At 37.7% G+C, this 132,682-nt stretch overlaps 8 protein-coding genes across 17 annotated transcripts; 3 read left to right on the forward strand and 5 right to left on the reverse strand.

The window, feature by feature from the left end:
- Positions 1-45,038: 45,038 nt before the first annotated feature.
- On the reverse strand, positions 45,039-58,981 carry mylk4a (myosin light chain kinase family, member 4a). Of its 2 annotated transcripts, XM_055032939.1 has the most exons (15): positions 58,190-58,981; positions 53,585-53,722; positions 53,081-53,177; positions 52,517-52,937; positions 51,764-52,023; positions 50,468-50,573; positions 49,874-49,967; positions 49,441-49,550; positions 49,119-49,260; positions 48,302-48,372; positions 48,080-48,208; positions 47,854-48,006; positions 47,681-47,759; positions 47,291-47,345; positions 45,039-47,175 (listed from the first exon to the last, which is right to left on the reverse strand). In XM_055032939.1, the coding sequence occupies exons 1-14, from the start codon at positions 58,718-58,720 to the stop codon at positions 47,292-47,294; spliced, it is 2,385 nt and encodes a 794-aa protein (XP_054888914.1). In that variant the 5' UTR covers positions 58,721-58,981; the 3' UTR covers positions 45,039-47,175; position 47,291. The 2 variants fall into 2 exon arrangements, with proteins under 2 accessions (XP_054888914.1, XP_054888915.1); XM_055032940.1 differs by lacking the exon at positions 53,585-53,722.
- A 7,368-nt stretch (positions 58,982-66,349) lies between these two features.
- wrnip1 (WRN helicase interacting protein 1) lies at positions 66,350-72,032 on the forward strand. Its single transcript, XM_055032941.1, has 7 exons — positions 66,350-66,951; positions 67,594-67,788; positions 68,241-68,479; positions 69,011-69,234; positions 70,567-70,722; positions 71,305-71,384; positions 71,467-72,032. Exons 1-7 carry the CDS (start codon positions 66,355-66,357, stop codon positions 71,746-71,748), a joined length of 1,773 nt encoding a protein of 590 aa, XP_054888916.1. The 5' UTR covers positions 66,350-66,354; the 3' UTR covers positions 71,749-72,032.
- A 118-nt stretch (positions 72,033-72,150) lies between these two features.
- LOC129361818 (chymotrypsin-like elastase family member 3B) lies at positions 72,151-74,548 on the reverse strand. Its single transcript, XM_055032942.1, has 8 exons — positions 74,459-74,548; positions 74,223-74,311; positions 73,914-73,996; positions 73,524-73,649; positions 73,126-73,262; positions 72,860-73,002; positions 72,631-72,783; positions 72,151-72,217 (listed from the first exon to the last, which is right to left on the reverse strand). The coding sequence occupies exons 1-8, from the start codon at positions 74,496-74,498 to the stop codon at positions 72,200-72,202; spliced, it is 789 nt and encodes a 262-aa protein (XP_054888917.1). The 5' UTR covers positions 74,499-74,548; the 3' UTR covers positions 72,151-72,199.
- A 666-nt stretch (positions 74,549-75,214) lies between these two features.
- On the forward strand, positions 75,215-82,850 carry dhx30 (DEAH (Asp-Glu-Ala-His) box helicase 30). Its single transcript, XM_055033667.1, has 19 exons — positions 75,215-75,386; positions 75,589-75,725; positions 75,825-75,935; positions 76,379-76,630; positions 76,724-76,873; positions 76,956-77,108; positions 77,423-77,890; positions 78,219-78,599; positions 78,686-78,761; positions 78,853-78,957; positions 79,050-79,225; positions 79,334-79,540; positions 79,637-79,718; positions 79,823-80,016; positions 80,597-80,756; positions 80,856-81,013; positions 81,361-81,464; positions 81,549-81,688; positions 82,408-82,850. Exons 1-19 carry the CDS (start codon positions 75,215-75,217, stop codon positions 82,659-82,661), a joined length of 3,480 nt encoding a protein of 1,159 aa, XP_054889642.1. The 3' UTR covers positions 82,662-82,850.
- LOC129362232 (alanine aminotransferase 2-like) lies at positions 82,756-87,352 on the reverse strand. The gene is made up of 11 exons (XM_055033668.1): positions 86,355-87,352; positions 86,164-86,253; positions 85,977-86,085; positions 85,566-85,699; positions 85,241-85,484; positions 85,072-85,151; positions 84,864-85,000; positions 83,516-83,687; positions 83,284-83,439; positions 83,067-83,179; positions 82,756-82,953 (listed from the first exon to the last, which is right to left on the reverse strand). The coding sequence occupies exons 1-11, from the start codon at positions 86,457-86,459 to the stop codon at positions 82,863-82,865; spliced, it is 1,431 nt and encodes a 476-aa protein (XP_054889643.1). The 5' UTR covers positions 86,460-87,352; the 3' UTR covers positions 82,756-82,862.
- A 4,906-nt stretch (positions 87,353-92,258) lies between these two features.
- Positions 92,259-98,090, forward strand: LOC129361653 (ranBP-type and C3HC4-type zinc finger-containing protein 1-like). 2 transcript variants are annotated; one of them, XM_055032634.1, is made up of 9 exons: positions 92,259-92,831; positions 95,186-95,360; positions 95,791-95,880; positions 95,951-96,092; positions 96,175-96,265; positions 96,347-96,632; positions 96,966-97,054; positions 97,174-97,281; positions 97,366-98,090. In XM_055032634.1, exons 1-9 carry the CDS (start codon positions 92,568-92,570, stop codon positions 97,414-97,416), a joined length of 1,296 nt encoding a protein of 431 aa, XP_054888609.1. In that variant the 5' UTR covers positions 92,259-92,567; the 3' UTR covers positions 97,417-98,090. The 2 variants fall into 2 exon arrangements, with proteins under 2 accessions (XP_054888609.1, XP_054888608.1); XM_055032633.1 differs by having other exon boundaries at positions 92,266-92,831; positions 96,966-97,069.
- Positions 98,091-99,220: 1,130 nt separating this feature from the next.
- Positions 99,221-121,588, reverse strand: LOC129361650 (cAMP-dependent protein kinase catalytic subunit beta-like). Of its 8 annotated transcripts, none has more exons than XM_055032626.1 (14): positions 121,533-121,581; positions 121,362-121,411; positions 103,855-103,948; positions 103,302-103,481; positions 103,103-103,214; positions 102,863-103,010; positions 102,653-102,754; positions 102,348-102,544; positions 102,062-102,258; positions 101,442-101,595; positions 101,244-101,315; positions 100,963-101,156; positions 100,138-100,308; positions 99,221-100,047 (listed from the first exon to the last, which is right to left on the reverse strand). In XM_055032626.1, the coding sequence occupies exons 1-14, from the start codon at positions 121,568-121,570 to the stop codon at positions 99,804-99,806; spliced, it is 1,953 nt and encodes a 650-aa protein (XP_054888601.1). In that variant the 5' UTR covers positions 121,571-121,581; the 3' UTR covers positions 99,221-99,803. The 8 variants fall into 8 exon arrangements, with proteins under 8 accessions (XP_054888601.1, XP_054888600.1, XP_054888602.1 ...); XM_055032625.1 differs by having other exon boundaries at positions 100,963-101,159; XM_055032627.1 differs by lacking the exons at positions 121,362-121,411; positions 121,533-121,581 and adding an exon at positions 104,255-104,334 and having other exon boundaries at positions 100,963-101,159.
- Positions 104,418-106,529, reverse strand: exosc4 (exosome component 4). The gene is made up of 3 exons (XM_055032636.1): positions 106,331-106,529; positions 105,443-105,649; positions 104,418-105,371 (listed from the first exon to the last, which is right to left on the reverse strand). The coding sequence occupies exons 1-3, from the start codon at positions 106,499-106,501 to the stop codon at positions 105,012-105,014; spliced, it is 738 nt and encodes a 245-aa protein (XP_054888611.1). The 5' UTR covers positions 106,502-106,529; the 3' UTR covers positions 104,418-105,011.
- Positions 121,589-132,682: the final 11,094 nt, after the last annotated feature.

Genomic DNA, 132,682 nt, shown 5'->3' on the forward strand with positions numbered 1-132,682 from the left:
TTTACAAAACAAATCTCTCATAGAGTAAATGGAATAAATTTTGGAAATTGCAACTGACCTAAAGTAGGTTTATGTACATATCTGATTTTAGCTCAAAGTTAAAATATGAAGGAAGAGGAGCTAAAAATGATAAAAGGGCACAATTCTTCTATTTATTAATTTTGAAAATGCTTGGTTATGAATAAATATGCATGAGAGCCACAGATGAGCACACTAATTATTTTTCTTTGATTATAATATGACCTGTGAAATGGAGGAGACGGTCTAAGACTCAAAAACAAAAGTAGAAGGGGGTCTATAGACAGGAATACTGAAAATAAATAAATAAATAAATAAATAAATAAATAAATAAACGATTGGATGCTTTGGGTGCTCAAAGCCAAATCCACAAAAAAAAAAACTAATTAAAAAAACCCTTAAGTTTTTTGTTTAAAAGGATATAAGCTGTGCTAATGGGAAGGCTCAGCAACTGAGTGTTTTTTCTTCAAATTACCCAGAAAATGATGTGCATCGCTGTGAGAGCCGTCTGCCCAGCCGATGATGGATGCTTTCATCCACTGTGTTGTCTCCTTATGTCTCTAAGCTTCCAGTTGCTTCAGCTGATTAGTGTTCTGAACAGTTCATTTGTCTTTTACTTTATTCATGCCTCTCAATCTATTTTATTAGCTTGCTCCACCTTCCAGCACTTCAAGTGCTCTGCTTCCTGAGTGACAACCTCCCAACAAGCCCCGCACAGTGGAAAGTCACACAAATGTTCATTCATACTTTTTAACACTAAAATCTACCAGAGCAAGAGGAAACACAGCTAGTTCTGTTCTGCACTGAAATGTTGCTTGTGAGCAAAAGTTAAAGTGCTAAACCTGCTAAAATTTAGGGCTGGAATTGTTCCTGAAGATTTTTATCTGTGTGACACATTGAAAATGTTATTGTCTATGTATTGATTAAAATAGTTTATGAGGATTAAAAGGATTAAAAGAAAGTTGAAGGCCTTGTGAGGTGCTAAGAAAGTGCAGAAGTTCTCTGAGGAAAAGCATGATAAAGGATGCACCTTGTTATAAATGTGAGAAAAAAAACAAAGAGAGAGAGAGAGAGAGAGAGAGAATGGGATCCGGACACTGAAACCCAACAGCCATAAAGCTTTTCTCCTCATCAGGAGTGACATGTTTCTGAGCCCGGGCTTACACATATTTGTTTGCTGACAGCCTGCTGCGTCTTCTCTCCTCTGAGCTGTAGAGCAGAGGAGTGAAGAGCTTCAGCCCACATGTCTTTCCCCTCAGGCTGATAAAGTGCTCAGATAAGCTGGGAGGTGCTGGTGAAAAGTGGCTCGCCCTCAGCCCCCACGGCTACAATATAAAAGAGTGGCTTGTCTAGAGCAAAACAGAACAGGGAAGGTGATGAGGCTGGAAGAGAAAAAAATAACACAAAAAGTATGGAGAACTTCAGAAGAAATGAGAAGGAATAATGATGAAGCAGTCTAAGAGCAAGATGTGTGTCTGCTTGACTTTGTGCAGGTATGCCTGGGTGCGTGTGTGCGTGGGTGTGGGTGTGTGTGAGTGTGTTTGTGTATGTATATGGGAACTCACTTTTGACACCAGCTGTGGGCAGAGGGGGGGACTGGCAGGGTGTGCAGAAACGGGGGAGCCCTGCCATGTGTTTATGTTGACTAATGAGCTAATTACCCAGCTCCTAATCTACCTCAACTTGTGTCATTTCACAGGAATGCTGAAGCAGTCAAACGCTTGCAGATTATGGGTCATTTCCTGACAGTTAAGAACTACACCAGTAATTCTTAAACACCAAAGGCTGCAACCTCTCCATTTGCTTCTTTCCTAATGTGATGTCTGAAAATGTGACTTTGAGAATAGCAGTTAATTTCACCAGGATGATGAAGCGGGGTGCTAGATGAGCAATATTTAGTTTTACATTATATGCAGTGATCTCCTTAAACCTTATGCTGTATTTGGACAGTATCAGTAATGCAAAATGCAATATTTTGGACTCAATGGTAGTAGACCACCATTGCATATAAAATATTTGAATTTTAAAAAGATGCTAATCTGTAAGAATACAGTCAATTTTGGTGTTTGTGCCTTGCAAGCTACTTGGAATCTGACACAGTAAAAAGTCAATAATAAAATAAAAAGAAAAGAAAAAACAATCAAGCATATGCAGAAATAAAAATATATAATCAGTTAATTTATTAAAATATATTATTGCCCATTTAAATTTCCAAACTTATTGTGAGGTGGAAGGATAATTTTTTTCTTTTATTTTTTTTTACAACTAATATCTGACATGAATTTGTGTTGAACCTTCTTTACTTTTACTCTCGTGCACCTAAATAAAATCCAGTGCAACCAATTTCCCTCTGAAGTCACCTAATGAGCAACAGGCTTAGTCCTGTTGTAATTTAATCTCAGCATGAATAATGTTTCAAGTGTTTCTAGAAGTGTCCTGAAAATAAAGGTGCAAGTTACTTTACATAATAATAATAATAATAATAATAATAATAATAATAATAATAATAATAATAATAATAATAATAATAATAATAATAAAATAATAATAATAATAAGGAAGGAATTTAAAAAACTTTATCTTTCTTACACTAACTTTAACAAACGCATTCAGATCCCACAAATGGTGAGTAATCTACTCCATACTGTGTGTCCTGCAGTCTCGCTTTCTTTCATCTAAGAATTATTACTTAAAGAATAGCTGAAGTACGTACAACTACACACCCAAACAAGTGTGAGTCATTCCAATATATCATAAATGCCGTTGGGGAATATATTATCTATCCAATATATGAGATGAAAGTAAAATATTTGTATGAAAACATGCAAAAGTTGAAAGTCCTTCTGAGGGTGAATCAGTGTAATTTCTAAGTCAGACAGCATGGGAGGTCTCCATCCCTTCCACACACAGCGAGAGGTGCGAGTTTAAATTTTGTGAACTCTCCCTTGCCTATACCCCCCTCTACTCCCTTCCTCTACCCTCCTTGTTCATCATCCCCCTCCCCTGGGGTGTAAGCAGGCCGCTCTGCTCCCCCCTCAACAGGCTCCCATCCATCACTCCTAAGATTTCACTTTAATAGGTGGTCCTCTTCCTCCTCCTGCACACACAGCCTTATGGGAAATTTAGGCCAAAGGAGAACAAGACGAGCAAAGTCTAAAGAGCAGGATGTAGCAGTGGTTGAAAATTTGGTGTTATGTTATGTTTCAGAAACAACTGATTTCAGATTGCGTTTTATAAAATCTTTCTAAGACTTTTTTTTTCCCAAAAGATTTATATGTATAAATGTGTAGTGAAAAAATTATCATAGTTCAATTTTGCATATTTGTTTTTGTTTTACAGCTTTGCAGGATACTTTAACATTAAAATATGAAAAGTATTTTTAGAGTATTATAAACTCTATTATTAAAAGAAAACCCTAATTAAATGCTCAACTATAATTAGCTTGTTACTCTATAAGAAGCAAGGAGGAACCATATTTTGCATAGAGCACACTTGGAATTTTTCTTTTTTTTTCTTATTCATGTTACAAACATTTTGAAGTATTTTAGGAGCAGGAGAGTAGTAAGTACATCTGAGAAATTAAATTATGTAATAGTTTTTGTGTTTAAATTCTAATTCTGTGAACTTAGACTGATATGTAAATGATTTGCCTCAGTTACCTGACTATTAATTTTTAATGCCCAAGAACAGTGAATTGAATTTGTATTTCTTTATTTTGTTTAAGACCAAAACTATGACAGGGTTTACTGTGTTGTGTTAGTTTTAGGTATTATTTAAAGAAATATCAATTGCCTTGCTTACTTTTCTTGTCATATCTCAGATTGCCTGTTTCAGAAGGCTTCACATCTGCACACTGGACGTGTTCGGACCAAGCTGTGCAGCACCCCCTTGGTTCAGACAGAAGGCCCGTTGGTTGATATTTGAATGGTCTCTGTTTGTTTTTCTTTTGCTCCCGTGTGTGTATGTGAGCCCAGTATAAAGGACTGAGTCCTTTTGAAGGGGACAGCACCAGGAAAGTAAGGGGGAAGGAAACACTGCTTTGGTGTTTTATATATTAACGGAATGACTTCCCTCAAATAAAGACGTGCTCCGTTCTGCCGCTTGGTCTGGAACAAGCAGCATGTTTCCTGTCCTGAAAACCTTCGGTTCGCTAAAACAATGCTCCTGGCCAGAGTACGAGAGATGTCACGTCTTGAAGATGTGGTGTGTTGCTTTTGTGCGACTCGCAGGCTAAAGCTGAGTCACATGTTTACAGTATTTGTGACATGTGAATGAACCTGCTCAACTGTGACATTTGAATTAATGTAAATTGTGGAACAATAGATATGAGGTTTTGATCCATTGTGTGGACCACAATGCAAAGATAAAAGTGTTTTCTCAAAGGCTGTAAAGGCTCTTTAAATTCACTTTTGTAATGGCATCAGTTGCAGCAACAAAAGCATAACATTCTCTTCTTATAATTTAATTGCAAATTGATAAGTTTTTGTCTAAATTTCTGCCAGCTACCGTGACCAAAGACTGAACAAAGGCTTCTCTTTGCCTCTGTCCATCGGGAGCCTGCAATGCAGTTTCTCACTCGTGCAGCCGCCTCATCAAATTACACCTCTGCTCCCTCCTGTCATGTTGGCAAACAAAGGTCTTAAAGCGCACTCAGAGTGTAATTGCCTCTAATCTCAGTCATAATGTGGCCTTTTATGTCAACCAGTTAGACAGAAAAGAGCAGTTGTTCTCTCTGCCTTTCTTTTTTCACCGCAACTTGTCCTCTCCCACTTGTACTTTTAGAATAGATGTCTGAAAAAAAAAAAAAGTTGCCTCCTATTTTGTTTGAGGTTGACTTTAGCTGTTGACAAAACTTCAACAGACTCTTAGTAAAATACACAACTTTTTGACACTCTGTCCCATCACAATCAAAAACATCAATGTACAGTTGAAGATTTTATGAAAAAAGTTAAATAAAACTACTTTTTATTGATTTTATTTTTTACAAATAAATATCTCAGAAACCTGCTGATGTATTTACTCATTACCCTTATAAGAATCTCGCATTGTTCAGTAACTTTCTGTTATGTGAAAATTTGCAAGAGAAGATTAGTGAGCAAACAGCATCACAGAGACCAAGGAACACACCAGACTAGTCAGGAGACAAAGTTGGACAGAAATGAAAAAACAAGGTTTGGTTTTAAAATAATGTTCCAAATTTTAACATCACACTAAGCTCCGTATAACCCATCATCTTAAAACAGCAAAAGTGTGGCACAGCTGTAAACCTGGTACAATGTGCTTAAACTGAGACATCAGGCAAGATGATGATTGACCAAATATCAGAGGAACATAATAACCTTGCAGAAGGTGGAATGTGGTGGAAGCATCATGCTGTGGAACAGCTTTCCTTGAGAAGAAACAAGAAAGTCCATCCAATCAGATTTTTTTTTTCATAAAAGCAAGGACTATAATTGTTATCTTTCTAAATTGAGTTATGTCCTAGTTTGTCTTGATGTATCACATAAAATCTCTGAAAAATTCCTTAAAGTTAGCCATTAAAGCTCAACAAAATGTGGAAATGTTTCAAAGGTTTTTGTACACTTTTTTCAAGGAGATGTAAAATAGACTCAAATGTCCGTGAGCCTGGTGAATTCCTCCACCTTTGACCTGAATTCTCTACGCGGTGAGCACCAAGCAGTCTGCAGCTGGAAGAGTTTCTGTGGTTTGGCCAGGTGTCTCTCTGTGCTGCCCAGGACAAGGCCTCAGCGGGGCCTGGGGTTGGAGTCTTTGGAGCAGCATCCGTTCGCCTCTCTGCGATCTGAAATCTCCCGCAGACCCACCTGACTGGCGGTCAGCTGTAATTGATACAACACAATAGTAGTGCTGCGGGAGGGAAAAGAGAGAAAATTAAGACGTGTGTGAGCAAAGTTGGGGAGAGAAAGAGAAATGTGGAGCTGTGGAGAAAGAAAAACCTGAGAGGAAGAAAGGAAAGAGAAGATGGAAATTTCAGAAAAAAGAAAAATTAACAGAATAGGTCTGTTGGTCAAAAATATGGGACACATACTTTAATATGGTTTCCAGCGGCTTTGGCAAGCAAAATTGAATATAAAGATGAAAAAACAATATTTGATATCTACAGTGTTCTGAGTGTTCTCAGTGGAGAGTGAGAGCGTGGTAAGAGGAGCTGGAGTGTTTCTAAAACCATTCAGCTGGGCTTTTTTAAGGGACCCAGCTGTGCGCCCTGGAGGTCCTGATCTCAAACTTGGGCAAAATCGTCCCGGTGTGGCCGAGTTGCAGCCTCTTTGCGTGGGTTAGTCATGACCTGATGTTTCAGGAGCCTCAGTGAATTGATGGGCCCCAGGAGAGCTGTCACAAGGGCCAACGAACAATCACCCATTCATCCCTGCAGCCACAGCAAGGGGGCAAATGCTCTGCAGCCCCACAAATCTTGCAAAACAGACTGTTTAATTGGAATCTAATATGCACTGTTTTCCTGATACTTAAAAAGTTGTAGTATTTCTTATTTTTATAAGCAACACATTTGAAAAAAATATTTATTTTAATTTTAGAAAAGTATACTAAATTTTCCTTCCAAGGCCTGAATATTTTTGGCCTTGCTGACTTGCTTTGAGCCATTCGTGCTTCATCAGATGCCAAAATGCACGCGCCCTTTAAGGACCTCTGAGCCAGATCAGCCATCTAGATCAGTCCTTACATAGAGAAAATAGGTCTTTTCACTGCATGCGCCCAAATTCATTTACCATGACCAAGTCAGTCAACCTTTCCAGAGCCTAAGTTTCCTCTTTTGCTCCTGAAGACAAAGAGCTCAGAGGTCAACAGAACATCAGTTACATTTTTATGTGACTTACACCAGTTGGTTATTTATAGAGCTAAAGCAAATATACAACAGAGAAGGAGAGTAGCAGTTTAAGCAAGAGGCAGGTTAAGCTAAGGAACATCTGTCCTTTCAAAGGCATCTCCTGCCTGGCATGCTCCACTCCTTGGATGTCACAGAGTTGGCATGCAAGTCAAAACAGAGCTGAAGAGAGGGGAGTGAAGGACCTCATCCAGGGCCAGTCTTCCATGTCACCGAGTACAATGTGTGTTCCCAGAAAAGTCACTTGACTCCAGACAGAGCTGGGTCGGCTGCACCGAGGAGCCAGGGACCTGGAAGCGCTGACAGGGGAAAAATGGCTAAATCTGGAATATTTATATGGTTGCTTTAATGTGCCCATGTTGATTGATATGCACTGCCTCTTATAAAACAAATTCAAATTCAAAACAGTTGTCAAAGAGTACAAAACCTCTCCAATCGTGATTTTTTTCTGATATTTGCTTTTCTGGATCATTTAGCTAAAACTGTAATTTGTAGATATTTTGTTTTAAAATGTGTCATTCGGCAGTAAATTCAAAAGAAGTAAAATTTTGATCAATGTGATGATCACAAATTATGGAAATATTAAAAAAGTGAATAGGAGAAAGAGGAAAAAAAGCAATGTCTTGGAATAGTTATAAAGAGAATGACCAGGGAAGGCAACAATGGTGCCGGTGGTCAGTGGAGCACTCGGGCCGATGACCCTCAATCTGGAGAGGGGGTTCCAACACATACCTGGAGAAGCATCAGATATCTCAATGCAGAAGAGGGGACTCCTGAGAACAGCAAAGAGTGAGTTTGTCTGTTTGTCTGTCTATCTATTGCTTGTTCATGCCAGAGTGAAGATGGACATCGATACTTGAAGGAAATAGCAAACAGCAGCTTTATGAAAATGGTACATTTTCAGAAAATTGAAAGACAAAAAACAGAACCAAACTGTTTATGGAGGTCACCAGGCAGATGAAAGCAACGCCACGTGAGATGCAGGAAGGTCTGGTTGGCCAGTTTGGTGTCCTGCATGTTGTGTCTCATGTTTTGTGTGATGTAAAATAAACACTTGCATTGATTTGTTCTAGTCATGATTTTAAATGTCTCATCAGCCCACATGAAGTTTATTATCACCATCAATACATGGTCATGTGTAGTTGAAAAAGATTAAGTGGAATGAAATTTGTTCTACATGTTACAACAGTCACCTGGATTCACTGAACAGCCAAACTAAGGAGGCAGGATAACCACCAGGCTCACTAAATATCCAGAAATCCTAGTGAAAAAAAGTAGAATATTTTTTGTTAAAACAAACTTTAAACTTTGAGCCAAAACTTAAACTTGTGTGTTTGACACAAAACCAGCACCAAACATTATCAACAGATTGATTAACTATTGTGGTGGCCGCATCATAATGTGGGATTATACTTTCAGAGTTTCTTCTCAAGGCAGATGAAAACCTGACTGAAGTCAGTTTTTACACAAAGGCTTCAGATGTCTGTTTGAAAATGTATGATTCTGCATCACAGTGAATTTAAATGTGCATTCAAATAAATACAAGAATGATTTCACAGAAACTAAATCCATATTTTTGATTGGTCTATCCAAAATTCAGAACTAAATCTGTGGGGTCAACTGAAATGCTGACACAAAACATATTAAAGAAACTTTTGAAATGATTCTTCATAGTTTAATCTTTTGATGCATAAAAAATCAGCATGTTAACAAATGAATTTACAGCTCAAAGATCCACTGTAACTAACTTTATATCGCACAGTCCATTCCAGAATCAGAGTCCAGGATGCTTTTGTATTGTTTCAGTTTTGTATAATGTTTTCCATAGACCAGAACAAGGAAGAGGACAAGTGTGAGGTGTGTGTTTGTGTAAGTCCATTGCGATCTCTGTTTAGTCTGCATAGATGCTTCGTTATGCAGTCCTAAATCCAACCCCGCTGACATAGCCTGTCTGATCCCTCACTCCTCATTTCTCTAACTCTTTCTGACATGCGTAAAAACAAACAGCACAGCAAACTTATGTAAAATTCATTTATGCACAAAAATGTGTCAGCACCATTACAGAGGTCACATTGTCCCTGAAATGTTGATTTTCTATGTATTTATTTATTTTATTTATTGAAGCCAGTTTGAAGGTTGAGGTAAAGAATTTTTGAATCATGTTTTTTCATTTAATTCAATAGAAATAGTGTCATTGAGATTCAAATAACTGTTTTAGGGGAAGATTTATCAAGAAGGGAATATAATAAATAAAAAGCAATTATATCTGGTACATAATAAATACAACTGATATAAAGGCAAGTTAAGATGCAAATAATATTATGGAGGAATGCCAAAGCTGACAAAAATACTTTACAAAAATGTTCAATTAAAAAGAACTCATTTATTTGAGAATGTTTGCGAATTTCTTGTCATAATATTTAGTACAAACACAGATTTCAACATATATTACCCTCACACTTTAAATCAAGTTCTACATATACTTGGATGTTTTTGCTGTTTTAAATTATTGTAGAAAATTTAACTCATATAACCGGCATTGCAACACCCATTTTAGGTGGTCCAAGACATATGTCCAGTTTTTGAGTCAAGTCCCTGATCAAACAAAAAGAGAACATTGGAAATAAATTGAGCTAAACTTAAATTATGAAAAGCTTGAAAGAAAAATGTAAAAGTAAAGACTAAGACATGCCCACTGCTGTTTGTGTGAATAATATTGCATTGTCATTCTATTTGTTTGAAGCACAATGATGTCAAAAGGGTAAATGTTTGTATTTTAAATGTTTGTCATTAGAAAAAATATATAACTTGATATAAAATATTGACATTTTTAGATCATGTGCCCTAGTTTGCATTAGGTGTTGCAACCCTGATTTAAATTTAAGGTGCTGGATGTTTTGCATAATATGCATGTTACTGCTTTGTTCTCAAGATTATTTAACACATAACTAAAAATTCAACTGTAAAAAACAAATGTTTTTCCCTCTTTGATGTTTAGCAATTTGGTGAATCCACAGAAAAATATGACACAATGAGTTTTTAGTTATATTGGAGTGTGCATGCTCCAGCTAAATTTTCACATAGATTAAAATAGATTTTTCTAAAAAGAATTAAGTAACTTCCTTAGACATTAAAGTGGAAACATCCATTTAAAAAGCAAGATGATGTAAATATGTTTTTATTAATGTCTTTTTTAATATGTTGAACAATCCCCCTGAATTAAAATGATTAGTGAAATGTTGATCAGTCATCTGAAGGGACACAGTATTTTAAGAGAGTTGTTATAGTCAATAGACATTTTAGACTATAAATATCCATTAATGACAAAAATAATGAAAATGTAGAGTTTTACTGCTCACATTATTTTTTTTCAAAGAAAATTGAAAATAGATGTATAAGTTAAAAAACAATATTCAACCAAAGTTATAGCAAGGTGTTTTTGTTTTGTTTTCAATAGAGAACTAAGTTATTTTATTTATTGCAAAAGGAAATGCTTTGCTCTGACGGTAAAACAAAATCTGCTACAGCCCAGTCGTCCCAAACCTTTGTAACATGGTTGTCCTCTCAATGTATTTAAATGAACAGAGTGGCACTAAAAAAATTGCTTTCCTCGCATACAGGCTTCTGTACACTCAAAGCAATTTGAGGTGCTTCCTGGGGCCACGTCAAATTCCACTCTTTGTTTCTGGTTTTTGTACAAACTCCAGCAAATGTCAGAAGATTACATCCAAACGTCTCACATTTAATGAGATCCTGTAACTGGACTGAAAAATAATATAATTATTCAAAGTAAAAATGCATCTTTCATATGATCATGACAAGAATACTATTAACAATTTCACATATTTTTTTATGCGTTTCGATCAAAATTACATCATGTGTAAAAATCTTATTTGAGTACTGATTATTCAATGCATCAAAAATTAAATAAAAGAAAAAATAAACAACTGATCAGAATAATTAACTACATGAATTATTCTGAAACAGTAACAGATGAGCGGAATTCAGCATCATCTGTCCAAAAGAAGCGTTCACTGTTACGTCATTTAATGTGTTTTAAGCACTGGAAGTCTAGGCCTGATTTGGCTGCCTTTGAGCAAACAATCATCCCATCAGGCAGAAAGGCCCTCACACATTCACACTGTAAGTAGGAATTTTTCATGGCAGTGAACACAAAAATCTTGGGGTCAGGATCAGAGTTGGTGAAAATAATTAAGTCATGCTCTTCAGAGCTGATTTATTAAATGCTGGTTAATTATTAAGGCAGGAAAGAATGCAGTATACTGTTTCTCTAACGTTTCTTTATAGACTATATATTTGTGTTTAGAAAATAAAAAAATATGGTAGTGTTTTTGTATAAAAAAATTATAAAACTGAATGTTGTCAAATGTTGTGTTTCTTAGCTCAAAATACTTAGAAAAATAACATAAATTCCTTTCTTATTGCTAACTGATAGTGTTTATACTTGCTAATTTGCTGTTCTTGTGGAGGTTTGTGGGATATGCCACTTGTGAAACATCATATCAAACACATGTCATGAGATTTGTATTCTTCATTATTAGCTTCTTATTTTTCATTATATTTTCTGAGCCTGACATAAAGCTTCAAAGCACATATGCCGATGCCATTACCAAGGAATTACAGATTCAGTGGGTTTTTGTTTGTCAGTGGTTATGCCATCAGATAAACATTGAATAACACCTAAAATAAATATTTAGGTATAATTACATATTTTAAGAAAAAAGTTTAGTTTGAGGAACAACTAGATATTGCACTTATTTTTTTATTTGTGTACATTTTGTGTTTTTCATAAGCTAAATTTAACAGTAACCCCCTGCTTGTCACAGTCATACTGGAGTTCAGTGATTTAAGCTGACCTCTGCGACCTTTAGGTCAGCCTCAACATTGTTTCAAGGTGCCAGACTGAGGGCAAGCCGTGACACAATAAAGTATGTTGCAACATTGGGCCTGTTCAATAAACTGCCAGTAACTGAGGTTATGACCTCAGTCATTTTTCATCAGCTAATTTTATACAATTAATTGTTATTTTGACTATAAAGTTGACACTGTGGATTTTTGCCAAAACTAAGAGAAAAACACAATAACCTCTGATCCCATCCTGGTGGTTTCTACCTTACAGTGCTCCAAATATTTAGAGTAATACTTGGTTACTGTGTAATAACTTACAATACGAGCTGTCAGGCTCTGCCCTGCAGCTAATTAAAAAGTTTCTCCTCTTTTATTTGTTTGCATACACTCTGAGAGCAAACTGGAACAGTCAGGCGTGGAGGGAGTGGGGGGCATGATGAGCATGCCATGCCTCCTTAAATCACTCCCCTGAGCCTAAATGCTGACACTACTGCAAGACTCCCCAGAACACAGTATGTACAGGCAAGATCACAATCATGCATGAAGAAGTTGATAAATTAGAGAAAAAAAACAATAATTTCTTTCTCTGGACTTCAGTATTTGAGACACAAAAAATTCCCCTTAAATTGCAGAATTTAAAGCATATTTACTCACTCTATCAAAACAGCAGCCATTTGGTCTTTCTTTTTTGCGTCTCCTTTTTTCCTTGTTTTTATGTGTCACTGGTGTGACCGTCCCAAGAAATGATACCAACTCAGAACTGGCATGGAATAAAAGACATTTTTTATTGTGTAGCAGCAGGCGCTGCGGCATCAGCAGCTTTGGCCTCAAAGCTCTCTGCTGCCACCTATCTACACGTCAACTTACATCTAAAAGAGCTTCTAAAGAGTGCGGCTTATGCTGATTAATAACACGGGATCAGTTGTCAAAGAGAGTTTGCTGTTTGTTGTCTGTCTGACAGGTTTTACTTTATGGACTGTTAAATTTTCACAACTATAAGAGACATCATTTAAAGATAATCTTTTCAGTTTTAATTTTTAATGATTTTTATGTCCCATCTGTGAGAATATTGAGATGTTTCACAATGACACAATTTATAGCCTTATTTTCCCTTGGTTCTGTAAAAAAAGACAAAATGTCCATTGCCCTTTGAAAGAGGTAGCTTTGAAAGAGGTAGCTTATCAATTTTCATAAATTTCATAGTGAAAAAAACTGAACAAAAAAAAAAAGAATTGTGGAATTTGATCTTACAAGAAGAAAATAATAAACTTAAAATAAAACTTTTTTTTGCAGTATTGGTGTATTTCTCCTTTGGAAATTTGATGTGGATACTACATTACAAAACACACTGAACATCTCCTGAAACTAGCATTTTTAAACACCTTAACATTTTAAAAAACTACTCCATTTTAATCATCTTTGGCTCTGGAGTCATGGGTTTCGAACCACATACTTAGCTTAGCTAGCTCAGTTTACAAAAGCAGTGATAAAATGAATTTGGTCCTTATCAGATTTCTGCCAAGTTAAATTTAGCATGGTTTGAAAGCCCATTAGAAACTGTTGAAACTACAAATAAGTAGTAATCTAATCCTGTAAAATGTTTCTTTAAAACAAGATATTAGTGAGTAGATTTTCACCATGAGTAAAAAAGACAGGTTTTTTTCAGTTTTCAGCTTATGGCAAAGATTTTGATCCACTTTCCTATGCAAACAATAATCTAACTTGTTTAAGCAGAACTTTTCCTGGGTAATTTACTTTTTCAACTCACTACTCAAGCTCCTTTAGATCTCTATCAGCAGCATTTTATTGCTGTAGATAATTCTCCACAGACTGTAATTACATAACTCAAAAGTTGCAATGGAAAACTTTCATAAAAAAACAATTTATTTTATTTTTATTTTTTTACAGATTTCTTAAAACTGTCTCTAATTAGTGATAGTATAACACAAGACAGATAATTGCTGAGCTCGTTTGGCTCTTCCTTGTGCTCCTATGGCCATCTGCAGAAACGCACATCTCTTGATCAGAAGCAACTATTCATCGCCAGGAGGAATGTCTTACTACGATTCTTATGTAAGTGCTGCAGCTGTGCTAATGGCAGAGAAACAACATTCCATTATATGGAGACTGTTTATCCGCTGCTATCCGTGGCTATGCTAACTAGCCTGCACACTCAGAGCAGGCTTTGTTGTACGGAAAGAGTTGAAGCACACAAACTGGGAGAGTGTAAGCTTGATTGACAGTGCTAAGACCCTCCTCCTGGCTCTGATTGGTTGTTTCTGATTAGGAGCTGTCCATTTCTGTAAATGGCAATGGAGCTCAATTTTTTTTTTTTTTTTTTTTTTTTTTTACAGATTATCTGTCTGATATTATACTGTCAGGATAAAGTGACAGTTTTAACAATGTGTAAATAAATAAATAAATAAAAACGACTACTGCAGCTTTAAAGGCAATTTGTTGCCCTCATATATCCAACCCACTCACACAGCTGGGATTCAGGCTATACTCAGAGCCAATGAGGTGCGGTCAGGTGAGGCTTAGCCTCACTTGTCTTCATGGAAAAATAATATATAATGATAAAATAATTGATATAGCCATTTTCACCCTGTGGTTTGTACTATAAACCTATATCCTACGGTGGCTATGGATGACATGTAAAAGTTTTTGCCTACAGCATTGCCTATGCGCAAAATTTCCTCATGTAATCAATAACATGCAGGGGGTCTATATTTGTAAATCTGATTATGATTAAGTCAGTGCCTCACCAGCTAGGAACCTCACCGCATGTCACTGCTCAGAGCCCCATCACCACAGACAGATTCGTCACCACAAACAGATTGATTAATTTCCCCTGTGAGAGATTTGATCCTGTCAGGTCACTGTGCACATGGGAGAAAAAAGGCTATTTTTCTTCAATAAAACCTCAGTCCTGTCAAAAGAATGTCAACCTGCATATGTCTCATGGTTTGTGCTGACAAACGAAACAGTAGCAGCTAAAAATGTTGTCTGAGCGTGTGACACACTCTCCCAGACCACTGAAATCATTAAAAACAGACGGATGAGGCAACATATTGAATTAATTTACTCATTTGACAAATAGCTTTGGAACGACTGTCCTCATCCAGCTGTTTTTAAGTCGCTACCATATAAGTAGTTGATCGAAGGATACATGTTTCTTATTTAGGGACAGGAAATGAGAGAATGACAAGGGACTAACGCAAACCATATTGAGACAATTGTAGAAACCACAATGACAAATACTTCAGTGATGATCTTAACTGTCTTGTCGTAGTAAAACATTGTTTTGCTCATTCCATTCCGAGAATTTCTTTAACAGATATTCTTTATGAATTAATGCTTAATATTGTTGTTATTACTATTAGTAAGATGTTTTCTAATTCTCATAGAATTCTATATTGAGATACAGCTTGACTTTCAGGGGATTTAAGTTCAATGTTTTATGAATGCCCCAAGTGGTCAAATAATTATAGCTGAATAAATCACAAAATAGTTCAGACTGCTGGCTCCTGGAGCAGCAGTCTGACAGCTTACATTGTCAAGTCACTAACAATGTAAGCTGAGTGAATTTTCAGCACCATCAGAGCCTCTTCTTATATCAGACTTGGATGTATTTTTTGACAGAGGCACCTACATTTGGTTTCACAGAACTGTGGTTCATTCATATGAATATAGAGAGTTACTCTCTATATTGCAGAGAGTAAAAACTGAGCATCTAGTAATAACTAGATGCTCAGTTTGGCAAGTCCTTTCAAGCTTTCAACCCTTTGCCTATCAGAAAAAGTGCTTAATTTAGAAAAGTTGGCAGTGTTCTGGATATCAAAATTTTATGTTTATTAAAAGGTAGCGAGGAAAACTTTGCTAATTGCTAATATAACATACAAAGTACTGTAATAAATTATTAATCATCATATCTGTTCTATTTTCCTTATTAATTGTTGTTCTTAAAGAGAATTGAAAATAGACTAAAATTACTGTTAGAATGTCAAAGATTTTTTTAAATGCGGGCATTTAAAAAAAATCAGCCAATGATTTGTTTTTGGTTCATTTACTGTATATCAGGAAGGTGAAGCTAGAGTCTGCTTTGAAAGAAAGACTAGGAAGAAACAAACTTGTACGGTGGAGTATTATTACAATGCAATAGAAGTTTCCGATCAAAATAGCTTGCTGTACAAGTTGTTTAAAGTAATTTTACTTGGCTGGCTTATTTTTTCAGATGAATTCATGAACCAAACTGACCTTCAAATGACCTATTGAATATCTGACATTAGTTGCAAATGAAAAGAAATCCACTTTAAATAGCTTTACTCCGTGACTGGTTAATGACTGGTTAATGAAATATCCATCATGCTTTGTGGTGTGCTTTGATTTCCCTAAACCCTTGCAAACTCAAGAGCTGAACTGCATAGACCAAAAATGGTGCAGTTGAGAAAACAGATTAGCTGGTATGACCACATCTGCAAGCAGCATATGCAGTCAGGAGAGAAAACATGATCCTGGTTAACTGCAGCAGATAATGGCAGGGCTATGTTTATATTTGTTATTGGCAAGGGACACCTCAGCCAACTTTTTTGTCTAAACGGGACCAGTATGAGTCTTGAGACTTGGTGTCAGAGTGAAGTGAAACAGAAGAGCTTGAAAATACTAAAGGGGTCAATGATGTCAAGAGTTTATGATTACAGAGAGGAGGGGGTAGAGCAGCACAGCATGTCAATGAGGCACAGCAATAATGCGGTTGAACAAAAAGAGAAAACGGATAAAAAGCTACGACAATAGAAAGTGTTTCCTTATGTGATTCTTTCTCTGATTACTCCATTTATTATAACGCACAATGTCATGTTTCTGCCAATCAGCCCGCTGTTTATGCTTCACACGATAAAGTGTGCTGGGTAAAGTTGAATGACATTAACTTTAGATTTAGATGAAACAATTTGTTTGCACATTTGATAAAATTGTGCAATATTTTCGTGTTTGAGGACACAGCTACAGCAATGCTTGAGTGTTGCCAAATATTCAGTTCTGGAAATGGACCACAGCATACAGGAGGAGTTTAAGGAGTTTACAAAAGCAGGAAGAGGATGCTATCGGATATCCTCAGAGCCCAAACAAAACAACAGATTTTTTCTAAAACATATATTAAGTACTGTTTTTTTGTTTTATTGAATAAGGAAATTGTAACAACCTGAAAGACAAATGCACTTTTTACAGTGCCTTCCACATGTGTTTACAGCTCTGGAATATTTTCCTGTACGTCATAAGATGCAATCTAATTAGTAAATGCACACTGTGAGGAACACACCTTGCTGGGCAGCAAATATTTAAAGCTGAGTTATATTGTAAAACAATACTTCAGGCTTTATACTTCTTTGCGGAAAAAGTGAGTGACAGCAGAAAACCTATTGAGACATGGCTGTCAAGTGTAAATCGGAAGCTGAAAGAAGATGGTGAATGGAGAAAATATGTTAGAAAGTCACAAAAACTTGAACATATGATGCAACTCCACCTTTCTGCAGGATTCTGAACATACCATGAGAGTTACAAAGCATATTTATTTGCTGAAAAGAAAAATTTAATTGTCTGTAGTAAGGCTTTAATGTTTATTTAGATTTTTTGTTCAAAGACCTTCCACTCGGTCTGACTGAATTTGAAGTGTTTTGCAAGAATGTAGGTCTCTTGATTTGCAAAACTGATGGAGACATATCCTAAAAACTGACATAGTAGAACACCAGCAATACTGTAACTTTTTTTTTTAAATTTATTCTTAAAGAAATGGAAAATCTATTTTCTTCCACTCCTCTTTTATACAGAGAAGTAGTTTGTGCCTGTCACATAAAATCCTGTGTAAATGTGTCAAGTTTACTTTTGTAAGGTACAATTCAAAAGAATATGTTCTTTGTTTTCACTGTTTGAGGTTCATGGTGTGATTTTAGGAACATGTCGCTTTGATAGTTGATGTTTCTTTGAGAAAGTGTCCTTTCATTCGAATTCTTCAAAAGAACAATTGATTCATATGTAGCTTCAAAACATCTACAATATCACCTGACGTAGCCATCATTTCCAGTCTGTTGATAACACTTGCTCCCACCCTTCCAGGCCTTCTGTTTGACACCACAGAGACACAATCCCAACTTTTTTTTCTTCATTAGTTAGTGACCCAGAGGCCCCAGACAGTGAGCCGACTTGTGTACTGGACGTCTGTCCCTTTATAGTAGTTTTCACATTTATCACTGAACATACTGTGCCAAAAGAGATGACTACTGCTACATGAGGCAGCGAGTCTGAGGTAGGAAAGGTCAAAAAGATGTAAAAACAAGGGGAGTGAACAAGAAGCAAGGTGTCAGACAAAGAGATAGGGAGACCAGCAGAGTGAAAAATGTGTTATCGCCTGGCCAGTTCATCACACACTCAGGTCAGAGGGGGTGTGAGACGTGAGTTGGCAAAGCTAAAAGCAGGGTCTAGCTGGAATACGTGTGGGGCCATAGGAAGTGCTGTGCAGAGCAGATAACAGAGAGTGAGTGCAAGGCAGCATAGGTGGGTGCGGCCAAGAGGACAGAAAGTGTAGCAGTGTCCTCGGCCCTGCCTCGCTTTTCCTCTACTCACTACCAGCATCCTGTCTGCGCTCGGCTCCTTAATGGGTTTTAATGAGCCACTGGTGAATCCTGCGGCTTCCTGCCTTCACACAACATGCCAGGCGGGAACGAGAGAAAGGAAAACAGAGAGAGTTGATGCATCAAACCATTCCAGTAAGTCTCAGGTGGAAGTCACTTATTCTCATCTTCAGGTTGACACAGGAGCACAAGTTACCAATAGGATTGAAATTGTGCCAATATCAGATATCCCAATTATATTGAAAATTAAATTATTTGCATTTTTTCCATTACAAACATTTGAATCCACAAGTGAAAACAAACATATTTAATGGTGAAGCACAATGGTATAAGATAATTTGTATAGACTATAATAAAGAAAGGTATTAAAATAAAATCGTTATGTTAAGTAAGTACAGAGGTGGCGTATGAATTACGGCTGGAGTAAAATGACATAATAATTTTTTGCTTTTCCATTGGATCAGTTTTGTTTGTCGTCGAAGTGAGAGCAAAGTATATTATCTGGTGGGGGGTGCTATGAAAGTTTCATCAGAAGTGATGTATTATCAGATTCATACTGGATGAGAAGAACTCCTTAATTTTCAGGAAGACCGCTTTTTTTCTGCTTTTGTTTAGAATGACCATAATATAATTTACAAATTATGTTTTAATTCTCTTAACTAATCTTAAAATAGAAGTGTGTGCATCATGTGAATGAACAATGAAAAAAAAGCGTGAAAATGGATAAACAAAAATGTAATACGTCCAACAAACCCTGTCAAATTTGATGTCTCTCTGATGTGCAAAGGTATGAAGGATTACTTTATGCTATCTCCAGTGTCTCTGCCCCTCATTTGCTGTCTCCCGCCTGTCTGCTTTCCAATTGCGTCTGGCAGGATTTCATTTCTCAGAGTTGTGTCCCGCTGCTGTGAGAGATGACAGGTGAGAGCGTCTCTCTGATCCCTCTTGACACTTTGTAATCGAGTTAAGAATGCTGGATTAGAAGCTCTTTTTGAAAGGGGCTGAGGTCAGATCTCTATTCTGTTTGATGCATAGCTCCAGAGTAAGAGAAGGGCTGACATTCACTGCAGGAATGTGTCCATGTGTGTGACAGAGACAGTGAAGAACACTCACTGTTGTAGCAAAGTAAAGGAGATTGTCTGGAGCCTTGAAGGTGATCTTACCCATAAGACTCAAATAAAGTTGGATCTTTTTTTATTACAAATACTTGACCTGTCTGAAACTACCACCACAGCACAATAAACAGTTACAGTTGCCAGGTATATCGCAGTTTCTTGAAAAAAAAGGTCTTAGATTTTGTTTAATTTTGTTTATTGAATGTTAGAAGAGTTTAACCTGTGAGGTATCCTTAAATTCCACTGACACTTTTGTTGAAATCCTGAATATGGACATTCATATTCAGTGTTGTGCAAAACATTTGTCTCCCCCTTCTGGCACAGACAATGGTTGCATATATACTGTTGGGAGACATGTTTTCTCTCCACCTTTGCTAAGTGAAGTATTAGGGACTAAATCATCAAATAGTTCAATCGTTTTGATTAGGACATTGCTGTTTTGTTTTGTTTTTTTTTGTTTTGTTTTGTTTTTTGTTTTTTTTTTCCTGTTTTGTTGTTATGGTAAATTATGAATTAGCTGAAGGAACCTGACTAAAACTTTAGCTTAACCTGCTTTTGAATAAAATAAAAGGGAGTTGGAGATATAAAGTCTGTTCTTGTGTCAGGTACAATAAGCAGGACAAAAAAAAATGAGTTAGATTACATTAAGAATTGCAATAAAATGTTAGATTTGAAGATGTGGCAAGAAAATACATATAGTTCAGTCTTATCTTTCACTTTTCTTCCACATGCTTTTAGGCAACCCAATAAATGGTAATTATGTAAATAATAGTTAAAACCACAACAATAATGCTGCTAATGAGCATACTAGAACTAACAGGAGGTAAAGACCACACCTGCTGGTGAAAATGTGGGGTTGAGGAAGTGTGTATCTGTGTATTTGTCCATACAAACACCTGGATGTCTTGGCAATCCTCCGAGGAAGAGTCTTGGCCATCGGACATCCCTGCTGCAGAGCCAACTCCCTGAAGTGCACCAGCTAATCAGTGGGAACAAAGGAGCAAGGGTGTGTAACAGCTCTAAAATAGCAAGAGGAGGAGGAGGAGGATGTAAAGAATCTGATGCAATACTTCTTAGTGCATTTTTATAGACAAAGTCCACTGAAGAACAAGAGGATTCTGTTAATATCTGTTATGCAAAGCTCTAGGAATTTTCAGGCAGCCTCAGATGCAATTGAGTTTAGCAAAACAGTGAGCATAAACATTAGTTGATTTTTCATTTGTATTTTTTACAGAGTGAATTAAAATTTGTAAATATGGTTTTGTATATTTATGCATGTTACATCATGCTTGAAGTCTGCATGGCCAGAAGACGTGGATTCACATCAGTGTAAGAGCTGGTGTCAGTAAGAAATTGTGGGGTGAAATAAACAAATCTAAGTAAGTGCAATCTCCTCTTGAGGGATGGAAAAAAGCTCTCTGTGTGGACAAGAAATTGTGTGTCTGTGTGTGTTTGTGTACTTCCTCAGCTGTTAATTATAAAGTGACAGCCTGACAAACTGTGGCTCTAGTGGTAGCATTGACTTCCTGACCTCACAAACCACACTGTTTTCCCTGATTGACTTTACCTTGACACCATACAAGATGGGAGAAGTGGGTACATTCAATGCAAATAAGTAATGTTGCCAATGTTCATTTTATGGACAAACTGATGCAAAGAAATTTATTCTGCAATGCCTCTAACTTATTCTTTTTATACTTATTAATAGGCAACGTGTAATTCCCTTTAAGCGGAATGTAATTTTATGAAAAGTACTTGTCTAAATTGAGAATAGTCCATCTAAAGCAGGAGGTGATAAAGTGGACAATAAGCGGGGGCCAACAGGTCCCTCTCCTCTGGGGCCCACAGATTAGGCCTCGTGCACTTCCTTTGGAAAACAGGCACCAGACCCAGAGGAAGCTCCTGTCATCTGCGCTCCCTCACCTCTCCGGTCTCCTTTGGTCCTACTGCTGGCTCTACTGCTCCACTACTGTCTATCTGCTCCCTGTCTTGCTCTTTGTCTTATTCTTTCTGTCTCAGAGATGAAACACAGGCCACTTGCCACCTCACTCCACCCGGATATCAGAGACCAACCCTCATCACGCTACTGTAGGATGTCACACTGACATTTTTTTTTCCTCTCGCTCTGAACAATCGCAAAATTTAAATCAGGTTCTTTTCATAAACAGCTTTCATAGTTTTTTTGTGGAAACTGTGTAGAAAATCTGCCGCTCCTGTCTGGAGCGATGGTCTCCTATGATGAGATATGTACAATTCTGCGTGTGTCTTTGAGTAAAGTTAAAATCCCAGATTTCTTTAACTTGAACATACTTGTGTCTGTTTGCTGCTTCAGCAGAAAACTTTGTGACAGTGGGACTAAATCATTCATGTTGCAAATTTTCTAATTTGCAATGTGAAATTTTTTCTCTAACTTTATCTTACAACTCAACTCTTATGTATTTCAAGATCCCTTTTGAAAGTATATGTTTGTATCAGTGTTTGTATTACATAGCGTGTCACATTCACCATTGTCAGGATCTCTGAGGATAGGAAATCGTTGCTGTGAGGTAGGTAACCCCATATCTCCAAAAATGTCATTTAGCTCAAAATACTTTTAGAATCAAAATCTTGATTCTAAAAGTAAATTCATACTGTTTGGTCACCTTATTTTCCAGTTTTGCAACTCTCTGGAAATACCATACACCATACATGGCTAATTCACCCATTTACAGTTTTTAATACATTATTCTTGAAAAGGTGTCATGAAGTCATGTAAAAATGCAAAGATTGATGCAGTTTGTCTGTGTTAAAATTTGAAAGTGGTCTGTAGAGTGTGTCTGACAATTCATTGTCTTCTGTACTTATAAAGCTCATGATTTATGATGTTTTGGGTGAAAATACCCTGCAACTTATGTACTTTTTGCATTTAGATGTAAAACAATCCTGTGATTTAGGTCAGGATTGTTACCTCAACACAATCCTGATTTTTCAATGCAATGACATGTTGCAGAGACAGTACAATAACATGTCTGTGTGCCAGGTTAACATGAGAATCTGCACATTGGTTCATATGCAGTCACTGGCAACATAATGTTGAACCCAGAAACTTGTTCATCTGTCAAACATGAATAAAAACAATATGAAAGTCCTGCTTCTCACATCCACCCTGACACCTCCCTGTGTGGCCCCACTATTTGAGAAGTACAGCAGTAAATAAACTTTCCAGCATGAATCTTAGGTGTGAAAATCTTGCAGGGGAAGATTTATTTATTTTTTTTTTTTTAGATACACAAGTTGTAGTCCTGTCATGGCCTCGTGACTTGTTAGGTGTGTACTTGACAAGTCGGGGAATTTGGAGTTTTGTGGAATTTGGCTTGGATAAAACAAAATTTGTTTTGTCAGAGTATTAAAAAGCACTTTTAGACTCTGACAAAGCAAGACTACTTATTCCATATTAATCTACAACATGTGTTTCTTGATGAACATTTGCATTCATATTTATCTGCAGAAAAAAAAAAGTTTTACCACCAGAAAACAGATATCATGAACTGTAAAATGAACAATATGATTTTTTTTTTTTTATGATTTATTTTTATTGTGCAAAACTACAAATTTTAATGTGGCTGAATTTGCAGTGGATCCAACTTACATAAATTATACATTAAGAAGAATTAAAGATTTTGCATCCATGCCAGAACTATTGTTTAAGTCACAGACCCTAAACAATAGTTTACATAGATATATGTTTGGACACAACCTTCTCATTCAATGGGTTTCCTTTATTTTCATGACTATTTATAAGACAAGAAAGCCTTATTAACCTGACAGGGCACACCTGGGAAGTGAAAACCATTTCAAGTGATTACTTCTTGAAGCTCATCAAGAGAATGCAGTGTGTGCAAAGCAGTAATCACAGCAAAAGGTTGCTACTTTGAAGAAACTACAATATAAGGCGTATTTTCAGTTGTTTTACACTTTTTTGTTAAGTACATATTTCCACATGTGTTAATCCATAGTTTGATGCCTTCAATGGGAATCTACAATGTCAATAGTCATGAAAATAAAGGAAACTCATTGAATGAAAAGGTGTGTCCAAACTTTTGGTCTGTCCTGTATATATATATATATATATATATATATATATATATATATATATATATATATATATATATATATATATATATATATAATATATATATATAAATATTAAGTATGTGGTCTTAAGAGACCTAGTAAGCATTTCAGAACACAGCAGGACTCTAGACTCTATTTCCCACTGAACAGTCACAGGCAATTTAGATCTCATGCTGCCAGAGTTGTGTGCCCAGTGTGGGCAAACATGGAATGCTCAAGCAGGTAACTCTGTCAGGCCTCAGTGCAGAATCAGTGACCATTGGAGGCTGGCAATCAGTACCCTCTTCACCGCAAATATTGCCACAGGTAATGTTTTCCTGAATCCATGCCAGAGTTTTAAGAATTTCCATGCATTGAGGAAAAAAAAAAACCCACCCAGGCTTGACTCATGAAATACAAGCAGCCTTTTCAGTCCCAACCAGTGCTAATGTAGTCTGGCTTCACAGGCGGTCAGACTAAAACTCTCCTGTCCTGGAACCAAAGAAGCAAGAGGATTAGGGTTTGCCACAACATTTAGCGAAACAGAACCTTGTTTCACTCAATCAAGGATGGTGAAAAGCAGGCACAGACATCTTAGACTTAAACTTGCTCCCTTCTGACCCTGCTGCATCCTGAATGTGTGTGTTTGAGCGTATGGGTCCCTGCAACTGCCTCTGCATGTGTTTTCTTCAATGCAGGTCTGCACTGAAGATTTATTCTAAAGCCTGCTCATTGAACTATTCCTGACAAACCTGACAAAATGTGTAGGTATGTATTCTCGTGTATTTTCTTCTTCTGAGAAGGAAATGCACTTCTCATGAAATTAAAGGTGTGACACTTTTCCATTTCAAAATCCACCAGTCAGAAAAAAACAAAATTAGAAAGAAATCAGAAAATGTTCATGAGACACTCAAGGATTTAAATTTGTACCAGTTTCATATGTATAAAATAATGACTAAATATGACCATATAACACCTATAACATACTTTGATAATGTTGCTTCCATTAGTTAAAAAGCCAGACCTCAGCTCAATACTTTGTTTCTCTGGGGACTGGTTCAGTGACTGGACGGGGTCTGGGACTCAATCTGGTCAGATCAGAATGGAGTGGCTCGAAAAGGAATGACTGTGATAAATGGGTCTTATCTGGAGGTTGAGGCACTGAGAAGGCGACTCTGTTTCCCTCCGATTACATTAGCAGGCAGGAAAATGGGACTCAGTGGGAATGGCTGGAATTCCATAGTATGACGGGGAGACATTTTTGTTCACTTGTTTGTTGTTTGATAAAGACTCGAGAAGACAAAGAAGTACACTGATTATGACTAATCTTTCACTAAACCTTAGTCAATACTAGTAAATTTGTAGGAGCAAAATTACCTCCAGTATTTTTCTTTTTAAGAATAATCAGTATTGTGCTGTATCTGTTGCTATCTCCTGACCTTCTGCCCTGAACAAACACCAACAAGTTAATATCCTGATGCTTGTGTGAGTCCATACTGAGTGATTTATTGCAAGGAAAACCACTCGACTGTACTTGACCAGATTGTTTCCCCCTCATGGACATCCAGAACATGCCACCAGGAGAATGAAAGTAAATAACTTGTGCAACATTGATGCCTATCTTTGAATTGAAAATGCATTTTTATGAGATGCCCATGTAGTAATGACTTGATTGTGTTGAGATAAAATCATACAGTAGAAACTTATTTTATTGTGAGCTGTTTATTTATTTTCCTTGGACTTTTTTATGTATATTTGCTTGCAGAATTTAAACACTGAAAAAGATCCATGTGTCCAATTAGTGACCAGTGTGGCATAAAAACTCCAAAGTAACTGCTATATACTCAGATTTTCTGTCAGTACAAAACATCTTATTTAGGAAGACTGGACTTTCAGTGTTTGAGTACTGAATGACAGACAACATTTTAAGACTAAAGCTTTGAGAGCTACATTGCTTGTAGAGGAAAGTGAAATTTGCACAACTATTGCATGGATCTCCAGTAAATAGTAAGTCATTCTGGTAACAAATGTTGGGAAGTATGCTGGCTTGAGGTGAATTACATTTTTGAGTTACGATTTCCATGACAAGCAGTCATTGCTTTTAAATCAATCCTTGTTTAATTGCTAGTTCAATTGGTCTTCACCTCAAGCATTTTTCTTATTGTTTCTCCAGTGTTTCATCTGACTTTCTAAACATCACTTGATAAGTCATTAGAGAAAGCTTAATTTCCTGAAGGCAATCCAGCTACAGTCTTTACAATCACAATAAAATGTTGTGCTTGTAGCAAATTGTGTTTTCAATCAATGCAGTTGATTAAGATCATCACTCTTCTGTAAACTTAAGTGGTATTTTGGGAATATATCCTTTTTTTCTTGTCATCTGATTTACATATTCAGGCTAAAAGCCTGAAAAGAAATTCAAAATGGTGGAACACACCACTTAAAAAGAGATTTACTCTGATCAGTTCAGCCTCGCTGGCCAACCATTACTGATTTCTCCTTAAGATCTTAAAATAAAAAGATTGATCATATTTTTCAATATTCTCTCTATGAGCCATTATTATTTCTATTTTTATTAGAGTAGAGTTGATATCACCTTGTGTTTAAGAAAGAGATTGTGTAGTAGTATAGGAGTTTATTCATTTTTTTAAAAAACCAATTTAAACTTGGAATTCTCATCAGTCTTTGGTATCACATATACTTAGTGATAAATGTTGGCGACTTCAAGCAATAGTCTCTATTTATCAGGAAGGACAGTGCATGTGAGAAATGTGGACTCTTCCCATCACTTTGAGATTTCCAGATGGTTGCCTGCATTGCCAAATCAAACATCTCACATAAAAATAAAATTGGTCAAAAAATCTGTGAACTACAACAAATTTGCAGTACTCCATTTCATCTTGATGTTTACGAAAGCTCTTGTTCTCCCTTATCCATCTCAATAAAAAATCAATTATGTACCTCTGGAAACTTAAGTTCCCCTTTAAACATAAGTCTGAAAGAAATTTTAAAGTTTTTTGTCAGAAGTAGGAATGTTTGAAGAATTTTGTTCACAGGAAACTTTGACATTTGACATGGTATTAAAAGAGAAATAGGAAGAACGGCAGTTGTAATAAGAAGTAGGCTGCAGTCCAGACAAACATGGTGTGGCCCTTTCTCACTGACATCCTGAGCAGGAAGCTCTGCTGCTTTGACCCCTGTGTCACAAACCCTCTGAGACGAGCTCCTCATGCAGCACTTATTAACCTTCTGCTTTCTCTTTCCTAAAATATCTTCAAGTCATTCAAATTTACTTTGGTCTCTAAGTCTTTAATGTTTGCCAATTTTTCTTCCCATGATTACTTTCCATTCCATGCACTCCGTCACTTATCTCCCACACCTGCCTGTCATGGTTCCAAATGTATATCATACACCAAATACTTGCAGGTATCCACCAGACGTGTAGGATAATGAGCAAAGGGAAAATCCCATTACGACTTCAATAAATCACCATTCACATGATTGTTCCTCAAATAGTTCTTAACGAAGCTCTAAGTTGGGGGGACCCAAAGTCGGTCCTCAAGGGCCAGCGTCCTGCATGTTTTAGTTCTCTCCCTGGTGACAGTAACAGCTATTTCAGGATGTCGGTGTTCTTAGGCCTCTAATGAGCCGTCATTTGAGCCAGGTGCATTAAACCAGGGATAGAACTAAAACACACAGGATACCGGCCCTCGAGGACCGACTTTGGGCACCCCTGGCTAAGTGAATAAAGTGGCTGGAGCATTTAAACAGCAGATGAAAACCTGTAATAGATATTTTAAGGAAGGAGTGTGTGCGGATACCAAGCAAACAGTGGTAAGCGTCTCAGTTTAGCATTACAGTGGTGGCTCCCTGTGGGCTTTTCCCTTGCTATAGCAGCAACCTGAGGAATTGCAGGCACTTGAAGAAAACACTGCAAAAAGACGAGTGAGACCAGAAGAGAACCAGGCTGTGCCACTGAAATATGCTCACTGCAAACAACTGAGAGTAATTTACATTCAAACTTGATCAAATTTTAAGATTGTTACTGTGAAATTGCACATTTTCTATGGGTTATATATTTTCCTAATACATTAATCTTCTCTTATGATTATGTTTTTACATCCTTGTTGTTAAAATTGGCTTTGCCATCAAAAACTATGAGGAAGTAGGAGTAGACATGACTGCCATACATTGTTGTTCTGCTTTCTGCTTTTAACTCGCATCTATTCATCCTCTACTGTTGTTATCTCCCCTCTGCATGCTTGTTTGGCTCAGCAGGACTCCTCTGGGAGAACAAACCCTCACCGGAGGGAATGGAGCAGTCCCACAGTCCATTCTCCTCCCCCCACTGTGTCTGCCCACTTCGGTCCCAGTGCGTCCCTGCCTCTGTTGTGCCCTGTCAGCCTGCCATGTGACCTGGTGGCTGATAAGACCAGAAGCCCCCGCAGTGCCCACTTACTGGTGCCAGCACTTCCCGTGCACACAAAGTCAGTTGAGTTGTGTTTCACAGATGGGAAAGGTGATCAAAAACAGCTTACTTGCTTAAAAACAAAAACTAAAAGCAAAGAAAAAAAGGCTATGCTGGCTGCATAGTCCCTTGTAGCTCTCTTACCTGGAGTTTAATAAAGATTTAAGACTTAAGCCCGATTTTTGCAAACCTGGCAGCAAAATTAAAATGCTTCTACAAAATTAGAATTCTTGACCACAAGGTTTTATACTGTAATTTTGTTGTAAAATTAAGAATTTAAAAAATATTTAACATGAGATAAAAGTGCATGAATCAAATAGCAGTAAGTACACTTCCTTTTTTGATTTTTTTTTTAAATTGTGAGGATTAGAAAGCCTTATGAGTAAAACATATTCTATTTTTCACATTGAGAACAAAATAGGCCACTTCTAAATGTAAAAATGTAAAAACATTTTTACATCATACACGTGTTTACATACCATCTCTTTTATTCACCTAATGATTATCCCTGTCAGTGCAGTGCGTGTGCTGTCTGGCACAGCTGAGAATATTCCTTGTTACCATTTGTCTGGAAGCATGTAAAAAGCCTCATCAATCTTCTTTAGGAACTGCGCAGAGTTTGTATTAAAAACAGCTGGGCTTTGCCAGGCTGACTCATGGGATGGAAACAAAGAAAAGTTACATGTTGTCAGTCCAACACAACCTCACAGAGACAGAAGATGGAGACACAATCAGGTTCATCCAGAGGGGCTCTGGTTGGCTGCCTGAAATGCTTAGAATATGAGACCTCTGCTGTGGCATGAAGAAGAAGTGATCGAGTTTAGCACACTGATTTATTCCTGTCAAACCATGATAAAACATTTAGAAGTTCATTAGATATTTGAAAGATAATTTGTGTGACAGCAGCAAAATGTATGGTGTGTAGAAGATAAGCTCATGACTCACTGTACAATCTGTCTCCCACAGGGAAAGCACTGAAGGAAAACATTGAAAAGTGTCAGCTGCAAGATGGATATTGACTTCACTTTTGAGCCACCTTCCCTCGCTGTTCTTGGCTCTGGAAAATAATTAGGTCAGCTACCATAACAAGAAAAGGTGAGACCTAAGTTGGACTTAAAAGTGTGTCCATGTTGAAAGCATGATATAATTCACGAGAGGAAGGAAGAAGTGGCATTGTGAGGGGTGTTTCATGAACAAATTCCGGGGCGAAGCTGAAGAAGGAAAGCCGGTGAATTTTTCCATGAGTCCCACCAGAGCTGACAATGTGTGCATCTGAGTGTAACGGAGAATTATGAGTCTGTGCGCATGAAATTACGTGTGCTTGTGTGTGGCTGAGAGAGGTGCTATGACCTCGGTCAAGTCACTTGACTTCTCTGCGCCTCAGCCTCCCCCAGCTGAATCAACACATCCCCCTCTCAAGCAGTACAGGCAGGCGGTGGGTCGACAGTGTGTCAAGAGCCTGGCTTCAGCCCATCGCACAGAAACTGACTGGGTGTTTGTGTGAGTTTTAGGTGGAGGGCACAGAGGATGGTTGCACCCTTCACCACATCTCCACTCTGCGAAATTTGGCTTATTCCTTTCCGCCCTCCTGCCCCCCACCTGCAACCATGCCCTGAATAAACAAACAGCTGGGGTCAGGGCCAAAAGCAATCAGCGCAATTGGGTTGCTCCTAATGGATAGCCCTGTTTGCTGACAGGTGGTTTATTTGTGCCTTGAAATTGATGTGGAATCAGCGAAAATCATTTTCATGAATTCCAGCACCATAGCTGTTTTACCCATAATTTCATTGAATGTAAAAGTTATGTGGTGCAGAGATACACAAGCAAGAGCATCCAGCATATTCAAATCTTCTACATAGCTATTGACATCAACCAGTTGGCAAAGACAGAAGCACAGAAGCTAAACAATGTTATGCACTCTTCGCTACAGAAGAGTACAGAAACTTGTCTCCATTTAAATCGATGCTATTGTCAAGCCTTTCTTAATTAGAAAGTTAACTAATTTAATTAGTCAGATTTTAGCATTTTATGAGGAATTGTTAAAAGAAATTTTGAGGTACTACAAAGAAAAATAATCTTATGTTCAATATTCCGAACAAATATGGACAAAAGGACAACATGGGATACAAATTGGCCAAATGATAAATTGCACCAGAACAACTAGACAAATGTTATGTTGAAGAGAAATCCTGTCATTTCATTCCTCCTGCAATTTCTGCTGCAAAATCTGTTCACACACCATTAAAATAAACCAGTAAAAACTGCAGTTTTATTTCTTAGAGAAATGCATTGTTAAAAATTGTCAATTAATCAAAGCAAAATCATACAAACTTAATGACTTATGACTTTCCCAAAGCTGAACAGAAGAATAATTTAACTAGAAGGAGATGCTGACGATGCTCAGTACTTTTCAAATAAGTGGCATTCTACACAGCAATATAAACAACAAACATCAAGAACTGGACTTTCATTTGGAAAACAAATTAAATTTCTTCTTTTTTCATCAAATGTCTTGGCAGTTTGATGCTCTCTTCTATTGTACTTTTTCCTGCCTTACGACAGAGAGAAGCCGGAATAGGATGTGGGTGGAAAGGGGTAGCTTGGAAAACTGCTGCTTGAAAGATGTAGTTGTCTAGACATATTGCAGAGATGGACATTATGTCAGTTTTTGATTGCAAAATGAAAACACTGAGTCAAACAAATTATAATGTAGAAAACATTGAAGAAAGGAAAACAATTGCTCAATTTTTTTCACATTTTCTCCTTTAATTTATCATATATGAGATAAGGAGTGTTAATTCCATTTTCATTTTTCAAACAATGGGAAGAAATTTAATCACTGCTCTTCTGAAGTACCTGTTAAACAGCACTGCATGATTCATTTATTTCCACTGGGTGCTATTTTCAGTGGATTTTAATGTCAAAGCCCTTACGCTTTGCTAATCCTCACTGAATCTTTAATATCTCTACAGCAGTAAATACAACTTGGAAAAGGAAGAATGAATAAGCCCCTTTGTTTTATTATTATTATTTCTGGCACAGTGAAGCACATATGTGCAATGCTGACCGAAGGTCTATACCCAGATGGCAATGGTGCTACGACTTATTGTACAACAAACACATCTTTCATGCTTTCTAGCCAGCAGCAGCCTCAGTGTGGCCTGGGATCTTGGCCAAACAATGCATTACTTCTCACCGCATAACTTGTACTCCTTCCATCTCTTCTTATTTAGCCCTAATCTGAACAGGAGAATTCCAGTGCCTGGGCTGATTTACTGTCCGGGGGACACCTCGACCTTATTGGCATGGAATACACGGAAGTAACACTAAGATAAAGCACTGGCAGATGTTCTTCCTCACAACCGTATTTATTACAAAGAAAAGCCAAAATCAAAAGCTTGTGGAACATTATGTGCTTGCAATTGAAAGAAACATTTCCAAACTTTAAAGGCTGGGGGCCCCTGACTGGCTTGGGCGTGTGGTTCTGTACAGTTTGTCTTCTGACAGCTGGCAGAAGGGGAAAAAAAATAACCTGGCAGAGGTCTGCACTCCACAAAAAAAGCAGTCAATAACAGGAACTCAATCAAACTGCGCTGGTTTCCGGTAAGCTATGCACTCTGGACTGCCTGGTCTGACAGACCCTGGCTTGCTGAAATACTTTTGGCAGCAGCTTGCCCCCTACCACAGCAAGTAGAGTTTTCAAATGTCAGTGTTGTGCCACACTCATTTGTACCTCGTCTGATTGTGGTTTTCTTATTTTATTCAGCTGGGTCAAAAAAAATTTGCCTATTGAAATGATGTCTAGTGAGGCCAAAAACTCAAGACAGGTAAAAGGAGCCATATACTGTTATTTACACAACATTTCCACAGTTATGTTCAGGCTGCAGCATAATGCATATAATTATTTCTATGTTTGAAATATGCAAAAAAAATCAAGAACAGAACAGGGTTGGCACAAGGTGGGCCAGACTGAAGCTGAAAGTTGCCAAAATGTATTTGGAATCAGCAGCAACATATAAAACATTCTGCACAAAAGACAAATGTAGTATAGTAACGTTTCCTCGTTGAATTTAAATGTAGAGTACAGCTTTATATGGATGTGTGCATTGCAAAAATACAAAATCTTACCATGTATTTCTGGTCTAGTTTTTTTGTATAAATACCTTAGTACACTTTAAAAAAGACATAACTGACTTATAAGTACATTTTCAGCATGGTATTGGAGGCTGTTTTATTTAAATAATTACTTAATATTGGCAAAAAATAATAAAAAAGGTAAAAAGTGCTTTTTCATCTGAATTGAGGAATTATTTACTTAAAACAAGCTCACATATCTTGCTTAAAAGAAACTTTCAAGTTTATTTTGTATTATTTCAAGCATATTTGCACAAGAAACTAGATCAAAAATACTTGGTAGGATTTTATGGTTTTGCAGTGTACCCAATTAAAGAGAAGAAAGTCAGGAGACCTGTTGCCTGAAAGCAGTGGCTTGGAGAACATTCTGTCCAATTCTACAGTGCTGAATGATTTCTTGTGACAAAGCCTGACATTTTAAAAACAAATTACTGCTGCTGCAAACAGAATTCCTGCTGTGGCTCCAACCAGCATTTTTACTGTAATGTGGGCAGAAATGTGCAAGCAAGTCAACTAATAATCTACTTTGATATTAACAATTATTTCCTACAATATGTTATTGTGCAGTATTTAGCAGCGACTTTCAAATAAATTATGTTTTCTCTTTCTGGTGGCAAAATCTGAAGTTTGTACAAGGTGGAACATCATCATGCATAGCATTTCTTTACATGAAAATTGGTGGTCAAAAAGAAGTTTTAGCTTCACTTAGAGGTGCCCATGGCAACTAATGTCACAGTCAGTAAACCTCTAGATTGACAAGCAATGTTGGTTTTCCATGCTTGGTTTCCAAAGAGCTTGTCATCATCTCCACCTTGTTTAGTCTACATGTCACTGTCTATCAGTTCACTGTAACACCTAAATATTCCTCTTTTTCCACAGATGCCATTCAAGAAACCGTGTTTTAAAAATCAGATGGAGCTCGCAGGAGTGTTTTCAGGTGATGAGGAGATGCAATAACCGATGGAGTCTGTCAGGTACCATTGAAAGGTCATGTAACGGGGCGTTATAACGAATGAAAGAGAAACTATGTGTAGGATTAAAAACTGTCTTTTATATTTATATTTTTAAAATGCTGCATTATTACAGCATTTTCACAGTCCCCTAAGATTTTCATATTTTACTGTTATTTTACAAACTGTCCTTACAATAAACTCAACAAATGTACATTGTTTATTTGGGATAAGTAAACATGTAAACATGATGATGAACATTATTATTATTGTCATTATTATTATTATTATTATTATTATTATTATTATTAGTAGTAGTAGTAGTAGTAGTAGTAGTAGTAGTAGTAGTAGTAGTATTGTTGTTGTTGTTGTTATTACTACAATATTGAATTTCTTACAAATAGTTTCAAAAGATTTTAATTACACATGTTGGTTCAGTAAAACTTTTTGGCTATTCTCATTCCTAAAGTGTAACTTCCCACATAGGTCTGCTTCCTCAGGCTCCCCCCTGAAGAAGCATGACCCCTCCTCTGACAAATTTGATGAAGATTATATAGAATACAGATCTTCCAAAAACTTTCAACTCCTAGTTTTTATAATCGGGGCTTTAGGCACAAACTCCTGTGTCTCTTAGCAAGTTCCAGAAAGTTAATTACATCTACGCATGGGATGTATGTAGGCGCCACCCTCTGGCAGAACAACTAATCTGCACTTAGCAACAGTTTAATATCACCAAATATTTTCCAGCTACTTTCATGCTGTTGTACTCTGATTTCCACTTCTTCCTTCCAACACAATAAAAGAAACATAATCAGTCAACCAGAGGAGATGAAGATGGGATGAAGCTTTCTCAACTGCCCCACCGCATCACCTCCAACATACACAGACATGTGGACCACCACCCTTTCTGTGTACACTTTCTCACACTCTTTCTCGCCCTACCGTGTTTACAGCCTTGGCTTCAGACTAATTGAATAAGCAGCGACCCAGTGGATGGCCTCTCCAAGGGATTAGGATATGATCTCAAAAGAGCGCTCCTCTGAGGGCAAACACAGCCAATCTAGAGCCATTTCATGCTCTGTGCTTCAGCACGCAAATGACCTACACACACACACGCACACAGAGAGAGAGAGAGAGAGAAAGAGAGAGAGAGAGAGAGAGAACCAGAGAAAGGTAATTCATGCATGCTTTAAATTCTGGTCTGACTTTTATGAAACACAGCTGTTTTTCTTCCATGTCTTCTCTTTCCCTCCCAAAAATGCTGCATGATATTATTAAATATTGCAAGACACCCAAATTCAACAAATGTTACCAATTACAGCTTGCATATTTTGAATTAGAATTTGTATCAAATAATTACTTGAAATGATTAATTAAGTGGAGTTCTTACAGAGTGGTTTTAAACCTCATCGCCTAACTGTATGCAAACATCCTAAAAAGAGTCATTATTGTGTTGCACAATTGTGTGTAGGACACAAACCCACTTATTATATCATAGCTATATGCTACTAAGGTGGTAAAAATTAGTTCTATGATATGAGATTTTTATATCCTAGCTGCATTGTGAAGATAGTTTCAATCTAATCATTGTCTTCTTTTGTATTTCTTGCTGTTTCTCACCTGTTGCTCCAGAATGAATTTAGAAACATTGTGTTATATTTAAAATGATTTCTACCAGCTTTACAGGAAGTAAGTCCAACAATGTGGGTTTCATTGCATTTCCCAGCAATATACAACAGGAAGATGAAATATGAAATATCTAGTTTACCTATAATATAAAATGAAGTGTTTTAGAGTAAATATTTTTCATTGAGTCAATAATCCTCTTTAAGCAGAATTGTATTTTTGTTCACTTTTGTTGAACACGGAGTTCCACAGGGTTCTGTTCTTTGTCTTGTATTTTTATGTATGTCATCTCTAAATCCTTTCTCTTCCTTTTTTCCCTTTGAAGTACTTTGGAGTTTTTTTGACATGTTTTGAGGTGCTACATAAAATTACTTACTTACATCATTACTCTTTAACTTCAATAGTTTAGTGCAATAGTTTCTGTCTGCCTTCCTTATTTCCAGCTGTCTGTTAGGGTTGTGGCTTCCCAGGCGGTGGTGAATCCTTCCCCCTCCCCACACCTTCCCCCCCAGTCCCTCAACAGGAAGCATGCCATTAGTCTACCAGAACTACTGTTGCTGTCAAAATGTGAGAAGGGAGTACAACTATTAGATACATATATTTCCTAATAATCTTTGCTTTCTGTTTTGGCACACTAAACAGAGACAAAACCCAGATGACTGGTTCTGAATCTAGAAAAACAAGGACTAAGTATGCTACGCTGGTTGTGGATTCTGAATGAAAATAATGAAAAACTAATTGGTGGAAAGAATTGCTTCTCAAAGGACAATTCAACTAAAGACACAGTTTGCTGTTGTGGTTAGCTGTAGCTGCAGTTTATTTTTTCATTTGTTTTGACTACTGATTTTATTTGTTCATATTGGTTTTTACTTTATTTGAACAGTTGCTCTAATGAGTGATTTTTTTGGAAGCTTTCAGATCATTTTTCCTATAAACAAAACACATTTCTGTGAGTCAATTACAAATTCTTCATGTTACTTCACCTCATTTATCTTTATCATGAGTGTTGGTTGGAAGCTCCTTAGCAGAGGGCTAAGGAGCTTTCTGTTCCCCACAGAAAGGCCTGTCTGATTCCTTAAGTAGCAGAGGAAACAGTGAAGGAAAGATTTGTAATAAAAGCCTACTCAGGTAAATCACTTCTCAACCTGTCATCACCCACAAGGTTAATATTATTGGCTATGTATAACATGTGGATATTTGCTGCTCATTTCACAGTCCCCTAAGATTTTCACTCTGAAGAGTTCCACACTTATTTGCAAATCAGCTTCCAACTTCCAATTGGAAAACACTTTGATATATGCTCCAAGAAGCTGCTGATGTGGTTAACACTGTTCCTATCAGCCATCAGCATCAGAAAGAGACATAAAGATTTTTTTTCTTTAACAAAATCATATTTTGAATTTACTAACGTTTTTGAATAACACTTTCAGCTTTAATGCATATGCAAAAAATTCTAATACTAAATGTCTAATTGAGACAAAGAGGAGGAACGATCAGTAAGTAAATCTCAAATTCTTTGAAACATCATTCTACAGGATTATTATTATTATTATTATATTATTATTATTTTATTATTATTATTATTATTATTATTATTATTATTATTATTATTATTATTATTATTATTATTATTATTATTATTATTATTATTATTTTGGTGCTTGAAGGAAAGCTTGAGAATAAGTGAATAAAAAGTGAGCACATTTTGTGTAACAAATGAACAAAAACCACAGGTTTGTGGATTCAGCAATATTAATTCAGTAGACATTTGAGTAACTTTTCTGTCTGGCCAAATGCCTTACTCACTAAGCTATGTTTCTGGGCAGTCCATTGTTTGCATGAGCTCTGAATCTGCTAGCTTTAACGGCTTTCCTCTTTCCCTAGGCATGTCGGAGAGTCTGCTGACTCCACATTCTCATCCCTCGATCCCCTTTCCTCCATCCCTCCATCTCCCTGTGTCCTGTTTACTCTCTGTAGGCCTGCGGCCATACCACCTAGAGACTCTCCAGACCACCAAGGTCCTGGTGGCAGCCCTAGATTGGTCACTGATGGCTCTTGCCATGGAAACAAAGGAGAAAGGTGCTGCACTGGGTGGGGGAATGGTGCCGTAGGTGGCTTTGTGGTGTATTTTTTTAATACATATTTGAATATACATTGCTTGACATAAAGTATATGTTTCTCCACTTTCTGGAGAATTGACCTCTTATGGTGTTTCTGCTCTGGTATTCGAGATTTAAAGCTTTACAGTGACTGATAACCGTCTCAGATCCATCAAACCATTATGAGAAATAAATGGGATTTTACAGGGATGTTGGAGAAATCTAAAGAAGATGTTTCTCCCTCCAGTCACACAGGCATTGAGTAGAGAAAATCTTCTAGCGGATTCTACTGTTACATTTAGTCTTAGCTCTTGTTGGCAGGAGGTTTTCATAGCATCCTTCTAAAATTTCCCTTATACACAAGAAAGTAATGGGAGATGATATTTTTGACACTCTGAGAACGCTGGAGGGAGATTTCATGTTGGCCTAGAAATTTCCCTGGAGTCTTTTCAGAGCATGGGTCGCCCTCTGGTGGTCAGGGACTACTGTTCCCTCTTTTCCCTGTCAGCAACTATGTGGTCAGTTTGCACCACAAAAGCAAGCACGGCGAGCACCATCATGGCATTCATTTTGCATGGGTGGTCCTCCTTTACATTGTTGAACCCAATAACAGTACTTTTTTTTTTTTTTCAAATGTGCAGAAAAAGCCCTGGTCCAAATTTGGGCAATAAAATGATTTCTGCTCGGGTTAGTCTGTCTGTGACCCATTAAAGCAAACAGGACTGGCCAAGCAGCACAGGCCGTTTGTGCTCTGAGGGTTTTCTTAAAAAGAACATTGGCAGGAGATTGTTTTCCTTCCAAAAAAGCTGCCATTGTGGAAAGCGGAGGGAGATGTTTTGGCCTTGTTGCTCTTTTAAGGAGTCAGACTGACTATGAGAAAATTGAATTCCTGGAAAACAAGACATAGAATACAGGTATGTATGTTTTAGCCACAAGGAGGGAAAAAAACTGCTTCACTAATTTTCTCCTGAGTTTTGCAAAAGTAAGATCCTATTTAAGGCAGTCAGCAGGGTGTTTCCCAATGCAGAATTGTGCTGAGGTGGCCTCCAACTCTCCCTTTCTGACTGTGAGAAGGATTGCTCACTGAGCCATTAGGGAAAAGACAAACCATACAGCTTAGACTTAAAAGGGTTCATTACGGATTTTTAAGTGATATTCTGTAACCTATTGCAGACAACTGAATTTGTATATTCAGTAGGAGCAAGTAATGAATCCATATTAGTGAGTAATACTAACAGGAAGTCTCAACTGGATTTTTACAAATGTTAAGCTTGGTTCTTTGATGCATAAATTATCCTATGCTCTATACTTGTTTAAAAAAATGTTAAATGATTCAATTTTGATTGTGTGAGTTTTGTACTATTTTTGACAGTTGATGATGATTAGTCAGACACTTGGAACCACTTCTCATTTAAATACATTTTTATTTATTGGAAGGTGTTTTCCCCATGGTCTATAGTAGAAATGTCAATTTTGAATTCTACTGTCTTACAGCACACCTATTCTGTAAACTATCATAGCAGTTTATATAAACACTATATAATTAATGTTTTAACTGTCATCACATTTGCATATGGAAGTTATTTAGAAGCCAAAAGAAATAAGGCCATGGGTGGTGCGATAGTACTTTCCTGGATGAAACACATACTAAGAATGTAGGTTGCAAAACATTTTCAGTCATAGTGACAGAACCTTAAATTTATATCTGGTTGGACATACTTTTGTTCCAGTATCATGCTCCCATGATACTGGAAGATGACACTAATGTTCCAGTATCATGGCCTGACTCCAACAGAAAACACAATATCCCCAACCCCATTCACTGTGTGATGCTTGCTTTCCGTGTAAGTACCTACCCATTCCAATCCAAACATGACAATGGTTTTGAGGTTTTATAAAGTCACATTTGCTCATAGTATGTGTCATTTTGTTGTTTTAAGACAATTGAAATCCATTTTGACTCAAGGTTTCCTTCAGCCATCTGGATTTGTATGAAATGAAGAAACTAAGAAAGGCACCTCAGCAAGTAAAATATTACCTACTCATGTGCTTTTAGTAGATCATCACTTAAAAATTTCTGAACTATCCCTTTAATTTATTTGTTTGTAATTAATGTGAGAAAAAACAAATCCTAACATAGAACTTCATAACTGTTCAGCATAACATCAATCTTTGGTTAATTTATAATCTAAAATCTTCTTTGTTTATCCTCCAGGGAACAGCATCAAAGTGTGTAGTGGTTTAAGATTTTGTATCCCCACCAAAAGAAGGAAACACAAAGTAAAAAACAAGAATCTAAAAATGGTCTTTTCAGTTGAAACATAGGAGAGTATTGCTTTCAAGTCTCAACAAATATGATTATTTTAGCTGAAACAAAACCTGGAACAGTAAAGGCAAAAAGGGTGGGATTGTGGCTCTAACTTTAAAGTGTTTGTGTGCAGTCTTCAAGAGCTTGACAGGCACAGGATATGTATGGGCCATTGTTAGGTTCTTCAAGTGCTAACTCGGTGGTACAGCAACCACACAAACCCCTGCCCACAAATGCACACATACATATTTCTCCATTACACCAGCACAAGTCAGGAGACTTAACAACAAAGAGTTTTTAAATAGTTTTCTTTATTTATTGTTGTTTCTGATGTTTTTCTTTTGTAATTGCTGGTATTGTAGAAATAAAAATGGATGTAAATGTAGAAATAGAAAAATTTTTTATTGCTCCACAGTCAGTTGGGAAATCCAATATAAGGTTAACTCATCATATTGTCAACAAGAAGAAAAAACATTTTTGAAAGAAATCCATAACATGTCAATCTTATACTTTTATTGCACGCTAAATACACTCAAACAATATTTGCCTTAATGGTGTTTTTTTCTTGTTTTTAGGCTACATGTTGTTGAATTGTGTCAATGAAAAGCAAAGCAGATAAGGTGATCTATTTTTCCACGCCTATATTAAACTAGCCACACCTTCATCAATAAAGCTAACTCTAATTACATTGGGCAGAAAGTTACATATCAGCTGAATTAACTTTTGCTACTTACTGTCCCCTTTTAACTAAACTCACTTAAAGCTTTCATATTTATTAGTTCTCCAACAAAATATGTTGCTTCAGCAAAAACAAATGACATTTTGCAAAGTTGCATCCTTTACTACAACTTTTACTTTTGTTGTTAGGTTAAGTAAATAAAAAATTGTTATTGGGTTCCAGTTTTGTTTTTGTTTTTCTTGGTTTTATTATTAAACCGGTGCTCACCTGGGCAGGTTATATGGCAAACTTTGTGTTGATCTATCAAGTCCAATCCCACTAAAATATGTAGAAATTTGTTATAAAATTGAGAAAAAATTAAAGGAAAGGAATTTTTGCAAGGGACTGCAAGTCTTGTTACAAAAAAATATATTTTTCCTAATTTAATTTACTTATTTTTCATAACTCTCATTCCAAAACAATTATTTAAAAGCATGTCAGCAAGAGTGCGAACCAACATCCAAAGCTCCCCTGAGTAGACACAGGCACAGTAAATCTTTTTTTTTTTTCTTCTGCTTGCACCGTCTGCCACACAACACATAAAATTTCTGCCTGAAAATGGACTCTTTGTGTGGTCAAGTGAATATGGCCTGAAGAATGAACCACAGCACAGTGACTCTTTTCCTGTTTCTCCATTCTAAAAGCAGACTGGCCTTAAACGAAGACAGGCTCAGAATTGCCAAAACCAAGGGCAAACCACTGAAGAATTTTTAGTTTTGGTCAGCTATCAGTTATCTCAGAAAGCAGCTTATTAAATATATGTTTTCCTCTTAAATAAAGAAGCTTGAGAATGATACAAAGGCAAATATGTCCTAGTTCAATGATTGTTATTGATAATTCTTTCATAACTATTATTAATAAAAAATAATTCTCATTTGCTTTTATTCAACATTTCAACAAAATACATCCTTCAAATTATTGCATCTTTCACCTCACCTCTCTGCCTTGCCCTCATCTCTTAATTTTCAGATTTATGTCTTTCATCTCCTGTTTCAAACTCCACCGTGGGAAACATTTCACACTACAAAAGCAGCAGCCTCATGGGTTGCCATTTTGTTGCCTTTTTCTGTGTTTTTGTTGGCCAGACTTGCTGTTTTTGGGAGTCAGTCAGAGACCAGAGCAAGGGTCTTTTATCCCCCTCAGTGCAGTCCCTGTGGCAGGGCAACGGCAGCTTGGCCCATCGATCACAGTGCACTGGGAGGGAGGACAAACTCCGAGGGTGGGATGGGAGAACATAATGGAGAGATGTAGGACATGGATGTACGAGTTTTCATATTAGCTTGAATGTTGTATAACATATGTGTGTGTATCATGTGTGGATTCTGTATTCAACACAGTGGGCAAGGCAGGCGAGCCAAAACAAAGGTGAGCCAATGAAGCGTGACAGAAGCAGAATAATTAGATGTTTGCATGGATACAAGGTCAAGATGGAGCTCATTTGTCTGACTGCAAAAATTTAAACAAATAAGTACACAGGCAGCATCCTCTTACAGTCATTCAGACACATACGCTTTGCATTCACAGAACGCACACATTTTATTTTGTTTGAACAAGACTCTTGGCTCTATTTAGTACCTTCAGCAAAGACTCCCCCGTAGGAGTTATTGCGTAAAAGAGTGAATCACATACATACACAAAGAGTTGAAGCATCGCGCCTCTTCAGACAACAGAGGTCTCGCAGCAGGGCTGGCAGAATGAACCAAGACCTCATGCAGGCCGAAGGATGAGCCAGAGGGATGGATAAACACAAATGCAATGGGAATGGCCCCACTGTAGGACCGCCTGTCCAGTAATAGGGCCCAACCCGGAGGTGATATGGAGCCAAGCAGATGACCCAGCAGTGGGGGACCTCTGAGATCATTAAAGGCTTCAAGCATAGCCATTTGATCATAGTGGAAACCACTGAATGAAAACATTGGCTGGAGCAAGTTGCTGTGCTTCCTCCCCTCATCTGGAAACTAATCTGCAGGTGGGTGGGAGCTATTTTCATTTTGGAAATAAAGCTTCACTATTATTGGGTAAAAGTACAAACTCCATATTGGCTGTATGAAACTGTACTGATCATTTGTCGGGGACTTTGTCTCAAAAATCTGAAATACATAACTCTTTTTGGCCATTTACCCAAGACAAATATTTTGTCTCACAGAAACCTAATCATGTATTCAATAAAACATATATGTTCAAATATAAGTGGTCAAAATTTGAAAGCATAGAAATAGGTAGTGCATGTGAACATATGTTGATAAAACAGAATTAACTTTGTTTTCAAGTCTATTTCAAATTTCTTATCTCTATTTTGGGGAATTTCCTTAAGGGTTAAATATTTATCTATGGGGAAATTGAGTTACGTTTGAAATGCCACTATCATTGTTCAAGTCATTTCTTGTAAACTTTTCTAAAAAGCTAGATCCCATTTTTAAAGGAAAACAATTCATAGCCTAAACCAACTGCCAATGAATAATAACCTTTCGAAAAACCAAGTAAATAGAAAAAAGCTGGCTGACATCTATACAAGTGAAAACACTGACCTGAGTTCAGTGTTTTTACATTCCAGATGCTGCAAACTCTATCTGAATGTTTCACAAGGTTAAATCAACTAACTGTTGTGTGTTTGGTGGCTATTTTACTATCGTTTCCTTCACGTATTTCTGTTGTGAAAATTCAACCTCACAAATCGAGCAGCAGCAGCTTGAAATTGTCTATGATTATTGATATTGATATCAGTGATACCCAGGTATGAATTCTCTCGGGAAAACTGTGAGAGGATAATTGGACGTTTTTATTGGCGACAGGCCTCGGCAGTGTAAAAAACAGATCAGTCACTCAGCGTGTTTCCACCACTGGATGTGATGACACGTGTAGTGCTATTAACTGAACATAAACGTGGACTGGTCCCTACACCGCCCCACCCTCCTCCTGCTCAAATCAGAACCACCTGCCCAAGGCCCTGAGAACTGCCTGGTCCTCTCTGCGTAGCTCCAGTGAGAGAGAGCACCGCTTGTTTGGACAAACGTCAGGGCCAGCTCCAGGGGCTCTCACATGAAACGAAGAGCACAGAGAGGGAATCTCGCCCTTCGTGTAGCCTCTTTCAACCCTGAGCCTCATCTCTCCCCTTTTGAGCTGGACCCAATATTTTTTAATTACATCCAGGAAACTCCTGTTACAAAGGACACTTTCTTAGCGGGTCTGGTGGGAGGTTGTGTGAAGTTCTGGGGGTCACCCTTTACTTTCTTTCTGAGTATGTGTGGGTGGTAGGTGTATCAGCTAACAAACTCTGGAGTTTTCCACCTGGAGATCCAGGTTAACACTGAGAACTTTATTTCCCAAACCTAGAAAGGCGCCGGTTGTTGAAAGACACAGACAAAAATCAACTGCACAAAAATGCTGTCGCTGTTTCTCCACATTTCCTCTAGTCACACTATGTATTAATACGTGTCAAAATTTATTGTATTATGGAGATTTATTACCAAGATTTTTGTTCACTTCGAGGTTTTTTGCTGTGGTGGTCTCTAACTGACAGGAACACAAGCACTTTTTGTTATCTTTTGGTCCAATAAGTCCATCTGGTTTTGATTTGGCTCCTTGTAATCTCCCCCAGAGATGTGGATGGAGGGGACTTACAGGCAAAGCAGAGTGGTGGAGGGGCAGATTTTTTTTTTCTTCTCCTCTTAAATTGGATTTCTCACCATTCCAAAGTGGGCCTTGGACCTGAGGAAGGAGCAATAGCTGGCATTTAACTTTGAACCCTTGGGATTAAGAGAAAGAAAAGAACAGGAACAAAAGGAGATGGAAAATTCCTCTGGATAAATCAGTATCACCTGTTTTGCTCCACAATCAGCATGTTCTGAGTCAGATTCTCTTTGCCGTTATTTGTTTAAACAGGAATATGTGAACTCTCTCTGAACCATCCCAAACATGAAAGCTTTGGTTCCTGATGAATTAAGTGATGTGTGGAACAGATGAATCCTAGACTAAACAAACAGTTACAGTTTGGAAATGTTTGTGGAAAGATTTAGAAATTTCTGCTTCCAGTGTTATATTAACATTTTGTCATAACTGTTTGTTTGCAGTATTCAAACACAACAGCAGGAGTCAGTAGATCAGTATAAACTTTGTCAGGGTTTACAGTACATAGTTTAAGTAAATTCTTGTAATTATCTGCAGTTGTTTTGAATCTGTTTGTAACCGAGTGAAACCAGTATTGTTTAATAAATTTTAGCTGTCTTAGGATTTTTTTTATTTTATTTTACGAGTCATATTTATTGACGCCATTAAATTTTACTATTTGTATCTCAGTTGCCACCAAACAAATTTGAGGTACAATAAGACTTCTACAAACTCTTTGACAACACTTCATTTCTTACATCTTCAATGCAAAATAACAAACAAGAAACAGGAACTCAACAGATTCCCGTCAAAACAAAACATTACTTATTTGCAGCACAAATACTTCAAACATGGAAAGTTGGTAACTTCTAGTTTTATCCCATTTGAAAAGGTTCAGGGTTAGGATCAGGAGGAACACCGTCTGAATTTGTTTTTCTATGAAGAGAACGTAGCTCCCTATGATCTCCAGGTCAAACTATCATAAATAAAGTTTATTTCATAGTAAGACCACAGAAAACATGGTAGGCCTTTTCGTGTGAGGTATAATTCAAGCTTGACTAAACATCATCAGGAAGTTATAAGAGTGATTATGAATAATTTAATGAAAAACCCTGAGCGGTTTTGGCAAATATGGAATATAAGTCAAAAAAGTTCTAATCATACTCAATCTGGTTATAATATATATTGGATTATATACATTGTCCTAATATTTGTAAATTAAACCAGCTTTCCATATCTGGGCCTCATGGTGGTATATGGCAGCCAAGTTTTGGTCAGATTTCCCAAGGGCAGCTATAGTTACAATCAAGTAGTTGGCCACCATCAACATGTGAATGTGTGTGTGTATGATTGACGGAACGGAGTGTGAAGTGTGTTGGTGTCCTCTGGACTTGATAAAATATTATACAGGGCATTTATTGTTTTTAAACATCAGGTCAATTTTGAATTGTGACAAATTGTCCAAATCTGCAATATAGATTAAGCTCATGACAACAAAAAATTATTTTGTCTGGCAATATTATCTTCAAAAAGTAAAAGAAGAAAGAGCAAACAGTTTAAAATGGTTTATTTAATGGGATTGTGCACACTTTACAATTACATGCTGATTTTGTTAACACTCAGTGACGACATCTTTAATTTACAAGCACACAGCGCTCTGACAATCATTAAAGCATTCATCATCAAGGTAAACTAAAACTACATAAATGTTCTATGAATAAGTTGTGGATCATTTTTAGTTTGTGAGCCTTCACAGAAGGCATTTCAAATGTTTTGGGGGGTTTTCAAACTCAAATCTACAAAACCATCTGAGCAACAAAAAAGACTCCAGAGGCAGGTTAGCCAGATAGTAAAGAACAGTTAAAAAAAATTACATAAAAAAAAAGACTGTGTGGGTCACATTTAGACTTTGAAAGTGGGCAAAACACAAAGCTAGTCATGCAATAAAAAGTAAACTAGTAAATTAAGATGGTAAGACATAAACTGTGTCGCAGAAGTACGTTTTCTAAAGTTACATGTTTGCTCAGAAATCAGACATGGAAGACATGAAGAGACTTGACCATACAATCTGTCCACCAAACAAGATTGGTGAATTATTGTTTAAATAAATATTATTATAAAGTGCAAGTACTACATAATCTGACAGTGGACATACAAATATCAACATCACCACAATCAGTAAATTTTTAATTAAAGGGCCACATTCTTTTATTCTAAAGTCATATCTACAGACTAAAAGGAATATTTAGGATTTAGGTTTGTTTACAGTTATTACTTTTACACACAGCATATTTAAGGTTTGTAAAAAGAAAGCCTCAAAGTAAAAACTATCTTTTAATGCTATATCATAGTCTCACAGTAAACTATTTGAGCTTTTCTTTTGTCATGTCCTGATTTATGAAGATCAACACACATTGGCTTTACATAAATGGAATGCTTGCTTGTCTTGTCTATTTTGAATATTGGCTCAGAAAAACAGCACTTCCTTGTTGCATATATTGTTGGGAAAGATGAAGTCAGGTATTCCGTATTTAAAATGTCCACCAAGTCCTCCATCACTTGATTGGAAAAAGGTAGGATAACATTTTGAGAAATACTTTAGTCACCTTTTATTTCTTTGAATTGTTGAAAATATTAATGAATATTGCATTAGTGGTTGTGCTTAAATCCTTTTGTATGTTTTTTTTTTCCATTGAACAACTATATTCAATATTCAAGGCTAGATTTTTCTAAAAGGTTTAATATGACCAACAAACATCTGCCTTACTTCAATGGCATGTTCTTTCTAATTTTGTTGAGTAGCAACAAGAGAGATCCCTCACTTTATCACATCACATCCAGACCACAGGGAATATGATGTTTTGGATCACTATTTAAAGTCTCCTCTGTACTGTGATCAACCTAAAAATATATCAATGTATAAATATCAATATATTCAAGTTAAAGTTGTACAGTAACAGTTTTGGTTACATCTACAAGATTAACTTACTTTGATTACAGGTCAGATTTTCCTAATATTTATCATGTGAAATTATGCTATAGCAACAAAAGATGTGCTTTTCTCAGACATATTTTTTAGGGTTGCTAAGTTGACAAAGAAGTTAAAAATAGATGTGTACTGTTATGCAATAACAACAATAGACCTTTTCTTAGCATGTCTAAGTCTTTTGCAAAAAAAAAAAGGAAGCCACACAAAACACTTTTGCCACATTTTAGCTAGATATAAACCAAAGAAAGTAGTGTTTGAAAGTGAAGCCTCAAGCCATTCATGCACTTCTAATGAAAGCAAAGATGGCACGCAAATCAGCCTCAAGTATATAATACATAATGGTTCATCAGATACTTATAGCACCATTTTTTAGATACTTAAATAAGGACAGAAACTAGTCAAATTCATAAAGTACATCCTCATGGCAGCATTTTAGAAATGAATAAATGTTATAAACTTTGCAAAAGCTACATGACAAAAAAGGATAATGAGTGGCTTTACAAATTAGTAATGTGAATAAATTAAACCAGGTGAGAGTACATTTCACATTCTTAGAACATACGGGATCACACGTAACCTGAAAATTCAATCCACGTCTCAGGTGCTTCAGTTGGATTTAGAGAAGTCTAGAAGATTTCACTGACAAAAAGGGTTGGTCCAAGTTGCCACATCAGGAGCCATCTCGTTCTTGTCCAGATCTAAAAAGAACCGTTGAGAAGGTTAGTTTCCAGAGGTCTAGTAATGTCAGAGTAAACTTTAAGAAATGCTTCCCCCTTGTGGATAGATGGATGGATGGATTACTTTCAACATTACCTTATAAATCAATCACGGGTACGCATGATGATCTGCGTGATCTGCACATATTTTTCTGTCAAAAAAATTAAGAAAATTGTGTAAAAAATATTTTATAAATATTAAGCAGTATCAAAGTGCAATACAAACACTTCTTATAGAATTCGCTCTGTCTCTGTCTTTTGTTAAACATGTGCCCATTCCACATTTTCAAATATCATTTAATATTTATTATTTTTTTACTAATCCATTTGTAAGATAATAATAAAAGTAATCTAATTTTGACATAGTCACCCAACACTCTCCATCTTAAAAAATACATGTAAAGTTAAACCAGAAGTCTCTCACAAGATTTGGAAGAATTAAAGATAATTCATAATCCACAGTTGTTTTTCAGTCATTTCTTTCTACCTTTGTATAAAGACGATGATGAAGAACAGAGTCGGATAGCCATGGATGCCTTAATGCCTCAGAGGCTCCCATCCTCCATCTGATGACAAACGTAAGACAAAAATACTTTTCATATTTTAAATTCTCACCAGACATTAAAAATTCCAGATCATACAGAGACACAATGCACTTACGTTTTATTTATAACAAGGAGCCTTGTGATAAAGTCTTTTGCTTCCACTGAAGTATCTGCAAACTCCTGTTCCTCAAAGTTCCACTGACAAGCCAAGATGTTGTTTAAAGTCTGATTGTCATCATCGCCAAGGAAGGGACATAAACCACTCAGGCTAGCAATTAAAGAGAAGGAAGATTTACCGGTGGTTTGAACACAGTTGAGCATGAATTTGCATCTTTACTTACAGCATGTAAGTTATGACACCAAGGCTCCACATGTCTGTGTTGAACGACACAAAGTCGTAGTTGACGACCTCAGGAGCTAGAAACTCTGGAGTTCCAAAATTCACCTTTAATTTCTCCCGTGGTTTATATCTGTAAGAGGACATGATTGTTTTTCAATCCAGGGACATTTTGCATTTTCAAAATACCAATGAAACATTTATTAAATCAGAAATAGAAACTTACATCCTAGCGAGGCCAAAATCAATTATCTTAATCTTGTTGGTCACTCTGCTCACGCACAAAATGTTTTCTGGCTTGAAAGACCAGGAAAAAAAAAAGACTTTTAAATTACTTCCAGTAAATAAAACTATGCTAAAGACCTTTTTCTAAAAGCTATTACTTTTAGATAGATCAAGGAACAGCAATCATTTAAAGAACATTTCGGACCCCATTTCTACAACATATAATTTATATAGAGCAGCAAAAAACTGTTTTAATTTGACCAAAAATGACAAAGGAAATGTTCTATTTTGAATACTAAAAATATTTGCATTTTGTAGAATGAGTCCAGCTGAGAGAGCCTTTTGCTGTAGTCTATATAAAATTATTATTTACATAGTTTAAAGTTAAGAAACATTAAACTACTTTTCAAAGCTTTGTACAATTAAGGACCTTTCTAGATATTCTATGGAGTTACTGCATAAAAACAAACAGAACCGCTTAAACCACCCTTTTTTATTGCCTTTGTGAGTAAAGATATTTCTTATTTGGATTTGTAAATGCCACAGAGTGGGGGCCAAAAAGCCTGAATGTCTGAAGCTAGACATTCGATTTTAAATATCTTCTTAATTAATGTAAATAATTAAGAAATGTGCATATTTTATAAATTCAAATGTTGTGACCCAGTGTATACAGTATCTGCCAAAAAAAAAACTTGATAATAATGATGATGCAGTCCAATCTTTACCATCGTAAGGTAGCAGAACTTTTCCATAACATCCTTTTCTCAAAGTTTATGCAGAGATTCCTAATCTTTATTGTTTGTGTTTATTTTTCTTACCTTTAAATCTAGATGCAGTATTGACATTTTGTGCATATGTTGAAGGCCCTCGCAGATCTGTCGGATGAACACCACAGCATCCAACTCCATCAAAGTGTAGTTTTCATCAATAATCCTGTCAAAGAGCTCTCCTCCACCAACACTGATAAAGACAAATGCAAAAACAATTTACATATATAGCAAAAAATTCAGGCGTTTTTCTTTAAAAACAAATAATGCCTATAGTAAATTAATCTTGATTAATAATTATATCAAAAATTTGAAGATTGAGTTGGTAGTCTTACATGCATGTACTGGAAATCTAAAAAAGAAAGGGTCATACTATTCAAGTACAAGGATGATGTCATTCCTTGACTCATAAGCTGCATACAGCTGGATCAGGTTGGCATGGTCCAGATTATTCATGACCTGGATCTCATTCTTCACCACGTCCTACCAAAAACACAGGCACAGAAAGATGCAGAGGCAGACAGGAAGACGCACAGATGGAGGACACACACATAAAATGAGAGGTGTCAGCTGTTCTCTGTGATAGGAGACTATGCATCTTCTGGTCTAGGTCAGTTATTTTCTCACTGTGGTGAGAAGTATTCCCTTTGCCTCTGTTCCAGGAGAAGCCTAACAACATTCTAGTAAGTACTAAAACCTGTTACGCCCCCCTGGGTTTTTTTTCATGTCACACGTGGCTCAGTTCTCATGGTAGGAGTTAAAATAGACTTGCTCAGCGTCATGGCAACGTGTCTCAGGTGTCGTACCTTTTCTTTCTGGCTTCGAGCTTTAATGACCTTCGCTGCCAAAGTGAGACCTGAGGAGTTTTCAACACATTTGTGCACCTGACCAAAACGGCCCCTGTAGGAAGAGAGGGAGAGAGAACAATTGGCTTCCTGTTGCTGCACAGCCAGTCCGTTGTTCTAGCCATGCAAATTATGCATTGCAGCAGTAAAGAATCATTTAATAATGGGACAGTGATAGTGGAGTGCATCTTTCCCATGAGAAATCAAGAACTGATCTTTCCTTTTGGAAAGTGTTGCGGTTAATCTGCTATTTTATTCAATCTGAGCCAGGCTGCGCCTCTACTTTGAAGGCCCGAATTAACACCTAGAGATTAGCTACCAGCTGGCGCTGTGGATCCAGTATCACATACCAGTCAGTCTTCATGTAAAAATAACTGCCATGACTCTGGAGTTATGAACCATTGAGGAGAGGAAGAGAAAAGGGGAAGGATGGGGAGGACAATTACACAATCGGCCCCAAATCTGGAATTGATCTTTTTAATGGCTTTTGTTCAGCACTAATGCAAGATTTTTACTATTTATTTTTGGTAAGTAGAAAAGAGGAGCAGCACTCACCCGCCTAGGACCTCTTGCCAGTTGATTGTATAAAAGTTTCTTATCTGGTTTGGCTTAGCAGACACAATGCGATGATTAAAAGGAGCTGCCGGAGGAGGAGTGGTATCTAAAAAGGGTTGGGGAGACAAGGAAAAAGATATTTCTTTTTATAAGTTATAAATAAGGCGTAACATACATGTCTCACTAATAATGAGCTGCGGTTGACTTTTTAAAGTATGCATGCAACCATCATTGCACTGGCATATCATGTAGAAATGTCTTGTAATAAATAATTACAGATAGAGCTGTATTGTTTATGAAAGCAGACAGCTTGGATTCAAGTCTCAGGTTCAAGACTATGCTCTTCTCTGAACTTCCATCTGTTGAACTGCAGAATCCAGATCTGCAGATCGAGTGGATTTTTTATCCACTCGATCTAGAATCCATGATTCACTTCTTAGTGAATCATTATTCACTTCGAAGAATAATGATTCTTCTCAGTGAAGAGTCATTATTCCATTAATGCATCCTAAACTTTGACCCAAAAAATACATAATCAGATTAAAAAGATAAATGTCACAGGTTACTGGATAAAAGAGAAAAATATGTATGACATAATCTACTGCATTCAGATAGATGCATAGTAAATCCTAGACACATACCACTGTTATATTTACTTCCAGAACATCTAGAGATGCATGTCTAAATGTGTCTTTGGAAGTTTGCTTTTGTCTTTTTTGGGTTGTGATTTATTATTATTCTGTTCCTGTTGTAAAGCTATTAACCATCATAAAAGTTTATTTTAATATAGCACTTAGCTTTTATTCCAGAGGATAAGAATGATTTATGAGTCAGAAATTAATGCTCCTGATCAATTTTGTTTCTTTGTATTATTATATTTAGTGCAAGATTCACATGTTGGTCTTATTGCTTTCAGTTTTCACTTGAGGACCACATAACTTTCTTGATCACTTGTGTAACTCTGAAGTGGTTGATTCAATTGTACTTATGTCTTGTTTATTGACATATTTAATATTTTTGAAATCAAATGATAGTGGCCCATTCTCCCTTGCTTTAGTCTTGTTTCCACTTTCTTAGAGCTCAGTTTTACTTTGCAAGTTGACGACTACTGTACACCAATAGTACAGTCACTGTGAGCAAAATAGATCATGTTCAATGTGTTTCATTTCTCAAAGCTGTACAAACAATATATGTTCTAACTTTCAGGATAATGAAAGAAAGTTCTTGTCATCAGTTTCATTAGCACCAGGCTTCCCAAGCATTGTCCTACTATTGAAGAAGAGGGATGTGACTCACCAATGAAGAACCGCTCACTTTGATCGTCATCTATCATTTTTTCATCAGCATTCTCCAGTTTTCCTTTCTCCAACTTTTCTTTAAGGTTGAACTGGATTTGAATTCCATCTGCCTTGAAGCTAGCCCAGTCTTCATGCTCAGTGCTCTCATCATCTTCTTCTTTCTGCGCCTCTTCTCTTTCCTCCTTCTTGTCTTGTTCTGTTTCAGTGATCTGGTCCTGCTCAGTCTCTGTGCATGGTGTTGCTTCCTTGTGGTCATCGCTGTAGGTTGAAGTTGATGGGTTTTATGGGTTTGTTTGGTTCTGTGACATTATATACTTTGTAGCTTTAGATAATACAAATTGGATGCAAATGTGTCAAAAAAGCACAAAGAACTGTGAAAATAACCAAGCATGGCCTCTACGGTATGAATTTGAAAGAAAAAAAATTAAATAATGAAACTGGATATCTATGGCAGGTTAAGGTTAATTGCAAACAAAACCAGAATAGCAAGGGAAATATCTGTTTTAATAATTGATTCATATTTGCATTCAACTATTTTGTTTGAGAAAATAAAATAGTTTTCTCAAATTGCTTTGTAGAAAGTAATAATTATTTGATCCTCAGTGCTACTCAACTTCACCAAAAATGTGAAAGATAATTATTAAGTGATAATTGTTCTACAGGAAGGAAGTTTACCAAAACCTAAGACCATGTGCAGAAATGTAGATTGACTTATTGCCACAGGAGTAATTATAGGTATATACAATCATACCTGGTAGCAATCTCCTCTTTTTTATCTACATCGGAAGAGGGCATCTCGGAGACTTCTATTTGTTCTTCAGAAGCAGAAATATTTTCTTTCTGTTGTTCCCTGGGAACTTCAGGCTTTTCTTCTTCTGCTATGTTTTGCACTACATCATCCACTGGCACTGCTTGTTCCTTAGTTTCCTCTTTCTCTGTTTGCTCCTCAATAACACCTGTAGACTCACGTTCCTCAGCCACAGTAGCTTGGGAATCTTCCTGCACATAGTCCACCAGGTTGTGAGCGGGGGCCTCTGGTTGCTTGTCTTTAGGGGACACCCCAGACTCCAGATCCAGCTGCAGAAACAATTGATCTGTTTTTTCTGTGTTCTCTTTGTTTAATTTCTGCACTTCTTCAAGAAGCAAAGCCTGCTTCTTTGGCGAAATATTATCTACAAAAAAAAATAAAAAACAAGAAACACAGAATTTGAATTAAGTCTTTGTAATTAAGGTTGCACTGATTTTGAGATTAGTTTCTGAGTTAGGATTTAAATGCTGCAAGAATTAAACCATTATGATCTATTTCTTTAAGAACCTGTTGCATCTGGAGGCTTCATCTTCTTTTGAGCTTTCAGGCTCTTCTGGCCCAAACATAGTTTTTCTGCCCCATCTTTGTTCTTGTGATCTTTCCCCTGTGAAAAAAATAAGTGAATAAATGTTAGATCTGGTAGCCTTGACAATATCTGTACTAAATCAATGTTGATGTTTTGTACTATATTATTTCTCTTTGCTTGTCAGATGTATTTCTATCCAAAACAAAAATTCAGAAATCTGTCCTAAAAAGTTTTTCTCAGTTTTAAAAAATATATTTTTTGAAGAAATTATTATTTAAAACATCAAACCAATGATATCCAAATAAACTGGTGCTGAGACTCATAACATTAAGAAGTAGGCATTCATAAAATACCTTTCATGAAATGCAGTGCAATAGATTACATATGCATTTATGTAAACATAAATGCTAAAGGATATAGAGTTAAGCAATAAAAAGATAAAGAAGTTCTAGTATATGTACAGTTTGTAAGCACAAAAAACCTACAAAGCTTCCACATTTACGTGATGCGAGGAAATGCTTTGGTCCATGGAGCTTTATCTTGTATTGGTGCTGCAGAGAACTTGGCTGACATGCAGGAGTTATCTCTTGTTTCCATTTACTGGCTTTGTTAGAGGTAGTTTTCTAGTAAAAAGACAAGATGGAAATGCTTGGTAGGATTGTAGCAGTGTACAAAGAAGGGGTGCATTTATTTTATTTTTTATATTGGTGCAAACAGAACAGGCATTTAACTGAAGCAGCAGTGCTGTAAAGAAGTATTTGACTTCACAGATTTTATTATTATTATTTTTTTTATGTCTCAATTAAATGTTTCAGATCATACAGTGTTTTTTTTTTATATATCTGTCAAAAAATAGCGTGAGAAACCTAGACTAAAGAAATCACTTAATTAGAACCCAGCTCACAACATAACATAATATTCTCAAAAAGTCCCAATCGAAATATAGCTACAAAGTCATCTGTAAGACTTTGGTACTCCAGCAAACCAAAGTGAAACTCTCTCAAGACCACTCATCCAGGAGGTCACAAAAAACCTACCTCATCTAAAGCAGTGCATTGCTCACCTACCTCAGTTAATCGTCAAACAATAAAGGCAATCCTGGGCACAAATATTATCCACAGGAGAGTTTTTATTTACTAATACAAACATTTGAGAAAATATTCCATGGACTGATCAGAGAAAAGTGGAACTTTTTGGAAGGCATGTCTTGTTATGTGCCTCCCTTCAGTTGTAAGTGCTTAGGACAGTGTTATGGTATGGTTAGGTACAGGCATTACAAAACCAGTGTGTTGACTGGGGGACATAAAAATGTCACAGACAGTGACAAGCAAGTGATACACTATTGTGGAATCATAGTAGGATAGTATTATAGACTTAGAGTTTAACCCTGCCTGCACAGTAAGAGTCCAACCAGGCTGCAGCTTTAATTGGTTCTTCCCCAATCAACAAATTTGTCTCTATTTGCAGATAGATTCTGTGCAGTTTCTCGCATTTTTTGGAAACCAAAACATGGGCTGGTACAAGCTGGGCATTGAGAGCAACTCATTTGATTGTCAGCAGACTCTTTGGTCCTTGGATGTATGTCACTGGATGAAAAGTCCTCAATCATAAACATCTCAACCACCATTTTCAATCTGCAACAAGACCGTCATAGTTGGCAAGATGGTGAGCCACAAATCAATAAGTGAGACTTACCAGGCAAGTGCCTAAAAATCAATCTGGTAAAAACCAGCCTCTTGTCTTACACTGTGCTTCTTATCAAGAGTCTTCTTTTGAGAAATGATTGCTTCCTGGAGGTGTGAAGGTTTTCAATTTTACCCAGTTGCTAAAGTCTGCCCGTGACGTATGTAATACGTCAGTTTGAAGTTAAGAAGCTTGTCAGAAATTACCTGCATTGTAATCAATCATCCTCCACTGCAGCTAGAGTGGAGGATGGCTGTTAACGTCATTTCAATATTTGGAAGCATGGCCAAGACAGATTGAATTGCTTCGTTCACTTCCTACACTGCATTTGCTAAAACTAGAGACAGATTGCAATTCTGAAACAGCATAGTTATTCACAACTACTCCTTCTGTTGGCTGACTGGCCCAGTAAAAAAAATTTACCGGAGACAATCCGAGTCAAAGGGAGAAAGCCCAGACTGTGCAAGATTTTTTTCGAGCAGAATTGCCCAGGAAGGCAATGATCTGGCAAGTCACATGTGCAAACTGACATCATCAGAAAATTATCATCAGTCACTACAACTCCTTTTCTCATAACCTAAGTTTCCACATTCAGGTACGCATTCTTCTGAGATTCGCACCTATAGTTAGAAACACACTGCTAATGGAGACACACCCAACTTAGCTAGAAACTATTAGAGTGAAACCTGATAATGGAGAAGGGACTATAGCGTACCAACCTTCACCGAGCTACACCCTGCTGCTCAGTGGCAGTGAGAGATAAGTTAATACTTTAATACTTGAATACAAGTGAGATACTGTCTCAAAAAATACAGCAATGCGCATGAAAGCAGAAAGAAATCTGTAACATACTTTTTCACAGCACTGACTAAAAGTAATATACAAGTAATTGTATAGGTAAATAATAAAAAACTTGTTAATATGAAAGTTGATACAAAGGGCTGATGTTCACAAAAACATAGTCACACTTTCAATAAACACCATATGACAAATTGTAAAGACCTAACTGACTTGCAGCCACAGTTACTGGACATCAACATGCACATACTGGCTTATATAATGACATGCCTCTGCTTATTCATGGCTGATGGATAGGTAGCAGCAGGACAGTGAAAATAGAGCTTATCACTTGTCGCACTCAACAGTGGAATGTGATGCTGACCCTGTGTGGAAAATATTACAAGCGATTGCAGGTTGTTCTCCAAATCTCCCAGCTGAATCGATGATACTAAACACTCTGATATCAGGTTGAGACGGAAAGAAACTCATCTTGAACTTGAGGTGTCCCACATATGTTTTTCAACAATGAAGTTAACTGAGAGGGGATATGTTGCTAGTGTCAAGGTTCACTTAGAGACAGTTGTGGGGTATAGAAATGTAACTGGAAAACAAGGGAGTGCATATTGAGACCAAAGTAACATGAAATAAATGTTAAATATTTCACACCTCTGGAGGTGGGATAGGATGACAAGCACTCTGACGACAATGGAAATTCATTGAAACACGACCCACAAATAATTCAGATTACTTGGCAGTCATAAATGTTCACCAAAGAAAAGTACATTGGGAAGATTTTTTTATTTTTTTTTACTCCCACAACATACAGTAACACTTCCTTCTGCCAATGTGGTCAGATTTTGCTTTGCTCATCTGACTAACTTAAAAGAAAACCATAACCTCTTTAGCTATGTAAGGGATAGCAGTGTGCACATCTGAGTGCCGGCTGCTGCCAGATAGCACTTAGTGACCCTTTAACAGAGTCATCACAGTCTGCTTAATCACAGATAATAAAGACAGAAAGCCCAGGTCAGCTTTGGATGTGACTTCAGTGCAATGGGAAAGTGTTTTTGCGTAAAAGATTTTTTTTTTTAAAATAGACATTGTATAATGCTTACACCTTTTAACTTCCAGAAATTTAAATACCATTCATGAAATGCAGTGCAATATATTACATATGTAGGACACATTGAAAGGTACTTTTAAGTGGATCCTCTGTAATATCATACTGAAGACCACTTTTGATGTTGTAGAACTTCTTTTTGTTGTAAGTGTTCTGGAGTAGCAGCTTTATGACAGTAAAAAAATATGTTTATGCTGATTATTTACAAAATAACTCTGTCTCAATCAAGGTTTTCAAGTTTGGCCTCAAATTCTTATTTAGATACTTTATGAACTTTGAACACATTAAAATGCTGGCTTTGGCTGGCAGTATTTTTAAGGTTGTTGTACTGCTGGAAGGTGAACCTCCAGTCATCCTCCTAACAGTTCTGATCAGCTTCCCTGTCCCCACAGCACTAAGCAGCCACTATCATGTTTTATCATGGTGATGGTGTGGTCAAGGTGAGATCAGCATTGCTTTTCTGCCACACATTGCATTTTGCATGTGTGGGAGCTGTTTTATTTTGATTTCCTCTGACCAGAGCATTTTCTTCCCCATTCTGGTCTTCTTATACTGGTCTTTTAACCATGCCATTCTTCTTGCCAGCTTTTAATAAAACCAATAATTGTAAAAGTAATCAGATTCATCAGATATGCCGTAAAACTGCGAGCAGAGCTTTAACTGTGGCACTATGGAGAGCTGAGACTGGAAGTGCAAGCACAACATGTACAAAGAAATCTGAGTGAGTGAGAGTAATGAAGACCAAAAGAGAGAAGGTGAGAAATTTGACTCATCATGAAACGTTGACACATGGTAAGCAGACAGGGCCGGGGGGTAAAAAAAATACCACTGTTCCAATCAAAAAATGAACCGCAGGCCACTTGTATTTCGATCTAGGCTTCATGCTGGCTTTATCCTGGTGCTGCCAGGTTGTGCCCCTCTGTGCCTCATGCAAAGGAGGCCATGTTGCATCAAGCACAAGAAGGGAGCCAGCAGCCATAAACGTGAGTTAAATGGGGACTTTATATATGTATCATGTTTATTGTGCAATAGCAACATTTTCTTATGGCATACACTATCTTTATTGCTTTACCCTTTAAATATATCTTGAAAGTATGTACATGCCAAAACCCAGAAGTGACCTTTTAAACCAGCTAATTATATAGAAAAAAAACCCTAAAGCTAAAGTTCATTAATGAGCAAAAACAAGGCTGTTCAGCTTTGGTGCTGTGATCATTTTTACTTGTCCTGCCAAAAAGAAAAAGAAAAAAAAAAGCAGAAACTGCTGAGTTATAACTTTATCTCTGTAATTTCCACAGCATTATGCTTTGCATGTGGAATGCTGACAAATATGAGATGAAAATAATAAATGGGTATGTAGAACCCCTTCAAGCATAAAAATCTTCTAACCTCACTTCAGAAGCTACTCTGTAAATGCCAAAATTCAATTTTGATTAAGACCAAAATCACCCAAAATTTGGCAATGTGTAGTAATGCTCTAAACTTAGCATTTTCTAGCTTCTCCCACCTTGTCAGGCTTCTTTGTAACCGTCTCTGTGGATGTTTTCCTTTTGGTTGCTTGTTTCCCTTTACTGTCTTTGTTCCTGGTTGTTTTCCGAGTTGCTGGACCTTTGAACATCATCTCCATGACCTTTGAACGCTTCACCGTCTCACCAATGAAGCTGATGACCTGCTGCATGCTAAGAACCAGCTTCTCCATTCCTTCCAGCTTTTGGGCCTGCTGCTCAGACCGCTGGTTGACTACAGACATGATGGTGCTCATCTCCTGGCAGATCAGCCGCACCTCCCGTCCCATCACCTGGGTCTGGTTCACCACCCTTGGGGAGAGATGGATCTCCTCCTTGTCCACCTTGATTTGCTCCATATCCTGTTCAATGTCATCGATTTCTTGTGACATCCCATCCAGTCGACTGAGGACCTTTTCTTGAAGATTGATGAGTTTGTCCATCTTGCCACTCAAGGATTCAATGCGGTTTTGGATTATATCAAATCCTGCATTGCTGGAGTCTCCCATTGCATTTATGACTAAGGAACTCATAGTTTCCTGTGATACAATAGTTACCTCAAGACACCAACTTGATATAAAAACTTTTTGGGTAAAGTCCGTGCGACAAGCAAAAATACTTTCACTGAAATCGCTGCCAGTTCTACAGAAAAGAAGAGAAAGCTAGAAAAGGAATCCAGAAAATATTCTAGGTACAACTCAGCAGGAAAACACTCAAACACAAAAGATTTTAAATCTTTGAAACTGCAAGATAATTAAAGCAATCAGAACTATTATGAAGTCAACCCTCTGGTCTTCTCCTCATGATATGGTATTAAGATAGAGTGAGTTGGGGGGAGGGCTAAAAGTAAATGGCCGGCCTACGTCAGCAGGCTTCAAATGTTTTGGGAGGGAGCTTGGCAGTGGTTGAGTTATGAGACATCTGAGAGGCTTCAACTGTTAAGCCCACCTCCGTGCACTTGCTTGGTAGGTGTGAAAATAATCACTGTACACAGTACTTGTTGTGCCGAACAAGTAAGAAAATGCTTAGTGATTAGCATTTTCTTAGGTGAACTACAGATCCATCGTAACAGGCAGACTTTTCTGTAAAAACAGAAATTCTCTGTAATGTTCAACCTGAAAAGCAAGGACATATTTACAGTAGTGTTATGCTATTGTAAAAGCAATCCTGAAAGGATCTCTGGATTGCTTGTAACATCTACTCGCTGTCAAGGGAATTGAAAAGAAGCTTGACCTACAGTTGGACATGTCGCCTTCAGGCTGAAAGAAGAGATGGGTGACACAGATGATTTATGATGTGCTTACTCTCTGACAAAAACATCCTCTGATAACCTCCCATAGGAGAGAGAAAAGAATTAATTTTAACTGACCTTGTGTAACATAATCATAATCCATATGCCTTATAGCTCAAATTAAGTGATCTATGATTTATCGAGACTACGATTTATCGAGACTACACTAGTGTCAGATGTACGGACAGACATAGACAGTTGTTTCTTGAACTCCCCCTGACTTCCCTCTCCATCCAGCTCCCTTTTCTTCTTGTGTTCCCACAGACTCGTTCATGAAGAGATCGTAATGATTCTGACAACACAAGCACAGACTGTGAACTGGTCCAAGATGACCCATGCCAAACTCAGCTCATGCCAGTTACTCACACCCATGTCTTGGCTTGAAGAGAGGTTCAGTGAGAGGGAAAGGAAGGAACTAGATTCAAATTCAGATTTGCCTCTGTCATTTTTTCTGTGTCTACAATAAGAACATTTAGATGTCCAGAAAGTTTTTTTTTTAATCATCACATAACTGAGTTTGCTTCTTTTTTTTACTTGAAAATATGCACTTTCTAGGAAGATAGCTTGGAGAAAGCACAGGTTCCTTTGACGAGGCATAAACAGATGGACAGAAACCAGTCATTAATCACTTTGGAAAAGATATGCTTACACCTGTCTTTGAATGCCAGCAGATGACAGACTGTGTAGGTCATTTCCAGCATACTGTTGTAGAGGATATGGAAAGTGTGTCTGAAACACACACTTTTTAACAAAAACAAGAAGAAATCTTCAAAGAACTTCAAAATATTATTTTAAAAGGGTGAATTTTAATGAATTAGTAAAGGTTTACAATAAACACTTGAATAGCAGCATGCATGTGTGTTAGTTAAATTTAGGGGACCCCCAAAGATTGTCTAAACCTGCGAGTAACAAATAACACTTCAAATCTCTGAAGCTCATGCTGGAAGCGAATAAAGCCACAAAAAACTGGGAGATGAAATATCTTAATAAGTGCATGAGATAATGTTCAGTTGAAGATGAAAGCAAGTTTATTAGATTTAAATCCTAAAATACAAACAATTGTCAAAAAAAAAGCAAACTTAGCATACATCAAGGTTTAGGCGTATTGAATACAATAGATTTTTTTTTTAATTCAAGAATAGAATACAGGTATTTAAAACTACAGTTTAATTCAGTAATAGAATTGTGAAACTGTTGTTAATCTTTAAACATCTAAGAGGACCACTTTTCTTTTGTAATCCAGATGATTGTGAATTTTTTTTGTGTTGTTTAACTTTCTTTATATTTAACTGTTTATCATATTATAGGTAACTTTTAATTGGGAATGACTTTATAGAAATGTTAATTAGACTTTTAAATATATTTAATTCAATCAAAAGTGAAATGTGTTTTTGTGTCATTTTCATTTCCGGCTTCGTTTAGGACATGCTGCCTTTGAGGTTTCTTCACAGCAAATTTAACTGTATTATGGTTTACATTTTCTATGACATTTTATTCTAGTTGCCTAATACCTATTCTTATTTAACTGCATTCTTTTAGTATTTTCATCTGTAATTATTCACTTGAATGTTTCTTTTTTGCCTAATACCTCTGTACAGGCCTCTGTACAGTCCTTTGCAATGTTTAACTGTTTGAAAATAGCTCTAAACATAAAATCTGATCCATCATTAACACAGCAAAACTTACAAATTTAAAACACAAATTAGAGTACACACCACCAGTATATAAACTGCATTGGTAAAATTGTGACAATTCTTACATCATGTTGTCTAGTTCTACAAAATACAATATTATAAATATAATATACATTTATGTCAAAAGTTAAAGACAAACCTAAACAAAGTTTCTGAAATTCTTAATAATAGACTTTTTTTTTTATTGTGTTGCTAACTGATATATAATTTCCACCACAATTACAAGCATGCTAGAGAATTATTTTCTCTAGCATGATAAAAAAAAACTAAATAAAAAAAGAAGAAAACATAAATAATTAAACATAACAAATAATAAATGTCAACAAAATTAATACACTATAAATAAATCCCACTGAGACAGTTTGTACATATAACTTCACTAAAGAAAACAGTCATGGATGCTGTGCAAAGGCTTCACTTGAGCTCAAACATGTTTTATTTTTATTTATATTTCTATCACTGAGACTTACATGACCCATGTGGAAGCATTTGCTTGGCAACCACACAAGGCCAGCTGTTAAAAATGGAGCACCACCTCCCTGGCAGAGAACACAATGTCCCGGGGAGTTCTGGGGGACATGTGCGGTCTGGTTACTGTCCAGCCACCTCTGCTTATGTCTCCACTCACACTTCTCCCTGCTCTAGATACACTTTCCCTCAGAAACGTCAGGGTCTGAAATGTTTTTGCGGCAGTTATGAAACTCAAGCGCCCTGATCTGAAGTATGAGTGGAGTCCCTGGAGTTCTTTCTCTTTCATCTCACGTGCTCTCGTGGCCTCTGATTACAGTGTTGCAGTGAAATATGAAGAGTTACTTGCTTTGTACTTTAATCATTCAATAAAAACCTGTCAGACAACACATTTCCATTAAAATGTCTAGATTTTGTAAAAAAAAAAAATAAAAAAGAATGCTGAAACAAAGATAAGGTGAAGCACCAAACAGGGTGAGAAAGATGTGTTAAATGACCCATGTTAAAATTCGTCCAGCTTATTTGTTGGTTAGTCTGGCAAACCTAATACGGGTCAATTTATACATGCACAAAAATAAAAAAAAGAAAATATTTACTGGTACAATTAAGGAGTCTAAGTTTTTTTTTTTTTTTTGCACAGTTACAAACACATTAATTTAAAGGATTACTGCCATTAACCTGCGGGATGAATAATATAGCTCTAAAAGTCTTTAGCTCTAAAAATTTTTAGGAGGAGCTATCTGCTGAAGATGCCACAAATGGTGTCAAAGTCAGCATGAGAAAGCAAATAAAGCTTAGTTACATAGTTGTGGCTCTTCCACAGTAAACATCATGGGTGGATCTTCTGGATTTCAAGAGGGGAATGGAAAAAGGAGAGGGTGAGAGAGCTCAATTAGCCTCTAAGGTAAACCATTCCAGTATTACAGAAAACTACACAGCATGTGTATTTATAATCAGACTTGGATACATGACAGCTTATATTTCTATACTCCCTGGAAGACCTATTTCTAATTTTCTGGTGTTTTCAACTGTAGGGTGGTCACATATTATTAACAAAGAAGAAAAAAAAGAAAACATAATAAATAAAATATTTTATTATCAGGAGCTGCTGAAATCAAAAGCAAATGTCTGATAGAAAACCATCTGTGGATGATCTGTCAGATCTGTTCGTAACCGATGTTAAAGAAAACGCTAAACGACAACACCCACTAGATGGGAGCAAAAACAGCTTCACTAGAGCTTGAAAAGACCCACGAGAGGTTATCAGGCATGTGCAAAATTACAATGAAACTACCACAACTCACAGCGATACTGCTACCATGTAATACTATCCAGTTATGTTCTTTTCAAGCAAAAACAATAATATTCCCATCACTGAGACAATAATTCATCATGTGTTGTCCAAACTAATTCAAATAATTATGATATTTAGATGTAGAACATAAAAAGAGATGCTACGGTTTTTCAAAATAAACAGAGACTGGGATAAATCGTTAGCATCCCATGTATTACAATATTTGTTCACTCGACCTTGCAAGTGTTATGCAAATCTATAACATAATGAATCCCTCTTGACCTTCAGCTTTCAATGAGACACCTGAAAGTTTGGGGCCAATGCTGTCTTTAAAACTATTCATACTGGAATTTACCTTGACATCTTTTATTTTAGGAATGACATTCTGGTTGTGAAGTGTAATCATAATGTGGAGAACAGGACATTGTTGTCACATGGAGAACACAAACAATAATTGTTGGATGTACCTGCAAAAATTTTTGCCTCTCAGCAGCTTCCCTGGCTAGTTTCATCCTTGATTTTTTATTAGTTTAAGGGAACTACTTTATTTATATATATCTATATATTTTATATATTTTTTGTTTATATATTTAGCTAAATATATAAATAGAGTATGTTGTATATTTAATTAAAATTTTGATGATTGAACAATGTCTCACTGGATACGAGTCATGTTTAATAAATTAGAATATCTGTTCGGATTCTTGTTTCTATGATTGAAAGTACCTTGTAAAAAAGTTGGTATTAAACAGGCGCTTTTAAACCAAAATTTCTGTATAAACATTTTTCTTCTTCAACTGATGTAATATTCTAATGTAATGCAAGATTGTATTTGCTGTAAGCTAAGACACCAGTATAGCAATCAAAACAATCAATCAAAAATTAACAGAAATTCAGGTTTGGAAGCATCAGTAGATATGTGTTGGCGTAAGGATGTTCACTTACTGAACTGTTTCTGAAATAAATTGACATTTCAAGAGTATTATAATTTATTCAATGTGACTATACAATATAATTCCATTTAGAAAACAATACATTTTAATGCATTGAAACAAAGTGCATTAAAATACAAGACTGATACATTTGAATCTCTAATATTTTACAAATGTTTATGGATATTCATTTGATAGAAATAATATACTTTGCTTGAGCTTTTATTTAAATTCTGCTGAGAACACATCTGAGTAACGTATTCTGTTCTGAGCTGCAGCTACACAACAATAATATTTGACATTTAGCATTCATGAATTTATTGAGGCAAACAATAGACATATTGAAAGATATTGCCGCAATTATTAAAGCAGTCTATATAAATTTTAACCAAATGTATTAATTTAAAAAAGTGAAAAAGTGGATTTTTTTTTAAATGTGAGAGTGATTTATTAAATATGCGGTTAAAACAAACATAGGTCTACCACATAATTAAATAAAATTAATTATTATATTCCCAACATCTCATATTTAAAGGAGTCCATTGTGCATAAACAGTAATAAGACACTTAATTCTCAGAGAAAAAAAAAAGTATGTGGTTAATACTGACAGCACTCATGCTTGGTTAAAAGAGGAGAAAAATTTTTTTTTTAACTTTTTTGTTTTGTTTTGTTTTTTGCTAATGTTTGATATTGTTTTATGTGTCAAAGTAAGTACCTGGTCAGCAAATGCTGAGTGCCTCCTCCTGTAGCAGAGTAAATCGCGCAGTTTGCCCCAGAGGTAGGAAATAACCAGACACATGCTGTTGATTAGCCAAGTGTTTCCCACTGAGACCAAGTTCTCCATGACTTTCAGTCTACCTCTCATCCTATCGCTGGCCTTCCTTTACCTTCTATCTTTATCTAAGAGGGTTCCTTGGAGTTTCAGCACAGGAGCTTCAAGAGCAGCAGATGTCAGTACCTCCTCAGAGTAAGGAACACCTCATTAGAAGTAGATTATCCTCCACAGCCTCTGTTAATTCAGTCAACTAGCCACTTCAATTGACACTTTGTAGCCAAAGGACGGTCAGCATGTCCTTGTTATAAAAGAGTGACAGGTGCCAGCAAAGAGTGTCGGAGACACAAGCTGTTTCACCATCCTCATTTCATGTTAGCCTGTAACTGTTACGTTCTAAATGCAAACAGAAACTTTGTGAACTGAAATACTTAATTTAGTACTTTAAGAAAAATCAAAATAATTTCTGTTCTTGTCTTTCTGTCAGCAAAGGCAGTCGAAGATGCTTGTAAATAATCAGCTTGCACTATTTTAATACAACCACAAATACCAAACTGGCCACCAGAATGTGCCGGCTAAGGCCTCAAAGCTCCACCGTGGAGTTTCAGTCCCCATCCGAACTCCTGCCCCACAGACCACCAATCTCCCAGGCCTCTCATACATACACATCTCCAGCAGACTAGCACCAGCAGCAATACTCGGCTAACCTTATCATTGTTTCATTGTTATGATGTCACCGTGAAGGGGTGCGTCGGAAGTTATTTTTGTTTCTGCAACAAATAATTTTCATAACAACTGAAGGTAACAAAGCAACGGCTGCATTCCTTTAACACCTGGAAAATACATACTACCCAACCTTTAATAACAAGTGTTTTGATTGCTATACAACTAAAAAGGAACAGAACCTAAATGTTCCAGATTTTTATTTAAAAGACTGAGTATTGAAACACTAAATCATATTTTAAGAAGTGATACTTGGGATGAAGATGTGAAGCAAGAGTGATATACATTTTCATGTAATCTAATATGTTAGCATGTAAATTTTACATGTACGCTATACCAATTAATTAAAGTGGTCTTTTTTCAAAACCTTTGACCTTCTTCTTTAAAGATCAATTTAAAATCTTCCTCAGGCTTCCAGGATGGAGATCTACAATTCAAATGTATGAAGTATTCTCCCAACTATTCATGCCTTTAAGGAGGAACTGCATGTTTCATTGATGTGCAGTTTGAATTTGTCAAGAAAGTAAGTAAGAGCTATGGCAGTTATATGGTGAACTAAGGTACACATCAAGCTTATATGAACACTGGAACAAGTGCGATTTTGTGATTGTTTTGTCTGCTTGAAGACAAAAGCTTCTTTGTTTTTATATGGACAATTTTGTTTGAAATGAAGGTAGGCTATTATGTAATATAATATAATATAATATAATATAATATAATATAATATAATATAATATAATATAATATAAAGGGAATTCGAATTCTTTAAAAAAAATAATTAAATAAAGCAGATTTATCATTCGTCATTCACCACAGACAGTATCTTGCTTGTATTTGAGTTTATGTATTCAGAGAAAAATGCGCACCATTTGTCCCCGGGTGTAAGTTAAACGCGGTTAATTTACGACCCCGGTCTGATCTCACGCCGTTTCGTCATCATCCCGAAGTACCCACTGTTTTGGTCACGTGAACTACAATTCGCGGGAACCAACATGGCGGACGAGGCAATTTCGAACTCAGTTCAATGTCCTGTTTGTTTCAAAGACTTCACACCTGGAGCAATTAACGGACATCTGGACACATGTTTGCTGAGCAGCGCTGCTGACAGTCCGTCCACCGCTGCTGTGAGTGGGCCTCCAGTGAAGAAAGTGCGCGTTTCGGAGCCTGTCAACGACTCTGCTTCCTCCTTCTCCTCCGCCATGCCTGGGACACAATCCTCTTCTTCGGTTTTCTCTCTGTTTCAAGCCAACAAGGACAAACTTGACGCTCAGCCTGAGAGAAGTGCGGCCAAGCGAAGTCCAGTCAGTGCTTTTAGTAAGGGAACTAAACGTGTATTGACTGTGTCGGGATCAACAGGGACAGAGACTCCATCTGTGCCAAACAGCGAAGCTGAGAAGAACATTAATCACTTACCAGCACGGACCCTGTTATCATTAAACAAACCTCTGGCGGAGGTTCTGAGACCGAACACGCTGGAGGATTACTTTGGCCAGAACAAAGTTGTAGGCCAGCAAACTCTCATCCGGTCGCTTCTGGAATCTCAGGAGATCCCATCTCTTCTTCTCTGGGGTCCACCGGGATGTGGAAAGGTGTGCAGGTGATAGCGATAGGATACATTCACACTGGTGCAACACCATAGTATATCATACAATTATTTAATCTGTCTCTTCCATCGAGTAGAAAGTAAATCAATAACTTCAGGGGAAAAAAATCCCATCTTCACTCCATTTGGTGTTATAGGTGACAAGCATCTCTTAGGATGGAACTTTTCTTCAATCACCAATTTGTTTAATTGCACAGCTATATCAATGTGCAAAATTTCAATGTTTTCCTAATATACTGCACCTCCAATAACCCAAAGCAACTACTACTTTCCTCTAACTTCAGCAATAAGAGATAAATTATATGTCTTTCCTATTCCAAGTGATAAGCTTAGCCCATTGTTATTCTAAATGGATGTGAGTAGGCTTTAATTTTAGTGTTTGCTAATAATTCAATACCAATTCTATTGGAGTGTCTCTGTTTACATTTTTAATTAACTTTTCTTTTAAAAAAAAATCATAAATGTATATGTCAAAATATAATTAAATCTATAGATTTTGCAAATGATAAAATTATGAATGAATGTTCATCTAATAAACGCCTCGGTTTCATTTGATGTTTCCATATTTGTCAAGTCGTGTGTTTTTTCTTGACTTGCTTTATTAATTCTTTCTTTTTTTTTTCTTCAGACAACCCTAGCCCACATCATTGCCAGCACGAGTAAAAAGAAAGGATCGGCTCGTTTTGTCACACTGTCGGCCACCAGTGCATCCACCAACGAAGTCCGAGAGGTGATCAAGCAGGCACAGAATGAGCTCAGGCTGTGCAAGAGAAAGACAATCCTGTTCATTGATGAAATTCACCGCTTTAACAAATCCCAGCAGGTACAATAACTACAACAAAGTCGTTTTAGTTTCATAGATTCTTCACAAACAGTATGGATCCAAACAATGAGCCCTGTGGGACTCCATATTAAATCTATTTGATCTCTGATAATTTATTATTAAATTGCTCGATTTTCTAAAAACTGCTCTGCCACTTACAAACTGTTGATTCTCACTTAAACTGGTATTTTGAAAGGAATATATGGTTCCTGCTCCATTTTTGTGTGTAGCATAAGTGACAACACACGAGTTGGTGCTGTTGATCGTCTCATGTAAGGTTTTGTTTAATATTAGATGTTTTAAAAGGCTAAACATAGCAATTAAGTCACTTTATTTATTTTACTTGTTTTATTTGTTGATCCAAACTTATAAATCAGGTGCTAGACTACTTCAGGTTTTGTATTTTCATCTAAGTTAACTTCTTCTTTTTCACTTTTTGTTTGTATGGCCAGGACACCTTCCTGCCTCATGTGGAGTGCGGTACCGTCACTCTGATTGGAGCAACCACTGAGAATCCATCCTTCCAGGTGAACGCTGCTTTGCTGAGTAGATGCAGGGTGCTGGTTCTGGAGAAGCTGTCGGTCGAGGCAATGGGCTCAATTTTGAACAGGGCAGTGGCCGCACTTGGGATCCAAGTCCAAGGACAAGATTCAACAAATTCCTCTTATCGAGACGAGACCAGTAGCTATGAGTAAGTGCTATTTTTCGGTCACCGTTGATTTAGATCAGTTTTTGTCTTTCTTTTCCCCCATGGATTTTTCTATATTATTCAAAATGATTTAATATTTTTAGAAAACACATAGGTTGTCATGGTATATAAAGCTATTGGTGGAAAGGGATTTTTCCTATAATGGATGAAAGTCTCTCCTAATAATTTTCTCTTTACTAGAAGAGCTTGCTTTAAATTTGTAATTTCCTGTTGAATACTTTCAATTTTCAAGATATCTGCATCCCACTCTAATTAGTTTGAGATTTATTTTAGAGGAAGTTAGCACTGTCTGTGTTTATAATAGTACTGTACTTTTTTTTACATCTTAGCCACATGAAACTACTTTAAAGTGCTTTATAGACATGACTCCTTGTGTCTATAAAGGGCGATGCAATTTGAAAAATCTTTAGTTTCGACAAGAACTTCCACTGCAACAATCATAAAGTGAAATATCTGTTATTTAAAGTCTGTCATATTCTGATGCTTTATATATTTTCTGTATTCTTGTTTTAGACCAACTATATACATAGAGCAGAAAGCCTTGGACACCATAGCCTACCTCTGTGATGGTGACGCAAGAACTGGACTCAATAGTCTCCAGCTGGCTGTTCAAGCTCAGATGAAATCCCCACAACTGAACCAGTCAACACAACACGGATTTCCTCAAGAGATTGTGGTGACAGAGGAGCATATCAAGGAGGGTCTCCAGAGGTCCCACATCCTCTATGATAAAGCAGGTGAGCTCATACGTGCTTAGAGTCACTGGAGAAAGAACGAGTGTCTTTGCTCCAAGTATCAAACTTTTTGTTATTCCTTCCTGCATTTAGAAAGGTCCGCTTTAAATTTGGAGTTTGCAGTTGTTATTGGCACACCGAGAGAAATTATCGTTTTAATTAAGAACACATATTGATTACATCATGTTAACATGCAGTTTAGCATTGTAAGTAGTGTTCTACAGCAATTTTATGCTCTTTGGCAAAGAAATGTTGCTGACTGTTATGCTATCTTCGGTTTTTTTGCAAACCTTTCTGCAAGTAGAGGGAGGTAATTGACCTCAAATATCTCTATGGTTAGCCTTCACACATTTTGGAAAAATTTCTAGGATATTATATTTAATGTTTTTTGACAGTAGGGTTAAGGTTAAGGTTAGGGTTTGTTTGAGAACAAAAATTTATTCTCAAACTAACAAAATCTGTTGACTTACTGTGAATCTTTGATTTACATTTTAAATTACAATCCAAGAAATTAATAGTGTTAATAAATTAGCAATGAATTGCAAAAGTGTTTAACATTGTAGTAGCAGTGAAATGAATTTAGCTACTTTACAAGTTAGAGATTTGAAAAATAAAAATGGCAGTTGTTGAAGAAAAAAAACAAATGGATATTTAAATCTGATGCATGTAACAATGTTTTGTTTAGCCAAAGAGCCCTGTCATGTTACATCTTCAAGTTAAGGCCAGATGTTGTCATAACTCTATCAGGTTTAGGTTTACACTAACCTTTTGATTTGACCAATTATTCTGTAATTAAAAGTAATATTAATATCTTACAGTGGCTCATTTTGGGCTTATCTGTGATACTTGTATGATCCTTATGGAGCTTTTTCTAGAAATGTATCCAATTGCAGGCACTAAAGCAGTCACAAACAAATAAAGCTTTGAGGCCACTTTTTTGTGTTTTTTTATGCCTAATACTTGACATTATCATTCATATTTATGAGGACATCAGTGCCCTTTACAAAACTAATTATATAACATTGCAGAGTTCAGCTTTTGTCATGCTGTGTTGTATAATTTGGCCCCTTCATAACTGTGGCAGAGATTAGTAGTTCCCCATGTCCTCATAAACACCATAACATCTATCACGATAGTTATTAATAGATGAGGTATTGAAAATCCTCAGATTGTAGATGTTGCTACTCCAACCATTTACATATCACGTCTCATCACTCGTTTGTCCTCCATGTTGACCTTTGATGTTCAGCTGTCTGAAGGACTTGCTGTTCCTTGCCTCACAGGGTGAGGAAACTTGTGTTAATGTGTTAATATGTGTGTGTAATTTATTCATAGGTGAGGAGCATTACAACTGTATCTCAGCGTTGCATAAGTCCATGAGAGGCTCCCACGAGAATGCCTCCCTCTACTGGCTGGGCCGCATGCTGGAGGGCGGTGAGGATCCGCTCTACGTGGCCCGCAGGCTGGTCCGCTTCGCCAGCGAGGATGTTGGTAGGTCATTTTATTTATAGCATTATCTTCAATCAGCCCCTTCCAATGGTTTCCCCGTCCATCCTTTTATTCATTCATTCAATGTTTTGTTTACCTGTTTGTCCAACTGACCATTTGCCTTTTTGCCTATCCATCCATCTTTCCTCATCCATCCTGTTTGTCCAATCGTCCATCTGTGCCCCTTTTGAGTCTTTACCACTGTTCTTTAATTCGTCTGTCCTTAGATTTTTCTGATCCATATATTCAAAACGTGACCTCTGTTGAACTAGTTGTTGTAAATTCACCATAACATTTTGTTTTAAAACAAAATGACTAAAAAGGGCAAGATCTCTGGAATTATGAATTTGGGAAAGTACAGAAACATATCTAGATGTTTCTAGATAAGTACAGGAATTCTTCCAAAGTGCTTTTCCACAGTTTGTTATCCCCCATACCTAATCTTTTTTTTTAATTATTCATGTTATGAACATCAATATTCTTAATATTTGGTGTGTGTTTTTTTTATGCCTCTATTTCTGCTCTTTGGATTTTTGAATAAAATGTGATTGATTTTCACATGTCTCGCTGCTTTTTCTCCTCCAGGTTTGGCTGACCCCTCCGCTCTCACTCAGGCTGTATCCACCTTTCAAGCCTGTCACTTCATTGGTATGCCTGAATGTGAGGTAGGCATGCCTTACTTACCATCATAGATTGTTTTTTAATTTTCCACCATTCCTACAAAGATTGTTTATCATTTTCTTTCAGGTAATCCTTGCTCAATGTGCTGTCTACCTTGCACGAGCTCCCAAGTCTATAGAGATCTATAAGGCGTATGGCAATGTAAAAGCATGTTTGAGAAATCACAAAGGTCCCCTCCCTCCTGTCCCCCTGCACCTACGCAATGCACCCACCAGGCTGATGAAACAGCTGGGCTATGCTAAAGGCTACAAATACAACCCAGAATTTAGCAGCCCGGTGGAACAGGAGTACCTGCCTGAGGAGCTCCGGGGTTTTGACTTCTTCACCTGGACACCATCAAACCCTTGAGTGTTTGAGTTACTCACAAGCCATTGTGAAGCTGAAGACCAAATCTACAAAGCTTTGTACTCCAAGAGTTTGCTTGCAACCATTGAAATTAGCCCCTGAAGGTTTATAGATTTTTTTTTCTCTACCCTGATTATTTCAAAATAATCAGAGTAGAAATTTACCCTTCAGAATATGGTCTAAAGGGTAAATTGCATTTTTCTATTACTTTTTTCTCTGTATAGCAGAAATTGAGTAATACCACTCTTATTAAACTTAAAGGGTTTACAGATTATGCTTTTATGTATTCTGTTCTAGTTTTTCACCTATATTTAATTATAAGAATTAATTCTGCAATTTAATGGATATTATATATCTTGTATAATAAGTTTAAGTTTTCAGTGATGAACATAATAAAATAAAAAGTCAATCAAACTGTTTATTGTTCTGTATTGCACCACTGTTGAAGGTTTCCTCAGTTTTGGGCCATCGTCTGTAAGAAAATGCAACATGATTAAATCCATTACTGTGAAAGTAAAATAATTTTCTGTTTTGATTTTGTGTCACTCTTAAATGTCAACATATCAGACAAATATAATCTCAGTACAACAGAGCGTTACCATTTTTAAATGGTAACTTCAAAATTTAAAGGTGAAAAGAAAAATCACCCTGATTGTATGTGAAAATATGCTCTTTGATAACTCATTAATGAGCTTTGATTAGAGGTTGACACAACCAGTTCCATAGTCTTAAAGCTGTGAAACTTTGTTTTATAATAAAATTTGATCATTTAGAACGAAATTAAAACGAAGACATCAATCTTTTTTTCGCAGCAGTGTGTAAACATTTTACTTTGTATGTACCCCAAAGTCAGATAAGTTTTACTATGCGAATAGATTCCCTCACCTCGCTGATCCATGGGACAAAAGAAGCCACCCGCGTGAAGACGGTGGGCTTTTTAGGGATATTGCATCCACGACCGTCAACAAAGCTCGTCACTCCTTCCACATACCATCTGTTGTCATGACCCTTACAGTTTAGAGGGCCCCCAGAGTCGCCCTGCAGGTTTCAGGAAGATTCTTATTCAACCGGTCTGTGTTACATGAACACGTTAAATTCTTTGGATGTTTCTCACATGGCATGCCGATTTGCTGTCTCCTCCTGCACAAACCATTGTCGTCTTTGCTGAGCTACCCCACCAGTCGCTTTGACTGCAGACGCTGTGATCCACCACAGGAAGCAGCACCTGCTGGAGTCGAGTTGCCCTGGGTCCACCGGCTGCAGAGAAAATTACTCCCTCATTGTAAACACTGACAACATAAATTATGCTCCAAAAAAAAAAAAAAACTGATGATTAGAACCATGTCATATTTAACAGTCTGAGTGAACAGCAAATCTTACAGTAAAGTCGACCCCAGCCTGTGATGTAACAGGGCTGGTTGTGTGTCAGAGTGGAGCTGTGCTCTGGCAGGCAGGCAGGCTTAACTTTGTCATTGAGGTCAGCACTTTTCTCCAGTTTGAGCAGGGCAATGTCATTCCTACAGAACAAGAACAAAACTATTTAAATGTATAATTTTTGTGGATTTCATTAGTTATATTGACATTTCAGTGTCTTTTGCAAATTATAGCTCTGGTGAATTACATCATTATTTCCTACTGATGTGATTTCTTAAACCCAACCAGATATCCTTCTAACTGAGTTCTCTGTGAAGTACTGAAAACATATAATTTATTCTTGGTAATTTTCCAAAGTTCTTAGAAAATAATCATTCCTCCAAACTTTGTATTGTTGAACATACCCACAAGACACACAGTTATCATTCCATTTGGGATGAATGAACATTTTTGCCACCATGATGGACTGTTCGGGTCCCTCTTCCTTGTCCATATCATGCTCAGCAAGAACCACTCTGTATGTATGGAATCTGGATTGGAAACAAAAATGTTGTATATACTTTCCAAAGTAAAAGATTAGAAAGCTCCCTGATTTATGTTGAGGATATACAGTACTTTCACAAAGTCAAAAGGTAACCTCCTTCTCGTGCTGGGTTCTTCAGATTGGATATAAATAAATTGTAGCATATTTTGTTTATTTCATTATTTGGAAAATAATAAACAGTCAGAAAATTGACACAACATTTCAAAATAGCCAGTAAGCTCTTGCAAATGCCATAAAAAAAAACTCTCACGTAATGCAGTGTGCGGCTGTCAAGACCCAGTCTGGGGCAATAAGTGTTCCTCCACAAGTGGGGTAAAAAGACTCCAACGAAACCTTAAGGGTAAAATAAAAAACAATGAAGCTAATATTTGTAGCACATTTCTATAGCAGATGACAACAGCTCTGGTACAATCCATATCTAAACACAATATGCCCAAACACGGTGGATTAAATATTATTAAGTAATAAAATCATATTAATGGGTAGAAAAAGAAACAATTCATTTTTGCACATTACTTTTGTGTATGTCATAATTTTTTCCCCCTCTTCACTCACTCACCTGCCACGGCCAGCTGTACAAACGAGCCTCTTCTCCATTTACTACTCGACTTGTGTTGGGCCAGTAACTGGGCACGCCACACCCAGACACTGAAGAAGTGAGAGGCAAATTAAGGCAAAGTTTAAAATGACACCCTAAGTGAAGGTTAAATCTCATCTTGATCCAATTCAAAAATAATAGCGAGCTTCACACAGATTTTTGGAATCAGAACGATCACGTTTTAACTTTGAAATTACCAGATGTGACAACCAGCAGGAAAACAAGTCCCAGTTCCATCTCTGTCTTTTTTCTTCAAAGATAAGTGACTTATCAAACAGCACTGTTCATGGGAATGAGTCCAGACAAGACCAGTCAAACCCACCCTGGGAGTTTTCCTTCTATTCTGCAGGTGGCTGGACTAATGTTTACCATTAAACTGCAGACACTCTAAGCAGCTTGCCACTTATGTTTTCAATAGCTTAGATATTTGGGGTTTTCCTTCTTACACTACTATGTGGTTTTAGTGACTGACCATTTAAAAGTTTACAAGACCCTGTAATAAAAATATCAAGTAAGTATAAGTTTAATGTTTAAATTGTCCTTCATGTATACAAACTGGGATATCTTATAACATGAGTATATTTTCACCTGCAACTTATATCCCTATCTTGTTCTTAGAAAAAATTTACATTTCCAAAGTTTAATACTAAACAGCTGCTCTGCTCCTATTGTGCCTCTTCATAAGAGTGGCAGTGGCACTCATCACTCTTAGAGAAAAGTCCCAAATGGCAATAAATAACCTAAAAATAATTATTCTCATTAATCTTGACCTTTGACCGCTGGAGATGAGCACCAGCATCCGTGGCGACCTCAATATAGGGATAATCTCTGAGTAAAAAGTACGAAGGAACCGGAGTGTGTAAATCAGTTTTACATCCACCCAGAAGAGGGCGCCACAAACAGCTTACCCCCTTTCGTCACTCCAAAGAAGCAGAAGAAGACGTTGTTTAAAGATGGCGCTGCCCGGTACCTTACTCGTGAGGCTGAGAGAGCTTTGCAAAGTGGCCAAATGTGCTCATACCGCAGGGAAAACGGCATTTAACTGGAGCGGAGAAATGCGGTGGCATGGGTCAAAAGCGCAGACGTTTCACGAACACAGCGCGTCATTTTTCAACAGTAAACGAGGTGAGTAAAAAAAATGCCGGTTAGCTAATAGTTGACTGTCGCAGCAGTATATAACCTCAAGGACATCCAGCATAAAAAAATGTGATAAAAATCATTCCGCTTCCAGTTTTCAGATCATATTTCAACGTGTGTTGGTTTGGTTAAAGTGCCGACAAACAGCGTTAACATTTCTCTGTGTCTTGTCATTGTTTTTAATTCTTAGGTAATGGTACTCCAGATCTTCTGAAGGAGTTTCCAGATCCTAAAAGTCTCCTCAACAACACCATTTCCCGGTCACTAGGAGTGAATGATCTGTCCCAGCTCATCCAGTACACCTGTACAGAACATTCTGGTGTCAAGGTCAGCTGAAATCCTCTCGATTTCACCCATCATATGCCTCTTAACATGTAGAGGTTTTTGTGTTTGAGACAATTGTATTTTGTAACCATGCTCCTGCAGAAGGCCACTGTCACGCTGCTGTGGCCCAGCAAGATTAAAGAAGAGGGCTATGCTTCCAAGAAAATTGATGCAGAGCGATTTGCGGCTGCTGCAGCCTGCCTCAGACTCAGGGTAAGCTGCTGTAAAAGTAACAAAAGGAGCTCCACAATATCTTGCTAAAATATTTGTCACACTAGATTGTTCGCATCTTTTCACTTTACAACTCCAAATCTCAGTGTATATTATTGGGTTTTAGCGTGATTGATCAACACGACGTGAAACATACTTCTGGAGTGGAAGTAAAACAAAACAAAGTTATTTCTTTTAATCCAAAAATCTGCAATATGTGGTTTGCTCATGTTTTCAGATTCTCTGAGTCTGTATAATTTTTGCTGCACGTAGATCTGCATTTTTTTTGTCAGTTTTTTTGGGTGGAGGAGTGGGCTGTAAAACACACTTAACAGCTGTATTTATACTAAGATTAAAATATACGCCGGCAAACTAAATTGGGCATCTGCTGAAGACAATTGGTTTCTGAATAAAAATGGTACCTGTGTTTTTGTTTTTTACCAAAGGAATTGGGTGTGATTGGTCCTAACAATCAGCTCCCAAAGAGGAGAGCTGGCCGGATGAGAGGAGGGCTACATTCCCATCTTTATGATCCTGAAGAGAACTGTCTGACAAACATTCCCAACTCCAGAGCCGATGAATTGTTCCCTCCTGTGGAAGATGCCTCCAATGTCTCTGAAGCTCTTTCTTTTTTTCCACAACCTAAATCTCTTCTGACCAGAGTGATCCAGGTGGCCACTTCATCCAGCAGAGTCAGGGTTAGTCGAAGTTTTTCACATTTCTACATTCGGAGCTTATCATTTGTATAATCCTCATATCTGAATATATGTTTGTTTGTTTTTTTCCTGCAGGAGTTAATGCATTTCAGAACAGCAGGTGGAAAACTAAAAACGTGCGAGCTGACTCTACTTTGGCCGGAGCGCATGATGTTCGAAGCGACGGCGCGTAGCCGAGTGATGGCAGAGAAAAAGGCTGCAGCACTTGCCTGCATGAAGCTGAAGGTGGGAGGAGATCTGATGAACTGATGTCCATTTAGCTGCAATTCATAATTATGTTAAAATATTTCTCGTGCTTTTGGTGCAGGAGCGTGACCTGCTAGATGAAGAGAATAATCCACTTACTCATGCAAAGTATCATCGAGAAAAAGTAAAGGAGGCTGGAGAGAGAGAGAGGCGTCCATTCCCACTTGAGATTCCAGAATATTTGGAGCAACGCATGAGAGACTACCTAACACAAGTCAGTTCCTTTTCCATATGTCTTGCTTGTTTAGATTCATGCATTAAGAAGGCCAAATGTGTGGACAGTAGCCATGCTAACTAGCCTAGGCATTCACAACAGGTTGTGGTGTGGGGATTTCTGCAGATGGAAGTAGGACTCCAGGGAGAAAGCAGGAGAGCGTGTCTTCTTCTTTTTTTTTTCCTCTTTTTTTTCTCCACAGATCTTCTGTGTCATATTGTACTGTCAGGACATGATATGGAAATATGGCACATCGGTTATGAAAGATGCATACTGCAACTCTAACCATTCATTCTGAGTTATTTTCCTCACAGTACCCGGTTGCAACAGAAGTACAGAAACTATGGGAGGACGAAGAGGCAAGAGGACAACAGACAGCAAACGAGGAGGAAGAGGATGAAGAAGACCATGTTGCAGATGCTATCACCGGTAGGCCGTACAGGCCGATGTCCAAACATCAGGCTCGGTACCTCAGTCGCCAGCTTCAGGAGGCGTGGGAAAATGCAAACCCTGGACTCAGCGTGGAGCTGCCTGTCGACGCTCACCGACAGCGCGTGGTCTCAGCCGTGCGCTCCTCCAGGGTGGTTGTGATCGCAGGTGAGACAGGATGTGGCAAGACGACGCGGATCCCACGGTTTCTGCTGGAGGAACAAGTGAGAAATGGGGAGGGCGCAGACTGCAACGTCCTTGTCACGCAGCCTCGTCGGATCAGTGCCGTGTCTGTAGCTCATCGAGTTGCTCATGAGATGGGGCCACATCTGAAACACCATGTCGGATACCAGGTAATGGTTCATTTTAAAGTGTTTTCTTTTTCTGGCTCAATAAATTTGTACTATTTCTTTTTAATTGTTACAGAAAATTATGTCATTTGAGACTGAGTAACACTTAAAGTTTGGTTCTCACATTAATTTCAGAAACATGTCATACCTCTTTATGTTCCCCTTCATAATTATGTAGTTTGTTTTGTAATGTCTTACAAACCAAATGTTAGTTGTAACATCATACAAAGTGAACACAGTTCATGGAATATAAATGACAGGAAGAAATTACTGTAGTGAGAGGAAACTAGTGTAATGTCCAACGCCGACGCAGTAATTCCTCTGTGCATAGGTGAGACTTGAGAGTCGCCCTCCGGAGAACAGCTGCGGGTCCATGCTCTTCCTCACTGTGGGCGTCCTACTGAAGAAGCTGCAGTCCAACCCAACCCTGAAAGGAATCAGTCACGTCGTTGTGGACGAGGTACATGAGCGAGATGTAAACACAGACCTGCTGCTGGCGTTGCTACGCTCGAACTTGGACGAGAACCCGGACTTGCGAGTTGTTCTCATGAGTGCCACCGGGGACAACCAAAGGCTGGCAGAGTACTTTGGAGGCTGCCCTATTGTAAAGGTCCCGGGATTCATGCACCCTGTGAAGGACAAGTACCTGGAGGATGTGATGCAGGAGATGGGACATTCGGCTAAGTTCCAAAACAGGGTGGAATTAAGCAAGGTGAAATTTTATAGAGCTGTTACGTTTACGTTTAGATTTTTTTTTTCTTTTTCTTTAAAAATGTTTATCTGATTTTGTTTGAGGAGGGGTCGGATGAGGCCGCACCAGATCTGGACTTAGTAGCTGATGTAATTGAGCACATTGACAAACATGGAGAGCCAGGTAACTAATGCATACTCGCCTGAATAATCTTTTTTGTTTCATATCTTTGCTTCACAGACATATTTTTACATTGTTTCCCTTCCATCTGCAGGTGCGGTGCTGTGTTTCCTCCCTGGGTGGCAGGACATCAAGATGGTTCAAGAAAAACTGGAGGAGAAACCACACTTTTCACCAGGCTCACAAATGATCGTACCGTGTAAGACTGAACACATTGATAGACAAGTTTTGGTGTTTGGGGGGTTATTGATAACTCTAAGATGACTTTTCTGATTTATTTTTTTTTTGTAGTGCACTCAAGCTTATCAGTAGCTGACCAGCAGATGGTGTTCCAGCGTCCCCAAGCTGGACAGAGAAAGATTGTACTCACCACCAACATAGCGGAGACCTCCATTACAATAAATGATATAGTACATGTGGTGGATACAGGAACTCACAAGGAACAGAATTATGACCAGCGGACAAAGGTTTTTTTTGTTGTCGTTGTTTTTTTTATGCGTTTAATTTGTATTTCATGTTGGAATCTGAAACCAAAACAATTTTTCTTGATAAAACTAAACAATTTTTTTCTGCAGGTTTCTTGTCTGGACACAGTTTGGATATCTCGCTCTAACGTCACACAAAGAAAAGGGAGAGCAGGACGTTGTCAGCCGGGGCAGGCGTACCACCTGTTCCCAAGGAAACAGCTGGAATCCATGACGCCCTTTCCTGTTCCTGAAATCTTGCGCACACCACTGGAGAGTTTAGTACTGCAGGCTAAAATCCACAGTCCAAATTGCAAGGTACTTTAGATGTTTCTTGCTGCCTTTTTTTTTAACCATTTTTTGTGATGACCATTTAAAAAGATATACACATATAAAAATTGTGTTTATAAACAGGCCGTTGACTTCCTGTCCCAAGTATTGGACAGTCCAGAGCCACATGCTGTGAGAGATGCTGTCCAAAACCTCCAAGATATCGGTGAGGGACTCAAATCCACATAAACATCTGCTGTGACATTGATGTTCAAATTGATATCTGAACCTCTTTGTTACAACACATTTACATCATTTGATTTGTGGCAGGAGTCCTGGACAAGACAGAAACCCTGACTCCTTTAGGGGAGCGTGTCGCATGCATGTCATGTGACCCACGCCTGGGCAAAGTCCTCGTACTGAGTGCCATGTTCAGGTGTGTTCTGCCCCTGTTGTCTGTAGTTGCCTGTCTCACCAGAGACCCATTCCTCAACAGCCTGCAGAACAGAACTCTTGTGAAAAAGGTGAGTTTTGTTTTTAATAAATGTATTATTTTGTTTCTGTTGTGAAAGTATTTTTTCTTTTTACTTTAAGGTAAAAATAGTAACAAAGGTAATTATAAATTGTGAGTTTCATCTCTGGATCTCAGTTTTATAATTGGTTTTATTTTGTAACCAGGATGTTGTGTATTGCAGTCTTCTGCCCAGGTCCTGTTTGAAAATGAGATCTAGATCTCAATGGGGTTTATCTGGTCAAATAAAGGAAATAAAAATAAATACAATATTGTTTAGATGCTCAATTTACCGTATGTACAAAATGCTAAATATTTCATAATATTTAAACCCCTTAGTAGCAGCTTTGAAGAAACCTATCATAATAAGTCAGATAAGCATAACTGTATTAGGGACTGCACTTGGATCTACTAAAGCAAATATTGATGATTTGTGAACACACCTAAGGTCAATCTGAGTCTCTGTGTGTATTTTTCAAGTCTGTTAAATATAAGAAAATATGTTCAGCAAAATTTTTTTTAAAAGAACACCAGAGAATTTTGGAAAAAGATTATTATGACTTAACTACCGTAATTGTGCTTTGTTTGTCTAGGCCAAAGAGGAGCTGAGCGGCTCCAGCTTTAGCGACTATCTGGTGTTCAGTCGAGCGATTCTGGGTTGGAGGAAAGTCCAGCATGAGCGGAACAGAGAGAACAGAGATGACTATTTGGACAGATACACTCTGTCCAGAGGCAGTCTCCGATTTATCAATGGTTTGTCTGAGCCACTCACATTCAGATGAGTCTTTTCCAGATTTTTGGAATAAAGTTTCAGTTTGATAAAAATCCTGCTCTTGTTTCATCTTGTGGCAGGTCTCATTTCCCAGTTCAGTGACAACCTGCAGGAAGCAGAGCTGGTTTCCCGTTCCAGTGAGTGCCAGCAGCAGACTTCTATCTACAATGAGCACAGCAATCAGGACGAGCTGCTGAAGGCCGTACTGCTGGCTGGGTTGTATCCCAACCTCATCCAGGTAAACAACTCTGCATACTGGCTTTTGTTAGTGCTTCTATGCAATTGCTATAAGATAAATATTCCTGCAATTGGAAACATTTGGGGTTTGATTCCAGCTCTATCAAATAGAAATGTGCCTTTGTCACAAAGCACTTAATGCCATGTTGCCTAGGAATCCATGTGAAAGTGTAAAAGAACTTAAAAATAAGCAACAAGTAAATTTAGTCCATTTCACTTTCATACTGTGCTTGGCTCAAGATTTCCAAGTAAAAGATATTTAAATGATAGACTGTTCTGCTCTCAATAAATATTATGTTGCATACATTCTGGCTCATCCTAATACCGCTGCCTTTTTTTTTTCTAAAGGTAAAGAAAGGCATTGTTACCAAAGGGGGGCGCTTTTGTCCCAAAAATCTTGCTCTGCGCTCACTCAGCGGTCCGGTGCTGCTTCACCGCTCTTCAGTGAACAGGTTTGATCATGTTCAGACCTTTTCCCCAGCAGAGTGACACCAAGTGATAATGGTCATGTTCACTTTGTCTCCCTTCTGTTGCAGAGGCAAAGAGGACCTCCCCAGCAGGTGGCTGACCTTTTTCAGTGCGGTCAAGTCTAACGGGAATGTTTTCATCAGGGACTCTTCTGCAGTTCACCCCCTTGCCCTGCTGCTGCTCACTGACTGTGACATTTCAGAGACAGGTAATGTTTGTCGCAGTGCATGTAGAGAGCACGAGTGGTTGGAGCTAGCTGTTGAAATCGTTTTTCTCAATACATTTTAGATTTGAAGACAATTGTATTATTATTTTTTTTTTTGTCAAAGGGTGTGTGTGCTTTTGGAAAGTAAAAACCTACATGCCAGTTCTTTAAAGTCTTGTCCTAGTGTGGCAAGATTGTTGGAATGAAATCCCCCTTCAGTTAGTTTACTCAGGTTACAACATTTTCACAGGAAATGCAATTTTTCTGGTTGCGTTTTAAAGATGGCTAATATCCACTGCTTAAAAATATTTCTTCACCTTCTAAAATTTGCAAGAACTTTTAAACAAATCTGTTTGTAAGTCACACATACAGGTACGTCTCAATACATTAAATTTGTAAAATGTTTGTATCAGTCAAATTTACAAAGAAATGCACACATTGATTAAAAGATTATCTCTATGCTTTGATTTGGTAATTGATTTTCTACTGACTGCTTATGAAATGGCAACATTTAGAATTTCTAATGGAGAAATGTTGGTTTAATGAAATATGATTGATACCTGCTTAAAGGTTGTTTTTAAAAGGTACTTTTTAAATATAATAAATGAGGCTTATCAGAATGCATATTCTAATTTAATAAGTGTTTTTTCTTAGGTGTCAAAAAAGGTGATCTTATTTCATACTTGAACTAAAGTTTTCATCTTTTTTTCCTGCTGTTTCAGTAAAAGGCGACATGGTGGAGGTATCTTTTCCTGGCCAGTCTCTGGTGCGCTGCGAGGTCCCAGTTCAGACATGGGATCTTCTCTGGGAGCTTCGCACTTCCATTCAGACCATGCTCTACCACAACTTCAACAATCCCAGTAAAGCTAACATTTCTCAAAATGGAAATCTCATCTCGTTACTTGTAGAGCTGCTGAACAATACAGAGTCAAACCCTTTTGTTGAGATGTCTGGCACAGAAAGTGAAGTAGATTAAAAGATACATATATTCTGCATGCAAGGTTTGACGTCATGGAAAATTTCAAAATCATGAAGCATATTTTACTCTTAGTAAGGATGGGTCATTGAAATTGAGAACATTGTTATTGTTTATTAAAACAATAAAATGGCTTGCCAATATGAAGGCATGAGTTTTGTTTTTACTGACTGCAATGTCAGAAGAGACTTTTTCCTGTTTTCATGAAAACTCCTTCATAAACTGTTTGTGAAAGACGCTCAAACGTTTCAGTATTTCTTCCATGGTGTCTGTGGGGGTCATGATGCAAAATCTGCAGAGACAAGTGGGAGTGGTGAATACCTGTGCTGTGTGATGTTAACTTTAATCATTTTATGTTAATTTAAAATGGCTAATTTGTCAAACATTGAAGAATTTGAGTCTCACCTGATGTGGTAGGTGCCCTCCTTTTGTCCATATTCACTCCCAGGACTAAACAACACTCCTGCCTCCTCCAGAAGTCTCATGCAGTAAAATGTGTCCGGTTCCAGGCCAGCCTCCTGAAACATCCAAATAAATCCACTCTCATAACAAAACACACAAGAACCTTTGGCAGTATATTATGAGTTGCATTATATTGCTCAATGTGCATTTATTCTGAAACCTTGGCTCTCTCAATAGCTTTGGGAGGAAGAAACACTCTTGGGAATGCAAATGCTCCTCCTTCCAGTGGTTGGCAGCTAAAACCAGGGAAGCTGTTGATGACTTCTTCCACCCTCCTCACGTTTTGAGCTAACAAGGCCCTGATATGCTGTGTCTCCTGCACAATGGAAGATCATGCCAACAGCTTGAACTGTTAGTATCCCCAGTCATTATGGTAAATAAAAATATCTCACCTTCAAATAGAGAGGGTATGAGGGGGCTCCTGGTTGTGGAGGATTCACCATCACATCCAAGGCAAACTGTCCCAAAATGGGACAGGAGTTGGTGGAGAATAGATTGTCGATGTGCTTCATTACCGTAGGGTCAAGGTTCACAAGCTCAACGTACCCAGTCCGTAGACCACACCTAATACAACAGACTTATATGAAGTGCTTAAAAATCATAGTTCAAAAAATTATTATTAAGCATTTTTTTTCATATGAACTGCAAAACGTGTAATGATATGATGAATGCCTGAGGAGATATCTGTGAGGTAAAGGCGTGCCACTAAATTGTAATATTTTATGCATTTCCTACCAATCTAAACTGATAATCTACCTATTCCTCTTCACAAGTTTATAGTAGGATGAATTAGTGATGAGCTGCAATTTTATAAACAAATGTTTCTGAAGTTTGAGTGGAGCATAGAGTGGTATGGGGGTCTGTTTGGTATCAGTGTGGTTCATACTGAAGCTGTTCATATGGCAGAGATATGAATAACCATGGATGAAAATATTAAGCTCTTGGTATTTTCTAATTAATTTCAACTCAGTACAAAGCGACGAAAATAATAAAAATACGAAAATTCAAAGGGATGAAAAGACTAGTACCCTCACCTTCTGAATGTTTGCATATTCACACAAGATGTCTTATTTTGGATATGTAAACGTTACACTTCTCCAATAATGCAACACATTCCTGGCTGTTTTATAATTAAAGTAAAAATCTCAAATAAATCCTCAATGTGAATTTATTTATTGCAGATTTACACCACACCTTTCAAAGTATACACCACAGAAAGGTGTGGTGTATACTTTACAGATCTATACATTTTGTTCTACTTATTCATTTGTTCAGCTTGTTTGCGTAGGATTGATTACACAAACAACATTTTCCCAAGAGTTTCTGAATGCTAACTCGGTGTAATAACTTATTAACACTGTCGTATTTTCTTAGAAACAACTCTAGATTAAGGATTAAAGTGGGTTTAGAGTCACCAATCACATACAGTAAGTAGTATGTTGGGGAGTTCAGCCACTTTCCATATTTGGAGTGACATTTGTCTGGGCAGAGTGAACAACGAAAGAAAAACTTGCGTCTCACTCCAAAAGAGTAAACATTATAAAAAGAGAAAATGCAGGTCAAAAGTTTGTTTTATTTTTTAAGTTTTTATTTTCTTCATATTCTTGACTCACTTACTACTAATGGTAATACTTATAGTAACACTTATATGCTTCAGTACTTTCATTTTTCTTAAGTTGAGCTTTTGTGTTTGTTTGGGTAAAAGCGCACATGTGTCAGATGGTGTGATTGCATACTCACTCTCCCATGAGGCCTTTCGAGACCGTGTGGAAGGATGCTAGTTCCACTGTGTCTGACAGCGGAGCCCCAATTTCACCCAGAGCTCTTTTGTAAGAGACAAACTCACTTTCCTTCCCATGAACACAGTCCTGATACACCTGAGGAGGAAGAAATTGCATTACACAGGTTTCAGTATTTGAATATTTTGTAAAACTCTTGATTCACTAACCTCATCAGCTAGAAGAAAAAGCTTCTTTTCTGCAGCAAAACGAATCACCTCTTGAATGCATTTCCTGCTTTGAACATAACCTGCAGACATAAAATAAAAAAATATACATCTGTTTCAAATCCAGTGACAGGACACACAAATCATATTGATACTGCCTCGATTTTGTTACCTGCTGGGTTTCCAGGGTTGATGACATATAGAGCAACCGGGTTGCAAACTCCCTTTGCAGAGTCCAAAGCTCGCTGCAGCTCTTCCGTCTCCAGCGCCCAGCTCTGCTCCTCTCTGAGGTAATAGGGAACCGCCACCGCTCCCAGCGTCATGAGGGATATAATAGTGGTGGAGTGGCACGGCACTGGGATCAGCACTCCAGTTCTGGGTGAGGCCTCGGAATTCACCAAGACCTTAAAAATGTTCTGAAGAGCCCAGGAGACGACACACTGTGCTAACCAGGTTACCAACAAAAGGAAGAGGAAGATTGAATTGTGTTGAATTACCGTGAGTGCCCACTGTGAGCCTGGGCTGATGTAAATGTTTTCAGGGTGACATGGAACCCCTCCATCCCGTCTCACAATGTATTCGGAGACGCTCTGAACTATTTGTGGTATTCCTGCTGTGGCAGAGTAAGAACCTGGAGACATGACAAAAGTTATTTCAAATTCAAAGAAATCATATATGAAAACATTTTTTAGATTCTTCTTGGTGGCGATATGAAAGCTTTCATCTTTTCTGTTATGTTTTTGTCATAAGACTGACCCAATAGACAGTGTCCTCCACAATTATCACTATTACTGGCACCTTTAACCACATATTATCTCCCCAAATTAGCAGTGCAATTCACTTTTTTCATCCATGAATTTGTCTTCATATATAGTGAATCTCATACTGGACAAATGCACAAGTCTTACCTACACTCTCTCCCGCACATGTTCTCAGCAGGTGTTGAGCCCTCTGCTTGACATCCACCATCAGCTTGTCTCCATCCATAAGCTGAGGGTAGAGACAAGCTGCAAGAACCTATAAGAGAGGACAGCTAACAGTTATTTGGACAAAACAAGGAAAGTGTGTAAACCTTGGTTCTAAGTTGTCTCATACCTGTCTTACAAAAGAAAGAGGTTTCAGACCTGCCCTGTGTGGGTCACCCCAGAAGACATCAATCACCTCTCTGTACGGCTTTTTTACTCCCTGTGAATTGAGACATAAAAAAATTAAAACAGAAAGAAAATGAATATTTTAAATTGTTTTTTCCATTCACGTATCGCAAATGTATAGTGTCTACGTTTTACCTGTCTGAGCTCCTCCTTGATCTGGTTGGTCCGCCTGAACAAAACTAAGCACTCCGTCTGTTTTATATTTCTTACATTTGAGCTGATCTCCTTCAGGACAGACATGTCTGTGACTTTTTTCCTCTCTGACCAGACGCTGACCTACACAGTCTGACCAGGACGGCTCCTGATGTCCTGAGCAGCTCAATGGACGCGAAACTCGTCTTCTCGTTAAAGATTCATGATAAAATGTGGCAATAGGTGTTAGGTTAACATGATGGCGTGCCTTTAGCTGCGGCTTTTTTGACTTTCTCCTTTATTAGATAATCTACAAAAACAAAAACATTACTTTTCTTTGTTATTTGTTAACTTTGGGTTCTGATCTGGAATGACAACACTAATCAGTGACACATTTTTCAGAGCCTCCTGGGTTTGGATCTGTTTATCTGATTGTTAAATGTTTCCTAAAGTAAATATGGAAGACTGCATTTTGGAAGAACGGAATGAGCACATGTTGAATTTCTGTACTTTAATGCCTGACCTTAAGCAGCGAAAAGAGCATACCACTCTGTTAATCAGTTATAGCATTTACTTAAACATACCAGCATTGAAAATATATTATAAGTCATATACAAAAAAAATTAACTCATGACCCAATTTATAACTAAGTAAAACATTCTGTATGCTTCTGCAAATGATATAGTGGTGGTCAGAGGGCCTGATGGCGAAGGTGCAGTCAGACTGCTTCAAGGCTTCAGTGTGTGAATGTATTTGTGAACGGGTGAATGATCGAATGTAGTGTGAAACACTTTGGGGTCCTTTGCTCTAGATAAATCGCTGTTCAAGTACAGGACACTTGCCATCTTGAACTAAATGTTGTGTGTAAATAAGCAATTAATAAATACAGAATGAAATGACCCACAAAGGAATTGTTATTCTTTTCTGGTAGTTAACAGTTAACACTCCTTTATAAATGTAATGGTGCAAAGGCTATAACTTGTATGTCTGAGAACTTTCACACAGACAGACAAAAATGTATTTATTAATTACAGCAAAAGTTAAAATATCTCTAAAAAAAGAGTTAATTATGTCAGCAATTTGATATAAATACTGAAACTTATTTCAGATATTATATGTGCAATTCAACTTAATACAAAAAGAAAGTCAAGTGTGCTGCTAAAGTGTGTTTTAATTGAATATTTTTTGCAAAAGTCTAGACATTTTACTTTTACATAGTATTAAACAATTAACATACAGAAATAATTTAGTCTGCAACAAAATGGGCCTTGATAATTTGCCAAAACACAACAGTTGTGCCAGATTTGATTGACAGTTCCTATTAAAGTGAGAGGCACCAGGGAATCCCAGATGTGGTAGCACTTTACTCTAGTGATCGCTCGCTCTACAATGATCCACAGCTGAGCAATGGTCTGGGTCTCCTCTCTCTCTTCCTTGCTGAACTGACCAGGATGCTTAAATGGTGGAATGATGAGTTTGGCTCCAACTTCATGAAGGAGGTCTGAATGAGGAAGCCTTTATCTGCCATGACTTCATCTCCCAACTCAAGCAGAGGAAGGATTCCACTGACCTTCGTTATTTCTTTGTCGGAGATGCAGCCTGTGTACAACGCTGAAATAAATGCCACCAACCCACAGGGAGCAACTCCAATCAGCCCTTTCAGAGCGGTGTGGTTCTTGAAGGCAGAGAACGTTTCAGACTGTAAGGTGAGGGATGATGGCCTTTCCAGAACAACTTCTGTGCAGTCCAAGATGACAAGGACATTTGGAGAGAACTTCAGAAATTTCTGAGGCATACTGGCTTTTACCTTCTCACAATTAATCCACAGGTTGATGGAAGAGAACACAATGAAGAGGTAGTTGGCCCAGGTGATGGTCACTCGGCTGACAGTAGCTATGCTGACTTGAAACATGTCAGCAATGAGCTGCTCCTTCATGCCCACTGCAACCCTGAATGAGAACATCAGGAACTCATCAATCAGAGGCAGGCAGCAGGCAGGGCTGGCTTCAGCACATGCTTCCTCTCCAAGTTTCTGTGCTCTGGTCCAGAACACCAACAGACATGCAAGGGTCAATGGACTCCCAGAAGATCAGTAACACACATTCAGATGGAAATTTGGTGTAGAACCGGATCTGGTCATCAGAGGCACATTAGCGGCTAAAAGTGTGGCAGACAAATCCACTTTTGAAGTCTGGCTTCCAATTCCTAGATATAATCCAGAGCTTCATCAAGTGCACCTGTAAAACCACAAAATAAAATAGCAAAACATACGGATAGCAATAAGTTTTAATTATATATTTGAAACATTATTTCTGTGAAGATCAATACATGTTGTGAGTCGGAGCATGTATGTATACAGCCATTGACTTAATCTGTCCACAAAATACATAATCTCATAATTTCATTATTATGTGATAATAAAATATTATAATATTTCATATTAATAATAATATTATTATAGCAACAGTTATATTTTACTGAAATTATCTTACATGGAAAATATATACAATATACTATCTTTTACCTGCGGGTGGATGTGCCGTGTAGTCATGGTCCACAGTAGCATCTTCAGCCTGGCTAGCTTTCTGAGGACAAACTGCCGCTTCTTAGCCCTCTCGAAATCAGACTCTCTCATTGCCGGTGAAGTGAAGTTATTCCAGGCAAACAGGGAAGGAACAGTTCCACATTTAAGGCGGTTGGTGGTGGATCCGCTAACAAAATCCTCCGGTGTGAAGTGGCGGCTACATACGAAAGTGCTCCCCGTCTTTATGCAAAAGTCCGGACCTTCATCTCTTCGGATCGCCTGGATCCACTGCCTCCGTTGTGGATCCGCGCTCCGACGGATAAGGCTGTTTTCTTGCCTCACATGAACAACCAGGGACTGAAGAAAAACAACTGCCCCGAGACTGAGCCATTTTCCTAGCATTAAAAGGCTAACGTTATAGCCATCGGAAGTTGTCCAACCCTTCATCCGCTTTCAAAACAGGTGTTATGCCGAGAAATGCATGCCTGCCGAGAATTGCATCCCCTGTCGCGGGAGCGCGCATCGCTCTAAACTCTCGCATATTGATGAGTAAACGGGCTGAAATCCGACCGAAGAGGAAACTTTTAAAGATATTCGTAACATTATCACGTTTATTAATCATGTAAGCGCTAAAATTGTGGGTTTTATTTCGCAAATTAATTGAATAAACACTGATTTTTTTTCACGTTTACTGAGCCATATTTGTCGAACGTTCTTCAGTGTCTGATGAACAAGTTCTCCGCAGCCGCTTTGAAATTCCAAGATTTTTCTTTTAACACCATAATAGCTTAAAACTTTACAAAACCGAGGCCCAATCCCAATTACGTAGAACATTTTATATTACGCTTAGCTGTCTAGTGTATTAATGTAGGGGAGATGCATTTTAATTTCTGAGCCTGCTAATATTTGCATCCCCTGTCTATTGTCCTGTTCATATGAAACTTATAGTGGGAACTCAGGGAACAAGTGTCATTATGTAGAAAAAATGTAATTTCCAAGTTAGCAGGGGATGCAATTTTTGGCAATATGGATTTCTAGCTTGCCAAAATTTGCATCCCCCCTGTTTTCATCAAATATGATCCAATTGAGGTGAAACTCATACCAGCAGTTCTTACAACTACTCTGGTCATGTAGGACAAGTTATTTCACTCTTAACTCTTTATTTCTCAGAGTTAGCAGGGGGATGCAATTTTTGGCAATATGGATTTTCAGCTTGCCAAAAATTGCATCCCCTCTATTTTCATCAAATATTTTCAGAATGATATTAAACTAATACCAGTAGTTCAAAGAACTACTCTGGTCATGTAGAAAAACATATTTCACTCTAATCATTATTTTCAGAGTTAGCAGGGGATGCAATTTTTGGCAATATGGATTTTCAGCTTGCCAAAAATTGCATCCCCCCTGTTTTCATCAAATATGATCCAATTGAGATGAAACTCATACCAGCAGTTCTTATAGCTACTCTGGTGATGTAGAAAAAGTTATTTCACTCTCAACTCTGTGTTTCTCCAAGTTAACAGGGGATGCATTTTCCGGCAATGTGGAATTTCAGGTTGCCAAAATCTGCATCCCCGCTATTGTCATCAATATTATTGAATGCATCTGAGAATGTGCTCAAAATGAAAATTGTCAGAAATGCATGTCCTGCAATTTGGAGAATTAGGATAGTAATGTGTTATATGAAATGTTCTAGACAATGACACGTATGCTCTGAGCTACTAGAGTGACTTTCAAATCTGTACGACACTTTTGAGCTGAAAAAAAGGGCATGCAAATATCGGCAGCTCATAATTTGCTATGCCAAAAAATGCATCCCCCCCAAGCTTAAAAAAACAAACAGTTATGAGTGAAATAGCTTTTTCTATATAATCACATTTGTTCCCTCAATTGCTGGTATGAGTTTCATATCAATAGGATAACATTTGAGGAAAAAAAGAGAGGGAAAGCATATTTTGGCAGGTTGATAATAGGCTGTGCCATAAAACGCATCCCCCTGCTAACGTGTACAAATAAAAAATTAAGAGTGGAATAACATCTTCTGCATAAGAAGAATAGCTGTATGAGCTTCTGCTATGAGTTCCATGTTATTAGCATAACATTTGAGAAAAATAGAGAGGACATGCAAATTTTGGCAGGAGCAAAATCCATATTGCCAAAAATTGCATCCCCCTGCTAACTTGGAGAAACACAAAGTTGAGAGTGAAATAACTTTTTCTACATCACCAGAGTAGCTCTAAGAACTGCTGGTATGAGTTTAATCTCAAATGGATCATATTTGATGAAAACAGGGGGGATGCAATTTTTGGCAAGCTGAAAATCCATATTGCCAAAAATTGCATCCCCTGCTAACTCTGAAAAATAATGAGTTAAGAGTGAAATATGTTTTTCTACATGACCAGAGTAGTTCTTTGAACTACTGGTATTAGTTTAATATCATTCTGAAAATATTTGATGAAAATAGAGGGGATGCAATTTTTGGCAAGCTGAAAATCCATATTGCCAAAAATTGCACCCCTGCTAACTCTGAGAAATAAAGAGTTAAGAGTGAAATAACTTGTCCTACATGACCAGAGTAGTTGTAAGAACTGCTGGTATGAGTTTCACCTCAATTGGATCATATTTGATGAAAACAGGGGGGATGCAAATTTTGGCAAGCTAGAAATCCATATTGCCAAAAATTGCATCCCCTGCTAACTTGGAAATTACATTTTTTCTACATAATGACACTTGTTCCCTGAGTTCCCACTATAAGTTTCATATGAACAGGACAATAGACAGGGGATGCAAATATTAGCAGGCTCAGAAATTAAAATGCATCTCCCCTACATTAATACACTAGACAGCTAAGCGTAATATAAAATGTTCTACGTAATTGGGATTGGGCCTCGGTTTTGTAAAGTTTTAAGCTATTATGGTGTTAAAAGAAAAATCTTGGAATTTCAAAGCAGCTGCGGAGAACTTGTTCATCAGACACTGAAGAACGTTCGACAAAATATGGCTCAGTAAACGTGAAAAAAAATCAGTGTTTATTTCAATTAATTTGCGAAATAAAACCCACAATTTTAGCGCTTACATGATTAATAAACGTGATAATGTTACGAATATCTTTAAAAGTTTCCTCTTCGGTCGGATTTCAGCCCGTTTACTCATCAATATGCGAGAGTTTAGAGCGATGCGCGCTCCCGCGACAGGGGATGCAATTCTCGGCAGGCATGCATTTCTCGGCATAACACCTGAAGCGTGAAAAAGGTCTATTCAGAAAATATATTATATTTAAATGTTATACTATCCAAGTTTCCTCAAATTCATTATAAGGTGATGGCTATGGGCAGGAACACTCTCCTGTTGCTGATATGAATACTGAAATCACTCTGCTGTTGTATCACACAGTTATATGAAGATAACAGGATGATTCTGTTCTGGTCTTTATTTTAGACCATTTCCAGATCGGCGACTCTTGTTTCTCTCCGGACGTAAATAAGAGACGTGCTGTTCTTCTTCCTGTTTTGTTTTTCTTTCGCTCCCCATCTGCTCGGTTCAATAGAAATGGAAGAACCTGCAAGGCAGATACACAACCACAGTCTACCCGTGAACATACCACGTCTCTTTAAACCGGGCCGAACCGTGTAGACTCTACGGCAGAAGCAGGCAGAAGCAAAGAGCCGTCCTCCGGCCCCGGTGTCTGAAACATGGCACTCAGCTCGGGTAGCTGGGCTCTCCCAGCCCCGGTGCCTGCCTCGTCCCAGCAGCCTGCGTGCAGCGGCCCCAGCCCGGCTGCATGCTGCAGCACTGTCCTGATGTCAGTCCGCGTATCGGTGTCCCACTCCGGGATCAGACCCCTGTGCCTACCTGGGGCGGGCAGCGACTCTCTGCGGCTGCAGCTCAGCATGGACCCGAACCTGGCCGGAGAGTTCCGCCTGGCACTGCGAGATACGAGCGGAAACCGCAGTGTGGTGAGGTTCCCATCCGCGTACTCGTTTGTTTACCTGCAGAGCTGATGTTGAACGCTCAGATGTTGGGGAAGCACCCAGGTTCCTGCATCTTCACATCCCTCATAGCGACGTTGGCCTGGACAGTGCAGGCCATCTTGAGCAGTTCAAAAGCGGATTCAGTGTTTCATCTCCTTTTACAACTATACTACTAAGGTTACAGTCAGAATTATAAAGTCAGGCAAATAAAATGCAAATCTTAGATAGCTTCTTTTCCATTTGGAATTCGAAAGCAATTCAAATCCACTATATGCAGACTGAGCTGTATGTTACCCACCACATTTGGAGGTGTTGCACAGTATTTATCTTTTGAGTCCTTTTGGAATCTAGACTTCAATTTACCAAAATACACCAGTCAGTCCTGCCTTTTGAATTACTGCTGCCAGCCATTAAATGTACTGTTCCCCTGCTTTAATTAACATGACGTACTCCTACATTAGTTCTTTTGTTTCTTTTTAGTGCATCTGCTCTGTCTTCTCAAAGCCTCGCTCTGAACCAGGTTCTACTGACGGTCTCCTCCTGTTAACGGGGAATTTTCCTCTCCACTGTCGCTCCATGCATGCTTGGTGTGAGGGATTATTGTGAATTTAAAGACAAATCAACGACTCGTAATCTACTGGATTTCCTTCGACAGAAAACTTTTAAAACTAATTTGAATAATAAACTGAACTTAATGAATCATGTGATAACCAAGATCAACAAGAAAGTGTGTGTAATTTAGTTGGAATGACTCAACAAAGAGCCCTGAAAATACATTTGTTGTGAAATGGCGCTATATAAATAAACCTAATTGAATTGAAAATTGAATTCTGCTTATCGGGTTTTGGTATTTGTGCATCACTGACCCCAGATAGCTTCAATCAGACAAATTTGGCTTTATCTGGACACAGTAAAAATGTGTATTTCAGCTGGCTGATTGGTAGATATATTATATCCAGAAAAAAAACATCGGGTCACTTTTACACTTTTTTCATTAAAAGGACTTTAAATCACAGAATCTGTTAACTTTTTGAAAACTTGTTAACTGAAGAAAGTGTCTTGTTAAGACAAAGTTTCAAAATTTTATAAAAAAGCTAAATAAACAGTTTGGAGAAATATTAAGATCCTATGGCATCTTTTGAGTTGCTGTCAGAGTAGAAATCTTTCAGTCATTCTTCAATTGAAGGTTTCAAAAATGTCACACAACTACAGAAGATAGCATGCTATTATTATTAACTATTGTCTGAGTAGCCAACTTATTACATTCTAGAAATGTAGCTCTAAACAAGCTGTATATAAAGGTAGCTCCACTTTTTCCATCTTTTCATGGACTTAATTATCCACCGTCTGGATGTAATGTGGATCCACCTTATGTTTATAATGTCTGAATAAGATCCTTATGAAAACAGAAAAAAAAGATTTCAAAATGTTTTTTAAATATATTGAGAAAATAAAAAGTTGAGTAACTTTAGCTAAAAAAATACAACCGCAAATGAACGTTTGCTCTCTTTTTCTGCGTTTCTCATATGTCAGCGTGAAGGAATTTGATAGACTTTTAAGGATAAGAAATTGTTATGTTAAGGTTTTCACCCTGCGAACGTCTACACTTCACTTGGCTCACTGTATCCAAACACAACTCCCACATCTGTCCCGTGTTTGCCAAGTTCGCCACATGACGTCCACCTTAACCCTCGCAGGCTCCAAATCTGCTTTTCATCTCTGAGTAAGACGTTTTCCCCACCGACAATTGAGATGCTTTCCGATTTGCATGGCTTTACTTTGATCCCCGCTTCTTTTAGATCATCTATAACTTTTTTTTTTTAACTCAGTAATTTCAAAGAAGTCATGGACGTCTTCTCTCTGTCTGGGAGGAGGGAAAACCCTCTTTGCCTCTGTGGCCTTATGTTCCCAAAGAGCTGCAGTGAACGAGTGTAAACGGATAATGTTGAAAGAGTAATCTCTGGGGATTTACAGAATTTCTGGCAGATTCTAAAGGGGGTACTTTCTTTTTTCTTGTGCAAACTGCAAAGTGTATACTTCCAACCACCAGGTTGAATTGTGCTTCTTTAAGTTCATGTTAACTTATGCTCAAATGTGAGTATGAAGAAAAATAAAAGTTTTTGGAAATACTTAAAAGTACATATTCCTCTACAGATTCATAAGCCCAATCACAAACTAGTGAGAGGAGAAATAATTTGTCTAATCATCCACTCTAACATGCATCTACAAATAATCTGATCAATCCAGACCTGCGTTCTCTTTAGTTTTAATCTTGCATTTAATTTACCTAAACTCATGTGTTTCAGCCGTTTTGTCACAGCATGTGTTCTTACCTTCAGTTCATTGCAGAGTTTGACCTGCGCTCGGTGCAGTACGAGGTCAAATCCTCTCGCTGCCATGAGATGCGCCTTGCTGCTTCGCCTCACGACTGCATCCGCTTCAACTTCCGCTGCGACCGCGAGGCCGAGGCCTGGTCCACCGTGGTGATATCGTCACTGAGAGAGGCACACAGAGGTCAGTTTGAACAAAACTCCTGATTTTTTTTTTTCTCTTTACAGATTCAACATTTCTGTTGAAGATGCTGGAAGATTACTATAGAGCAACATTCTTCATCCCTGTTTAACTTTATCACTTTATTATAAATGCATCCTTAAATGTTAGATTTAAGGATGCATTTATTTATTCATTTTAGGTAGAAATCTATAAATTAGAATATTATTAAAAATACATTACCATATTTAAATAAGACATTTATTGTTTTCTAAATTGATTTTTCAGCTCTTTAACTTTTGAAACATATCTGATTTCCTCTCAGAAACTAAACATTTTACTTGAATGACAATGAATTTGAAAACTTCTGAGTAATAGTGGGCTGAACTGTATGTTAACCACCGCATATTGAGATGTTATACAGTGACTCCTCTCGCTGTTTTCTCTCTGACAGTGGCAAAAATAAACGCCTGTGAATTGGACGGGAAACACAACTCTGAAGCAGCGGTGGATCAGAGGAGCTCGACCTCTCTGACGCTCTGTGGTGAGTCTGTCGCTCTGCGCCTGCCCTCGCAGCAGGCTCTGGAAACCTCACCTTGTCTTGTGTTTTTCAGAGGAGTTGTGCTCGGAGCTCTCCAAAGTGATCGAAGCAGGCGACATTCAGGCTGCCTCCCAGCACGCGTCTGCACTGGCTCGACAAAAAGCGATGCTGACGATACAGCCGTCCCAGAAAAACTACACAGATGGAGAAATCAGGTCAGAATTGAAAGCAGGAAGGCTTTCGACCCGGTCCGTTTCACTTGTATTTGACTTATGCCGTGATCCATGTTCATGCCAGTTTATCCGTGGTGGTGGAAGACGCCTCTTCTTCTTGTTGCGTCACAGTTATAGTCTTTCCCTACATGTCTGTAGCTACACTCAAACAACAGGTGAGAAAACTGTGAAATTGGTGAAACAGCAAAGCTTCTGGTGACTTTTATCCGCTAACTTCCATAGCTGTGCTTCTCCAGGTCTTTCTAGAGTATGGTTTCCATCCTCGTGTGCAGCGCTGGGTGATCGGTCAGTGCCTGTGCTCTGATCCGCGCTCACTGGCTTCCTACGGAGTTCAGAAAGACGGCGATACAGCATACCTTTACCTGATCTCTGCCAGACAAGCTCACATTACACGGCAGCTGTTCCAGCAGGACCTGGAGAACTCCCTGATGGCTTCGGCGCTGCCCCCTGGAAGCAGCCTCACCTCCCAGGTCTGGAGGGGTTACAGCACTCTGCCATCAAAGCTTCCCCACAACAACCAGGGTGAGTGCAATAAAAGTCACCATTTCCTAATTCGGTCTTCTATTGCCTTTCACCAAAGCCTTGTTGCAAATTCTTGTTCATGAAAACAAATAATCAGACTGAACATTTCACAGATTTCTTTTGATGAGAGCTAATTAAAAAAAAAACACACAATCCAAGAGTCCACTTAAAACATCTCACTTACACACATAAATCATCTTGAAGCGTTTGTTCGGGATGTTTGCGTTCTTGTCATTTTTTTTTTTTTTTTTTTTTAGAAAATTCTTAGGTGGTTCTTCAGATAGGCGTCTTTTCAAGTCTTTGATTATTTCTCTGTCAATAATCTATTTTTAGCAGAAACAAGTGGAGGGAATAACAAAGCAGGAGACATCAAAGACGTCCTCGATTTTGAGAAGCTGCAGCTGAATGATCACTCCAACAAGGCTAGTAAGACGCAGGTATCTGAGCCATGTGGTGTTTTGAATAGACCACGGATGGAGCAAACTAAAGTTTGGTTTCACGACGGAGGAATCTAAAATATTTACATTTTCTCAACTTGCAGCAGACAGAGTGGGCCTGTCCTTCGTGCACTTTCATTAACAAGCCGTCTCGCCCGGGCTGCGAGATCTGTGCCACCGCCAGACCCGACGTGCAGAGCTGCATCCAGCAGGTACTCCCACACATCTGAGTCCAGCTTAATCAGTCTGACCGGCCACCCTCACTCAGTCACCTCCTTTCTCCATCTCTCACCAAGGAGAAAGGACGGAGAGAGGATCGCAGAGAATCTGGTTTGAGCCGCAGCTGACTGCAACGTCATAGCCGCCCGGATTTTGTTTCTCGCTCACTCCCACACACACATACACACGCCAAGAGTGAGCAGTTTAGATCTGAAACACACTTGTTGGCGAAATACTCAGAGGGAGAATAAAGTGCACTGATCACCATCTGACTGGAGCGAGGCGGCGCCACTTGATCCACTGACAGTTTTGTCTGTTTAAATATGGACACCATGACATGACTGTGACGTACATCTCATTTGGCCAGACATCTTCGCTATTTGTTTTGGAGTGGGTGTCTGTGTGTGTGTGTGCGTGCGTGTGTGTGTGGCCCAAGCAGCCTGATATTTATTTTAGCAGAGAAAGGGACTGACGTTGTTTCTTTGCAGCCGAAAATGAGGGAATGTCGCGTGCAGCGTCCCCCAGATGCGGAGAGGGCAGAGATGATGCTTTGTGCAATAGCCTGATAATCTGTTAATCTGTCACCTGCAGCAGGATGACAGATTAATGCCAAAACATTGTTGGAAAACTAAACGCATGCGCCATGTACAGGGTTGTATTTAGTGTAATATTTTTACTAAAATGCATTAACAATGTGATGTAAATTTCAAATAGTAGTTTAATTGTATTTGATTTCCTCTGAGGTGTGAAAGCGAGGAAAGATCCACTCAGTGCATAATCTATACATAAAGGAAGGAATCTGCCTGTGTGTGTCTGTTCTTTGCCGCTTCCTGCAAGTATCTTCCCAGTTCTTCTGACACAAAGATTCATTTAAGATTCAAACTGGAGAGCTTGTCTATGAATAAAACTATATTTTAGTTAGTTTTCACTGGCATACACATTTGGTATTTGTTGCATAACAAAATTACTATGAAAACATTAATTGCTGTGTCTTTATCTCCATATGCAAAAAAAGAAAAATAAAGAAAAATAAAAAAATGATAAGAGGGTCATGAACCAAACATCTAAGTCCAGGTGGTTGGGCTTAAAACATCCTTAGAAATAGGAAAGATAAAACACATATAACATGATAAAATATCTCAAATAAGAATAAACTAAGACATCCATAAAAAACATGTGAAGTACAACCTAAAATAAAATGTAATTTAAAAGTCAGCAGTTTGCCAAGTTCTTTTTACCCATAATAAAAAAATAAATGTTAATTAGCTATATATCACTGTGTAATGAATTGTTTTGCAGTGCAGCTTTATCAAGTCAGGATAGCAACATTTAAATTAAAATCTTAAATAATTTTGAATTATCGCATAAAGCGTTCCATTCTAGTCTTCTATTGCTGCTATTTTTATAAAATGATGTGACCCAAGTCTGCATTTGCTGATATATTTTGACTATCAAGATAAATTTCTACCCCCGGCTACATGGATCAATAATAGAGGTTTGCAAGAACAAATCAAGATTGTGCTCTTATTATTTATGCAGATCTATCTGTGCTGATCTAAGCTCTTGATTTATTGTTCTACTACATTCTGACCATCAGTGGTCAAGACTAAAAGAATGAGATCCCAGACAGCAAGAGGTTGAAATGTTGGTTGGATCTACACCAGACTTAACAGATGTGGTGTAGATCTCCATCACCTGTGGAGCAACTGCTTCTCTGCATCAGTCATCTGAGGTGCTTTGATCATCTAAACAACATGTCAATGGATGGAGAATCAAGGCATGGTCAGAAAATGCTGAAGGTAGTCATCAGCGTGAGGACGAGCGAGCCGCTGTGGAGAGGACTGTCTAGGCTGGACGGACGCTATAATAATTTACACCTTTGTGGTTTTAAAAGCTTGAAAGAGAAATGAAAGCAGAAACAAACAACACAGATTCAGTTTTAAACATATTTAACGTTGTGAGTTATAAATACGAATAAACACGTCTCACGGAAACAAAAGTGACAAAAACAAGTAGAAAAATATCGGTGGCAGCTCGCTTAACAGCTTATCCACCAATAGCGTCATAATAATTATCAGGCTAATATCTTTACCATCCTGTCCCTCAAGCAGTTTTTGAAAACAACAGTGCAATCTTTTCTTCAAGTACCACAAACCAAACTATTAAAAAAGAAATGAACTTTCCTCACCAAAAAAAAAAATTGTATTTATGTCCACTATATTAGATGTCCCCCTCCCCTACAATTGTTAAAAGTTATGTGAAGTACAAACCACTTTATGCATCGCTTAAAATGTTCAAGATGGCCAGAAAATGGCTACAGTCTCTGGAAGGTGAAATACAAACTTGGAGTAAAAATGTCAAACCAACAAAAAAACACAAGAGTCATTTGTTTTTCGCAATGTAAATGTTCTTGTTTAACTCTCCAGAGGATCTAAGCATTTGTTCTTCGCATTCCCCCAAAAACAAGTAAACCTGAGATCATCCCAAAGTGTGAAGCCTGCAGCAGACCTGCAGACTACTTCCAGAAGAGGATGTTCCAGAAAAGCAGCCAGCATGGAAAAATCATCAAGGCAATCAGTGGGTATACCAGAGAACCGTACAAGTAGTGGTCCAGGATTCCCTGCGAAATAACTGATAGGTACAACAGCCAGCCATCCTGGAAGCTAACGGGCATTTCCTCCAGCTCTTGGAAGAAAAACACAGAGAAGAGGAGCGTGAAGGCTGGGCTGAGGATCACCAACACGATAGCTGACAAAGTTCTGAAGAGAAAGGGAGAGAGGGTTGAAACTGTTCAGATTTATTTTGCTGAGACATAAATGTTGATCAAAAAATGACCGTCAGTGAATTACTTTGGCACATGGGGTGTAACAAAAGCAGCCACAGGCACCAGGGTGAGAGCCAGGATGAAGCCCAGGGAGAAGTTAATGAGGGCAGTGCAACCCAGTAGGACGGCCAGGTAAAGAACAGCAACGAGCTTCAGCACCCTCCAGCCCTGCTCCGTCCCCTCCCCCGACAACAACCTGCAACACAACAGAAACTGTCAAAGTGACAGCTGTCTCCACTTCCACATGGAGGGAAATTCATTTTTATTTGAGGCATGACTTTTCAGAAAGTTTTTTTTTCAATGTTTGGGATGCAGGAAATATGGCTATAACTGATGTCAGCATAGTGGTAAAAAGTCAGATCTAAATATAAGAATTAATCCAAAACCACAACACAGGCAAAGCTAAATATTTATTTAATCATATTGTTTGGTCAGTGCTAGGATGTTTGAATGACATCAGATGACTGATTGAATGTTGGATGGATCGTAAATTGAAGCCTATACGGTTGTTGCTCTATTTCCCTTTGCCAGAATTTATAACAACTTGACACTTTAGTAGCTCTAAATCTGACTCCCTGTGTCTCATAAGTGGAGTGAAATCATAACACAAATCCTTCCTGTAAGTCTAGAGATCAGAAATTAATATTACTGCAGCAGACTGATTCTATTTATATTTCAAAGTATCCATATATTGGTTTTAATCAAGATTACATAAAAAGGTGTTTGTTTTTTGTTGCCCTTTACAGCGTCATTCTAGACACTGTTGGTGAACCTTAACAGTGTTTTCATTCAAAAAAGGCTGAGTATAAATGAAAAAGTGTCATAAATCAGAGGTTGTGCCATCCGGTACCTGTGTGTGTTATGAGGCAGAGCCAGGCCTGCTGTGTAAATGGCAATGGCTGTGAGGACGACGGCTTCAGTCTCAGAAACCGGGAAGTGTTCAACGGCGATCTCCTGGAAACGGGTTGGCAGGATGTACAGAGCCGCTCCGGTCAAGTGGCTGATCACCAGAGGAGTCAACACTGACAGAACTCCAGGGCTGGACTGCTGCACCCAGGAAGGTTTTTATGGGTGAATAAGAAGAAACAAATGCCTTCATCTATCATCAATTTATCAGTGTCTATTTCTAACCTGAACAATGTCACCAACTCCATCCGCTGCTCTGACAGGTGGACTGGCAAGCTGCACCCAAAGCCCCAAGGCCTGAACTTAAAGTCAAGGAGGAGAAATGGAAAGACTGCACAACTAAGATTCAGTCAGTAATAGCTTTTTTAAGGCTGACTTCAGCTAAAAAAAAAAAAGAAAAGTGAAATCATCACCAGAGGATACACGAAGCAGCAGGATGACCGCAAGGAGGCCGAAGGCGGGCATATAGTATCCAATGGAGACAAAGTGGGAAAGTGATGGCATGAGGTAGAAGAAGTAGGACTGGTGAAGGCGTTCCAGAAGATTATTTAGTTTTCGAAACATCCCTTCCAGGAGTCTAAAATGTAAAAGACATCAGAAATGCAAAAATATCAAGATATGAATTTAAAGGTAAATGAAAAGGTTTTATAAAATAACATTTAATCAATGAAAAGGCTTTAGAATTCCTGATAGCTACCCCCTTCATTGAGGGGGAAGCAACAAGTGATTGCATGCAGTCAGTGGTCAGTGTGCTGCATTCAAGAACATTAATGGAAAATCAAGTGGAAGAAAATTGTTTGATATTACAAGGTTGTTAAAACATTTGTTTATTCTGTACATTTTCTTAAATGCTCTTGTGATTTTAAGTCACATTTTGAAAAACAGTGTAAAATGTATAGAGTTTAAGAAATTTCTAGAGAACAAAATGGAGAAATAGCACGCTTAATAAAATGCTTTGTATCCTCGATGCCTCAACATCTGATAAAGAGATAGATGTAATAAAAAGAAACAAAGAAAAAAAATCAGCAGTCTGTGGTTCTGACCTGCCGACTGTGGTGACGTCTGTCTTGTACTGGCGGAAGCTGTTGATGCCCTTGATGGTGGCCGCTTCTATGTGGTAGCGCAGGAACAAACCGTGGTCTCCCCACGGCCGCCCGCTGGCCTGCTTCATTACCATCAGCATCATGGTCTGGACAGCATGGCTGTAGCCTGACACGCTGTCCCAGTCGTTCCTCTGCAGCTACAGAAGCATTCGCAAATGAAAGTAAAAATTAGAATCCTCCAGCTCTGCTAACCGGATAACGCTGTTATGTGTTTACAGGCCTTTACCCGGCCCTGGATGGTGCATAGGACTCCTATCTTCTGGCAGAAAGCATAGAAGAGGTTTGCCAAATCCAGGTTTGGCAACTGGCCATTGAGACCTTCCAGTATTATGTCCAAACTGGTGATAACGTCACTGCTGAGCTCCAAAGATAGAGCGGCCTGGATTGAACCACCGCGACCTTGTAATGGAGACCAGTCCATTCCTAGAATAAAAAACGCACCGAGATGCATTGTTTTTGATCAAATCAAGAACATATGACTTACGCCTTTTACTCAAGAATCTCTGCTGTTTATTTTGACCAGATGATCACCTGTAGTGTTGGTGTGGTGGTAGCCCTCCAACCAGGCCTGCATACCAATCAAGTCATGCTCATTCACAAGGAAAATAATGTCCTTGGCCCAAAAAACTTGACCTGGTAACCACAGAAGAATTACTTGACTCATCGGCACTCAATTTAAGTGTCAAATCTCTTCAAGGTTTTTCCGATTGTTGCGGAACAGTCAGAAGGTGGACTACTCACTGCGGAAGTAGTGAGCCAAGCCCAGCAACAGGCCCACAGCCTGGTTGTTGTTTTCACCGGGGCTGCAAGGAGCACTGAGCACCAGGGCTTCAGTTCGTGGCGCTCGAGGGGCACGAAGGATCCCATAAACATTTGTACCTTTCACAATCTATTGAGAAAGATACCGTTAGTCAATATTTGAGAGAAATAAAAAGAAAGGAGAGTGCAAATGTAGGAAATTAATTGTGGTAATAAACTTACATATCTCTCTTTATTTTCATCTGGAAAGGGCAGCGTACGAGAGAAGCTCTGGGTGAATACCTCCAGCCCTCGGGCCTGCATCGTTTTCACTAGCCAATCCACCGGCATCCCACTGCAAAGATGTCAAACAAACAATGTTGGGATTTTCAATAAAATCAACAGACTAGATAAACATTAGAAAAAAAGAAAAAAAACATACCCAACTTTCTTCTTGTGAGCAGCAAACTCTTTGCCTGTGGCCAGAGCTCTTTCTCCAGAAGGGAAGCGCTCCTCCACCATGGTGGATCCCATGGCATTCTCCGACATATATGTCCGCAACGTGAATGGCTCAAACGCTAACCCCATAAACCAGCACACACCGGCAAAGTAGCAAAGTGCACTGGCATGCAGAAAGAGAAGAAGGAAAATTATTCACAAAACTGAGCCAAAATGTAAAACGGTAGTCCTGTTTAAGAACAACAGATCGATTTCTAATTCTGAAATTTAAGCAAAATTTTAGAGGAACATAATTAATAACACTGAAAACTTTCAGCTAAGGGATATGACCTTTACTCAAAGACAGCACTGCTTAATATTGTTTGACCTTAATATGCTTAATATGGATCTACCAAATTATCTATGTAAAGTGCTCTATTTAATTATTATGCTTCACATAAAGAGATGACAAGACACTGTGCATCATATAAAAATAAAGGATGTTATTAAAATGATGAAACAAAGCTGAATAGGATCCAGTTGCGACTGACACTCACCAGATCGGAGCGTTGAGGCGGGTCAACAGACTGATCAAAGCCCGTCTTCTATTGGGATCAGACAGCAGTCCCATCTTGTTTCCTACACCGGGTCCTGCAGGAAGCGCAAATACACACTTACTAAGAAATACACTTCAATAACCTTTACCTAAAGAAGTTATAATGTGTTATATAATCGCATATATTACTGTCACACGCTCCAAAACAAACTTACATATTATTTTGAGTTTTCATTCAATGCTCATGACAGCCCTTGTGTGATTAGCCTTATGCTAACCAGTTACTAGGCAAGTTTTTGGAGTTTGTAAATTTCCCGAAACACGTATTCATCCTCAAGAAAGGTCTGTTTTCATAGTGACGAAGATGTGTCTTATAACGTTTCAAATATACAAACACATACCTCAGAATAGCGGTCACATCCAGAGGTGAGGTTTCATTAGAGCAGCAGCTGGCTAAAAGTCGGTTCTATTTCCGTGTTTTAGTGGGAACGTATTTACCGCGGACCTACTTCCGCTAAGAAAATGCATCGAAATAAAATAGAAAATGAAAAAATAACACAAAGGTAATCTTTAAATTTAATTTTTTATTATATGAAAAATAAAAGTATCTCCCATTTCATTGTTTAAAACCTTTTAGTCCCTGACAATTTAAATTGATATTAGGAAGCCATCTGTTTAAAGTTGCATACTTCGATTTAATTTTGCACAGAAGTCGAGATGAAACAAAAACCCTGTAAATTCAGTAGTATGTATAATTCACTGAAAGAACAAGACATTACATTTATTGTGTTTCTGCAACTTACCCAGAGTACAACCTCTCTGGGTTAAAAGGACAGGGGCAAAAAATATAATACTTGAGATCAATTCCTGCCTCAGCAAATTGACATAGAAATGGCTTTGTTGGTTTGAGGGAGAGCAAATAATAAACTGACAAGATAGCTGTTGATATATTTTCAACTGCTTCTCAGACCAATTTGCATTTTGCTCCGGTCCATCTAAACAATCTGATAAAACAAATTATTTATTCGGGGATTATATTCAAAAAGCAAACAAATTACATCTTCATTGTTAGGCTTATTTATGTACAAAAATATTAAGGAACGCTTCCAATGAAATAATTGAAAGCAAACTGTTTGTTTCAGAATCCCAGTGCAGATGTTACTCTCTGGAGAGCACCGACGTTTCTTGAAGGTGCTGCCTCACCACCTCGTCCAACACCTTGCTCACACATTTACAAGCAGTCATTGCGGCTTCAATCAGAGTTTCCAGGTGGTCCTGATGAAGTCGAGCATCCATCTGAACGAGAGCAATCTGTCCTCCTCGGGGCAGCAGCGCCAAAGCCAGAGAACTCACTCCTCCGCTCTCCTCAGCATAGCAAAGGTCGGCAAGGGGAGTCTCGTCGACAAAACCTACGGTGCAGGCGCAGACATAGTCTCTCATGGGGATGCCTGCATCAATGACTGCCAATGTGGCGGCATTCACACATACACTGTAGTTCCCTCCATCTGACTGTAGAATCTGGAAGGGAAAGCATATTTTTAATACAACACAGCTGGTGGGACTTGGCAAACCTTCAGTTGTCAATTTACCTTCACATAGATGTCTATCTGAGAGCGTGGGAAAAGCTGGGTCATCACAGCAGCTTCAAACGTCTGCTTCAGGTGGAGACTCATCTCGGTGGATTTGCGATCTCCGTGTGGTCTCCTCTTCCTCTCAGCTGTGCTGAACGTGGCCATGCTGTACTGGCAATTGATAACAGCTCGATCGTGAAGAGCCCGACTTCTGGAGCCCCGCATCTGACAAAGACACAGACAAGAACGTCAAATAATTAAAGACCAAGTACTAAAGGTACCATAAATCAACCTAGGGATGGTTATAATATTCAGGAAGGACTAAAGAAAAAACAACAAACAAACTCAGAGATGCAGAAACACCAATTCCCTTGCCCACAACGTATATCATCATGTTACCAAACAATACCAAACAAATATGAATAAAAACTGATTTTGGAACAGATGACCCATGCCAACAGTAGGATGCTGGGTTGGTATCACATATAAAATCCCAATTTTCCCTAGATCCTACTGATGCCAATAGATGGGTGTAGTTTCTCTGCAACTTTAACAAAGTTGGCGAGTATACATATAGGTGATTTTGAGTGTATATTTTGGATGCTGTGTGTATTAGAGAAAATCTATATAGCCTAAATCGTTTTACAGTACTGAAATAACAAAAATGCTATACAGTATATTAGAGGGAAGCTGTATTCACACGTAAAGCCTAATTGTAAGAAAAAAATCAAATCTTTTTTAAAGAAAACATGATTGGATTATTTAAAAAAGAAATTCGAATAAAACGTTTTTAAACCTTCATTATAAAGTTACAACCTTCCAACAAGAGGTAATTTCTTTAAAATAACAGGAATTGATTTAATTACTCTGCTCCGCAGTGCCATTCACTTCTCCAGACGTACTTACCTCGTGCGGACCGTAGACCACAGCCAGAGCCTTGGTGTTTCCTTGCTCTAAATAAGCAGACCCGTCAGCCTGGGCAAACACTCCCATACGGGCCTGAACTTTTCGTAGTTCGGTGGCTTTCCTTCCATCCAGGCGGTATCCTTGATCAGAGAGCAGCTCCAAGCCCGCCATGTTTCCGTAAGCTTCACAGCAACGCCACAACCCGCGTGTTTTTGCTGCTACACTACATTACCCATCAAACATTTCGAGGGAAGAGCAACGGCAAAACCGAAGAGCCAAAACCCTAAAGATGCGAAATTTTGTTTACAAATGTATCTCGTCCACGTGAATATTTTTGGATAATTTATTTGGCGAATGGTAGATGGAATTTATTTCATAAAACAAAAGCTCAAAATAGAATATTTTCTACTAATGTATGACATTACAATTGTGTATGTGTTTTAATGAATATTTACAGTGGGACTTTAACAGTGGGACTTTAACTTTAGGTGCGACTTTAATAACACCTTTGAGTAAATCGTGACTATATAAACAATAATTGGTTATATTTAAAGATTTATGATTTTGTTCCAATTTATAATATGGACTAATTGTCATGAAATACGGGTAAAATTAAAATGTATTTAAAATTGGAACGATTACTAAAATAGTTAAATGTGGTAAAAAAAAAAACAAAGGGAACAAAAATATTTTAAAAAATTTTAGTATTTGATTTATAGTAGCATGTATGTTTTTTTCTTTTTATGAAGGAAAATTTTGTTTATCCAATAATTTACCACTAAAGCATATAAACTTTCAATAAGTCTTTTAAGTTTCTAGTATATAATGACAACTTTAACAAACACTTAACTGTTTGCTTCACATATGCACAAAACAAACACTAAGGATGCAGTAGGTGACTTTATAACAATATGCTTATGACTGCACTAAGACTCTCCTCCTGGCTCTGATTGGTTGTTTCCGACCCTCTGCTTGCTACCTTTACAGGTAGGAGGCAGAGGAGCTTGACTTCTTCACAGATTACCTGTTTGATGTTGTACTATTAGGAGATATTGATCGGTTTTACAAAATATGTAAAAATAAAAAACAGATTTTATGAAAGTTATAAAGTAAATAAATATAATGAAACAACTAATTCTATAAGCAACGATACCCCTTTTTACTGATTCCTCTGATAACTGGTATAAAGCATCATGAACTCATGGGGCATCCAACCATCAAAAATTAAAAAAAATAGGATAATCATAGCTGAAATAATATCGTTGTCAAACTTCAACAATTTTAAAAATAAAATTTATTAGCATCTCTAACGTGTATAAATAAAAACATATGAAACAATCCATATATGGATGTTATGAGCTTAACAGGAACAGGGTTACATGTGATACAAAGGAGCAGTCTTCAGTTTAGCCGGTGTTCTATGAGACAAACTTTGAAATCAAGCTTTCAAACACACATACCTAGGAGTTGCAAACCTGTCACAAGAATTAAACAAATTTATTTGGGGTGATATATTATAAATATGTAATATATGTGTATTTCCCTTTCTTTCTTATAATTTTAAAACATCTTCTTCAATACATAAAAAATATATATATTAATAGTGCTCAGGTACAAAGCGTGAACACTATGCACACTGACCTTTCTGACTTAACATTCCCAAATCCTCAAAAAGGATTTTATTCATTTATATCCCTTTAATGAATATCCATTTTCCCACAGACTTGTGACAAAAGGTCTTGAGGGAACCCAAAATTGAGGGGCAAAGACTAACTTTGAACACAAGAACAAAAAAAAACAAACCCTGACCAAAACCAGCAAGATGGCAGAGTATATCATTTAAACACAACTCGCCAATTCCAAATTCAGCAAACACACAGATGGACTTGCATATTATTTAATGCAAGCTTTACCAGCTGCAATCTCCAAGTGTGTGTAGGTGTGAAAAAACAATAAAAACAAACACAAAAGTGAGATCTGTTTGGGGTGTTGATTTGGCTTTCAGAGGCAAAAAGCAAAGAAAGGAAATAACTTATTTTTTTGTCAGTCAGATACTTTCTATTTGGTCATGCTTTATACAGTCAACATGTCTTTGTTGTAAAAACTGCAATATGCACCAAATGGACCAAATATTGCTGGGTACGCTGCCTTAACGTAGTGGGAAGTAGACATCAAAATTAAACTGACAATGAAAAAAGAAAAGCAAAACAACCCAATCCACTGTGTGCCAAATGACCTCCTATGTCAGAGTGTGGACTGTTACTGGCCACAATCTCAATTTTTCCTCTCCCTTTCAAAACATTAAAAATAAAAAACATATCACATTTCAGTTGGGAACAAATACATCCAAAAACTAAATGCCTTCAAAGTGACAAAAACAGAAAAGTAAAAACAAAGAGTGACTTGTCTGCTTTAATATGCAGGCGTTTTTGACGGTGAGTTAAAGTTTTCAGCACTCAAGGAACATGGCGACCTCTTTCAGCCTTGTGGAATGAAAGGACTACGTAGATCTGAAAAAACAACAACAAAAAAAAGATGGTCCTCATTCCATCCCGAGTCTTTTAGAGGAGTGCAAAGGTCCCCGTTATGATTCCCTGATATATCCATGTTCTTCTGCCTTAAAAATCTGCAAACTCCTTTGCGCATTTGTCCGTTACAGAAATGCGGATAACCTCCTCCTCGTAATCGTCAAAGTTGCTCGTGTCTCCAGGGCCTCTAAACTTTGGTATGAATGGAGCTTCCACCTGGAAGAACAAGAGGAGGAGTTTGATGAGGTTCAGATTTCTACTCACACTGTCTGTAAGGACAAATAACTGGGAAGCTGTCAAATACTAAGCCTATATGATAAAGTAAAAGGTCAAAACAGTCAAAGGCAGAATTTTTTTTACTCAATCTTGGTAAAGAAAGAAAGCAAGTGGAGAACAGGAGTAATGAGCTCATGTTTGAACACCATCATCAGGAGTTTTGAATTTCAGAGGTTGTAGGAGGCTTTGCAAGGGTGGTAGACATAAAATTCAAAAGTGAGTTAGAGATCCATTTTTACACAAAGATGATTTGTGACTGCTGATGAAAGACCAGCTGTCACAAAAGATCCAGGTATAATTCTGGCTGATTATTTCCTGGTAAGTAACAATTTAACTAGTTGATTACCAGACAAAGACACAGTTTTTAAGATTTGTTCAGAAATGTTCAATCAGTCTGAACTCAGGAACATTACAGAAAATTAAACTGGCCTCCTTCGTCTATTCCAACACATTTTCAATCCGTTTAGCTTCAATGTCATGTTGGAACACCCTAATGCAATAATTTTGAACTGATTTGATGAAAGGAATTATTTTAGGATGAAGAACACCAAACACCAAGCCTATCACAATGTGGAGCACCAGTGACATTGTAACGTAAGTTTAACATCAATATGGACTGAAAAGGTTATTACTTATATCTGGTAGGAATTTCAGGTCAAGTGCACCTTTAAATATACAATAAAAAAAAACATGTTGATAAGTTCAACACCTATTTTAACCCAATATGTGTGATTCTGATTCTATTTGGATAACAACAACAAAAATCCATAAATCCAATCCTCATGCCACAAATAATTGGCAAACTTCTTTAAGTTGTTCCATATAAAGTTATTAAACCTCCACAAGGAGTCAGCTTTATAAGACATCATTAAAACATGGCATTAATAAAGATAAGCACATGCAAACTTTACTGACACTCTGCAATGGTGGAGCTGATCCTCTTGTTTCAGTAGCACATTTAAAATGTCCCTTTTAGACATTTTATATAGAAGCATAATAAAAATACAACATGCCCAAATCTCTCTAAAAACCCCACTAATTAATGTCTTCAGGGGGATTAACTCTGATTAAGAGGCATCCAACTTACTCTGTTTATTTCCCTGAGTGAATGACTAGTCTGCTGTGCTCGTCTCACTGTATGAACACTTATCTCACAAGTTCAAATTAACCAAAACATTAAACGGTATTAACAAAAATGGGCCGAAAAATTAATCACACTGTGGAAACAAATCTTATCTCATGCTCAGGCAATACTATTTCATGCTCACCATGTGGTAAACCAATGCTATCAAGGGCATGAAATATATATATATATATATATATATTTTTTTTTACAGTCAAGCTTCTTTCTGCGTGCATGTTGTGATGTTAGGTTACTTTGATGAAGAAAACAAATCTTTGTCTCGTGTGACTTTCTCCTCCACCAAATTATCTCTTAAACTGACTACTAAAATTCTCGGCTCTCATTGTATTCTTTATATTCTGCACATCATTATTTTCCACACTGAATCTTTAAACACTCTTCAGCATGAATCAAAGCAAGTCTAAAGCCGGATTGCACACTTTAAACAACAAGCAGCAGCTGAAACGTTCACATTTCTTACTACAAATTGAAACGTTTTGTGCAATTTTTAATAGACTAGTTAACATACCTCCATCAGCTTTATATTTACTAAATACCGAATGTGTTGGCTGTCAGAGTGACACGCACAAAAACATATGACATGTTTGTGTGCAAACTAAGAAACTGGAACAGTGAACTACAAAGGCTGGCTGGGATTTCAGTTTTTGAAAATGATTAAATGATATCAGTGTAACATTACTTTTCATCTTATTAAGAGTCTACAGAGGCCAATTAATTTTTTTTTTTTTTGTTATTAGAAACATTAAAGACCAATACATATAATTCTAGAACTTATTTCATCTTTTATATGACAAATAAATTCTTGTGAAATGTAAAAAAACAAAAATAAAATAGATGGAATAATCCTCGTGTATAAATCTCCGAACCCTTAAACTAAAACTTTGTTGAATCAGCCTTTCAATTAGTTTAAACTGTCAAAACTTACAGCAATACGATAACATATGGAACAACAGACACATTTGTAATATTTGATTCTTCTCCATAATTGATAGAAAATGAGATGGAAACTGATGATGAAGACTACTAAGAGCGCAAGGGCGACACTGAGGAAGCTGCAGGGATTTCTGATCAGTACTGATTGTGTTTAAGTGACTCCTGTATTCTCTCCCTCCAGACAATAGTCTTGTGGAGGAATGTGTCATCATCTGATAAACCAAAGTTACATTTTTTGAACACAATTTCAAAAGGTTATTATGGCAACAAAAGAAAACACAAGGCATCAAATGAATGGTATACTTTCTAGAAACACCACCTGGGATAATACCTGGAAAATTTTATGAGCAAAACAGCCAAAAGACAAACATCCATAAATCAACAAGCAGTTAACATGGCTTGGGCTCATGATGGTTATTATTGATGGAAGACAAGGCTTACCTTTCGCTCGTATATTGCGATCCAGTCTGTTGTGGAAAACCATTTGTGACCTTTGATGTCGTTGACGCCGTTCTTCAGGTTTCCATAGCGTTTGGTCAGGTCCACCTGCAGCAAGTTTCTTAACAGATCCTTCAAATCAGAGCTGAAGTGGGATGGGAATCGTACCTGAAGGGAAGAAAAGAAAGTTTAAGAACTTCAAACTGTGGTTCTTCATAAATTCTACATGAAATACTTAGAAGATAAGCTATCCAGCATCAAACATCCTTTCCATTTTTTGAAGTTTCTTAAAGTGAATTTACTATTTGATATACAAATCTTGAGATTTTCAATGTTTTTTTTTGTTTCAGATTAAAGTATTTACTGTTCAGTCTTTCACTATCTGCCAAAATTCAGACATGATATAATGACACAGATGTAGAAAAAAAATAAAACGTATTTTTAGCATAGACTTTAGTTCATAAAACTATTTCATAAAATTAGTAAGCACTTTAAAGCAAAGATCTAAACTTAAATAGATTTAGTTAGATCCAGATCAGTTCTATGGACTACTCACTGAACATCAATATTGTCAAATTTCTAATTAAGAAATTATAAGAAAAAAAACATAAGAAACATAACGTCAGTTGAGTTATGGGCAGTTTTTGGTTTCCTACTCAAGATTTGTTTTTTCCACATTCAGATTTTGTGTTTCAGAAATGAACTAACAAAAAGAATATGAAAAAAAAATTGTATACTATACTCGACTTTCTTTCTGTCACACTTATCCACACCTGGAACGTACTAGAACCAAATTCCATACTTCATCATACTCTGCAGCAGCTCTGCAGAAGGAAAATACCTCTCGAGGAAAATGTCTTCTCACCTTTCCAGACACTATCTTTTCATAGATCTGAATTGGCTGATCTGCAAAGAATGGAGGGTAACCAGCTGCCATTTCATAGATGAGAACTCCAAGGGCCCACCAGTCCACAGCTTTGTTATAGCCCTGAAACAGACCAGGCATGTCTGAAACAACCAAGGCCCCTAACATCATAAAACTTTGCATTCTTTGTTAGATTTGATAAACACAGGTATTAAACATCCCATGCAGAAAAAAACAAAAACAAAGATTGACCTGCAAACAAATAAACACTACATTTAAATGCTCAAAGGCATATATTTTATGTGCTCTAACACTTTATATATGAGTGGTTACAACAACATAGTTATGTTAAAACAACCATTAATTGTATGAAGTTTGAATGAACATTAAACTGGCTAAAGACACTAGAGGGCAAAGCAGCCTCAAATGCTAAGCAGAACCCTGTCCAACACATGCACAGATGAGGTGCAGATGTTGGGGAGGATGATAATATCTGTTAACTCATCCAAAAAGTCATAGAAATGAGTGAAAAAGCCTAGTGGGTGAAGATTTTTTTTTTTTTTTTTGTAAAAAAGGGTTGAAAATCGTTTCTCCAGGGAAATCCACTTCTGACAAAACAAAGTCTCTTAGTTGTGTCAACTTTTGCTCCTTTTTTTGACTATTTTGTGCTGGAACATTCTAAACGTTTTTGCTAAGCAAAAGAGCAAAGTGGTGTGCTTAGCAAGGTTTGCATTTATCTAAATCAGCAAAGACGGATGTTAACATCAGATATGAACAGGGCCAATAGTTGAGCTGGTTAAACATTGATGGGAGGGGCTGGGAGGCAATACGGTGTCATAATAACTCATAAGTCAACAAAAAAAATGCCTTTACTCCCAGCAGCATATACTAGAGTAAATGGGTATATGTGATGCTCGTAATCACACAGCAATATAATTTTAATGGCAATGCATAAATCCATCTATTTTAGGCATGAAACCGTTAACCGTGAAGATGTGAAAGCAACAGAGGAAAGAATTGCTGGTATTACACTTGGGAAGAACTATAAAGGGGAATTAGAAAAGTTCTACAGGGGTTTTATGTTCTTTAGGGGGAAAAGTATTATAATCAACTAAACAATTAAAATTCATACTTTGCTTAGAATGATCTCTGGCGCGAGGTATTCTGGTGTTCCACACAACGTCCAGGTTCTTCCTTTTACTCTCTTGGCAAATCCAAAGTCTGTCACCTGAAAAAAGGGAAAATGCCGCATTGCCGTTTTGCAAAACACTCCATCATCATAAATTCATGGTCTGCTATGGAGCTCACCTGAATGTAGCCATGGTTGTCAATGAGAAGATTCTCAGGTTTTAGATCTCTGTAGATGAGGTCTAATGAATGTAGGTACTCAAACGTCAGCACTATCTGGGCACCGTAAAATCGTGCGTGTGGCTCACTGAAAATTGAGAGATGTGTGTTTAGCATAAAAAGAAAGGGGAAAAAAACATTTGAAAGAAAATGGGGAAAGAGTTTAATCTCACATAAACCACATAAAATAAATAAAAAGAAAAGACAAGCCAAGACACCATTGGACAGCAACACTTTGTATTATTTACTTTTAATCCTCACCTGAATCTTCCAATTCGTCTTAAGTGAGAGAACATCTCTCCTCCTGAAATATACTCCATTACCATGTACAAATTGGAGTTGTCCTAGAAATGAAAGAGGCTCCTAAATGTTCCAGATGACCAATTAAAGGATTTTTGTAATTTCTACATATTAAGATAAGCAAAGCATACCTTAAAGGCGTACTCGAGTCTGACGACAAAAGGAAAGCTCACAGCTTGTAATATCCTCTTCTCATTTAATGTGTGTTCTATTTGTTTAAGTTTCACCACCTGACAGATGCAGAGATAAGATCGTCAATCAGATCCCGCCAATGGAAGAGTAAGAGGAACTCAAGATGTCAAGACAACTTGGAGCTACTAATAATCTATTTTTCTAAAGTAACCCTGTAATTCATAATGTGAAGATAAAAATGCCATTTGCAAGTACAAAAGTGCCTATTTTTTTTGGATGTGATTAAGGGCACTGTTTTACTAACGCTAAACATTTTTACTGCACATAACAATAATACTTGTCAGAAAATACCAGCTAAAGTCTTAATAAAGCTGCCACCAACCTTCTGCTTGTCCAGGATTTTCATGGCAAAGTATTGTTCTGTATCTATGTGTTTGACTAGCATGACTCTTCCAAATGAGCCCGTACCAAGAGTCTTTATCCTGTCAAAGTCCTCTAGGCACGTTGAGCACTGTGGAAACAACCTCAGGTTATTACTGTATGTGACAAGACAACAAAGATTACATTTAACAAACAAATCAGGCTGACCTGCGGTGGGTTTTCCCATTTCCGTAAGAAATCGTCTTTGGCTTTAGCCAGAAACTCTTTAACTGGAAGAAAAATCAGATGCACCACAGACAGAGTGAGCTGGCATACATTTAGTTTGTGTAGAAGCAATTTTGCATTCAGGTTCATCACACATTTAGGGCTTAGCTGGATTTAGCAAATAGACCAAGGAGAAGTGAAGAAAAGTAGAAAATGGAAAAACTAAAGTCGAGGAGGAAGAACACAAGCAGAGTTAACTCTCATCTGGATATGAAATAAAAGGAAAGCAAGGAAACAAAAACACAAGACAACAATATCAAGGAGAAGACAAGCATATGAGTGATGCATGCCAAGAAACTCAGCATTTCTGTTATTTAGTAGTCTAAGTCAAACAGGAAAAACATTCCTCAGAAACCACAGGATATGTTTCTCTGGGCATCACCTTTAGTAGAACAATTTAAAGGAGGATGCTAGTCATTTCATCCCTTTACCATTACATACTTTTTGCAGTTTTGGTTGATTTGTATTTCAACTCTTTCCAAGTATGGAAATAAGCCATCTGCCACCAAACTTCACATCAATTAGTACCCGGCTTTAAAAGTGTCTTTTTTTTTTTAAATGCTTGACAACCAATAATTGAGTATTGGATCATTTTCTGTTTTTGACTTGTAAGCTTTGAGTAAATGGCTCTCATTATTAAATTAATGCAGGCTCTACAATTCAAGGAAAATAATAAATTTTGATTACATTGCTAAATATTTGCAAAAATGACACCAATTTTGATTAAATAAAATTTCTTTCACTTTGTCGTTATTGTGAATACCCCACTTCTCTGTTGGAGTCCTTTCAGACTAAGGTCTTAATGAGGCAGAGGAAGTCTGTCCACCTGAACAAATATATGATTGACAATGCATTGCACCTGACATATATTAGTCTACCAAATACTACCTGCAAGCAGTTCTTTGCACTTGAAATTGTGATGATGAATATAACTGATACATTATGCATCTATATTTTTGGTTCTAATCTGCCATATTTCACAACAGTTGTTTGGCAACTGCTTAAAAATTTAAAAAAACAACAGCGTGGAGTGAAAACTGTGGATAAAACAGGAAAAAGTCAGATCAACAGTCTGGCGACATTTCAGATATTTAAGACAAAAACAAATCAATAATTATGGATAGACTTATGTGAGCCATATCATCCAGCTTTATTTAAAATTGTGTTGTGGTATAATTACAAAAGTATGAATTGGTGAAGGGGAGAACAGACCCGGAGCCTTTCAAGGAGTCTCACAAAACAAGCTTAAAATTTAAGCAGAAACAAACCAATGTATAGGAAACAGCGGACCGTAGATATCCAGATTGAGAGTGCAAAAAACAACAAAAAGAACATACAAAAAAAAAAGAAAAAATATTATCAAATCACATCAAGAGCAAGCACGTCTAGCAAGTTTTCACGCTGAACCCTTTGCTGCTCGGCTAGTCTGCGCTTTCTTTCTTTTTTTTTTTAAGCATACCAAATGTCTCTATAGATCACCATGGTTTTGCAGGAACAATCACCCACATGGATGGGATGATACAGAAGAGAAAACAAAGAGAAAACACAAGAGTTCAAGTACACCATAACAAGTATAGGACAACATCTACAAATCCCAAGCATGTGTTGTGAAACAAAAGCAACAGGAATGAGAATAAAGACGTGACAATCGTTTCAGGAATTTGAACAGAGACTAAATGTCTATGGTGGCAGTCGAAGAACAGGTGTACCAAAACGGAATGTTGCAGAAAAATTGTTCATGCACATTAGGACAGATCAAAAGGATAACACAGAAAAAAATGTGTTTCAAAGCAAAAATATTGTAAAAAAAAAAAAAAAAAAGGCTTCTTGCATGAAATAAATTTGCTTCGAGACTTTATAGGCGAATTGAAACCAAGCCTTCAGTTAGACAATTGTCTCTAATTCCAGAGCTAAAACTGAGCTGGGCATACCATGGTTGAGTTATGCCAGCCTATCCTGTTACACTACAGTGTGAACATTGTACATGGAAGTACTGTGGAGCAAAATAGGTGTCGCAAAGGCAAGTGTTTAATCCTGCTGTCACACTCTGAGTGTGTGGTGGCTCCACTATCCATTCCAGTCAGAGACATCTTTATGTACAGTAAACATAAACCACTGTAGGTAACCAGGTCGCCCCATCCAGAGTGGCTACACTCCAGAAAGATCTACGGCTCAGGGCACTGTGTCAGAGTAAACAGGTTTAAGAGTCAGCGATCGTAGTTGGATCCAGAAGGAGTGGCTGCTAGTTTAGATACTCTTCACTGATCTGATTGTCTTCTCTGTGAGTGTGTGTGCATGTGTTTGTGTGTGCTGCTGGTTGGCAGCATTCGCCTGGTGTCCCTCAACAGGTCAATAAATCTCAAACAAATGTACTTACAGCATCATAAAGTATCTTTACTTTAAACGAACTAGGGCCATAACTGCACACTGAAGGTTTGTGTGGTTCCAAGATCTTGAAAATAGGATACTTTCCGTGAACGGCAAATCAAAACAACACCCACACTACAAGCTTTCTAGTTTGCAATCAGGGTTATGATCTACAACATAAGCTCTTCGGCAATGATCGGCTGCACACATCAGGGTATAGGAGCGTAGAGCAACACTGGTCTAGGCCGAGTTACGTCAAAGCGTTCAAAGCTTGTAATACCCCTTATCCTCTGACGAAGGTCCGATGACAATCTGCTACAGTCAATGACGAACTGAGTGTGAGAGGTGAACCCTGATGGACTTTTACCACAGCAAGATTAGAGAAGAGGGGTTTTGAACAAACAGAAATCCTTCGATTTAATGTTTGCATGCTTGTGCTGGGCAGACAAGAGCAAGGTCCCAGTTTTATGAATGGAAAGAGGGAATCTGTCATTTCTTCACCATATTAGGGCATGTTGCTGTACAGAGGGAGAAAGCTTTGTTTATGAAGCTAAGAATAAAAACGTGACAGCAGAGCCCTGGAGAGGGGGCAGAAACAGCCCCACACTGCCTTCAGAGAAAATTTAATGCCCATTTAGAACAATTATTCACGGCTCTCTGGTTTAACGCTGCAGATAGAAGATCATCAGTGCAAAGTTTCTGTCTGACACAGCTGGCTGTGTTGAAAAGCAGCCTGAGGCCAAACATACTGTAAGACAACAACATCCTCCACCAGGGATGTTGAGGCAATGATGGGTTAAGGAGTTCTCCCTCTCTCTCTCTCTCTTTCTCTCTCACCCATTTCCAATATTTTGGACAGGAAAAGACTCCACTGTATTGCTGCAACTGTAGAAGGCCTTTACTGCTAACACCACATGAGGGACAGAGGGGCCTTCAAAGGGCTAATCCCCCCCCCCCACCACCACCACCACCATGCAGGCTAAAGTTAGCGGGCTAGCTAAGTTCCAGGCAACAACAAAATCACTCCCTTTGAATTAGCTAATTTCAAACATACAACAATAATAACTTAAACAAATCCCCAATGCGTTTTAATAGTAACCACTCGTTCACGGTGTGATCACTATTTACTGGATTCCAAGACATGGAAGCAAAACGGTCCGGGCAACATTTCAATTACAAAGATACAGCAAAATACAAGAAACGTGTATTCATTCAGTTGCGGTTGATAATGTCAGAATGTGTGAAGAGTGAGATGTAAAACGATTTGTCAGTTCGTACTATTCTAAACATAGTTTAAAGCTAGCTAGCAACTGGAAAGAGTTAAGACAAACAGGACTTATAAAACACCACCGAAGCTGACCGATAGCGAGGACTCACCGCTCTCCAGTTCGTTGCCCTTCTTTGCGGTTGCAGCGTTCCCCATGGTGTGGAAGTCGCTCCGACTAAGAGCAGATGGCGGCGGCTAGCTAACCTTCCTGCTGGTGATTTTTGTTGTTATTTGTTTTATTATTCCTATTCTTTTCGGAGCTCTTTAAAACAACTAAAACCGAATCAACGTAAACATTTACTCTCCTCGGCTCAAATGATGTCCCGTATCCCTTCTTGCCCGTCCTCTGGCTCTTCTTCCTTCTGTCTCCCCCCTCCTTCCCGCAGGAAAATTTCCACTGCTGCTACTTCAGTGATGTCTGCGCGGCTGACATGAAGCTAGCGGTCACTCGTGTATCAGGCTATAAGCTGTTGCTTCTGCTCCAGCCCTCTCCGGCTGCTCAGCCGCATTCTGGGTGCTGAGCGCAGGGCTTGGATTGGCCCGGGATGTCGGTGACAAGATACCAGACCATGTTGGCTTCCGCGTCTTCTTGAAGTAACACGATTGTGTCCACAGATGAGGGATGCCATGTCAGTTCTTTGACTTACGTTCTCGTGTTCTGTTTCAATTGTATCAATAGTGAGTAGGAAGAAATTAAAACTTTGCAGTTCCGCCGTAGGATGGATATGATGACAAGTTTGAAGCAAGCATACTAAAGGAATCTGTTAATGTTTTAGTATTTACTGTTTTTAACAAATTATTAATAGTAAATTAGCTTTGTTCTACCTACCGAATAAGAATGTTTTTACTTCAGTTTCTTTACACAATACAAAAAGAAACGTTCTGCTAAAGAAGCTGACTGTGACCGATATGCATATAATGTTAAAGGAAAATGTGTGATTCTAAAAAAGCACAAACAACGGGGACATTAGCAGCTCTGATGGGACTAAACATAGTTTGGTGTACCATAAGAATATGGGCAATATTTACAAGACTGGGACAGCAACTGGAATAAGTGCCTCAAGAGTCACCACGTACAGATTAGGGGTGAAGCGATTTATCGGCCAACCAATTTATCGGTGATCGGCTGATTTTTACATGTGAAGCCGATCTTATCCACCGATGTTATCGAGCTTGGCAAGATCTAAAAGTCAGTCACGATGCTTTTCTTTTCTCCCGTGAGAGAGGTTTGACTGATGAACTGGCCAACCAGGTCATGCCTGCACATTTACAGTTAGCGATAGTCACCCCATTGTTGCCAATTCAGCTTGGCAACAACTTTCTTGAAATATGGAGCAACATTTCAGACAAAAATCTGGTGTAGGCCAAAATCGGAATCGGTGAGTTGGGCTTTTTAAAAGATCGGTAATTGCCAACCGGCCAAAAAGCTTCAATCGGTTCCCGCCTTAATATACATGCATATACATCCAGCAGTCAATCAAGGGAATTTTCAGTTTAAAGTAAATATAAAATAGATTATATTCAATCAAGATAAAAGTGGAGAGGTACAAACTCAATTTGCTTAAAGAAAACTGTGAACAATTCACAGTAAGTGTTGACTCTGAGAGCAAAGTCAACACTGACTTTTTGTTATTCAGTCAAACAAAAAGACATGATTTGACATTTTATAAAAAAAAATATCTGAAAAGTGTTGCATGAATGGACAAAGTCCCCTGATACAGTACAATGTTTAACCGCATTTGCTTAACATATTTCAGATTAAAGGAGAGCATTTCTGAACATCACTTTCCATTACTTACCATTGATTCTCAATTGGATTTAGGTCTTGACTTTGACTGGATTATTCTACTTTACTTCCTGTTGATACTGCTACATGGTTAGGGTTACTGTTCTGCTGGAAGGTGAACATCTTTCTCAGTCTCAAGACTTTCACATTGTTAGTATTGGGGTTTTTTTCCCATTTTTTTTTAGCTCTACCCAGCTTCTCAGCTCAGACCAGATTCTCTCTGTAGAGACGGTAATTGATAAAATTGATCCACTATCAATATCACTTATCGATTCTCATCAAGTTAGAAAATAAAATAAAGCCTTTAATTCAAAAAATGCACCATGCTGTATTTGATTCAAACAAAATTAAACCTGACTTGAAAGATAAGATTCTGGCTGTCAAATGAACATTTTGACATGAAATAAAACTTTTCCCACTTCAACCACTTTTGTGCAGAAACACTTGCATGTTTGTCCTTTCGGGAAGGACAAACATGCTGAAACTGCTGAAATAAATAAATTATTTGCTCTGTCGTTTTTCTTTCCCCTGTCTCAAGAGGGAGCTAAAAGCGTGCAAAAGTTTACGCCTGAGCCAGCAACACTCTGGCTATTCTCAACTACAGTCATATTCAATGAATCTGAATAATAGACTTTCTTTCATAAATTTCAGTAACTCAGTTCGCAAGTTAGAACCATTGTTAGCTCCACACAGACCGATGCTTTAAAGATTTTGTTTCTGTTGACGATTTCTTGCTTAATCAAAGCGTGACATTTAAGATTAAGAATAGTGAATCAGTCCAATAAAAAAAAAATATTCAAACGCAGAAACGCGGGTCAAATGAGAAACATGTTTTAATAGCCGCGTAAGATTACTTTTCAAAAGGTGAAATCTGACAAATGAGTCTAATCTGAACCCATATTCTAATTTATTGATTATGACTGTTATGAGATGGAGATCATTCATAAAGTATGAGGCTGACATTAATGAAAAACAACCAGTACTTGAAAGAGCTAAACGTTACCTGAGACGTTCATGGCAGGTGTTGCTGCATTATCGAAGCTCCCACTGTCGCTAAGCAACGTATCGAACATTCGTACAAATCAGTTGCATTCTGTGTGGTCAACTGTTTGACGATGTTGGGCGTTTTTCAGCATTTTATTGTGATTAAAGCTGTGCACATGTTATAACCTACCCGGGTTTTGTCCTTTTTTGTGTTTGAGAAATAACCATACTTTGGAAGGCGTCTTCCATGACGCCATCTTGGATATTTTTCAAGTTGCGTAGTTTTTATACTACGTCATTACGTAAATACATCACACGTTCTTGGGACCGACCGGCGGAATAGTTGGGCATGCAAATGAACCATTCCGCGGAATTTAAGTACTGAGAATTCCCATCCATGTCTCTCAGTATGATGCTGCCACCAACATCGTCTTCTTCCATTTGTTTGCTGCGTGTTTTAAAATGCTTTTGTCAAACTCTAAACAGGATTGTCTTGCTTTTAACAGTAGATTTCTTTTTACCCCTGTTCCACACAGACTTGAGCTTTGGATCTTTGTATTTTCCCCCAGCTCGAGTTACCATGGGTTTCTCTGCCAATTATCTGAGTAATGCTGTCCTTTCCTGTGTTGTCAGTTTTGTTGGACAGCCATAACTCAGTATGAAGTCCTTGTCAAAGAGGAACAATTGCCTGCGAGTCCGTGATTCAATACTTTGGTGGGTTTGGTTAGATAGAAAATATTTACTAATAAAAAGACAATTTGTAACTTGTATTTGTTAGAAAAAACAATGACAGACACAGAACTTTCTGGGGGTTGTTAAGAAATGTTCAATACTTCAAATCTTATTTACTTTTTTCTGTCCCTTACACTTCCTTTTTTTTCTTTCTTTTTTTTAATCAAAAATCCTTCATTGCGCAAAGTTGTTGGTGTGTGGTGGCAGAAAAAGGACCTTGTTCACAGCAGCATCCATGCAAAATGTTGCTCATCGCAGCAAATTAGCATTTAAAAAGAAAGTAAATTTTTGTATTTTAAGCACAAGTGCTTCCCTTGTAACAAACTGGTAAAACAGCAAGGCATAGCGTAACGTTTACAGTGACTAATACATGTCCAAGATAAAACACTTGTAAAATCTATGTCCCATACAGCATCTTTGAAGTGTGAGGATAGAGCTGACAGAACATGCAATGTATGTGGCAATTGTAAACAACTGTTCTTTGGATCCAGGAAGGGTTAGGAATTTGCCCCATTTTGGAGACTGACTTCTAAGATCTTTTAAAAAATTATCTTAGTATAGACACCTTAAGTTTATGCCTTCCCACTGTGCATTTTCCAAAGGAAAGTGACACATTGTTTCTAACCTTTGAAGTTTTCCCATCAGGTGCATTTTAGAGCAACTAAGGTTTTGGAAAAAACATCCGCAAGCATTAGTTCACCTCAACACGAGGGCCCGGAGGCTGTAACACAGGGGAGCATGACCTGGATTGCATGCTATGAATCAGTCTGCTGCTGCTGAAAAACAAGCCTTTTGTCTAACATAGCCTTGGCTTTCCAAGAGCTTATGGCATGTTTGCCCGGTATTAGCAACTCTCTTTCTGCATAAAAGGGAAGCTCAGCCCAAGTGAGTGATAGAATATTGAGACTGCCGGTACTATGACGCATTTATTGGCGAAAACACTGTTCCATGTGGTTTGTTGTTATGCTAACTTAGTTATATTTTAAGTATTTTGACTTTTTATGACAAGTCTTTTACTTATTTTTCCAAATAAATTTTGGATTTTTGGTTTGGGCTATACAAATAAATTTTTTACAATTACCACATAACTTAAACATCTTAGATGGGAACGGACGGTTTTCTTGAAGAGATTTCACAGAAGCCCAATTTCTTATTACTCATAATCAGAAACTGAAAATAACTAAGCTTCACCTTTAAAGAAGAAACATATTCGCTGTCCTCCCTTGTCCTCGGTTCCATGCATTTTTACAAAATGCATGAGGACAGCTCCTAATAAATGTGCCCTAGAGGTGGAGAGAACCTCCCACTTGAACTTCTGACTTATTTGTGCCCCATTCACTCGGGGAAATATAAAAGAAAAAGTGCCTGGCTTTCGTCAGTGCATCAGACATGACTGTGATTTAGTAAAAAACCTTTTTTTACTCAGCACAACAGACTCTTTTCATCAGATGAAGCTGACTCTTGATTCATTGGTAATGCTCGCCAAATTCTATTTCTCACTTTGACTCAAACAGACATTTACTACTAACACAGGATCCAGGTCTTTGAATAGCAGAGGTTGCTCTCTCAACTAGTATGAATAATGTGAAATTTGCCCCACACTCTCAAATGTGTGATGTTATTTTTTTATATTTAACTTAGTTCAGGATTAATGTCGTTGCCTTTTAAAATCAAAGATGAAAAAACAGTTGATTCTTTTGAAAACCAACAGAAATTACAACATGATATACCGTAAGAGTCAATCACATGCTATTCAAACTTTATTGTTATCATTCTCAGTTGGAAGACACTTAAAAGATGACAAATGAGCAGCTTGTGGAATGTTGACCCATTGAAATAATCTGTCAGACCTCACTGACAGGTTGTTGCCCCCTTGGTGGTCCTAAATCTAGAATTTTGCAATTCTTCAACTTCAAGTACATAAGTATATAAGAGAAGCTTCACAAAATTCAGAGATATCTGGTCATGCAGGCAGGATTAGCTGATATAGACAAACTTTGACCCCCAAATTACTTACTTTTGGGAGCCAAAGACAATACAAAGTGAAGAATTGGAAGAAAAAAGTTTAACTTTTTAACCGATGATTCTAAACAAAGTTTAGACTGAAAATATGGAGTAAGACTTAAAAATGTTCTGAGACAATCTCCATCTAATCTATCTGGTTGTGAGCTATTCTTCCAAGGTTATTGGCAAGCACTGTTAGCTGTAATTTCTGCAAAATAAATTTTTGAAGTTATTAATGCTTTTACAAAACTATGTTCTTTTGGCACGGTTTAAATTGTTAAATTCCAGAATATTATATTGCATTATTGATCAGTAAGAACAATGAGATTTTTTTTAAAAAAAATTATTTTGTAGCTGCATTCAAGCTCCATAACCAGATGAGTTGGTTGAGACAGGAGACTTCTCTGCTCAGCTCAGTGCGCGTATTATGAGCCTAATTATCATCAGCATGTGGGACGGGAGGTCCCCTCTTCACTGATAGACGAAGCCAGCTGTCTTATTGTGATAAGATGGCTTTTTTTTCCCACCTCCAGGGGGTCTTTTGTGGGCTGTAGTGTCCCTTATATGAAAGTAGGATGACAGGAAAGGGGCAAGAAGAGGGGGGAAGACATGCGGCAAATATCATCAGGTCTGGGAATTGAACCCACGACGGCCGCGTTAAGGATTACTCCACCACAGCAAGCCCTATGATATTTATTTATTTATTTTATTGGTTTCAAGCTTTCGTGAAAACTTTGTCACCCCCGGCTTCTGATAAATAAATAATGACAACCAAAATAATAACGTCATTAGAAATTATAAACTGTTTTAATCTCTAAATAATAAATTAACTATGAAAAACGTTAGGTGGTATAAGCTTTTGACATTAACATTACGGCCCACAAATTAGTCACTCAATGATCACTCATTATGTGAAGTCCAGACAAGTGGCAATGGTTAAGCTGAGGTCAAATTAGAATATTTAATATATTAGAATATTAATATTCACAAAAATTCCAAGAGAGAAGGGAGTTCTGTCCAAAATGAACAAAGGAATGAAGAAAGCTACTGGTTATAAGAACAGAGGACTGTGGGATTGGTCATTCCTTCAGGCTTTTATTTCTTGGCCAATCAGTTCTGAACGGACACTTGGGGCAAGTTACAAATATTGATATCCTGTCTTGTTCTTGTTAGCTTTTGGTAACAGAACAAAACTATACCAACCCTTATCTCACACTAGATTTTTCTTTATAAAACATGACTTATATTTGTCATACATATCATATAACAATCCATACTTTATTGAGGTATAGAAGTAATTTACCTGAGGTGGTATGACATTTTGCAGTGCCCATAGAAAATAGAAACAAAGTCATTTGCATTTGATGGAAGAATTCCGTGTTGGTCTGCATTATTGAACATGCTTTCTGAAATACAGTTTACCAAAACACTGAAATTAATGAAAAGCTAGTAGAGACTTCGCCAATAATTAAATGTATTTACATTAGACCAATTGCCGACCAAAATAAATTTTTATGGAGGTAATTTTTTTTATACTTAGGGTAACCTGCAAATCAACCGATCAAAGCTAATGAAATTTAAATTAATCATATGAAAAAAAAACTTGCTCTGTGTTTATCATCCCCACGTAAACAAGTGTGCTCCTTTTATCTTAGTGATCCTTCAGTTAGCTCAGGGGAAATGCATTTAGAATGAGAGTTCAGCTTATGTCACTGTTATTCAGTGAGTGAAATAATACCTTTGCTGGCATAGTACACTGAAATTAAGAAAACTGCTTTTACATCAAGCCATAAAAGGGGGATGACAACATTATAGGGTACAATTACACAAACACAACCAAACATATGCATGGCTTAAAAATACATTTAAAATTAGTCACAAATTAAGAATGAATAAATAGTAATGAATAACATCCTCAGTCTGTTATTTGAACAAAAAAAGAAGGAATAAATAACATCCTGTACATAGGCCACCCTTTTCTGAAAGAAAGTTTTTTCCAGTTCGTGTGCATTGGATTAAAGTTTAATGTTTTGAGTTTAGTTTATTAATGTGATTTATTGCATTTGTTAAAAAGCCGTTTGAGACGCTTTTTGTTTTGGATTAGATGGAACGGCAATGTCTGCCAGAGGGCAATACTTCAAACAGATGATGACTGGGGTGAGGAGAGTCTTTCATGATTTTATTAGCTCTGGAGACAATGTGACCATTTGCAATGTTGGAGTAGGATAGAAGAGGGCATGTGATTATTGTTTTTGGCAAACCCTGTTACTTTTGTGAGAGCCTTGTTGTCAGCGGCTGAACACCTGGCCTTCCACACATCACTGCTGTACGTTGAAATGCTTTCCATACTGACTCTTAAAAAATATAATTAGCAGATTTTTAGACAGATCATTTTTTTGATCATCTTCAAGAAACAAAGTCACTGCTGAGCCTTTACAATTACCGCAGTAATGTTTGTAGACCACGGGAGACTGTCAGTGATGTATACACCAATAAATCTGAATGACTGTAACCTATCCCTACACTGACCCTAGAGAAGAACTGGCTGGTGATCTGTACAGTGTTTCCTGAAGTCTATAATTTATCAAGTGTCAGGTCTTTTTTTTTTTTTTTTTAAATCAATGAGATAGTCTGAGATATTTTACTTCCTGTCTGAAGGCAAGCTTATTCCTGCATGAGAAAAGTTTCACCAATGTGTTATTGTCTGTATAATTAAAGATGTGGTGGATAGAAAATGTAGTTGATTCAGGTAAAAAAAAAAAAAAACATATTTTGCCTACTAGGTAGTGGACTCTGTAAAACCAAAGTTAAGTTGATAAGTCCTTATAAAAGCTGCTGACTATAACCAAGATGTTTATTTCTGACAGTAAATGAAACAAAGACATCTCAATAGACAAAACTACAATGCAAATAGAGTATCTACTTTGAGGACAAAAATGGAATTGTTAAAAATCGCATGTGAAAAATTATTCAGGACCTTTTCAACAATCAATGGAAAATCTTTATTGGCATTAGAACAATGAAACCCTACTTATAATTGCTGACCAGCTAGCACCAGGTATCAGACCTGAATTTGAAATTTTAGTGTCATGACCTTCTGTGTCTTGCCTATTTTTATCAGATAATAGAGCACTATGTCATACATTAGAATAAATTTAATGTATTTTTCAATAAAATATGTGTTATTGATGAATAATAGCACAGAAGATTATGGTTTACTTTTTAGTCTTTTGGATAAATAACACATTTTTGAATTTTTTCTGGGTTCTCTGAGTTTTTTATTCCAGACAGAAAGCGTGAGGCAACTCATAATCACAAGGGTATCTTTAAGCATAAATGTGATTTTGTGCTCCCCATATATTCTCTAAATTCAGATAAAATTTGTGGGAACTGAAAAAACACATCCATATCCCTTCCCACCTGAGTTGTTCTGTAATGCATGAAGTGACAAGAAACACATTTTATTCTTGCTCTCTTGAAAAGCCATCCTGCCTGCTGTTACACTTTTCTCCACAAGAGGGTAGCAGACCTCTGTGGCATTTCCTGCAGCCGTCACACAGGCAAATTCGGCAGCGTATCCATGTTTTCCCTCTACCATCCTCTCAAGGAGTTGATTTAATTTCTTGATTTAAGTTCACTGCGGTCGCTTCAGTGAAGTCTGCTCACTGCGTCTGTTTATATTGGATTTGGCTGATGTAAGTCCTGCTGGTTGTCTACTGTGTAAATTTAGAAGCTCAAGAGTTTCTCTTCAAAGTAATTGCACTTTTTGTAACAAACATGGGGACAGCGTGTCTAGTTAGAGTGGTGGCATGTCTGGTGGTTAAAAGAGCACTCTGGATTGACAGCTACCCAAGATTTTTCTTTCCTTTTTCCTCTTCCTTGTCTTCTGGAAGCATAAGTTACTTCATTTTGTTTTGCATGTAAAACCTATGTCAGTTTTGGGATTGTCATCTGTTTTTCTTAATTTATGCTTAGGCTATGTCTCCCAGCTTTCTTTATTCCTTTCCATCAAAGAACAGGCCATGTTCATTCTCCTCCACACTGTCCAGCTGCCCTCCATATTAGCTTTCTTATGTTTATTGCAAACAGGCTCAGATGTGCTTCAAAGGGAATGATTCATGCCCTTAAACAAGTAAATGTAAGTCCTCATTCATCTTGTTTTCTGATTTGTGCTATTTAGAGCTGGAGCTTCTCTATTACTTCAGCATTAATAATTTGTATAGTTTTAATCACAGCAATGACAATTATGACATATTTAGCTGCCATAGCAACAGACATGTTTCCACATGATAAAGTAAATTCTGATAAAAGCACTTTTGAGCCTTTATTTGTCCCAGCAATTGAAATACTGGTCAGAGTGGCTGTATTCCAGACACGCCCTGCTTCACATTCACACAGGAGCTGCCTTGTACAACCACAGATTTCCTCTGTTGGCTACCGACCAGCTCTACTCTAGTGGTTAGGGCTTGAGTGGCTTCCTCCACAGCACATCAGCTGAATTTATAGGGAGCAGGGTGTGTTATATATTTGCAGCTCTCCTGCCTCTGGTTGTCGCACACTCCCTAAATTTCCTTCCACTTTTTGCTGGCATTCAAATGAACACGACTGCAAACGGCGAGCTCGCTGCAATCATTTCGGGATTACCAAGACCTGGAGAGTGCAATTATTGGACTCATTTTCCTTGAAACTTGTGTTTATACGAGCAGGTGGCATGAATTATTATCTTGGCAGCAGCTGGGAGAAGATTTATTTATTTTTTGTTCCTGAAAAACTAAATAAATCTTGTTTTTTAAAAAAACACACACACACAAAAAAAAAACAATAACCTCAAAGTAAGGAGATCAGTTTGTGTTGCTCAACATGTTAATTTCTAATGTTATGATTTTATCAAAAAGAGAAAAAAAGGCAGTTAACGTTGGTTATCTTCTCCTTATCAGTCACCGGCTCCTATTAGGAGGTTGCATATGGTTCCAGGACATTACCCATTTCCTCTCCTGTATATCAAAGCCTCCAGCCCCCCTGCCTCCTTCTACCGTCTAATTCACTCCAGATGAGCACAACGGGACATTTGATTTAGTGTGCAAAGACATATGTATACAGCTGTGTCAGCTTGCCTCAAACAGCTGGCAGAGATCTCCAACACAACTTTTAATCATGCATTTGTTTATGTAATTAAGCTTTTTTTTTCTTCTTTAAAACAAAAAAAGACAGAGGTTTCTGCTGCAATGTCCTGAGCCGCAGTCTGATCAGATATCTCAGTGTGATGTAGGTCCTGTCTTTGTTATGGTTCATATTGCCTGCAAATGCTCATGGTTTAATGACATGCAGGTGATACAAATCATGCGCACACTGCTGAAGGCCTTCCAAGTGTGTTTCAACATACATGACAGCCCTCCCGATGAAAATATTTCTAGAGAATATGTGTTTTGGACCGCAGACTAGAAGCTCAAATGACCTGTTGCAAAGAACCGTAGTCTGATTTTGTAAGTATATACTGGATGTTTTTGCGAGTCTTCTATGAAGATGTGAAAAACTTGGCAGAAAAGAATTACAAATGGAGGGAAAATCAGTAAAAGCATTCAAAATGATGCTTATGTCCACCATTTCCATTTTTCAGTTTCATATTCTGCGAGCATAGAGGTTTGCTGTTGTGGGGGCTGAAATGGGAGTTGAGTTTACCACCCATCTTTCTGTGCAAGCGCGAAGCATGAAGAGCTGCTGCATATTTACAGCACACCCGTCCGGGAATGTTGATCTTACAACCATAAGGACTTGTCACAGTTCAGTCGCTGTTCACGTTTACAGGTCCTCACTGTGTATTCACTTGGGATGCAGCCGTGTTTCTTCTCCTTTTGTGGTCTCAACGGTACGATGTAAGAAGCTTGCCAGTAATTTAATTTCACAGGTTAATATATTCTCTCCAACAGTGTATGGTCTAGGAAGTGATCAGACAGTTGCTCAGGCAGCTAATTTGGGGTAGCTGCACAATATCCTTTGAAGTTCTGCTTTAGCAAGAGGACTCTCAAATTCCTGCCTCAGAAAACAGCACATAATAGCTTCTATGCAGAGCACAGATGCTGAGGGAAAATATGATGCATTTGATTAAGTATTTCAGTGATTTAATAACAAAGGAAAAGTACTAGAAGAAAGTAGTTTAGGTCGCTTTGTATTTTTATTTTTAATGGAGATGTTTTTTTTTTTTGACAGGTTAGCTATTGTTTTACATTCTTCCAGGAAGCTTATTAACTAACTTCATCCCTTTTCAAATATCTCTTAGATGCTTTCTAGTCTAGTTTAAACCACACCTCATATTTGAACCTTGTTTTAAATTATGTACATTTTAACTGAGTTGCATCTAAAAGCCTTGTATTACTGTTTCAAAGAGCTGAGTTCACTGAATTGTTCTTTTAATTTTTCCCTCCTTTTTTAGTGCAGTTGGTCATAACATACCGATAGACTGGAAAACTTGATGACATTGTTCAATACTGTGCAAGATATGTGCAAACAAAGATCTCCAATGGGAGTCCCCAGGACTCCATTCTTAGGCCACTTTTACTCAATAGCTATATAGTCAAATCACATGATCACAACCCATTACCATGAGTCTGTGTATCCATCATATGATTTTATTTATAAACCCGGTACAGGATAAACTGATGTAATTGTTCTGTTATCCCATACTTAAGCATATAGTACTAAAAATGTAAAGTATATTTCTACTTTCTAAAGGTAATGTTTTTCACTTAAGCTTCTTTATTTTACTGAAATAAAATGCTGTTATGTGAAACTGTTTTTAAAAGTGATAAACAGATAAACTTGCCTTCTAAGTTGTTACTAGTTTTATTTATAGACAGGCTAATTTGTGATTTCAGCGAATAAGAGTCAAGCCAAGTCATTGTTCTTTTTTTCATTGCATCACAAAAGAGTTTTAGGGAAGGTTGAGATTATAGAAGGATAACCCTACACAACTTGGCAGCCCCAAAACCAGATCAAAGCAAAGACAATCAAAGCCACAGTGAAAGCTACAGCAATAAGCTCTTTTAAATGTCAGCCTTTCCTCTGACTAAGTAAGAGCGTTAACCTCAACTGTTTCCATCCGTAGGCTCTTTATTTTGTAGGCCTTGTGTAAGCCTTAAAAAGTGGACAGTGAAAGGGTCAGACGTAAATCCTTCAAAGCAATGCAAACAATATAGTAAATGACCTGTGATAATATGACCCAGAGTCTTTCTGTTGCAAACCATACAGTGCCACTACTGATAAGACATAACACTGCCATTATCATTTATAGTGCGGATTTAGGTTTTATATTGTCATGGGAAATTGGGAATGGTTTAACATAAAACCTAAGGATTGTGCGCTGCACTGCCATAGTGAAGTATTTACAGCAGTATCCCTTTTGATTTAACATACAGTAAATCTTTCAACTTGAACAAACAAATCCTTCAAATAGAATAAAATCACAACAGCATAATTCGAAACAGCACCACTGTTTCACATGTGTTTTGCAGATACTGGTTGTATTTTGCAGTGCCTTACAAAAATATTCATACCTTTTGAATTTTCTTATATTTTGTCATAACCGCAATTTCAATGTATTTTATTGAGATTTTATGTGATAGATTAACAAAAATTAGCAACAACAAAAAAAAGTAGAGAATCTTGTTTTTAGTCATTTTTCATATGTCCAAAATGTGAAGCAAATATTAAAACTGCTTTCTGAGGAAGGTTTAGAAGTTTGTAGCAAACAAACAACATCATTAAGACAGAGGAGCACACTGGGCTTACAGTTGTAAAGAAAATTCAAGCAGTGTTATGTTATTAGGCAATTTTTCACATCTCAAAAAGGACTGTTCAATCCATTATCTGAAACTGAAATGCATATGGCATAATTGCAAACCTACTGTGACACTGCCAATCACTGTTAAAAAAAATGTAAATGCTGAATATGGAGAGCAATAATAAGAGAAGATCAAAACCATGGTGACTAATGGAGCTCTGGACATCAATGTCTCAGGTGGGTCATGGACAGTTTTTTGGAAGAGTTGCATGAGAGAAAGTCATTACTGAAACCATAGGAAGTTATTTTTGTATTTTGTCAAATGTGTGCAAGAAGGATCTGTGGTGAAAAGAGATCAAAATTTAGCCACATGCAAAGGGCTGTGTGACTAAAAAATAAACAAAAAAACATTGCACATCACCATGAACCCATTATCCTTATTGTGAGGCGTGGTGGTTGTATTGTTATACTATTGGCATATGCTTGTTGTGCAGGAATGAAAAAGCTGGTAAGCGTTCATAGAAACATGTGTGAGGCTAAATACTGGCCAATGCTATAAGAAAACTTGGATACAAAAGACGTAAGATTTGGGCTTTTGCTAACTTCCTGCAGCAGATTCTAAAAAAGAATCGGGAGGTAAAGTAGAAGAGTGACACCAAAATTAGTGATGGAATTCATTTTTTTTTTTTAATTCAATTAATTTCAGGGTATATAATTAATCACAATCACATTTTAATTAAAAACTATAAACTGACAAAACAAGCATAACTTTTGATTTAAAACCCTGCTAAATTATTGATTAAATAGACATGTGAACTGAAGAACAC

This window comes from Poeciliopsis prolifica, unplaced genomic scaffold, assembly GCF_027474105.1.
Source record: "Poeciliopsis prolifica strain line A6 unplaced genomic scaffold, Auburn_PproV2 SCAFFOLD008, whole genome shotgun sequence".
In the NCBI taxonomy this organism is placed as follows: domain Eukaryota; kingdom Metazoa; phylum Chordata; class Actinopteri; order Cyprinodontiformes; family Poeciliidae; genus Poeciliopsis; species Poeciliopsis prolifica.

Bases quoted from the DNA above. Each gene is read 5' to 3' on its own strand.
- exosc4 (XM_055032636.1), bottom strand. From the start codon at position 106,501: ATGGCGGGCTTGGAGCTGCTCTCTGATCAAGGATACCGCCTGGATGGA. The intron at 105,650-106,330 runs GTAAGTACGTCT...TGTCTTTGTCAG, and splicing joins TGGTCTACGGTCCGCACGAG to ATGCGGGGCTCCAGAAGTCG. The intron at 105,372-105,442 runs GTAAATTGACAA...TTTCCCTTCCAG, and splicing joins AGATAGACATCTATGTGAAG to ATTCTACAGTCAGATGGAGG.
- wrnip1 (XM_055032941.1), top strand. From the start codon at position 66,355: ATGGCGGACGAGGCAATTTCGAACTCAGTTCAATGTCCTGTTTGTTTC. The intron at 70,723-71,304 runs GTAGGTCATTTT...TTTCTCCTCCAG, and splicing joins CTTCGCCAGCGAGGATGTTG to GTTTGGCTGACCCCTCCGCT. The intron at 71,385-71,466 runs GTAGGCATGCCT...ATTTTCTTTCAG, and splicing joins TTGGTATGCCTGAATGTGAG to GTAATCCTTGCTCAATGTGC.
- LOC129361650 (XM_055032625.1), bottom strand. From the start codon at position 121,570: ATGGTTATTTCTCAAACACAAAAAAGGACAAAACCCGG. The intron at 103,949-121,361 runs GTAACGTTTAGC...CGCTTCCTGCAG, and splicing joins ACCTGCCATGAACGTCTCAG to GACCCGGTGTAGGAAACAAG. The intron at 101,160-101,243 runs GTTAGAAATAGA...TCCTGGGTGCAG, and splicing joins GAGTTGGTGACATTGTTCAG to CAGTCCAGCCCTGGAGTTCT.
- LOC129362232 (XM_055033668.1), bottom strand. From the start codon at position 86,459: ATGTCTGTCCTGAAGGAGATCAGCTCAAATGTAAGAAATATAAAACAG. The intron at 85,485-85,565 runs GTAATTCAACAC...TGGGCTCTTCAG, and splicing joins GCTCACAGTGGGCACTCACG to AACATTTTTAAGGTCTTGGT. The intron at 83,440-83,515 runs GTGAGATATTTT...TCCATTGTGCAG, and splicing joins CATACCCTCTCTATTTGAAG to GAGACACAGCATATCAGGGC.
- dhx30 (XM_055033667.1), top strand. From the start codon at position 75,215: ATGGCGCTGCCCGGTACCTTACTCGTGAGGCTGAGAGAGCTTTGCAAA. The intron at 77,891-78,218 runs GTAATGGTTCAT...CTCTGTGCATAG, and splicing joins AACACCATGTCGGATACCAG to GTGAGACTTGAGAGTCGCCC. The intron at 79,226-79,333 runs GTTTTTTTTGTT...TTTTTTCTGCAG, and splicing joins ATTATGACCAGCGGACAAAG to GTTTCTTGTCTGGACACAGT.
- LOC129361818 (XM_055032942.1), bottom strand. From the start codon at position 74,498: ATGGAACTGGGACTTGTTTTCCTGCTGGTTGTCACATCTG. The intron at 73,003-73,125 runs GTAAGATTTGCT...TTTTCTCTGCAG, and splicing joins AGGCTGGGGTCGACTTTACT to CCGGTGGACCCAGGGCAACT. The intron at 72,784-72,859 runs GTGAGAAACATC...TGAAACCTGCAG, and splicing joins ACAGCAAATCGGCATGCCAT to GGCGACTCTGGGGGCCCTCT.
- LOC129361653 (XM_055032633.1), top strand. From the start codon at position 92,568: ATGGCACTCAGCTCGGGTAGCTGGGCTCTCCCAGCCCCGGTGCCTGCC. The intron at 95,881-95,950 runs GTGAGTCTGTCG...TGTGTTTTTCAG, and splicing joins GACCTCTCTGACGCTCTGTG to AGGAGTTGTGCTCGGAGCTC. The intron at 97,282-97,365 runs GTACTCCCACAC...TCTCTCACCAAG, and splicing joins TGCAGAGCTGCATCCAGCAG to GAGAAAGGACGGAGAGAGGA.
- mylk4a (XM_055032939.1), bottom strand. From the start codon at position 58,720: ATGAGTTCCTTAGTCATAAATGCAATGGGAGACTCCAGCAATGCAGGA. The intron at 52,938-53,080 runs GTTCTTAAAGAA...TTTTTTTTGTAG, and splicing joins GAAGCCTCCAGATGCAACAG to ATAATATTTCGCCAAAGAAG. The intron at 50,574-51,763 runs GTGAGTCACATC...AACCCTTTTTAG, and splicing joins AAGTGAGCGGTTCTTCATTG to ATACCACTCCTCCTCCGGCA.